The sequence below is a fragment of the Suncus etruscus genome, chromosome 4 (genome assembly GCF_024139225.1).
Source record: "Suncus etruscus isolate mSunEtr1 chromosome 4, mSunEtr1.pri.cur, whole genome shotgun sequence".
Taxonomy (NCBI): domain Eukaryota; kingdom Metazoa; phylum Chordata; class Mammalia; order Eulipotyphla; family Soricidae; genus Suncus; species Suncus etruscus.
The window spans coordinates 154,496,117-154,618,012 of record NC_064851.1 but is presented as its reverse complement, the minus strand read 5'-3'; the positions used below and the strand labels follow the sequence as shown (position 1 = coordinate 154,618,012).

General features: G+C 44.4%; 3 protein-coding genes and 1 pseudogene across 3 annotated transcripts; 2 read left to right on the top strand and 2 right to left on the bottom strand.

Annotated features, from left to right (window-relative positions):
• The first annotated feature begins 11,713 nt into the window (after positions 1-11,713).
• HMGXB3 (HMG-box containing 3) lies at positions 11,714-67,994 on the top strand. The gene is given in 33 exon segments (XM_049771911.1): positions 11,714-11,902; positions 18,372-18,510; positions 19,146-19,320; positions 26,983-27,480; positions 28,142-28,240; positions 33,115-33,246; positions 38,541-38,708; positions 38,710-38,754; positions 38,756-38,801; positions 38,804-38,842; positions 38,845-38,925; positions 38,928-38,950; positions 41,777-41,951; positions 42,080-42,102; positions 42,104-42,121; positions 42,123-42,179; positions 43,261-43,338; positions 43,340-43,360; positions 45,976-46,011; positions 46,014-46,055; positions 46,057-46,104; positions 46,107-46,130; positions 49,813-50,114; positions 50,621-50,718; positions 50,721-50,747; positions 54,471-54,602; positions 55,600-55,784; positions 62,872-63,091; positions 64,347-64,480; positions 65,005-65,121; positions 65,867-65,896; positions 65,898-66,077; positions 66,830-67,994. Coding segments are annotated over 32 exon segments (3,876 nt in total). The 5' UTR covers positions 11,714-11,902; positions 18,372-18,373; the 3' UTR covers positions 67,316-67,994.
• Positions 21,850-22,587, bottom strand: LOC126006161 (zinc finger CCHC-type and RNA-binding motif-containing protein 1-like; annotated as a pseudogene).
• A 73-nt stretch (positions 67,995-68,067) lies between the features above and the next one.
• CSF1R (colony stimulating factor 1 receptor) lies at positions 68,068-94,695 on the bottom strand. The gene is made up of 21 exons (XM_049771912.1): positions 94,527-94,695; positions 90,871-91,128; positions 90,347-90,631; positions 89,191-89,327; positions 88,350-88,509; positions 83,319-83,505; positions 80,723-80,838; positions 80,458-80,581; positions 80,171-80,358; positions 78,952-79,067; positions 74,519-74,645; positions 74,329-74,433; positions 73,744-73,854; positions 73,081-73,246; positions 71,083-71,168; positions 70,899-70,996; positions 69,994-70,116; positions 69,803-69,914; positions 69,371-69,470; positions 68,882-68,990; positions 68,068-68,788 (listed from the first exon to the last, which is right to left on the bottom strand). Exons 1-21 carry the CDS (start codon positions 94,570-94,572, stop codon positions 68,651-68,653), a joined length of 2,892 nt encoding a protein of 963 aa, XP_049627869.1. The 5' UTR covers positions 94,573-94,695; the 3' UTR covers positions 68,068-68,650.
• Positions 94,696-112,227: 17,532 nt separating this feature from the next.
• LOC126006478 (small integral membrane protein 30-like) lies at positions 112,228-112,725 on the top strand. The gene has a single exon (XM_049771909.1). The coding sequence runs from the start codon at positions 112,346-112,348 to the stop codon at positions 112,523-112,525; it is 180 nt and encodes a 59-aa protein (XP_049627866.1). The 5' UTR covers positions 112,228-112,345; the 3' UTR covers positions 112,526-112,725.
• The last annotated feature ends 9,171 nt before the right edge of the window (positions 112,726-121,896 follow it).

Sequence of the window (121,896 nt, the reverse complement as noted above, 5' to 3'; positions counted from 1 at the left end):
AGATATGGTGTAATAGATTTCATATGAACTGCAATTCTGTCAAAGTTTTAATGACAAATCCAAGCTCTGTAGTTCTTATTAATGTAATTGTTTTCCTCTAGTACTGCTATGGATGAGTCATAAGTTCTTTGTTTTTTGAGACCACTCCTGGCCATGCTCAGGACTCTACTCTGTGCTCAGGAATCACTCCTGGTGAGCTCAGAGGACCATACATAGTGCCAGGGATCAAACCTAAGTCAGCATCATACAAGGCAAGAGCCTTATTGTTTTACCTCTGCAATCCCCCATAAATTCTTTTAGACATTACTTCAGGTACTTTCGATGATCAGTGCAGGAGTGTGGAGCCAGTTCCTGAGGCAATGGTGCTAACTCCGCTAGTTGAGCTCGATGGTAACAGATTGGATGCTCATTGGAGAAGGCTTGAGCTGAATCTGAGCAGGAGGCAGACAACTAAGGCGAATGATGAGGCTTGAAAGTCCTGTTCCATTCAGAGAATAATCTCATAGTGACATTGTAGAATGATTAATTTTTTTTAATTTTACTTAATTTTTCTGTTCTTTAATGTTTCTCTTGTTTTCCACTAATATTTAAAAAATACCTCTACTAGTGATGTCTATTTGAAACTGGACATAAGAAATTGGATCTAGGGGTTAGAGTACAGCAGGTAAGGCACTTGCCTTGCACATGTCCAACCCAGGTTCAATCCCAGGCGTCCCATACAGCCCCCCAAGTTTCTCTAGGAGTAAACCTTAAACATCACTGGGTAACCCAAAAACAAAAAGCAGAAACTAAAATAAATTGGATCTAAATGGCTTAAAGATTCTGAATTAATTTGGCTTCTTATCTGGTTTAAAGATTTTAGAATATCATGGTCACTAATTTGAATGCTGATAACAATGAAAATACAATAGTGAAAATTCTGTAGGCCAAAATGAATCTTTTTTGGGGGGGGTGTTACTCAGAGATTATTACTCAGAACCATTTCTGATGGGGTCAGAGGACTATATAGAGTGCCAGGATTGAACCCAGATTGATAAATGCCCTATCCACTATATTATCACTCTAGACCCCTTGAACACCTTTATATTAAAGCAGAATGCTTTGAAATATTGTAAGTTAAAACGTTTTATTTTTCTAATTGTTTTTAGTAACTTTAGGAATGGAGAATATAGATACGGGTTTAGTGAGATGTGTTTCTTTAAGGTACTCCTTATCCTGGTAAGAACTTTTTTATTTTCTTCCAAGTTTTGCAACTGAAACTTGGGAGGACTAGGTTCGGGATCACAGCCAGTAGTGCGGAGGCTGCTCTAGGCTTTGATTCTTTGTTTTTTATATTTTTGTTTGTGTTTTTCTATTTGGGTAGGCAGGGAGCACATATGGTAATGCTCAAGAGTTATTTCTACAGTGAGGAATCGCTCTTGATGGTTCTCAGGGGACTGTATGGAATACCAGGTATCAAACCCAAGTTGTCAGCATGCAAAGCAAATGTCTTACCTGCTATAATATTTCTCCCAGTCTATGTTCTTGGGAGTCATTTGCTGCCAGGGATTGAGTTAGGGTTGGCAATATACAAGACAAAATTCCTTAAGCCTGTAATATCTCTCTGGTCCCTGTGACTAAAAATTTAAGATAACTATTAAATGCATTTAAAGTTAAATGAGCATTTATTAAGTAGTAGTCTTTGATATAATTTTATCCTGGTAGTATAGAGTAGGAGATCTTATGAAAAGGGGAATAATGAAGGACTCAAAACTGAAGACACTCTTGTTTTTAATTTTGTTTGTTTTTTGGCTCATACCTGGCAGCGCTCAGGGGTTACTCCTGGCTCTACAGGAGTAGAGTAGTAGTACTTCTGGCAGGCTCGGGGGACCATATAGGATGCCAGGATTCAAACCACCAACATTCTGCATGCAAGGCAAACGCCTTACCTCTATGCTATCTCTCCGGCCCCTACTCTGTTTTTAATTTTATACTGGAACTTATATAACCATTCTTGAGCTTTACTTATGACCTTGAAGTTGATGAATAACAATATCATAAAATAAAGTGACAGACTTCTAACTGAAGGTCTTTCAATTAACAGTAAAGGACCTTAAGATAGAAAAACTTGTAATTTCAACTTTAATACTATTTCTTTTGTCTGTGGGGAAGGGGATTGGAGGATCATTCCTTGTGATACTTGGAGAAGTCTGCAGTTCCAGTGATCAACATAGGCCTCCTGCATGCTCAGCATTTCAGTCCACTACTAAGTTACTTCTCTGGATCTAGTAAATTTATTTTATAGTTATTCTTTTTACCTATTCATTTCCTACATTTTAAATATTAAGATACTTGGAGACAAACATCTCTTGCTTTCAAGTCAAAAAGTTAAGAAATTACTGTGAGATCTAATGCTGCCATAATTTCTCAAAAATGAGCATAGGGGCTGGAGTGGTGGCATAAGTGGTAGGGAATTGCCTTGCACGTGACTAACCTAGGACAGACAGTGGTTCAATCCGCCAAGCCAGGAGTGATTTTTGAGCACATAGCCAGGAGTAACCCCTGAGTGTTGCCAGTTGTGGCCCCAAAAAAAAAAAAAAATCATGAACATATAGGGGCCGGGGTGATAACACAGTGAGTAGGGTATTTGCCTTACATGTGGCCAATTCAGGTTTGATCCCTGGAATACCATATGGTCCCCTAAGCCTACAAGGAGTAATTTCTGAGTACAGAGCCAGAAATAACCCCCTAAGTGCCACCAAGTGTGGCCCAAAAACAAAATTTTAAAAAATTATGAACAGACCAATATGTAGAATTCTGTACTCTATGTAATTTATTTTTCCTGATAACAATTTTCAGTTTGGGTCAGAGCAATAGTACAGCAGATAGGATGCCTGCTTTGCACACAGTTGGCCTGGGTTCTATCCCCAGTACCATATATGGTCCCCTGAATCTCATCAGGCGTGATCCTTGAGCTAAGAGCTAGGAGTAAGTAAACCCTGAACAATGATGGGTATGTCCAAAAACATTTTTTTAAAAAGTTATGTTTTGGTTTGGGTAGGCCAGAAGTTAGTGCAGGGGCTGACCCTACTCTAGTCCATAGCACTGAAAATGGTCCCCTAGCACTAGAATGTAGGATTCCTGGGTACAGCCATCTGTGATTTCTGATTTTGATTCCACCAAAATTTTGTTTTTGTTTTGGGGCTACATCCTTTGGTGCTCAAGTACCACTCACTTCCTGCTCAATGTTTAGTTCTTGGGGAATCATTCACTACTTGAGATGGGACCAGGGTCTTCCACATGCAAAGTATGTGCTCTGGCCTAGAACTTATCTTCCTAGGCCTTTGTTTTGCAATTTTTTAATACAAATCAAGATAATATCAGGGTAAGAGGTAAATAACCTCAAATTTTAATACTCTTCTGCCTCCAATTATTCAAGACTTGGCTAGTAATTTAGGAACATGTTTTATACCACCCAGGTATTTTTTTTTTTTTTTGTGGTTTTTGGGTCACACCCGGCAGTGCTCAGGGGTTACTCCTGGCTCCATGCTCAGAAATTGCTCCTGGCAGGCACGGGGGACCATATGGGACGCTGGGATTCGAACCGATGACCTCTTGCATGAAAGGCAAACACCTTACCTCCATGCTATCTCTCCAGCCCCCCACCCAGGTATTTTTAAGTTAAAGCAAGTGCCTTGATGCTATTCCAAAGAATTCATGCTAAACCTTATGAGAGTGAATTGCAGGATAGTGACAGAGGAGAGTTCCTTCTGTTGGAAGGATATGTTCATTATATTTATAAGACCCTTTCTGTTGAGATCTGGAAGTGCATTTTATTTGTCTGCTAATAAATGGTTATGATAAAGTTTTGTTTTGTGTCTAGATTCTTTATAAGATTAATTCAAATAAACATACCAGCTACCAATATATTTTAAAATACCATTTTACATTTTAAATTTTAATTAAAAAAAATTTTTTTTTGTTTTTGGGCCACACCCGTTTGACGCTCAGGGGTTACTCCTGGCTATGCGCTCAGAAATCGCCCCTGGCTCGGGGGGACCATATGGGACGCCGGGGGATCGAATCGCAGACTACGCTAGCGCTTGCAAGGCAGACACCTTACCTCTAACACCACCTTCCCGGCCCCTAATTTTTAAATTTTAAAATACCAATATATTTTAAAAATTTACTGGCCAGAATGTTATAGTACAGCGAGTGCTTGCCTTGCATGCAGTTGGCCCAGATTTGAACTTCAGTACCTATTATGTCAGAGACATTACAGAACAGCTGCTCTAAAGGTTTCTTTTCAATAGCTATTGGCTCCATTACATAGTCTACCTTTGCCCTCTGGTGGTCAGAAAATGCCAACACCTTTCACTTCAAAGAGAATGACCAGATGTAGATGACCAGACATAGCCTCTTGTCTGGAACTTTGAAACTAAATTATTTGAACTTACTTTTTCCTATTGTATTAAGATTTATGGGAAATACTATGTGATAGAAATTTAAGTAGTGTTTGACCCAGAACAGCAATCATATGTCAGGTTTCTTTTTAATGAAAGCATTTCTTAGTAATGGCAAAGAAAGGGGCCAGATCGATAGCAAAGTGGAGAAAGCAATTGCCTTGCATGCAGCCAACCTGAGTTCGATCCCCAGCATCCTATATGGCTCCTCAAGCCTGCCAGGAGTGATTTCTGAGCACAGAGCCAGGAGTAACCCGAGTGGCACCGGGTGTGACTCAAAAAAACCAAAACAGTAAAACCCTGGGCCTGAGCGATAACACAGTGGTAGGGCATTTGCCTTGCATACGGCTGACTCAGGACAGACCCAGGTTTGATTCTCAGCATCCCATTTGGACTCCTGTGCCTGCCAGGAGCTATTGCTGAGCACAGAGCCAGGAGTATCCCCTGAGAGCTGCTGTGTGTGACCCAAAAACAAAACAAAAACAAAACAAAACAAAAACCAAATAGTAATGGCAAAGAAAACGAGTTAAGGACTGGAGACATATAGTACAATGGGCAAGGTGCTTGCGTTGCATATGGCTTACCTAGGTTTGATCTCTGGTATCACAAATGGTCCCCAGAGAAACATCAGAAGGAACTCCTGAGTGTAAAGACAGGAGTAATTTCTGAGCATTGATAGGTGTGGATAGAGGGAGAAGGAAAGGGAGGGAGAGGGATCAAAAAGAAATTGTGTCACTCTCTTCATTTATCTTTGCCACTTAGATGTCCCCCACCCCCCAAAAAAACTCCCTAAGTTTCTTCACACTCTGATAGTGACTTTTGGCTGCCTCCCCCTCATCTTCATTGCCAGCATCTTCAGTGTCTTTTCTAACCACCATGAACTGGAGGTCTTATGTACACCAGCTCCTGAAGGGTAAGCTTCTCATCAGTACTGACAAAACCCTAGAAATGTGTTTGATTTGGGACATGGCTGGCAACTGCCACCGAGTGCCACAACTTTTCAATGACAGTATCCAGTTTATTGGCTTCTGCTTTTGTGCCACAGCACTTCACCATTGTGGACTGCTTCCGTAACCACCATGCTGTAGAGATCATATCCATTTTTCTTTGTCCTCATTGCTGTTGAGCCTGAGGAGAATCTATTTTAGGAGGTGGATCCTGTGCAGCAATTTCATGGTATGTGTGATACCAACATTCGAGGCCTGAAAAATTGCAGTAGTTTGTAGGTGGGTAGCCCACTTGAACCCTTTATGATCATGGAATCATGCTGAGAGCAGGACAGCTGATGGTCAGAATGAGGATCCATCATTCTACTTGTTTCATCCTGTCATCCACTTGCACCAACCATTCTTTAAAGAGATACACTGTCATATAGGCCCACTGACTTGCTCAGTAATCCCAAGGGAGTGACAGCACATTCTTGAGACAGTGAGGGTCAGCTGACTTGCCAACAATCAGTGGTCTCATTTTTCAGTCCCTGAAGCATTAGAACAAAAGAGTACTGTCAACCAGTGCTTTGCTTTCTTCCACAATGATCCCCTTTGGCAGTGAGCATGTGCTGGGGGAACAACTGGAAAAACACTCCTGTCTCATCAGTATTAAAGATATCATCTAGACCAGTGGTCCTCAAACTATGGCCTGCAGGCCACATATTATATTTATATCTGTTTTGTTTCTTCATTGCAAAATAAGATATATGCAGTGTGCATAAGAATTAGTTCATAAGTTTTGTTTTTACTATAGTCAGACCCTCCAATGGTCTGAGGGACAGTGAACTGGCCCCCTGTTTAAAAAGTTTGAGGACCCCTGATCTGGACTATAGTCAGCAATGAACTTAATAATTCCCTCCTATATGCCACTCATTAACCTTATTTATTCTCAGCCCATTGATTAAGTTTTCATTATTCTCTTTACAGTCTACCTTTAAGACAAATTCCTTTATGACCCCTGAATCTGTTAAGTTTGGAAATGTAGTAGTCATGTATATTAGCCAAGTTGAGAACTTTCTTCTGAATAAGACAATCTGCCACAAGGTGATTTGGGCATACATTTCTGAAACCAAGCAAAAACAGCTTTATCAATGTGATAATAGAGAACATTTCTCCATCATTTTTATGGGAGACCTCCAGATGCCTCTTCAGATTTTACCAGATCCCTTAATAATGTAGACAAAATAAGAGTAATACCAAATTGTCTTGCTCTATCAACTTTCTTTTTATCTGAATCTACAGTTTTCATGATTTTCACTTTCTCTTCCCAAGAGAACTGCTGGCAGGTCTTGTTTCCTGCATTTGCCATACTACAGAATGAAGGTTGGACCATAGCTACTTATATCAGTTCCTCCTGAAGGTTTGTTAGGTTACAGATAGGTAAAACTGAGAAGTCAAAATGGGATCATAATTGGGAACCAAAGAAGTGTATTCCTCCCTAAAGGCATGTTTGTATATTTAAAAAATTTCTACTAGGAAATGAGAACATAAAAGTCATAATTAATAGAAGATACAATTTATGCATTTTTGTTTGATTTTGGACCACATTCGGTGGTGCTCAGGGCTTACTCTTGGCTCTCAGCTCAGGAATCTCTCCTAGCAGTGGTCTGGGAGGCCTATGGGATGCTGATTATTGAACCAGAGTTGGCTGTGTGCAAGGCAAGTGCCCTGCCTACTTCATCATCCCCATGTTACAGCCATTTTATAGAGATTACTTATGTAGACTCAAAGTTTAAAATAGATCTTACAGATAGCCCAAGCTCAATTTTCTTCAAAAACTGAGCCATGGACTTCTATCAGTCTGTATGTGTAGAAAAGTGTGGCCCAAAAATTAAAAAAAAAAAAAAGAGGAGGCCTATTTTACTAATGTTAACTCCAAAATGTATGTCTATTTTACCCATTTTTTGGGAGGGATTTTTGGCCATACCGGTGATGCTCTGGCTTTGTGCTCAGAAATCGCTCCTGGCTTGGGGGATCATATGGGATGCTGGGGAATCAAACCATGGTCCGTTCTGGGTCAACTGCATTCACGGCAAACTCCCTACTGCTGTGCCATTGCTCTGGTCCCTATTTTATCCATTTTTATTAAAAATTTATTTTGATGTTTGGGCTAAACCCACTGGTGCTCAGGATTACTCTTGGTTCTGCACTCAGGGATCACTCCTGGCAGGCTTAGGGACCATATACTGTTCCTGGGATCAAACCTCAATGGACTGCATTCAAGGAAAGCATCCTACCTGCTATGGTATCTCTATGATTGTTTCCTCACTTCATTTTTTGGTTTTGGAGCTATATGTGGTGGTGGACAGGGCTTAATTTTGATCTGCACTCAGGAATCATTCCTGGTGGACTTGGGGAATCATAATGGATGCCAGAAATTGAACCTGGCCAGCTACATGAAACAGTCCCTCTTCTCCCACTTTTAAATGAAGAGGAAAATCTCAACCAGAAAGATATTTGTGTTTCTCCCCCACCTCTTCTGTTGAATGAAAATCTCTATGAGGAAATATATGAACATTTATACATATACATATAATTAGGACTTTTGGGGCATATTTGATGGTGCTAATGGGCTATTCCTGATTCATATTCAAAGGTCAATCCAGATAGTGCTTGGATGATCATAGCATGCCAGGGATCAAACCTTGGTCTTCAAGCATGTTCAGTCCTTTGAACAGGTCCCAGTGATTTACTGTCTCATGGTAACAAGCCATAGAACCATATGATGACCCCTAAAGTCCCTTTTCCGGGCAGGATGGTGGCATAGTATGAAATAGGGATAATATATTAATAGTGTATGGTTTATGTGCCTTATTTAGAGGCATTCAGATGTGTGTAAAGGGGATACGAGGGGACTATGCCAGCAGTGCCAGCTATTGAACTTGAGGCTTTGCATGCAAGATAATTCTTCTAGTCCTTAAGCTATCTTCATAGCCCCTGGAATTCAGATTTTAAAACAATATACCACCACATTCCAGGCTACTAGAACAGAACAGAATTCAATAGTTGCACTTTCCTGCTTAGAACTTTTGTTATGAGAGGTCTTAAAGAGATAATAGATGATACTGTGACTTCTACAATTATTACCACACACCTATCCATTCATGGCATTTTCTATGTACCAAACATTGTGCTTGGTGCCAGCAATGCACAGATGACTGGAGCATAATGCTACTCTTAAGATTACCAGGGAGATGGGCCCGGAGAAATAGCACAGTGGCGTTTGCCTTGCAAGCAGCCAATCCAGGACCAGAGGTGGTTGGTTCGAATCCCGGTGTCCCATATGGTCCCCCGTGCCTGACAGGAACTATTTCTGAGCAGACAGCCAGGAGTAACCCCTGAGCACCGCCGGGTGTGACCCAAAAACCAAAAAAAAAAAAAAAAAAAAAAAAAAAAAAAGATTACCAGGGAGGCAAAGAAGTCAAAAGGTGGTATGAATGTAATACTCTGATAGTGGTTCTAAGTCCTAACTAGAACTTAGAAGTACAATTGTTCAACTGGAATATGGTTTGTGTGGAGATTGCACTCAGAAAGGGAACTACTAATTATGGACTTGAAAAAAATAAATGATTCACATACTGGAAGGAAATGTGAGTAAAATCATTGAAGTACAAAGAAAATAGTATGTTCAGGAAAAAACAAATCTTAGAACATGGGCCAATTTACAGAATAGTTTATAAGGATTCTACTAGCTTGACGCTGGGCCTGTACTCCCCTCCATTTTCGGAGTGGGCACCCAGTGGTACTCAGGGGCTACAGATGGTTTTGTAATTGGGGGTATGTGTGTCACTCCCAGCAGCACTCAGATTTACTAGAAGCAAGGCAAGTGCACCAGGATCTGCAACTAGAAGAAAAGCAAGTGCACTCACCCTCCCCCACTGCTTTTTGTTTGGGGGCCACACCTGGCAATGCTCAGAGGTTATTTATGGCCCTATGTTCAGTAATTACTCCAGGCAGGGATTAGGAAACCATACAAGATGCCAGGGATCGCACCCAGGTCAACTACAAACAAGGCAAATGCCCAACCTGTTATACTATCACTCAGGCCCCAGAAAGTACACTTTTGTGCAATCGCTTGAGACTTTTAAGGAACCTATCTTGTTAGAGACTTTTTGAAAAACATATGGCATGGCGCCAGAGAGATAGCATGGAGGCAGAAGGACGATGGTTTGAATCCCGGCATTCCATATGGTCCCCTGAGCCTGGCAGGAGCAATTTCTGAGCTGAGAGCCAGGAGTAACCCCTGAGCGTTGCTGGATGTGACCCAAACACCAAAAGCCAATAATAATAATAATAATAAGGCATGACCAGATTTGCATTTGTTTATTTTGGGAATGTGGGGACATACCCTTCCCAGGCTGCTATGCCAACATGCAAAGCCTACACTCTTGCCCTTTGAGCTATCTCTTGATCCTAGATTTGCATTTCAGAAAATTTCTTTTGGTTGCAAGGTTGAGAACTTAATGGGTAAAGCACATTTTCCTAAGAGGTGGCCCTACATCTGAAGATAATAAATAGTGGGTTAGGTAGCATAACAGCCCAAATAGTTTGGTTACGTTGACTTGAGTGCAATAGGAAACCATGAAGACTGCAAAGAGACAAATGACTGTACTGTGAAAAACCAGGATACCTCGTAAGTAGCTATAGGAGTCCAGCTGTGGGGTACAGTTAAGTGGAGATAGGTCTCCCTTTCAGGGCTTTTCCTGTCTAGCTGGACTGGGTGTGGAGTGCAGAAATATCAAGGCCCAGATTTCTGGCTTGAACTGAGTAGCCCAAGAGTGATGGTCCTATTTACTAGATAAGAATTATTTATTAAGGCTCTACTTTGAGAGCATATTTTACTTTATATATGTTACACTGTGGCAGGACAGGGATTCAGACCTTAGGAGCAAACCATAAATCCACTGTTCCTAAACACTTCGAATACTCCATAGCTTGTCCTAGGAATACTGAGAAGGGGCATGGAAAAAGAAGCTGAATGAAAAGCTAAGCCAGTTTGGGGATCAAGCCCAGAAAAGTGGTTTTATTAGATGAAAGATAGGTCACGGGTTTGAAGCAGGGAGTGACCTAATCAGATTCAGAGTGAAAGAAGAACAAACCAAACCAGACAAAATAGGTTGTAGAGAGAAGAAAGAAAGGAAAAGCATGGGGCCAGAGGGATAGCACTAGGGAAGGACTTTTGCATTCTAACCCGGGTTTGATCCCTGGCATCCCATAGGGTTCCCTGAATCCTGCCAGGAGCGATTTCTGGATGCAGAGCCAGGAGGAACCCGTAAGCGCCACGGGGTGTGGCCTAGAAACTCTACCCTAGAAAGGGGGGGGGGGGTTTAACTGGGCTGTTGTGGAGAGCGGACCATGGAGAGGCCAAGAATGGAGGTGGACAAATAGGCAGGCCTTAGTCCAGCGCTTCTCAATTATTTTCGGTCATGCCCGCCTAGGAAGAAGAAAAGATTTTCGCGCCCCTGCGCGACTGTCAATAGTAGTTTATTAAAAAAAAAAAAACAAAAAAAAAACTTTAACCTGCAAAACAAAAAATATGTAAAATAATTTGAGGTATTTTTTAATCAGAGGTGATGTCTGGATTCATGGATACAATGAGCATAGCTTTTCGAAGAGGGGTTTGAAGCAGGGCACAGCAACTATCAGCTCCAGAGACATCCAGAGACATCAACACGGGGCTCAGCTTGTGATGAGTGTTTGCACTGCCTTCCTTAATCCAAGCAGGCGGTTAGTTAGAGAGGCTGACGCGGACTGATGACGTTAGAAAAGTGCGCCGACTCCGACTGAATGAAGCACCTAAGCCAGCTACCCAGGGTCGAGAGGCACCAAACAGGGGCCTCGGAAGGAACTTCCGGCTGCGGAGCCTCTGCAGCGTGTCCTCGGCTTCCGGAATCCCCGGCCGGAAGCAGGAAGTAGCACAGCGGCCTCGGCGCCCTAGCCCCGCCCCCTGCAGCGAAACCAATCTAAAGCGTCGCTAAGACCCGCAAGGCTACCTAGGTGGGACGACTGCGCCTGCGCCGAGGGGTCACGCGCAGCACGAGCCAAGATCGCTTCCGGGGCGCCGCGAGGGCCGCCGGGACAGGTCTCCCTGGCGAGCCCGGGTCTCCGTTTGTGCTGCCGCCGAAGTGGGGCTCGGTGACGCCTTGGCCGGGCCCTCGGCGAGCATCGGTGAAGAGTCTCCGGAGCGCGCCCAGACGTCCTCCGCGACCTGACAGCGCGAGCCCCGGGAGGAGGCGAGGCGCGGGGAGGGGCTGCGTGTCTCCGGGCAGGGCCTCGGGGCCGGGGCTCCTCCACCCAGCGCCCGGGATGCGCGCGCGCGCCCTCGCCCTCGTCCCCGTCTGCACGTCGTCGGTGCCGACTCTCGCCAGCCCCGGGCAGCGCGAGTGCGAGCGCCAAGGCCAGCCCCCCAGCCGAGCCCACGGGCCGGGCGCCGCGGGGAATGTGAGCTGCGGGGCCGCCACGCGCCTCCGGGTAAGGCCAGCCCAGTGTGCCCCCAAAGCGCAGCCTCCCTCGCTGCCCTCGAGAGAGCCCATCAGGGACGCGACTCATCCTCAGGGCCCCAACCCAGCCCCTGCCCCCGTCCAAGGCCTTCGCCTACGGCTCCCAGGAAGAGCCGCAAACTGCAGAACAAGGGAATGTTGCATGCAGAAACTGTCTTGTGCGTAAAGTAGATTGCCCAAACTTAGATCACAACCCGGAGCTTTTTATCTTGATTTTTTTTAATACATTCATTGCTGTTCTCGGGCCTCGGATCTAAAAACACGCTTTGATTTAGGATTACAAGCAGGTACTGACAAGTGCTCGATTCTCTGGGGTTGTATCTGTCCCTGTCCTCCTATACAAGGCGGTTGACAGGGCCATTTTTTTCCCCTTGTGTCTTTCTGGCTGCCAAATCCTGTTGCCTTTATTTATTTAATTTGTTTTAAAACAGATGCTTTCCTGCAGTTACTGCCATCTCCTACAAGACCCAAGAGCTGCGCTTTAATTACTAAGAGCAAAAGTGGCACAGTCACTGTGAGCCTTGATGTTTGAACTCTAGCTTCCGTTACTCGTTGCTAGCCCCTTGATTCTCAAGCCAAGCTAGTGGTGTGTTCTCTTCCAGAGTTGCCTACAGAATTTTTTTGAGGGGGCGGGGGTTACACCCGGCAGCGCTCAGGGGTTACTCCTGGCTCTACGCTCAGAAATCGCTCCTGGCAAGCTCGGGGAACCGACCATATGGGATGCCGGGATTCGAACCACAGTCCTTCTGCATACAAGGCAAACGCCCCACCTCCATGCCATCTCTCCAACCATTTTTTTTAATAGGAAAAGAAATGAAAGATTACACAGAACTAGAAAGAAACTTAAATACAATATGTGAACATGATATGGAGGATATCTTTAACATTGTAAGTGGAATACTGACATACATTTTATTTTTATAATTTTATTTATTTATTTTTGTATTTTGGCCACACCTCATGGTGCTCAAGTCTTAACTCTTGGCTCTGCTGTCAGGAATCACTCCTGGTAGTGATCAGGGGACGATATGGGATGGCAGGGATTGAGCTCAGTTCGGCCACATGCAAGTCAAATGCCCTACATAGCACTGTGCTATGGGCTCCAGCCCCTGATCTGCATTTTTAATATAATTTTTCTAGGATTCATAATTATCTGAAAATGATTCTTGTCTCTACAAAGATAGTATCTACTGAGTTAGCCTCTTCTGCTCAGGCAGGGAATGTACTTTTTTGTTTTGTTTGGGCCACACCCAGCAGTGCTCAGGGGTTACCTCTGCCTCTGTGTTCAGAAATCACTTCTGGCAGGCACAAGGGACCATATGGGATGCTGGGATTCGAACCAATGTCTGTCCTGGGTTGATGGCTTGCAATGCAAACGCCCTACCACTGTGCTCTCTCATTGTCCCCAGAATGTACTTTTTTGATATCAGTTGACTAGATTTGGAACCAGGTCTTCTGATTTGGCAAGGTGCTCGTTATCTTATTCTTTATCAGATACTTTATCGATTTGTAGGGCGAAATCTCCAAACAATGGTATATTACCTTTATATGTTGCCCTTTTCCCAGATTCTCAAAATCTTTTATAGGTTTTCAGTAGCAATTATATTCCTTTCTGTAAAATTCTGAATATCTGGGAACTTTGTTTTGGGGCCACACTGGGTGGTGCTCAGGGGTTGCACCTGGTTCTGCATCTTAGATTCACTCCTGTGGAGCTTGGAAGACCATATGTGGTGCTGTTAATCGAACCTGGGTTGGGTGCTGCAAGGCAAATTTTCTATATGTTCCAGCCACTCTGGGAACTCCTCAAGTCTTGAATTGATTGAGTCTTGAATCAAAACTTTGGGTGCTCAGAGCAGTAGTATAGTGGGTTGGGCACTTGCCTATCCACACAGTTAACTTGGTTTGATCCTTGGTTCACCAAACGAGTGATCCCCTGAGCTCAGGGCCAGAAATAAGCCCTGACCACTGGAGGTGTGTCCCAGAAACAAACAAGAAACTTTGACTCAAATAAAGCTGCAGAGAAGATAACTGTGTATGCGCATGTACATCTAACGTACCTGCTGGTGCTCAGGGCTAACTCCTGGCTCTGTGCTCAGGAATCACTTAAAGTGGAGCTCTGGTAACCATATAGGGTGCTGGGGATTGAACCCAGGTTGACTGTGTGTAGAAAATGCTGTACCAGCTGTGTTAACTTCCTGCCTCCAAACTTAAATTTAAACTAGCCATTCCGTTTTTGTTTTAACATTTGGATTTTCCTGGAAAAAGCTGTTAAGAGGTTTTCTATTGTCTTATGCCAGTGCCAGAGAGCTAAAAAGTGTTTGTCAGCTGTTTTAACTTGTGCTGTTATTGTAACCACTGGCTAGGTATGACTATTTAGATTAATTGAACAGATAAAATTAACGTGTTTCTCAGTCACACTAACCTTATTTCATGTACTCAGTCGTAATAAGTAGCTCCCATATTTAAGAGAACAGATGTAGAACATTTTCATCATGCATAACGAGTTTGTGGAATAATGCTAGTTTAGAGGGCTGCCAGTGAAGACAGGAAACAGTGTGATACAATAAAAAAGAGACATGAAAATTTGAAATTCTGAATAAAAAACTCATCTTTCAAACCTTTTAGATGGATGGCCTTGGGCTAGTCATTAGCCTGTCATAAACAGATGAACCATCTTTAATAATTAACTCTTTTATTTTATTGTGGCCAAAGTGAATTACAAATCTTTCACAGTGATATTTAAGGTACACAGTGACAATAAACGAGGGCCTTTCCACCACCAGTGTTGTCCTCCCTTCATCCCTTTTCCCAAGCATATATCCTTTATCTCCCTCCTTTATCCCCCAGAATGCTAGTGTAACTAAAAGCATATATGTTAACACTAATGTAAACCTTTTTTTTTTTTTGCAGTTCCAGATATTTTTACTAGTGGTATCTTAAAGGTTTAGAGTAAAAGGAGCACTGTAAAAACAATGTTAGTGTGGCAATTATCGTTTGCATGGGCCCACTAAAGTATGGGGGTCATGGAAAGGAAAACTTTGGCCTAAGTACAAGGAAACCCTACCCCTGAAATTTCCTGACATAAGACCATTTCTAGGCTCCAGGAAAACTAGTTTGTCCAATCCCGGTCATTGTCTGTAGTGCCCATACAGTTATATTTTTCACAGTGTCTGTTGTTGGTCTCATGTTTCTGTATTGAAGGTCCTGGAATCTGTATATCCTACATTGAAGTCAGGGTGGTGCGAAGCAGCATCTAATTTCAACTCACAATTAACGGGCAATGCAGAAAGCCCTGTCCAGCACGCAGGTCGTTGTTGTTGTTTAAATCTTCTCAGTGTTAAGGGAAGACTCTTTTGAGTAAATCGATGTCAGAGCAGCAGTAGGGTCTTCCCTGGTAGAGGTTTGCTTCCAGGTGATATCATAGACAACTTTGAATGTTTCATAGATGGCTTCCCTGGTTCAGGGGTGACTGGAAAATGCCCAAACCTCTGAGGCCTATGCCAGGTCATCATGTCAATGTTCAGGGTTTGTAAAGTTCCATTACACCACAAGATTTGTGTGTTCCCATCTCTATTAGATAAGAACTTATTTGTATGTATAGTATTTTCCATTTTAATGTCCCCATGCAAACAAGGAATAATGCCACCTGGCATTATCAGCGCATAAGGGGGCCACAAGAACAGGTCCAATAATCCCCTTGAGCTGGTTCAAACATAAGCTTAAAACTGAGGGACTCTTTCACCAAAATTCCTTATTGAACAGCTCACAAAGAGAAAAAAAGATAAAACGTGGGGAAAATAAACAATCTAATTTAAGACAGTGGGCACTATTGTCACTGTTTATGAAAATGTGTGTGTTTCCATCTTTATAAGATAGAACATGTTTGTATATAATTTTCCATTTTAATGTACCTATGCAAAGGAAGAACAGTATCACGTGGCGAGATTGGTGCCTATGGGATGCTAGAACAAGTCCAACAATCCAATTAACTTGGTTCTTATATAAACGTTAAATGGAGGGACACTTCTACAAACTTCCTTATTTAACAAATAACAAAGGGAAGGAAAGATAGAGAGAGAGGGACTCTTTCACCAAAATACCTTATTGAACAGTTCACAAAGAGGAGAAAAGATAAAAAGTGGGGAAAATAAACAATCTAACTTAAGACAGTGGACTCAATTGTCACCGTTTCTGGGAACTAATCAGAAACCTAGTATGGTAGCAACCACAGTTACACAATGAAAGAAGGAAGAAGCCAAGAGGCCACTGAGAGTAAACAAGTAGGAAAAGAGTACTGGCCTCTTCCCAGCCTGAGAGTCCATCCTCTCATTTTTATTTTGAAAATATATGGTACGCCCACCTGAACTGGTCTCTTCCCAACCTGAGATTTCATCCTCTCATTTTTATTTAAAATATATATATATGGTACGCCCCCGCGCGGTGTTTGAAATGGAGACCAATGAGAAAAATACCAGTGAATGTCACGACGTATTATCCCGACATACACCAGTGCTGCATCGGCCCGCCATCCACCCCATATGTCCCCCCCTTAGTGTCGGGAGTGAAAGGGGGAAAGCCTGAGGACCACAATAGAGTCCACCTGGGCCGGCAACCAGGGAAGGCCTGGAGTAGGGGAGGAAATAGGGGAACGGCTGGAGGCCTGCCAAGCCTCCCAAGCTAGGGAGAATGCCACCGGCATAGGGTGTCCCCTAACCCCATACCTGGGAAGAGCTGGCCTCCAGGATCAAGGCACCAGAAGCCAGCTATCTGCCCGGCCCCTCTCTCTGCTCCTCCTCCCTAGAGTGGGGGGTGGAGTCTGGAGACCCCTAATAGAGTCCCCCCTGGAACCCACAGCAGGCCACCCGAGGTGGCTCTCAGGCCAGGCCTAAAGTCCAGGGGGAAATAGGAGGACGGCTGGAGGCTTGCCAAGGCTCCCAGCACCCCCCAAGTTAGGGAGAATGCCACCCAATAATTAACTCTTTTATGTGTTACTTACCAGTTATCTGATATTTATTGTCCCTGATAGCTATAAACCTAATAAGGTAGATAAGGCATTTTTTCAAATACATGAGAGAATTGAACTTAAAATAGCAAATGACTTAGCAAAAGTCACACAATACAGACTGACAGAGTAGAAAGAAATCTGAATGTTGGGATTGTAGCTATAGTACAGCAGGTAGGAAGCATTTGCCTTGCATGTGGCTGACCTGAGTTCAAGCCCCAAAGTCCCACATGCCTTCTCTAACCCACCAGGAGTAAGCCCTAAGCACCAATAGGTGTGGCCCCAAAACAACAACAGAAAATCTCTGGGATGGGATAGGATAATGATTAAAGTACAGTGCCTAGTATGTGCTTGATCTGCTTTGATCTCTCGTAGGGCAGAGTGTCCTCCCCAGCATAGCAGGTACTACTCTGAGAGGAGGTGTGAGCAACAGCATCAGCCTAATTAGCTCAGAATTGCTGATGGGGGAGCCAGTGGCAGGGCATTTGCCAATCCCCGAGGGACCCAGCTCATCCCATTTAATCCCCCAAGCCTGCCGGGAGCAATTTCTGAGTGCAGAACCAGGAATAACCCTGAGTGCTGCAGGGTGTGACCCAAAAGCCTGACCCCCCCACGTGTATTAAAACAATTGCTGATGGGATCTCCAAGGTGCCCTGAACACTGCTTGGGAGACCCCAACCCCCCCCCCCCAATAATCTTGTATATATAGACACTGTATCGCTGAACTGCCTGTTTGAGATATTGAATGACTCTTTGAAGCAATTTCTTAAAGGTGAAACAGGAGGGAGGAGATGCTAGGGTGTTTTGGCTACACCACTGATACTCGGGTCACTGCTGGTGGTGCTTGTGGGGCCTTTGGGACCCAGGAGATCTAACAGGTTTCATCATGCAAAGCAAGTGCTGTTAACTCTACACATCTTCTGCGACCAGGGGGTGAGAGTTTTTGGCTTCTGTCCTCATACTGTTTTTACCTTTTACTATAGGGGATTTTTACAATGTGGGAGGTAATTATTGAGTTGAAGGTGTTATATATGAAAACATTTCCATAAGATTATTATCTTACTGATCCTACCCTAATCAATTATTGTACCGAATAGCAAGTGAGGAATAATCCAATATACTATCACCAAGTCACACCCTAGGATGAAGGGACTACTGTGAATACTCTGTGAGTGGTTATGAGTGAAAGGGCTGTCTTAAATGGTGATCCCAACTTCTGTTCAGAAGGATCAACTTGGATTTGTGTTAAACGTGTATATCTCGTCACTCTAGAGGTTGATTTAGAAGTACCACACTCTGGAATATTAGTGGAAGAAGAATGACAGATTTCTTCTTAAGATCTGTTGGGTTTGAGAAATGAGAAGCAAGAACCAGAACGAGGCTGGGAATCACTGAATCGGAGACAGTTTTCAAATATGTTAATGTCTGTTTCCTCTAGCCATGGACACATCATATGATGGTACTGAGGTAACTGTTGTGATGGAGGAAATTGAGGAAGCCTACTGTTATACTGCTCCTGGGCCACCGAAGAAGAAGAAAAAGTATAAGATTCATGGAGAAAAGGCCAAGAAACCAAGGTTAGTCAACATAATCTTTTCTCCCTTTGTTGTCATTTTGATGACTGGGCAGTAGGGCAGAGGAGGGGATATCTCTACAGGGAGGGAAATTGAAAGTGTGAAGGTATCAATGATAACTACAAATAGTATCCAAATTGTAGCTCTTATTTATTTTAGAAGTGAATACTCCAGACTTTGTGCCAGGGCTTTCTTTCGCCATTAGGGAGTGAGGGTTCACTTTCCTTTTCTACTCACTTTCTTTTCAGACTCCAGAAGTTGCTGTTCATTTATGAAATGACCAAAAGCTGTGTACAAAATGATTAGACTATATAACAGCTTCCCAAGACACCTTTCCTTGAAAGCCTTAAATGATGGTTATCTGCATCTTTTCAGGGCACATTTCAGATTTAAGTTTATCCCTGCAGAAATGCAGAAGAAGCTGGTCCATAAAGAAGCCAGCCAAAGTTTTGCTTCCTCTGAAGGGAAATATCTCCTCCTGCACCCCATCTGGGGTGTTATTTGAATGTTTTCTTGTTTAGATAAATGTTTTGAAATAAAAGATCTGTTTGGTATTTACTTCTTGGCTATTCAAATCCTACTGTTATATATGTATGCCTGGCTTTCTGGGGGAGAGCCTTAAGAAAATGCTTCCTCAGGTCAGCCTACCTTCTATACTATTACGACATCTACCTGAAAGTGCAGCAGGAGCTCCCCCACCTCCCCCAGTCTGAGATTAATAAGAAGATTAGTGAGAGTTGGCGTCTTCTCAGCGTGGCAGAAAGGAGTTACTACTTGGAGAAAGCCAAACTGGAGAAAGAAGGCTTAGATCCTGTAAGTAATCCTATTTTAGCTTTCCATCGGTTTCTTCATTAACTCAAGGCCTTAGTTTCATGGCAAGTTGTTGGGGGAATTAATCCCCCATCATTTTATTTACTTGCAAAACTGAGTTGTATTATTTTATTTTTTTAATGATATCTCTTTTTGTTTGTTTGTTTTTGGGCCACACCCAACGGTGCTCAGGGGTTACTCCTGGCTGTCTGCTCAGAAATAGCTCCTGGCAGGCACGGGGGACCATATGGGACACCGGGATTCGAACCAACCACCTTAGGTCCTGGATCGGCTGCTTGCAAGGCAAACGCTGCTGTGCTATCTCTCGGGGCCCTAATGATATCTCTTATTCACCTTGCCCGTATCAGTCAATAGGGCAGTGTATTTTCTGAGTCAGTGAGCATCTTATTCTGAAATAAACATAACTCAGAACCCCTTATTTTCATGGGTGCTTAGTTTAATTCTATATAGGTATTTTGTTCGACATGATGATTTTTCTTTTTCTTTTACTTTTTAAAAAATTATTTTATTTTTAAATTAATGATATAATTGAATCACCATGAGATACAAAGTTATTCAGAATTGAGTTTCAATCATACAATGTCTAACATACTTCACCAGTGCATGTTTCCCACAACCAATGTCCCCAGTTTCTCTCCTGCCCTCCCCCCGCCTCCCCCTGTGGCAGACATTTTTCTTCAATTCCTCTTTATCTTTTTCCTTTTAGACACTGTGATTTTCCATATTGTTAATGCAGGGATATTATGCATATCACTTTACCTTCTTTCAGAACCCAGTTCTGGGACCGGAGCAATAGCACAGAAGTAGGTTGTCTGCCTTGCACGTATCCAACTCTGGACGGAACCCATTCGATTCCTGGCATCCCACATGGTCCCCCGTGCCTCCCAGGAGCTATTTCTGAGAGCAGAGCCAGGATTAACCCCTGAATACTGCCAGGTGTGACCCAAAAACCAAAAATAAAAAAGAACAAAAAGAACCCAGTTCTTCAGAGTGATCACTGTCATTGCCATAGTGGTCCCTTTTCTGCCCTTACCTGATATTTGTGGCAAGCTTCCTACCATCAGTTTGGTCATCCTGGCCCTTGACTCTATTGTTTTTGGCTATTATTATCATTCTGTCTTCTTTTTTTACATCTCACACAAATGTGTAAGATCATTCTATTTATCCCTTTCCCTACGACTCATTTTGTTCAACATGCTACTCTTCATATCCCTTCATGTATATGCAAATCCTAACAGCTACATTATATTTCATTATATAGCTGTACCACAGTTTGTTAATCCACTCATCTGGTTCCTGGCACTTGGGTTGTTTGCAGATTCTGGCTATTGTGAATAGTGCTGCAGTGAACAAAGGAGTGCAGACAGCTTTTCTGCATTGGGCTCCTAGAGTATACCTATATAATCAAATATAAGCCGAGATTTTCCAACACAAAATTTGTGCCAAAAACCCAGAACTTGGCTTATACTCAGATCATACAGGTTATTTGATTCGGTGAGTGCACACTGAATCAAATGTGCAATCTCCAGTCTTCTGCCATCTACTGGAGAGGGCTATGCTTCATCTCAGTCCACAAGTCTCGGCTGAGCTGAACTGGATGCCACTGAACTATTTATCCCACAATATTCTGTGCTTTGTATGAGACCGACAGCAGTAATGATGATTTCTGTGAACTCAGTGATGATGACAATGTCTATGCTGAGACCCTCACATCAGAGACAGCTGAAGCTGATTGGCCATACAGATGAGGAGGAGGAGGAATCCAGTTTTGAAGGAATAACCTTTGTGATTTGCCTTGATTACCCATTAAGCTACGGTTTCTGCATTTCATTTAAAGTTTTAAAGTTATTGTTGTTAGTTTACAGTTTTTGTTTAGCAATAAATATTGAAAAACATTTAACCTACTGATTCCTCAATAATTGTAATTTTGGGGTATATATTTTTATTTTTGAAATTTACCATATCATGCTGCATTTTCCACCTCGGCTTATACTCGAGTCACTAAATTTTTCCAGTTTTTAGGGTAAAATTAAGGGGATTGGCTTTTACTTGAGTATATATGGTATTCCTAGGAGTGGTGTTCTAGATCAGTTCCTTGTTCTTTGAGAACATCCAAACTAGCACTAGTTCTTTTCTTTGTGATGTGTGCCAGTCTCTGTGGTTTGAGATGATGTCTCATTGTATTGATTTGCATCCTCCTGATGATTAATAATGTGGAACATTTTTTTCTTGTGTCTTTTGTTCATCTGCATTTCTTCTTTGAGGAAATGTCTGTTCATCTCTTTCCCATTTTTGGTAGAGTTCAATGTTTTCCTTAAGGTTCACAAGTGCCTGTATTTCTTCGATATTGACCCCTTATCAGATGGGTATTGGGTGTGTAGTTTTTTCCATTCTTTGGGCAGTTTTTTTTATCTGGTTCTTGTTTCCTTTGAGGTATAGAAGCTTCTTAGTTTAATGTAGTCCCAATTTGTATATCTTTGCTTCCATTCGTTTGGTTAATGGTGTTTCATCCTAGAATATGCCAAATGTATAGATTCTTAGAGTCATAATCTCCCAAATTTGGAAAGCTGTGGTCTGGCTGAGGCTGTCAAGAGCAGGATCCTTACCTTCATCTTCACTCTCTTCTACTCCGTCAATTTCTTCTGGTTCAGGAATTTTCTTTTTCTTTTTCTTCTTTGTAGGTTCACATTCTCCAAGCATGTTTTTGGAACAGGCATGACTTTCCCCAAATTTAGATTTATCAAAGTAGTTTTATCTTCGGATAAACTAAGCTGCTCTTCTCATTGTCGATAGCAATGCTTGCTTTTAAAACTACCAAATAACTGTTCGTTGTTTATGACCTCTGTGCAGTTTTGTGTAGTCTTTATCCAAAACCAAAATAAATGCAACCCTTTACTCTTCATGATATCTTTATCTTTCATTATAGTAACATCAAACTCAATTTATCTGCGGGCCGCAGGAGGCAAAGTCAGGGTGATCCTTGAGTGCAAAGTCAGTAGTAAGCCTTGAACATTGGGGGGTGTGACCCAAACAACGAAAACAAAACAAAACAAAAAAAAGATTCTTCTAGGACAGGGCCACAAAATGTTGTACGGAGGGCTGCAAATGGCCCGCGGGCCACGAGTTTGAGACCCCTGCTTTACAACTTGGCCATACTTAGAAAATATCTGGTATAATCATTGTTGGTCAGGGAAATAGCTAGTTGGAAACATACATGGTGCTTTTACTTGGGGCCAACCCACCACTCATTTCTTCAGATCAGCTGGGCAGGGAGCTCTGAAGAGCTCTGAAGAGCTCACTCTGGTTCATCTTCGTGAACCACAAGCGGGGTCTCACTGGTTTGAGGAGATGTAAGGTGCAAGAAAATAGTGGAGCAGCACCATTTCCGGGCTCAGCACACATGATGATTTTTCATGTGGTAAATTGGATTAATGTAATTAGTAGTGTATGTCTGCTGCCAATGATCATATGAGCAGTAATTAGACTTGAACAGTTAGAGGTAGATTCAATTACATAATGCCACATTTCTCTGTTACAGCTGGTATGGAGTGCAAAGTTAAAGAAAGATCAAGATGGTGGGAAAGATGGTGGCTCGGCAGGCTTGGATTCTAGAGCAGAGGGCAAACAAGAGCAAGATTAAATTTGTGTTTGCCATTTGTTCTATCTAGTCCTCAGTCACAAAGTGCACTGACAACTATTAATATAGCTACTACAGACTATAGACTACAGAGAAAAATAACTTTGTTGTTGCAAATGAAACCTTAACTCCTTTTTAAAGTTGAAACAATGCTCATAACTTGGTTTTGGTTATGTAGAACAGAGGTTACTGAGAAATGCAACGACTCTTTTATAGATTCTCTGAACAGGCTGTCTGTCTTTCCCCTTTAGTGGATTCTATCATCATTGCCATTTGTATTTTATCATCCTTATTGGCATATTCTTTGTACCCTAGATCAGTGTTTCTGCTCTAGATCAGGGTTTCTTTTTTTTTTTTTTTTTCCTCTAACATGGCCTACTTCCAACCTTATTTCCTTTCTGTGGATTGCCCCCATCCTTCCTTTTAGACCCTAGATTTGTATTCTAACTCCCCCTCCCCCAGGAATATTCTGGGTGGCTGCCTTACAGAGGGCTGTCTTGCCCTTGACTGCTTACATGATCAGTTTATGCACAGTGTAGGCATCAGTCTCTGGTGTAGTGGAAAGGCAGAGTATAGGAAAGGGACACAGTCTTCCTTTTCTTTTTACATGATTAAGTAAGCATTCTCTTGAACTCTTAATATTTTTATTACTATAAACATTGGTTTACAAAGTTGTTCATATTAGCCTTTCTTTTTCTGGCATTCATTGTTCAATACCAATTCCATCATTAGTGTAACATTGCTTCCACCATTGTCTCGCAACCAACCCCCTAGACAGGCACAAAATAATTTATTTTATATTGCCAATTTTAACTAAATAAATGATAATGGAATTATTGGGGGAAAAACTCATTTAAAAAAATCTGTGGAGCAGGAGAAATAGCATGGAGGTAAGGCGTTTGCCTTGCTTGCAGAAGGAGGGTGGTTCAAATCCAGCATCCCAGATGGTCCCTGAGCCTGCCAGGAGCGATTTCTGAGTGTAGAGCCAGGAGGAACCCTTGTGCACTGCCAGGTGTGGCCCAAAAACGAAAAAAAAGAAAATCTGTGAAAATTATTTTATCTCACAATGGGATCAGTTAAGCCATTGACTGAAGGTATACTAAGCTCTTTGCTGCTAGTTGAGTATTCTGTGTTATTGGGTTTTTGGTTGGTTGGTTGGTTGGTTTTGGTTTATGGACACCTGGCAGCACTCGTTACTCCTGGCTTTATGCTCAGAAATTACTATTGGCAGGCTTGGGAATATGTGGGATCAAACCTGGGTCAGCAGTGTGCAAGGCAAACTCCTCATGTACTTTGCTATTGCTCCCTGTGCTGTTTTTGTTTATTGAGTTGAGGTGGCTTCTGTGCTACTTTATCATCTAATTTGGGCTTCTATTAGATTTGGAAGTGTTGTGCATGCTCCAGGAACTACAGGTGAGTGTGGGACAAGACTACCTGCCCCCACACCAAGAAGACCCCAGAGTTTTCAGCCCCAAACTGATGTACTTGGAGTTTTTGTCCATTTGCTATTTTCAGATTAGTTATAAAGCTGGGCCATCAAGCATGGTGATGATGGGTATTAGGTGTGGATGCAACTTCCAGGACTTAGCTCACCTTGCTCATGCAGGTGCCCCAGAATTTTCAGCTATGAATTTGTTGAATTTTAACAACTTGGCCTGACCTCTTCTGAGAATAGTATGGGTCTGTGGAGTTGGTTGGTGAGTTTTCTTGGCAGGCACTGTGTGCTGTAATTGTAGCTGATATGCAGTTATTGATAATTGAGTTTTAGACATAATAGGTTCTAGTATCGATCCCACAAACTGTCATTTCCCTCCACCATTGTCCCCCAGCTCCCTTATATTCCACCCCCGATCTACCACCTTGACAAGCAAGTTTTAAAGTTTGGTAGTTATTATTGTTTGGATCTCCTACTTTTAGTCTTGAATAAAGCTATGCACCCAAATCTGTGATTTGGATATATAACTATGCCACACCCCCACATTACCGTATACCTGAGATACTTACTTCCTGCTCTCCTATTACTTCTCTTTCCCTTTTATTTCCCTCCTTGATTTCTTTCCTCCTGTTCTCCTCTCTGTACTCTGGGGTCTAGCGTGATATTTCTTCACCCTGTTTTCTGGGACCTAGGGTAATATTTTTCTATACAAGAAAATAATACTTAATCCTGGACTGATGTGGTTTTAAAAATTAGACAGTAAGTTCTTATTAAAAATTTAAAATATATTTAAATAAATCATATGTAATGATATCTCCTAATCTGTATCAACATTTCTTCCCTCATTTCTGGCACTATTAATAGGACTGTGAATAGATTAACTCTGATATCAACTGGCTGTAACCTTGAAAGAATTACTTAAGTCTTGGTTTGGATAGTTGTATCTACTCACAGTGTTTAAAAATCAATAACCTAAAAGCATCTACGTGAGTTCTTAGTCAATAAGTAGATCTCTTTAGTAGGTAAAACGTCCAGTGACCACTTAAAACGGGTGACTTTCCTTGAACATACTACAACAAGACATTGAGCTATCTGCTATATTTAACATCTTTAGATTACCTAGTGTGCTCTATACCTTCTGCCTTTGCACTTGGGAGTCTTTCTGAGCTTTCTTGACAGGCTTTCTTCTTGACATCCTTTCTTATCTTTGTATCTCCTGCCAAATGGCAAGGTCCATGGTTCCAGTATTACTATTTCTGGACTATGAGGTAATTACCAACTTTTCTTTTGTTTTTGTTTTGGGCCACACCGGATGATTCTCAGGGGTTACTCCTGTCTCTACTCCCAGGAATTACTTCTTAAAACTCTCATGGAACCACATGGGATTCTAGGGATTGAACCCATGAACCTAGGTCGACCTCATGCAAGGAAACCTTACCCATTGTACTATCTTTCCAGCCCTGAGTACCATCTTTTCCCAGAAGACAGGGTTTGTTGATTAAGCTGAGGCCATGGTATCTGTTTGCACCATTTAGTTTTATTCTCCTGACTCGGTTGTTTAAAGGATGACTTGAAAATGTCTTTACCATTCTCTCTTTTATAAAGGCTCATAAAGGATTTGGTTGATCTTTGATGTTTCATCTGAATACTTTTTAACTTTCATCTCCGGGTGCTGCTTTTGTGCCTAAGTAATTTCATATTGACATCTTGCTTTTGGTTTATTTTAAGGATCTTTTTGTAACTTAGTGTTCCTTTTAGAAGATGCTTTCAGAATTATTTTTGGTTCCATTTAATTTCAGTTTTCACTTGACTATTCACTTTGAGGTTTTTGGATAAATTTGGGTTTAAATTGGAAGAAGCAATATTTTTATTGCACACAGTTCATTGCGTATGGCTGTTGTGTTCATTGCATATTGTGTATGTTCATTGTGTATGGTGCTGGATCTTCTCAGAAGACAAGCCTGAAGTCCAAGTTTTACTATTTTCTAAGGATTTGGGGAAACTTTTCTCCCCCAAGTTTAAACTCCCTCAGATGTGAAATAGTAGCAGCACTTAATCTTTTTTTTATTTGTGGGGCACACCCAGCTGTGCTCAGGGATTACTCCTGTCTCTGTTCCCAGAAATTATACCTGTCAGACTTGGGAGATCATATAGGATGCCAGGGATCTAGCCCATATTGGCCACGTGCAAAGTGAACACCCTACCTGCTGTGCTATTGCTCGAGCCCCAATAGTTTTGTTTTTAAGGCCAGAAAAGTATTATCCAAACTTAAAATCTTAGGACAGTAAGCTATGTGAGACCCAGAGTTCCAGGTCAGTTTGGGTGCCTAGATCAGTGCCCTTTCCACATTTTATCCACTTTGATTCCTGTGTGATTGTGTAAGTTACATTAACTAAAGAATGCTTCGAATGAAAATGGCACTGCTCATGATAGAGGCTGGTCCTGTGTCAGTCTTTGACTAAGAAATCAGTCTTTCTGGTCCCTTTTGCAAAGAGAAAAACCCAACTTATGTGTTCTTGCTCCATTTGTCTGATTGTCTTCCCTTTCCTGTCTTCCTCATCCTCATCCTCAGAACTCTGAGATCTCTGCGCTGACTGCTGTGGTCCCAGACATCCCAGGTTTCAGAAAGATTCTCCCCCGCTCAGATTACATCATCATCCCCAAGAGCAGTCTGCAGGAGGATCGGAGCTGCCCTCAGCTAGAACTCTGTGTGGCTCAGAACCAGATATCCCCCAAAGGATCTTCCCTGGTGTCCAGCACTGGTTTGGAGACAGTATCTAGTCATGCAGCAGTGGCAGAGCAGTGCCTAGCTGTGGAGGCCCTAGCAGAAGAGGTGGGAGGCCTTACCCACCCAGGTGCTGTGCAGGAGATCACCACCTCAGAGATACTTAGCCAGGATGTACTCCTGGAGGAGGCGTCTTTGGAGGTAGCAGAGAGCCATCAGCCATACCAGACAAGCCTGGTCATTGAAGAGACATTAGTGAATGAATCACCGGATCTCCCCCCTGGAAGGCTGACTGTACCCCACACCCAGGTTGGGGAGAGTATGTCAGTGGTGACGGTCATGAGGGTAAGTGGCTCAGGTACTGATGTCTTTTGTAAGAATGTTTTTTTAAATGCCAAGTTACTGGAATTCACACTCAAGCCTATGGAAATAAAACTGAAAACGAGGTCTCTCTAGTGACCTATTTGTCACACCCAGTTGGGGGAAAGAGTTTTCAGCGATCCTACGTTTGGATTCTCAGAAAGAAGAGAAATAACCATCAGAGTGACCTGCGTAGGGAGAGATGAGCTTTGTGTAGGCTGAACAGGCACCCTTGCCTGGGCATTTTCCCTGGTTTGATGCTTAGTGGTACTTATAAAGCATGCCACTGGCTTGATCAAGACAGAGAACATGCTAAGAGGTTGAGTTCTTTGGCTAACTTTGGAGTCTTAAGTTTCTTCTGAGCGCATAGCCAGGAGTAACCCCTGAGTGTCACTGGGTGTGGCCTAAAAACCAAAAAAAAAAAAAAGAGCCTTTCATAACCTTTAAAATAAGAATAGCTCATTCCTTGATGTTTGTTTTCTATGACCTAAAATTTATTTTGAGATCATTATAGTTTTTCTTAAGTTTTGTTTTTATGTTTTTGTTTATCCTAAGTTGCTAGTGTAAGCATATTTTCTGTGTTTGTTGGACTTGATCCCTGGCTGGTCGACATTCTATCTTAAAATTCTCCCCCATGTGTCCACAGGATTCCAGTGAGAGTAGCTCTGCTGCACCAGCCACACAGTTCATCATGTTGCCTCTTCCTGCTTACTCAGTTGTGGAGAACCCCACCTCCATCAAACTGGTCAGTGTGGGGGAAACTGATAGAGACTAGAACTTGTTCTAAGACTTCCAAATCTTAGAACACTGGAACTGGCAAACGTCTTGGAGACTCTGTGGTTCCTGTGTTCTTAGCTGCTGGTGGTGGTGGTGGTGGTGGGAGAAAAAAGAGGGGTATAAATGGAGCACCTCTAGTTTCATGAACCCACCTTTTATACAAAGTTTTCACCTTGAGAGCTGTAGATTCCATGGTTTTTCTTATATTTGCAGGTGCACATATATGACTTAGAAAAATGGAAATTCCTCTAATTCAGCCCTGTTGTTGTATAATTCAGGGGGGGAAAAGGCTCAGAAAAGAGATTTGTTTTCTCATGATTCAAATCACAGAACTACAAAACAAATTAGAACCTTAATTAATTAGAATTAAATAACTATAGTTTAATTATTTTTTTCCACTGCACGCTATAACCTGGGCTGAGAGTATACCTAAATACTTTGTATTTCTTTTCTTTTTCTTTTATGTTTTGACAAAATCACTCAGTGATGTTCAGGGGTCTCCTGACTCTGCATTAGGAAACTCTGCATTCTGGTGAGCTTGGGGTCAATATGGAATTCTGGGGATCAATCTTAGGTCAGCCACATGGAAGAAAAGTGCCCTACGTACTGTACTATTGCTCTGGCCCCTCTATGCGATTATAAATTGTATTGAAATCTCCTCACTGATTTTCACAATGTATATTGTAATACAAATTTTTTTAGCATTAAACTTATATCTGGAGTCTGAAGAGAAAGCACAGGGTTTTAGTCACATGCTTTGCTTGTGACCAACTCAGTTTTGGTCCTTGCACCTAATGGACTCACAAGCATTGCAAGGTGAGGCTCAAACCCTAACCTTTCCACTCCTGAGAGTTAAAAAAATTTGTATCCTGTAGCATGATGGTTAAACTCTGGTACTCTGTAGCCTTTTGAAAACTACATTTTCTTTTGAATTTTGGGCCACATTAGATACTTAGGGGTTACTCCTGGTTCTGTATTCAGGTTTATTCCTGTGTTTGGAGGATAGAAGCTAGGATTTCCAGTTGCATGAAAAGCAAAGGCCATACCTAGTCTACTTTCTTTGGCCCCCGTTTTGTTTCTTTTTGATTTTGCTCTTTTTCTTGCTATCTAACACCTCCAGTGTTTGGGGTTTTTGTTTTGTTTTAAGTGGGCAGTGCCTACTACTTATTCTTGGCTCTGTACTTAGTGATCACTCTTGGCAAGCTCAGCTGTCATTATCGGCAGGCTCTAGAGACCATATGAAATGCCAGGAATTGAATCCAGGTCAGCCTCATGCAAGGCAAGTGCCCTACTCACTGTACTGTTTCTCGAGTCCTGACCTCCGGTGTCGAAGTTGGTGTAAGATACCTTTGTTTAAGGGTATATTAGGGGGGAATTATTCTCCTCCATGTGTCCACAGGATTCTAGTGAGAATAGCTCTGCTGCACCAGCTACACAGTTCATCATGTTGCATATTAGGGCAAAGCATTCAGTCATTTGTGTAAGGGAGTTGGCTGGCCACACCAGTGGTGCTTGGGGACCATGTAGTACCAGAAATCAGTTAGGTTAACTACATCAAGGCAAAGTACCTTAGCTCCTCTACTCTCTTTCTGTTTTGACCCTGTTCTTTCACCAGTGGGTACAGTTTTAGCTACAGGGTTTTCATAGGCACACATATCAAGTTCATGTAATTCTCATCTGTTCCTGATTTTGTTAGGTTTTCTTTTTTTTTTTCAAGAATGAATGTTTTGCTTTTTCTGTGTCTATTGAAATAGCAAATGGATTTATTTAATTTAATGTGGTTCCTTCCTTCCTTCCTTCCTTCCTTCCTTCCTTCCTTCCTTCCTTCCTTCCTTCCTTCCTTCCTTCCTTCCTTCCTTCCTTCCTTCCTTCCTTCCTTCCTTCCTTCCTTCCTCCCCTCCTCCCCCCCTTTCTTCCCTCCCTCTCTCCTTCCCTCCCCCCTTTCTTTCCTACCTTCCTTCCTCCCTCCCTCCACACCTGGCAATGCTCAGGGGTTACTCTTGGATCTGTACTCAGGAATCATTCCTGGCTGTGTTCAGGAAAGCTTATGGGATGTTGGGAATTAAATCTGTGTAAATTGCATGCAAAGTAAGGGCCTTCCTTACCTGCTGTACACTCTTTCCTACACAGATGTGGTTACTGTCATTGTTCTACAAATGCTAAACTAATGCTGCATCTTTGGTTTAAATCTCACATAGAAATGATGTATTATCCTTCTTGTATATGTTGGATTTGATTTGCTAAGCATTCAGAAGTTTTCAATCTATATTTAGTATATTTTGAATATATACATAGATTCTATCTAATCTATAAATGTAGATTTATATTTCAATCTATATTTGTCTTCAGTTTTCTTCTCCATTACAGTCTTTGCCTGGTATTAGCATTCAGATTAAATTTGCCTTAAAGTGAGTTAGGAACTATTTTCTCCTGTTCAGTTTTTCTGGAAGAATTGAAGTATTTTATTATTTCTTCTTTAGAGACAAGTACTCTCACTGAGTATGCCAAGTATATTTCTCTTTAATATATCACAGTATCTTCTAAAACCACTGCTATGGATATCCTTAAATAAGGAATTCATGTTTAAATTCATTCTTACCTAATGAAAGTGCTTATTTCTCCCGAGCCTTTGTTTTTCTGGAAATTTTTTTGTTCTTGGTTTTGGTTTTTGGGTCACACCCAGCAGTGCTCAGGGGTTACTCCTGGCTCTATGCTCAGAAATCACGCCTGGCAGGTTCTGGGGACCATATGGGATGCCGGGATTCAAACCACTGTCCTTCTGCATGCAAGGCAAATGCTCTATCTTTATGCTATCTCTTCGGCCTGTTTTTCTGGAAATTTTTGTTCTTTCATAGTCAAATAAGTGTCAGTCAAATTCTTCTAGAAGTGTTTTCTGCATAATATTTGAAAATGAAACTGGGAGGTTTAGCTTGGTTGTGTTGCATGTTTGAAGCCCTGGATTAGATCCCTACCCTACCCCCACCCCCACCAATAAATGATAGTATCAACCTTGAATTCTTTTTGTTTTCTTTCAGATCAATTGCATAAGCTACTAATTTTTAATTAAAATTTTATATTTGGTGGATACTCCCACAGTGTACTCTGTGTTTTGAGGACCACTCCTAATCAAGCTGAGCCAGTTGGGCTGAGGCTCGTGCACCACTCAGCCATGTGGTACTGGCGACCATAGGGCTACACTCAGCAGTGCGCAGCCATGAAACCGAAGAAGGCGAGGCACATAATAAAGTACTGTTTAGGATCATTTCCAAGTTTAGGGTAATTTACTTATAAAATTAACTAACCTAACTTAAAATCTTTACTCTGCTTTATGGGTATTTAAAATAAATATTCTATGTGAGAGCCACAGACAGAGACAGGATTAGATCCCTGTATTTCCATAATAATAAAGTCTTTCTCAGACTTAATCTTTTACAGCTTGCTGTGTGACATATTTCTTTCATGTCATATCTCATTGGGTCCTCAAGATAAATTCACAAAATAAGAAGGGCAGATAATTTGCTGAGAACAGCAGGGCCTAGAAGTCATCTTAGCTGACTTGCCTGAAGGCATATCGGGCATCCTTGACTGCCACTATCGTGGCATCCTGGTACAGGTAAACTACTGTTAGCTTGGTGTTTTCCTAAAGTAGGTTTTTACTTTTTGTCTAGGCTAGAGAAGCTGCAACGCATTGCTATATACATATTCATAACCCAGGAAATGTTTTCTTTTCTAGTGTTAATCTAGAAATGGTACACAGTTAATTTCTATTTGTCTATGAATTCCCATTGTATTATATTCTGTTCAGTGGGAAATCAGATGAAAAATCAGTGACTAAATATTCATTTATAAGCAAATGATGAAATACCATTGAGGGCCTTCAAATGACTGGTGGTGATAAAGCACTTTGTGGTTGCTAGACAGCTTAATTCTTCCCTGCTACCAAGACCAAATTGTTGAATGCCCAAGGCCTAGGGTTTTACCATCACCACCACTCCTCCCACATTTTTTCCTCTCTTTTTTTTGGGAGGTGGTGACAGTGATCTGGCGTTTTTGTTTGTTATGTTTTTGGACCATACCCATTAGTGTTCAGGGGTTACTTGTGACTCTAAGCTCAGGAATCACTTCTGGTAAACTTGGGGACCAAATGAGAAGCTGAGAGTTGAACCTAGGTCGCCCAAGTGCAAGACAAGTGCTCTACCTGTTATACTATTGCTTTATCTCCATAGCCTGTTTTTTATATTTCTAAACACTAGATCATACATTCACTGATGTTGAACTGAGGCAAATTCTTTGAAATACTCATAGCCATAGGATGTTGATGGGTACTTGGAAGAAATCTTGAGCCAAGAATCATAAAGAATTAGTTCTAACAAGTTCTAAGTCTGACTGTCTCCTGAAGTGACTGTATAACTCAAAGAAGTCTGGAACTTTCTGGAACCTCAGTAGAAATTTTTACTGTCTTTATTCTACTGTTTTTACCTCTATAACCTTGAGCAACTGTCTTTACCTCATTTGAAGTCAATTTCTTCAATTGAGAATAATGTGCTAGAGGTTTGGAATGTAGGTAGTGTGTGTGAAGTCCTTGGTTTGTTCCCAATACATAGTATGCCCTAATCCCTGATATCAGAATCCCTAGGAGTGGCCCTAATGTCTGTCCAGAACCATCAGGTTTTCTGCCCTCCAAAAATAAACCCAGCAACAATACAAAAAGTGGACTCAATATTTTAGAATCTTTTCTATACTGATTCATATATCTCTAGGTTGTTGTAGTCAACCGTAATGGGTATCAGGATGTCAGAAAGTAGACTTATTATATTGATCCGAACTTGCTCTTTTCCTCAGACCACTACGTACACACGCCGGGGCCATGGGACATGTACGAGCCCAGGATGCTCATTTACGTATGTCACCAGGCACAAACCACCTAAGTGCCCTACCTGTGGTAATTTCTTAGGAGGAAAGTGGATCCCAAAGGTAAGTCCTGTTTGCTGTCTCTGCTTTGGAAGCTCCCTAATCTTCTGACAAGTCAATTTTATTGTAGGTTTTTAAAAAGAAAGATGCTGGTGAGTAGCTCAATGGTCAGCAATTCAAACCTTGATTCAGGGAGGTTTGATGCCTTGCTCTACCTCCTGAGCACTGTTGGGTGCAGCACTGTATCACTGTTTGAACATTGGACCATTTGGCTTACTTGGTAGAGTATTCCTGGGAGTGGTTGAGCATTAAATTTTTTTGTGCCTTTTTAATTTAACATACCATTAAGTATTCTTCAAAAATATAATTACTGGAGCCTAAGCACTAGCACAGTGGGTGAGGAGGCCAACCCAAGTTTGATTCCTAGTATCCCGTATGGTTCCCCAGGCCTGCCCGGAATGATTCTGAGCGCAGAGCCAGGAGTAACCCCTGAGTGTTGCTGGGTATGCCTCCCACCCCCCGCCCCCCCCCAAAAAAAATTTAACCTTCCTACGTTTTTCCTGTAAAGTAAAGGGTAATGTTTTTCATAGTTCACCCTCTACAGTATTATATAGGTGTTTATTTGAAGTCTGGCTCCTAACTTTTTCAGTGTCCTCCAGCTCCTACTAGAAGGTTCTTAACCTAGTAGTTAAGGTTGGTTGGTCTGACCTTCCAAATGTATACCTCTGACAGTTACTAAATAAGATCAATGAGCTGTAATGTTAACCCATGGAACATTCATTTTCACCTATCTTTGTTGTGGTTGGGTTTGGGGCCATACCCAGTGATCATCAGGGGCTCTTTCTGGCTCCTCCTGGTGTTCTGGGGACCTTATGCAGTGCCAGGGATCAAACTAGAGTTGGCACATCAGGCAAGAAGGCAAGTACCTTAATCCCTGGACTATATCTCCATCTCCACTCACCCTTATTTTTTGTGCTACTAACTTTCAGTGCCATCCCATTCTCCAAAGAATCCTCCTTTACTGTTTCTCTCCCACCCACTTCCCTTTCATGCCAATAGTCACCAGTTTTTCATCAGTTTAGACCAGTAGTCAGCAACCTTTTTTTAAACTGAGCCAAATCTCGCCAAAACCACGATTGATTGAGATTTATTTTGAGAGCCACACAGGGCGCGCACTGACAGAGGCTAGGAGCAGAGTCCTGACTCCTGGAGCGGCCGCCCGGCACACAGAAGAGCCAAATTATAAAAGTCCTACAATCTGGGGACTTGTGGACAAATTGTAAAAAAAAAAAAAAAAAAAAAAAAGTGTAAAGAGCCACATAGACGTACATTTTGTTGGATTTTGCTATTCATTTTAGTGTTTCATATTTTTTCTTTGGGTGAAACTTTCTGGTGATTGTCTTTTACTTATTATCTCAACATCCACAAATCATGATTTTTTTTTTCAACTGCAGAGTTGGAGTTCAGAGTTGGAGTTCAGTCATCTGTGGATGGATATTTAGGTTAATTTCATGTTTTGGCTATTTTGAATAATGCTGACAGTTTTTTCTGACTGACCCCTTTCATTTTCTATAGAGGCTCGACCACCATCAGTACACTAGGGTTTGTTTTTCTCGACATTTTCATTTATTTCCAGTCTTTTTGATATTGGCCATTCTCACCAAGGGAGGTGATACCTTTGTGATCTGGTTTGTTTTGCCCCTTCCTAATTTTGCTTCCTTGCCTGGAGGTTGCAGTGGTGCCCTCTGGTGGGAGTTGGGCAGTCTGCAGTGTTCCTGCTTTGCTTGTAAGTGGGTTACACTTCCTGCTCATGGTGCTTGCACATGACTGGTGGAACTGAAAACCACAGCAGCAGATGCTCCTTCCCATTGCTTTTTTGTTTCTCTAGTTTCTTTTTTGTTTGTTTGTTTGTTTGTTTGTTTTATTTTTAGGTCACACTCGGCAGGGCTCAGGGGTTACTCCTGGCTCTATGCCCAGAAATTGCTCCTGGCAGGCTCGGGGGGACCATATGGGATGCTGAGATTTGAACCACCACCCTTCTGCATGCAAGGCAAATGCCCTACCTCCACGCTATCTCTCCGGCTCCTGTAGCTCCTTTTGTATCAAGGCTTTATTATTTGCTGTAGTCCTGTTTGTTTATGCTTGCCTTTATTTTCCTTGCCAAACGATTTGAGTCTTCAGATATATCTTATACTGAGGAGACTATCCTATTTAGTACCAAAAGGACTAGAATTGTCTGGGATGGCTTTATAGATAGTCTTGGTATATCAGTCGAATTTGGGTAGGCAGAAAAGGTGAGGTCATTGTTTTAGTGAAAAAGACCTTAGACTTGTATTATGTGGAGCTAGAATTATTCTGTATCTAATCCAGCATGTCCAAAGTTATTTGTGTAGAAAAAACTCAAGAGTAATCTGTTAAGTTCCTCTGGGACAATATTCACACTACATCTCTTGGAGAAATATGAGAATGCTGGTTACTTTGGCCCTATGACTGATTTGTGGGTTAGGGCGATCCTAGGGAAACAACAACCTGGGAAGACAGAATAGGAAATAAGAATGCAATTCTGCTTTGGGTCAATTTTGGGTCCACACCCACTAGTTTTCAGAGGTTACTTCTGGCTCTGCTCTCAGGGTCATTCTTGACAGTGCTCGGAACTATATGGGATATTGGGAATCAAACCCTGTCTGGCTGCATACAAATTCCTTACCCACTTTGCTATTGGTTAAGGTTTCATTTCATTTGTAAAAGAAATTTAACAGTAATATGTGCCTTATTAGGTTGCTAGAGGGGTCAAAGAATATTCATGAAAAGTGAATGGCACCTATCTGTGCATAGGGATTTCTCCTGTGGTGGTGATCTGGGGGACCATTTCTTGTATAGATCAGATCTTCAGTCAGCAGGTCCTGAGCAGCAGGTAAATTGGCTCTGAATTCTGTTCATGTTCTTACATCAAGGACTGGGAAAAAGACTAGAGCTAGTGTCTGTAAGTTCTGTCAAATCTTGTGCCCTCTTTTCCTTTGGCCTGCTCTGTAACCCTTCTTAATATGCCCCCAAATCTACTTCAGTGATTGTAGTCAGCAAATTGAATTGGGTAATAGTTGGACCTTTTTTTGGGGGGGGAAGGGGGGGTTGGTCACACCCGTCAGCGCTCAGGGGTTACTCCTGGCTCTACACTCAGAAATCACCCCTGGCAGGCACGGGGGACCATATTGGGATGCTGGGATTTGAACCACCATCCTTCTGCCTGGAAGGCAGACACCTTACCTCCAGGCTATCTCTCCGGCCCCAGTTGGACTTCTTTGGTGCTCCATTGATGCGAATAAGTCTGTGAAGTCACTTTATTACCTGTGCTTTTGTGTGGAAGTGCAGCTGAACAAGTGGCCTTGACTCTTTTATGTTTGTTTTTTAACTTGACTTTTTTTTTTTTTTTTTTTTTTTTTTTTTGGTTTTTGGGTCACACCCAGCAGCACTCAGGGGTCACTCCTGACTCTATGCTCAGAAATCACTCCTGGCAGACATGGGTAGACCATATGGGATGCAGAGATTCGAATCAACAACCTTCTGCATGCAAGGCAAACACCTTACCTCCATGCTATGTCTCCAGCCCCCCTAACTTGACTTTTTAAACATATGTTTCCCCCTTTAACTAAAAATAAATTTCAAGCCATGGTTTTTTGAAATCAAATTAGTAACATGAAACAAGATTTTGGTTTGTTTTTTAATTGCTTGTTAGATTCTGCTGAGCCAGGATATTTTTTCCCAAGGACTTTTGCAAGAATTACCATAAAAAGAGTTAAATACTGTGATTTCCAAGTTTCAAAGGAATGTAATTCAGAAAGAAGAAAGGGTTACTTTCAGCATCAGTGCATTTATTGTTATAGTATACAGTGACTTTGCTTATCTTCATGTTTCTCTGCAGTTCAGGCTGAGAGCTTAAGGTTTCTTGAGGTTTGTTTTTTTTTTTTTTTTTTTTTTTTTTTTTTTGGTTTTTTGGGTCACACCTGGCAGCGCTCATGGTTACTCCTGGCTCTACGCTCAGAAGTCGCTCCTGGCAGGCTCAGGGGACCATATGGGATGCCGGGATTTGAACCACCGACCTTCTGCATGCAAGGCAATGCCTTACCTCCATGCTATCTCTCCGGCCCTTTGAGTTCTTATTTTTGAAACCATGGCATCGCTCAGGAGTTACTCCTGACTCTGCTTAGAAATCACTTTTTCAGGCTTATGGGACCATATAGGATTCCAGGGATCAACCTGGGTCCTGCACTTGTAAGGTAAATGCCCTAACTGCTGTGCTGTTAGGGCTCTGGCCCAAGCTGTCCTCTTATTTTACAACTGGAATATAAAGGTTCAGATGAGTTTTGCCTTAGGTCACATGAATAATCAGAAATAGAAGGGGGCTGGAGAGAAATCACACAGTAGGGCGTTTGCCTTGCACGAAGCTGATCCAGGACAGGATGGTCATTTGAATCCAATCCTGGCATCCCATGTGGTCCCCGAGCCTGACAGGAGCAATTTGTGAGCACAGAGCCAGGAGGTAACCCCTGAGTGCCACAAGGTGTGACCCAAAAACCAAAAATAAATAAATAAATAAATGAAGTGGCTGGAGTGATGATAGCACCACGGGTGAGTCATTTTGCCTTGCATGCAGCGACCCAAGCATACTATATGGTACCCTAGCCTGCAAGGAGTAATTTTTGGGTGCAGAAGAAAAAACTCCTAGGTACCAGTGTTAACCCGAATGCCACAAAAACCAAAATCCGCCCCCACCCCCAAGAAGAGAAGCTGAAGCCCTACAACTCATCCTTACAATTTCCATGGGGGGAGTCCTTTCTAAGACCTACCCTGAGAAAAACACTTAAAATTCTTTGTTTTTATGTGTTACATAGGTGTGTGTGTGTATTTATGTGCTGTATTTCCAAGCATGTTTTTGGTTTAACAGTGTTTCTGAAAAGTAGGTCTGAGATAGCAGCTGCTGTTCTCGGGTAAACACTGAATATCTTTAAGAACTTAACTGAACCCTAAGACTCACCTGAAAGAATCTCTCTCCATCCTCCTCCCCCCAAAAAAGGCTTCCTCACTTGAATAACGAAGTATTGTGTCAATCTGTGTGGAATAGTTTACATTGGGATCAGTTGAAATATAGAAAGGGACCCCCAAGATAAGTCTTAAGATTTAGATTCAGACCAGGATAGGACTTGGATTTAAGTTAGCCTCTTTTTTTCCTTCATGTCTCAGTTTCCATAAACTGCTTCATTACACTGTTGTTATGAGAACTAATAGAAAGAAAATTTTTGAACTTGTTGTCAGCTCCAAACCCCCATATGCACACATCGTATTGTCATTTTTTTTTCTAGGAAAAGCCAGCCAAAGTCAAAGTAGAATTGGCTTCTGGTGTTGCCTCCAGAGGCTCTCTCCTGAAAAGAAACCACCATGCTGTTACCACCGAGCAAAGTTCCGCAAAGGAAAATGCCTCCAAACTGACTTTAGAGAACTCGGAAGCGGTAAACCAGCTACTAAATGTGGACCCCTCCAAGAGAATTGAGTGAGGAGAATGAGTGGGAGGAAGTGGCTCATCTCAGATGCCCAAATTTTGGTCAAGGAAGCTCCTGGAAGTCGTGACAAGGTATCACTAAGACACCAACCATCAAGAGTAGTGTGCACCTGAGGTTACTCTGGGGACAGTTGAGAAAGACACTCCTGGACCAGACATGTCACCACCAACTGAGGGGACCAGCACCTCTCGAAAAAACCACAGGGTAAGCCAGTGTATTCATGGATTATGGGATTGTGTTTCAAAAGACAATTTGGGAACTGGCCCATGTTTTTTGGCCTCCAGTCTTCCTTCCTTTCTGCAGGAGACAGAAGAGTTCACTATGTTCTGTTTTTAGAGATATAGAAACCATGACCGGAGCAGTAGCACAGTGGTAGGGCATTTGTCTTGCATGCTACCGACCCCAGACAGACCTCGGGTTCGATTCCCAGCATACCATATGGTCCCCCCAAACTGCCAGGAGCGATGAGTGCACAGCCAGGAGTAACCCCTGAGCACTGCTGGGTGAGGCCCCAAAAACCAAAAAAGAGAGCAGGGGAGAGAGAGAAACCACTTTTAATGATTTGCTTTTCATTTCAGCTGGTTAGTTCATGGTTTTTCTAGGCTTTATCCTCCTCCCTAAAGCAATTAGGTTCTTTTTGTTTGTTATTTTTATTTTGGACCACACCTGGCAGTGCTTCAGGCTCTGAGCTCAGGGAATCATTCCTGGTGGGCTCAGAGTCCATATGTAGTGCCCAGGTTCTAACCCAGAGTTGTCTCATTGAAGTAAGCTCTTTATCCATTTTACTATCATGTCAACTATGACAGTGTAGAAAGTAACTGGGATACTAAGTAATCCTAGATACTAACTTGGGAAACAGCCTTCTAAAAGCATCCTATAGAAAGATTCCTGGCCATGTAGTCAGAATTCTGGGTTTTTGCTTTATGGCCACACCCAGTGGTGGAGGGCTGAGGCATGCACTGCTCCCAGCAGTGGCACTCAAGGGGACAGAGTCTTGCTAGGGATTGAAACTTTAGTTGGTAGAGCTCTGTCCCTAACCCAGAATTCTGTTCTTATGGAAATGTTCCTGGCTTCTGTTTGACCTTGGGCATGGTCATTTTTTGCAACTGATTTTTACTCTTCTCTGAATAGTCTTTAGTTTTAACAAAATCTTTATCTGTAGTAATGATACTCCAAAAAATAAAAGTTTGTGTTATAGCATGCAGCACAGTGCAAATAAGTACTTTCTCGTTATTGTTTCCTCACCTTTCCCTTTGAATTATTTTTTGTTTCTTGACCTACTCAATATCGCTTGGGGGTGTGCTAGCTCTGTCTTCTTCTGGGATGCTCCTGGCAGTGCTTGGGGGGAATCATTTGCAGTGCAAGGCAAGTACCTTAACCCCTGTACCCTGCCCTTTTTATGGATTAATTTATTTGATTTGGGGGGCCTTACTTAGCGATGCTCAGGAGTTACTTCTGGCTCTGCGCAGAGAAATTACTCCTGGTCGTGCTTAGACGACCATGTGGGATGCCTGGGGATCCAATCCAGGTCTCCTGAGAGCAAGAGTAAATGTCCTCCCCTGTGTACTGTCACTCTGGCCCTGTACCCTGTCCTTGTAAAGACTCAGCCGACTTCTCCATGTCCTTTGCCAGAGTTGCTGAAGGCCTTTAATTTTATCAGTGATTCTCACAGAGGAATATTTTTTGCCCCATGGGAGCAAAAAACAATGTTGAGAATGTTTTGAGATGTTCCAGCTGAGGCGTGGGTGGGGATTGTTTTAGGGTTGCTATTAGCCTCATTGATGTGTAGCAACTTGAGATGCTGAACAGCCTTTCTGACTCAAACTTTCTACTAGTAGTTCCAAGGTCTGGAAATTCTGGTTAATATTAAAAATATTTTATTGTTGCAGCAGAAACCATGAGCAGTGACATGGCTCAGAGGCAATTGTGTCAAACAGTGAAAACTTATCCCCTTTTTAGTTAGCTAAAGAACAATATTTCCAACTCTGTGTGTCCAGAGATAATTTAAGCTTATACAAATATGTACATATGTGTGTATATTGTATATATTTGCATATAAAATATATATACACAAGTAAATAGTTTGGGGCCATATTTAGGGGGTTAATCCTGACTTTGAACTCAAGATTCATTCTGGTTGTATTCCAGGGGATTTGTGGGGGTGTTAATAGGGGTTCAAACCCGGGTTGGGCCACATGCTAGGTGAGCACCCTACCCACTATGCTAATTTTCCAGTCCTGTACATGTGCATATATAATTTATCTCCCCTTTGTTTAAGCTATAAAATGGTAGCATAATATACATTAGTATCTTTTTTTTTTTTTTTTGGCCACACCCGTTTGACGCTCAGGGGGTTACTCCTGGCTATGTGCTCAGAAGTCGCCCCTGGCTTGGGGGGACCATATGGGACGCCGGGGGATCGAACCGCGGTCCTTCCTTGGCTAGCGCTTGCAAGGCAGACACCTTACCTCCAGCGCCACCTACCCGGCCCCACATTAGTATCTTTTGCCTTTTGTTTTCTAACAGTTATAGAGAGTTCTGTGTGCACAGAGAATGCAGATGTGCACTCTAGTCCTTTTATTTGGACACGTGATCATACAAAAGGTTACAGTGGGTCTATGGTGTAGTGTAGGCTCTGTTCTTAATATCAGAGCTACAGGAAACAAATGCAGACTAAGTTATTATCTCTTTGCCCAGGCAAGTAAGAGACCGGTATACTTTTAGCACTGGCTCTAATTAGACACAGCATGATCTACTACCGGAGCTATAGGCACTTCATACTGTAGGAGCACTGCTTTTCCTGAAGATACCCTATATCCTGTTTCTCTAAGTTTTTGCATTTTGGAGATTAACAGAAGAGTTAAGTTTGCTTTACTAGGACCACAGGACTAGTTAAAGATTCCATGTGAACCCTCTACCTAATGCCTGCCATTTAACCATTACATTATCCCTCTAATAAAGTGCTGGCATGAGATTGTACTTTGGTTTTTCTTACTTTTGGTTCATATTTCTAATTTTCTTTTTGTGGTTTTTCAGAGTTGATCTGCTCACACCCTGGGCCAAGAGTTCCCGAGCTTAAAGGCAGAATTCGGGGCAAGCCCTCATTACTGGCTGCGGCAAGACCCATGAGAGCAATCCTCCCAGCCCCATCTAATGTGGGGAGAGGTAGCAATGTAGGACTGCCCAGGGCCAGGCAGGCCTTTCCCCTGAATGGTATGGAAAAGACAGACCCAGAGGATGGGCCGATTAATGGGCAAGGTAGGTGGGTGAGAGCAGAACTGTGAGGGACATAGGAGACTCTGAATTGCATTTCACTCACCAGTTTGGCCTCTGGTTATCAGATAAACCTCCCTCTATGAGGACTTTGTGGCCTGAAGCCAAGCAACACTGAAACAGCTGGGCCAGCCTGTCCAACAGCCATCTAGCACCAGTGAGGTGAAGGTAAAGCCACAATTCCCCCAAACCCAGTTGAGCTGTCTGCTACCATGTAGGACTTCAGGGCTGTAAATCAAAGCTCCAGGGCAGAAAGCAACCCTCACTTTTTTTATTGTAAGAATTTATTCAAGAGACAAAATTGATTAACATATTCAGGTGAACTAGCATAACATAATATAGTAACATAACATAACATATAATTAATATAATATAATAATACATGTAAGTCAACATTTCTGATTAAAACACAATTTTTTTTTTTATCATACTGGCTTACATATCTTTCACAGTAGTATTTTAGGTACATGTTAACATTGAATCAGGGGACTAACCCATCACCAAATTTGTCCTCCCCCCCCCCCATCCCAGTTCCCTTTCTGCAACCCATGTCCCCCACCATCACCTCTCTGGGCTGCTGCTAGAGTAGGTGCAACCCTCACTTTTATATAGGTTGATCTTTGGGAGGAGGCTGAGCATAATTGAGTTAGATGAACAGGTTACTGGATTTTGAGGGAGTTGGGTATCCATCTCTGAAGAGGGTTCAGTGGACCTTATGTGGTGCTGAGGATCAAATCTGGTTTCAGCCATGTATAAGATGAGTGTACTATATCTCCAGCCTGAGTTATTATTATTTTGTAGTTTCTTTTTCCTGTTAAAACTTACTTAGAATTCATTTTAAGTTTTAAAATAATGTAAAAAGTGAAATAGCACAGAGGCACCCTGCCTAGTTCACCTGAATTCACTTGTTAAACCTGCTTTGTTTATGGGAGGGAATCTCTTAAAGCAGGATTCCCTCCATCCTGTATTTTTGTATATAATTATGAGAAACATTTTTCACTTGCTTGTAGTGTAGTTCTTGAATTATAGTGCCGCTGGTGTGCAGTATTAGAGGTAAACAGTGGAACATGCAACCCCTGGGCTTGAAAGTGACAGTCAGTGGCGGTAATGCCTCCTGGTATTCTGGAGGGCTCATTTGGAGTGAAGCTCCAGTGTCTGGGGGGATATATCCTCAAGCTATTGTGGGACACAATTGGCTCCAATTGAAAAGCACTAAACAATTTGTTCTTAAATTTTTAATCGGACATAGCTACCAAATGTCCCAGCCAACAGAGCATCTCAGGTGAAAGTTGTTGAAGTCAAACCTGATGTATTTCCTCCCTACAAGTAATAGCTGCACAGTCACTCTGGTTAAGTATAGCCAGGGAATTGGGGTGTGGTATATAGTGGCGTATGTTGTGCATGTGTATGTGTGTATACTTTGCACATGCAACTCTAATTATCCTTTGAAAGAAATGTGAGCCTCTGAGCCCAGAACCATAGTGCAGCGAGCAGGGCATTTGTCTTGCAGCAGCTGACCCAGAGTTGATCCCTGGTATCCCATATGGTCCCCTTAGCACTTCCAGGAGTAATTACCTGAGTGCAGAGCCAGAAGTAACCCCCTGAACACCCTGCCCCAAATCCCCTCCCACGCCCTCCAAATATTTACCTCTGGGTTAATCTACTAGACCTGCTTTTATAGAGGTGGCCTCTATCAAGTGAAGGGCCATACTGAGATGGGGCTCTTTCCCACTTGAGAGAGTCCAGTTCCAGTTTTTTAGCATTCAGTTTTGTTTTGACTGGGGGTAGGGTGTATCAGTCCCAAGCATTGCTCAGAGGGTATAAAGGCCACTCCCTGAACCTTAGCTAGCTGGACTAGAAGTCCATTGTTAGGGGGATGCAGTGGCAGGAATCTCCAGAACTGTACCCAGTGATACTGGGAACAACATGCATGTGCTGGGTATCAGCCCGGGTCAGCTGTACTAGCTCCTGGCCTCTTCTTCAGTTGGAGCATCAAAAGTGTGTTTGGTATATACTCTGTTTTCCTCCTTAAGAGTTTGTGTTCGGGGCCGGGAAGGTGGCACTAGAGGTAAAGGTGTCTGCCTTGCAAGCGCTAGCATAGGACGGACAGTGGTTCAATCCCCCAGCGTCCCATATGGTCCCCCCAAGCCAGGGGTGATTTCTGAGCGCATAGCCAGGAGTAACCCCTGAGCGTCAAAACGGGGTGTGGCCCAAAAACCAAAAAAAAAAGAGTAGTGTGTTCAATGCTGGTATATTAGAGTTAGAGATATCAAGCTGCTTATTTTGTTTAGCTTGACATTTCCACCAAGTATCCTCCCACCCCCACCTCTCTTCCTTTTTTTTTAAAATAAATCCTACTTTTTAAAAAAAAATGTTATAGCACCCTAAAGAGCATACGTGTGACTACCAGGGTCATACTTTTTAAGCTGATTGGCATGGAGCAGAGCTAGAGACTGGCAGAGACTGCCTACATGCTGTGTCATATTAGGCAAGGCTCTCTCCTCTGGTTTCAATTCCTGATCTGTGAAAGCTTAGATATTATGTTGGCATTTCTCTCTCTTAACATCCTTTATTTTTTGACTCAGCTATCAGCTTCGGGAGCATTTTGGCAAGTTCTCATGGCTGAGCTGAGGTAAGAGACACATTTTGAAAGAGCAAATAGGCTTGTCTGGGATTGGGAGACATTATGGTGCTGGAGATCAAACCAGGGGTCAGTTGTTGTGCAAGGCAACCATCCTTGTGCTGTACCATCTCTTTGGCCCAGAACACTTTTTTAATGAAAATCTTCCTTGGGGCCGGAGTGGTAGCACAGCAGCAGGGCATTTACCTTGCATGCGGCTGACTCGGACAGACACGGGTTCAATCCCCAGCTATGGTCCCCCAAGCCAGAGCGATTTCTGAGCACAGAGCCAGGAGTAATCCCTGAGTGCCGCCGGGTTGTGGCACAAAACAAAAATGTCTTCCCTGGGGGGAAAAAAAAAAAAACAGGTGCAGAAGGAGATATATTCATTCAAAAAAGTATTTCTTGGAACACCTGCTGTGTGCCAGGTTCTGTGCTGACATTCAGGAAGGAGCAAGATGGCACCGAGTGGTATCTTATTGCCAGGTCTGGTTTGTCAGGAGAGCTGAGTCTTACTGAGGAGATCTGCTCACGTTTCTATGCTCAGAAATTTCATCACTACCTTTCTTTGTCATCCACCACCCTTCCGCTGCCAGTGGGTGAGAACTGCCCAGGATTCTCTCTTATTAGACGCCAGCTTGTCCTGGGACTCTGGTTATAGAGATTTAAACTATGGTTTTGCAGTAGTCATGATTTCTAAAGACTTGAAGTCTTGGGCTCACCATGGTGTCCAACACAATGTCTGCACATATTGCCCTCATGCTGTCAGCTGACCTGAATCCTCAAGACAGTTGTTTTTTGTTGGCTGCTGTTTTTTATTTATTTTTGAGCAATGCTCAGGGGTACTCTTGGCTCTCAAGAATCATTCCTGGTAGTATTCTGGGGACCATATAGGATGCCAAGAATTGAATTGAACCTAGGTTGGCTGTATTTGAGGCAAGTGCTCTACTTGCTGTATTTAAGATCAGCCAATTAATTTTTTTGAAGCCAATCAAATTGAGCAATGGGGGGGGGTGTTTATATGCCCACTTTTGTGATACTAACATTAATAACTTTTGATAAACCACTGCCATCGGACCAGCCAGGCAATTAAATTATTGACGATGGTATCAATTCATTTTATTCACAGATGGAGAAAGTCTTGCCAGGATGTTACAGGATGTATTAAGGTTAAAAGGGGATAATTGTAGAAAGGGGATTATGTTATAGTGAAGACTCTTTGGAATTTAGTGTAAATGGATTTTTTTTTTTTTGATATATTGACACATGATCATCCTGGTTCTTGATTCTGCCCAGGGTGTACCTGAACTTTTATAGAATTGAATGTTGATCTTTCTTTTTTAGGATTTGGGCTTGGCTACATCACGAGGCCGGGGAAAAGTTGCAAGAATCCTTCTTGTAGCTATGTCTATACCAATAGGCATAAAACCACGGATTTGTCCCAGCTGTGGTTTTAACCTTACCAAAAGATCGGGACTGAGAAAACCGCCAAGGCTCTCGTGAGTTTCCTCCCCACACACTTCCCCCAGTCTTGAGTTGTGCTTTTGGATTCTGGGTTCTTTGGATTCTTTCAGGTTCTTATTCTGTACAAATAAAAGAAATGAGGGGATTTTTTACTATACTGAGAAAAGTTAGGGTACCACAACTGGACACATAGCTCACAACCTACCTTCTCTGTGAGCTTTTTCATGTCAGCTGATGAGGTGAACCAGGTACTTTTGATCTCTGAGACTCTTCTGTCCACAAATCAAAACTTCATTTACCAAGAGAATGGCCCCACACCATAGTAGGAGAATTTGGGGAAAGGGAGAAGGAACAGTTTCATCCTTTTAGCTCTGAGGCTTGATGGAAGACCTCGAACTAGTATTTTGGCCAATGCTGAGACAGTGCCAACCTGGAATGTTGTAAAACATTGCTTTTTAATTTTTTATTTAAAGAACCATGATTGTTTGGTTTTGTTCTGGAGCCATGCCCAGCAGCATTCAGGGTTACTACTAGCTTTGTGCTCAGAAATCACTCCTGGCAGGCTCAGGGAACCATATGGGATGCTAGGAATAGAACCTGAGTCAGCTGCATATGGTGGTGGTTTTTTTATTTTTTAAATCAAATTAATTGATAATGAGGCAGGCATTCAACACCAATCCCACCTCCATTATCAACTTTCCTTCACCAGTGTTTCTATACTCTGTTCATCTCCCACTTCCATCCTCAGCCTCCATTTGCCATTTACGGGTACATTACAGTGTTTGTTGATTGTAGTTTGATCTTGTTTCCAGTATTATGTGAGTCTTGCTTTGGATTTTATAGCTATATCAGACTCACATCATTAACCAAAGCCCTGACCCGTGTTGCCCCATTACTTTTCTTTCTCTTCTTAGCTCTCCTTCAATTCTTTTCTTCTATATCCCTTTCCTCCCTTTATTCTGGGGTCAAGGGTGAATCCACTCTTTACTAAATTACATTTCCTCATTCAGTTATTCATAGATAAGTTAGATATCCTGTGTTTGTCCTTGTTCCTTGCAGCTGCATAATATGCCATTGTGTATACAGTCCTCATAATCCATTCAAAAACATATAGCCTGTAGAGCTTTTGTTTAAAACTCAAAATTTGCCAACTGGCAGCCTTAGCAAATGTGGGTCTTTTAAATTGAACCAATTTAAGAGTTAGTGAAAAATATTTGACTATTTATATAGTGAAATACATTCCACTTGGCTTTACTCATATTTTAATTTATTTTTTTGCTTTATGGGCCACACCCTGTGACACTCAGGGGGTTACTCCTGGCTATTGCACTCAGAAATTGCTTCTGGCTTGGAGGCCCACATGCGACGCTGGGGATCTAACCCAAGGTCAATGTCCAGGATTTGACCGCTATTTGCTATCGCCCTAGCCCCTCATATTTTAATTTTTACTCCATTTTTTTACCAGGATAAGGAACATTTTTGAGGTTCTATGAATTCTGTATTCAAATGGGAGGATGAGGTACAGAACAAGTAGGGAGGATACTCCCTATTTATCCTCAGACAGAGCCTGATGGTTCATAGGATGCTGATAGGTTCCTTTGGTGCTAGAAGTTACCTAGGCTACCATCCAGCATTTTCAGGGCTCTACGTGGTTCTATTTGGAGTACTGGAGATCAAACTAGAATTGCTCACATTCAAAAAATTGATCATTATGGGATTTGTAAACCCTTAAAAGTACAAGTAGGGACCAGAGAAGTAGCATGGAGATAAGGCATTTGCCTTCCATGCAAAAGGTCAGAAGTTCGAATCCAGCATCCCATATGGTCCCCCGAGCCTTCCAGGAGCGATTTCTGAGTGTAGAGCCAGGAGTAACCCCTGAGTACTGCTGGGTATGACCCAAAAAGCAAAAAAAAAAAAAAAATACATGTAGAGGGGTTTTAGTTCCTAAGTGCCTTCTATGAGCAGGGAACGTTCTACCTGCACTCTCCAGGTCTAGGCTGTGACCTCCTTCACATCGTCCCCATACTTCCCACTCGACACCCAAGGTGCCTATACCTCTTTGTAAAGGTGCATCTTTCTTTCTGTTCCTTCTAACATACAAGCCTAATAATGGGGGAGAAATGGATTTCTCTGTAGGTAGTAGATTCTTAGAACACTCATTCTCCTATTTCATTGTAGTTTTTGTGTTGTGGACAAGATAGAGTGAAATGGAAGTTAGCCTTCATATCTATAGTAAGTGAAGAAATTAGACTGCTTGCCTAAGGATCTCAGTTTATATTCCTAACTTTAGCTTACTAGAAACCACTTACCTTTGGTATCATAATGGTCAAGGCAACACCCTTGGCCCCTCTTTCTACTTCTTAAAATTTTAGAGACATAAAATAGCACTTACTACATAACCCAGGTCAGAAACCCAGAGCTTTGTATGTTGCACTCTGGAGCCCCCTACTGGCCTCTGTTTCCATAACACTTAGTCTCAGTAGCTTCAGACTGAACTTCTGCTAAGCTAGAATCCTTTGACTCCTTTCTATTTTTCATTGGGCTCAGAACCAATAGATAATCATTCTGCTTACTTGTTTTCTAACTTCAGGGTTCCACGTGACCTTATTCTGGGTGCACACAGTCTCTCAACTTCCATCTCTTATCTCATGAGCATCATTAAAAGGGCTGGGACAGGCTTTGGGGAAATACAAAAAAGATTAGGACCAAAGAGGAGGAATCCTGGTAGGAGCTTATTAGCCGCCTAATAATTCCAGCAGGTATTAGTTGGCTTTTGGTTGCATGTCTAAGGCCTTGTACTGGTGTTGGGAACTAGTAAATTAGCCAGGGGTGCTATATGCATAGAGGAGTTAGGTGCTTTACCAACCATGACAGTTCTTTTAGAAGAGGAAATTATCTCTGCTAGTGTGAGGGAGAAGAGGGTTGCATTGCTTCCTTGTACAGTGTCAATAGGAACCCTTACTGAGGGAATTTCCTGGAAGTTTTTAAGTGAACGTTTTCAAACTTTGTTCCTAAAAATCCTCTGGTATTTTAGAGTTTTCTTGTTTACAAGAATCCCCCAAGATTAAAGATAAAACTTTAAAAAGAGTAAAATACCTGTTTGAAACTACCATTCATATGGTTTGTACTTGCATCCCAAGCACTATGCTATTTGTTTTGGGGTTTTTTGTGGGGTATTTTGGGGGGGAGGGGGGGTTTGGGCCACACCCAGCAGTGCTCAGGGGTTACTCCTGGCTCTCTGCTCAGAAATAGCTCCTGGCAGGCACAGAGGACCATATGGGGACGCTGGGATTCAAACCAACCACCTTAGGGCCCTGGGTCGGCTGCTTGCAAGGCAAAAGCCGCTGTGCTATCTCTCCGGCCCGCTATTTGTTTTTTAAGAGCTTGTTTCCCTGAATAGCTCTCAGGGAATTTTTATTCTCCCTTTTATAGATAGGAAGTTGAGGCTTATTAGCATGATGAAGTAAATTGCTTTTATATCGAGAACTGAAGCTTGGTCTGTTATTCTTCAAATCTTGTACTTGGGAAACACCAGTTAGGCTATGTGTACCCTGTTACGCAGTCAGATAAATTAGTTGCAGTTGGCTAGAAAGAACGTGATGTGAGTTTCAGGGGGGATTATTAACTAATTAGTTACGCCTCTGCCACTCATAGCTTATCATCACTCCAGTGCCGGCTTTGGGGCCCTATGTGGTGATAGATCCTCTTTCTTCCCAGGAGGCAAGCTCCCCACTCCCCGAGGTGCTAAATGCCACGGAGCCCCTGAATGCTGCCCAGAGGGAGATCCAGCGCCAGTCCACACTGCAGCTGCTGCGCAAGGTCCTGCAGATCCCCGAGAACGAGTCCGAGCTGGCTGAGGTCTTCGCCTTGATTCATGAGCTCAATAGCTCCAGACTCATCCTGTCCAACGTGAGTGAGGAGACGGTCACCATCGAGCAGACCTCTTGGTCGAATTACTATGAGTCTCCGTCCACGCAGTGCCTTCTCTGTAGCGGTCCATTATTCAAAGGGGGACAAAAGTAAGCACCCCTTTCAGACTCTCCCCACCTCCAGTATCCCCATTTACATGATTCATATAGCCTCTTTCTTCAAGTGACATAAAATACAGTCTTTGAAGATGTTGTTCTGGGTTGTTTTTCTTTCTGGTTTCTACGTCAGCTAAATGTAAAATGATAAGTGATTTTTCATTATTTCCTTTCGAAATGACTACACATTAGTGTTGCCCATTTAGGAATTGGTTTGCATCTGGTTTACATCCCAGCATAATGTTGGGATTTGGAGTTCGGTGGAGTGGTTAGGCAAGATAAGAATTATGTTTACAGTAGGAGTGGTTCTGCAGACCTGATCCCAATGAATGGGGAACTCCTTCCTACAAAACCAAGTTCTAGTACCTTCATTTGCCTCTACAGTGATGTCTCCAGAATTTTTCTATGACCGCAGAGTCCCAGAAGTGCATTTAATAAGGGGTTGATTTCCCTTTGTTGTTGTTGTTATTTTTTTTAACTGTTGTTGCTTTTGGTACTAGCTCCCTGGCTGGGCCCCAGGAGTGCTGGCTGCTCACAGCCAGTCGGTTTGCAGTTGGTAACTGCCCAGTTAAGATGAGTCTGAATCCCCATTGTCTGGCCCGCACAGCTTCATGGACATTTATACAGGTGGGTGCCTTTTCTCCTTCAAAGTTCCAACGCAGGCCAGAAAATAGCTCTGCAGGTCATATGGGCATGGACTCTCAAGGAGAGTTTTTTCTTCTATAATGTCTCAGTCTCAGAACATTTAACCTCTTAAAATTAAACTCTTTTGGGGCCCAAGAGCTAGACAGCAGCTAAAGCAAATATTGCCTTGTGTATAGCTTATCTGAGTTTGATTCTCGGAACTACATATATTCCACTAGGAATGATCCACTGCTTCGGCCTCTGAAGTTAATTTTTTTATTACTGATAATTTTTAATAATTTTTGTATAATCTTGATACTAGTTTTTTGGAAGATTTGCAAATATTTTCTAATGGTCTATGATCTTCATTCTAGCAGAATGTAAGGAGCATTACTCTATTTCTGACTCTGGGCCAGGGACCACTTCTAACTGTTCAGGATACTGAGCTGGGCTGGGGTTAGGCAGGCACATGGAGGCAAATGCCTTAATCCTTTTACAGTTTCTTTGACCTTGATTAGTTGTCCTTAATTAGGATAATGATTTGCTTGCTTGTGTCTCTTCTAGGTATTGTTTTCATTTGTCTTTATTTTGATCAATATTTTTTCTGTTTGTTTGTTTTTTCTAAAAATTTCAAAGATTGGGCCAGAAAGATAGCATGGAGGTAGGGCTTTTGCCTTGCATTGGTTCAAATCCCGCATCCCATATGGTCCCCCCGAGCCTGCCAGGAGCGATTTCTGAGCGTAGAGCCAGGAGGAACCCCTGAGTGCTGCCGAGTGGACCCAAAACCAAACAAACAGAAATTCAAAGATTGAATTTTTAACCACATACTAAATAAAGTAATATTTTTAAAAAGTAATTCACAAGGGCTGGAGCGATAGCACGGCGGTAGGGCATTTGCTTTGTACTTGTCCAACTCCAGATGGACCCCGGTTGATTCCCAGCATCCCATATGGTCTCCCGTGCCTGCCAGGATCCCTGAGTGTCACCGGGTATGATCCAAAAATTTAAAAAAATAAACCAATTCACAAAAGAATTAAAATAAATTGATCAAATTTTTATAGTTTCATTATATTTAGATCTATTTTAATTACTTTTTGTGGAAAGTATGAGCCTAAATTGATTTCATTTTTTAATTTATGCAGATTTTTTAAAGAAATGCCTCAGATAGTTGAGGTAGTTGATGAAAATACATTTTGGCTTAAAAGGAACATTGTATGTATATAGCATATATTACAATAAATATAACTATATTCACTTTGAGGAATCTTTTTTTTTTTTTTTTTTGGTTGGGGGACATACTCATTGATACTCAGGGCTTACTCCTAACTCAGGGATTACTTCTGGCAGGCTTGGGGGACTCTGAATTGTTGGGGATCAGACCTGGGTTGTCTGCATGCAAGGCAAAAATACTACTTTCTACACTATCTTTCCAGCCCCTCTTTTGAGAATTTGTTTTGTGAATATTTTATTCTTCTTTGAGGTATTTTATTGACAGAGTTCTTCCCAGTTTCTCAGTTGTTTTTTAAATTTGCATTCTTTTTTGAACATGAAAGATTTCTCTCTTTTTTTTTAAGGGCCAGAGAGATAATAGAGGAGGTAAGGCAGTTGCTGTGTACACGTCCAACCAATCTCAGTTTGATCCCTGGCACCATATGATTCCCGAAGCACTGCTAGGAATGAGCCAATACAGGAGTATGGCTGGGTGGCACGGAAAAAAAATTATTTAATCAGAGCTTTGATCTTTTATGTAGTTTTGAGCTTTCTTTGGTACAACTTTTTGAAAGTCCTTACACATTATACTTTTTTTTTTTTTTTTTTTTTTTTTTTTTTTTTTTTTTTTTGGTTTTTGGGCCACACACACTGCCGCTCAGTAGTTACTCTAGGCTACGTGCTCAGAAATCGCTCCTGGCTTGGGGGACCATATGGGATGCCCAGGGATTGAACCACGGTCTGTCCTGGGTCAGCTGCGTGCAAGGCAAACGCCTTATTGCTATGCCACCATTCCAGCTCCACACTTTATACTTCTTTTTTTTTTTTTTTTTTTTTTTTTTTTTGGTTTTTGGGCCACACCCGTTTGATGCTCAGGAGTTACTCCTGGCTATGTGCTCAGAAATCGCCCCTGGCTTGGGGGGACCATATGGACGCCGGGGGATCGAACCGCCGGGGGATCGAACCGAGGTCCTTCCTTGGCTAGCGCTTGCAAGGCAGACACCTTACCTCCAGCGCCACCTACCCGGCCCCACACTTTATACTTCTAATGGAAACACAAGCTTCAAATTTTTTTAAGGGTCTTTTTGGGGGTACACCCAGTGCTGAGGACTTACTCCTGGCTGTGCACTCAGAAATCATTCTTGGTGGGCTTGAGAAACTATATGGGATGCCGGGATCAAACCCAGGTCAATCTTCTGCCCTACCCACTGTTATATCTCTCTGGCCCCCAAAATTTGCTTTTGTAAATGTAAAATAACCCTCTGTTTTAGCTTAATTGCATTTCATTGCTGCTAAGCCTCCTATCCCAGAATACGGCACAGGGGTGGTTTGATAAAAAGCTGTTGTAGCATTTCCCACACAACCCTGCACCGAGTACGTATTAGGCTGCTATGAGAGTCAAAATGGCTGCACTTACTTGGTCATGACTAAATTGGTGGTAGATCTTTTTTTTATTTAGGAACATTTCCTCTAAAAAGAAGTTTTTTGTTTGTTTTTTAGGGGTCTACATCTAGTAAGCTCAGGAATTACTTTTGACTATGTTCTCAGGGATCACTCCTAGCCAGTTTGGGGGTGTCGGGGATATGGAATATCAGGGATCAAACCTGGGTTGGCTGTATGCAAGGCAACTATCCTACTATTGACTCTTTGACCTGAGAGAGACAGTAAGACAGAGAGAAGAGAGGAAGGAGAGAGAGAAAAAGAGAGAATGAGAATGTTCAACAAATGGCGATTGAACCCTCTTTGGCCATATGTGCTGCAAGTGCCCTACCCTCTGGACTATAACCCCATCCCCAATTTTATTATTTAAAAGGAATTTTAATAGTATATTAAACTTTGGATAATTTTTTTCTTTTGTTTTTGTTTGTTTTGGGGCCACACCCAGTGACGCTCAAGGGTTACTCCTGGCTAGGGAACCATATGGGACGCTGGGGATTGAACCCAGGACAGTCCTGGGTCAGCCGCGTGCAAGGCAAACGCCCTACTGTGCAGTCGCTCTGGCCCCAACTTTGGGTGATTTTTGAAGCCTTTAGATTGGAAGTTCCTAAGCACATTTGGCTTGCACTCCTTTTCAGAAGGAAACAATAAATCACTTAGTACTACTTCCCTGGAAATCTACTGCCTTTTGTTTTGTTTTCGGGCCACAACTGGTGGCGCTCGGAACCAGATGGGATGCCGGGGACTGAACATTGATGCCCTACATGCTGTGCTATTGCTCTGTCCCCTGACTGATTTTTTTGTTCTGTTTTGTTAAATCCAGCTCCTTTATGTGTATGAACAAAAAGCATCCCTTAAGATTATTACTATTCCCCTAGGTCTTTTTAGTATTCTTCAGAGCAGGAATGGTTGTGGCCACTCTGGGGAACACAGTTTAGAATTTTGTTATTCTTTGATGTTAGTTTTCTATTATGAATATGCCATGATTTATTCCTGTCTTGGCAGGCATGTATGTTCCCAGTTTTTTGCTGCTGTAACTGATGTTACAAAGCATTGTCCTGGTGCTTCTTTAATGTGCAGGTCTCTTTAATGTGGGAAACAAGCTGCTGGTGAGCCTGGACTTGCTTTTTGCAATCCGAAACCAGATCAAGCTGGGTGAAGACCCCCGCTTGTCCATCAACTCTGTTCTGAAGTCGGTGCAGGAACAGACAGGTAAAAAGTGGCCCTGTACTCCCTGGGACTTGTCAGTAATAAATTTTAGCTAAAAGCATCATCTTGGGAGAGCATCTGTTTTGAGATAGATCTTTCCTAACTTTTTTTTTTTGTGTGGTTTTTGGGTCACACCCGGCAGTGCTCAGGGTTACTCCTGGCTCCATGCTCAGAAATTGCTCCTGGCAGGCACGGGGGACCATATGGACGCTGGATTCGAACCGATGACCTCTTGCATGAAAGGCAAACGCCTTACCTCCATGCTATCTCCAGCCCCGATCTTTCCTAACTTTTATAAAAGGAGGCCTAATTCCTTTTGAGTGCCTATTGACAAAAGATTAAAAGATAAAAAGATTAAAGATTAAACTGACTGAAAACTGATCAGAAGTAGTCATGGTCTCCTACCATTTTAACTTTATTCAGTACACACAGCTTCTAGATGTCTACTGCCTGTCCCCAAAGCTTGTGCTGAGACCTGAGGGGCCACCTGCCTCACTATTTAGAAGCTGCCACCCTCCCCCTTCCCCCCCCCCCCCCCCGTTTGTCTTATTTCAATGAGTGCTTTTCCACCAAACTGACTTCCCTGTGCCTTCCTGCTCTGAGGACCAGTGGCTTAGAGCAAAGTTTCAGGGTCAGACTGGTCTGCAGCATTCCTGCAGTATTTGAGACTAGACTCTGCCACTGCCAACTCTGCTCAGTGAGCAAGTCTCTCTGCCTCCATTTCTCAAGGTATAGAACTCTTGGTTCTGAGGGCCCTGTGAGAAGAGGCATTCTGGATTCTGGTACAGTGTCTATTGCTTTGAAGTGTGTAGTTCTGGATAGCTGAAACTTCCTCCATAGCTGCCTTTTGGGTTGCTGTGGGAGTCTGACTTTTGAACTGCTCAGGACCCTGAGACCTTAGGAAGAAACAGTGCTGCAGATTTGCTGTTCTTGCTGGCCATTGACTCCTCACCAGTGGCTTTCTATTGTGGCTCCTTTTGCTCTTGCCCTCTCCTTTCAGAGAAGACTCTGACCACAGAAGAGTTAAACCAGCTGCAGGAACTGCTTTGTAATGGCTATTGGGCTTTCGAGTGCCTCACTATTCGCGACTACAATGACATGATCTGTGGCATTTGTGGTGTGGCCCCCAAAGTGGAAATGGCCCAGAGGAGTGAAGAGAATGTGCTGGCACTGAGAAGTGTGGAGGTAAGTGTTTCTTTGCCACCATAGGTCTTAGAGATCGATCCCAAGAAAGGGGTCTGTCACTTTAAAAGCAAAAGGTCCTCCCAATTAGAAACTCCTGAGTCAATTGACAAGCAGTTACCCTGGGCACATAAGAATCCTTGCTGGAATACTGTGGGGGTAGAAAGTTGTTAGTGGAGAGTTATTGGTTGGAGTGATATTGGCAGTTGTATTGATGACTGGCTGGACTTTCGGAACGGCATTTCTATAAGACCCTGCCCCGCCCTTCCTACCTGTTTTGTTCTATGAAATCCTGTTTGGCTAGAGTCATTCCTGAGCAAGGAGAAAGACGGGTTTATTACATACACATAGGTGTCCTTTACAACCATCCTCAATCTTAGGCAAGGTTGTCTACTTGCCTAATGCTTGTCCCCAGAGCAGATGATGGCGGCTCTGGTGCTCACTGAGTGAGGCAAGTGGCTTTCTCGGGGGGGGGGGGGGGGTGGTTGTGTGTGTGTTGTTATAATATTCACTCAATTTGTATACTAAGTATCAGGCACACAGGAAATGGTGATAAATAGCACACTGTTACTGTTCTATTGGTGCACATGTTGCTGACTTGAGAATACAAGAAACAATGTGTGATCTAAATTTACAGTGAAAATTATAGCAACAGCGAAGCAGTTTTGGGAAAAAGGACAGTAGGGCGGAAAGGGGAGTTCCTGTTTTATTAGCTGGGACTTGGAGAAGATTTTACTTCCTCTGTGCCATTTGTATCATTTGGATAGCTAATGCCCCTGTAACTTCCTGGAAGAATGTTCAGGTGAGGGAACAGCATGAGAGGCCAGGGCTAGGCTTGCTCAGCAGTGGCCAAGGGAGGGCTGCATGGCCAAGAAAGCCTTTGTGCTTGATTGTGAGTCAGAGAAAGTAGTGGGATGTATGAGAGTCCCAACATCAGACCAGAATGTTTATGTGAACTTGGGTCATGTGAGGGCCTCATCATATCTAATGAAGCGGAGCCACAGAGTTTTTGAAGGAGTTAATCCACCTGTTTCAGAACTTATCGTCATAACTGGAGAATGTTCATACATGGTAACAAAGCTATGGATTCCTGTGTCAGTTCTCATAAATGTTCAACAAATAAGTGATGTTAGCAAGTTTAGGAGAAGATGTACAAAAATTGTTGTATTTTAGGTAGGTAGGACCTTGCAGATGGCCGATCCAGGTTCCATTCTCAGCATCTCAGATGGGTCCCCTGAGCCTGCCAAGGAGTGATTTCTGGGCGCAGAGCCAGGAGTAACCCCTGAGGTGTTGCTGGGTGTGGCCCCCCCCCCAAAAAAATTTGTTTTTCTAGCTTATTAGGTGTGAGTTTATATCACCTTGAAAACAAAACAAGCCTTTGATACGAGGAAAAAAATTGAGGTTTATTGTACTCATAACTGTAGTACCTAAAGTCCCAAGTAAGATAATTAGAAGGGTCGAATGCAAACAGTGACGAAAGTAATGCATCATAACTAAATTTAATGTAAGGAAAGTAAGATCACCTCAGTAGTTAAAAATACATCAGGGCTTTGTCAGTGGGAATTCAGCGGCTGAGAGAGGCCTGGCCTTGCAAGTTTACAGTCAGGTCCTGTGCTGCCAGTTTGTGCTGAGTGTGGATTCTGTTCTGTTTTTTATTTTAAAACTGTAATGCTTATGTTTTTGGTTTCCCTCCCCCCCCCCCCCAACTTTTTTTGTTTGCTTATTTGATTTTGGGCCACATCTGCTGGAGCTCAGGGGCTTAACTCTTGGCTCTTTACTCAGATCATTCCTGGCAGTGCTTCAGGCACCATATATGGTGCCAGGGATTGAACCTGACCAGTCTTATTGCAAAGGCAAACCTACTTCTGTATTGTCATTCAGGACACTTTTTTGTTTTGTTTTATTTGGGAGAAGAAGATAGTGAGCTGGCTTTGCTCAGGACTTACTTCTGACTGGTGATCAGGGTACTATTCCTAGTGGGGCTTGGGGGACCATATTAGTGCTTGGTGATCCAACCAGGTCAGTCGCTTGCAGACAATATACCCTACCCATTGTTACTAATCTCTCTTTTTATTTTTTTTGCTTGTTTGTTTTGGGGCCACAGCCAGCAGCACTGGTTACTCCTGGCTCTGTGTTCAGAAATCATTCCTGGCAGGCTTAGGGGACCATATGGGGATGTCAGGAATTGAACCCAGGTCTGTCCTGGGTTGGCTATTTGCAAGGCAATTGCCCTATCACCTTGCTATCTCTCCGGCCCCTGTACTAATCCTTTAACCCCTGTTTTATTATTATTATTATTATTATACTTGATTAATTTTTGGGCCCACACCCAGCGATGCTCAGGGGTTACTCCTAGCAAGGTTGGGTAGACCATATGGGGATGCCAGGAATTGAACTGGGTCCAAACTGGGTTTGCTGCATGCAAGGCCAATGCCAGTACCGCTGTGCTATCTTCTTTGGCCCCAGATCCCTGTTTTTTGTATACAGCGTTTTGCTGTAACACATATGAGTGAAACTTACTTTTCTCTACATTTATTCTTTGATTTACTTACTTAATATCTCTGGTTTGTTCAGGGTGTAGCAGGAAAACTTTCCTCTTTTCTTGGGAGCTGAGTAGAATTCCATTGTGTATATGTACTTGTAACTTTCCTATCCATTCAAGTTTTGGGGCTACTTGTGTTTGTCGTCAGATATTAACTATTGTAAATAGTGGCTGCAGTGAATATGGTGTTTATGTCTTCAAAATGCTTTTATATGCCGAAGAGTGAAATCACTAGATCTGTGGTTGTTATGTTTTTACTTTTTGGGGGAAACTTCCCTATTATTATTTCCCATTGAGGCTGATCCAGACACAGTTCCACCAGCAGTAAATGAGTATTTTCATTGTATCTGGACTTTGTGTACAATCCCATTCTCACTGGTGTGACATTTCACTTTTGTTTTAATTTTAGCTTTGTTTATAATAAGTGAAGTTAATCACTTTCATACACTTATTGAGGTGTGTCCAGCGTGTCACCCATGTTTGTCATGGAGAGGCTCTGCTACCATATTGACTGTGACTCCTAAGTGCCACAAATAGTTTCCAGCTGCACTGCAGGACTCTTGTGATGAGCATCATAGCTACATGATGCAACTATCCCCGAACATCATCAAATTATGGGCAGAGCTCCATGGCCAGGAAGTGGGAACCCCTAGTGAACATGAGCATGACATCTGAGAAGTGCATGAGCACCACAACTAAAGAGGGAACCCCCTAGCAGTACGTCAGCCATATGAGCACCACCATTATGTCTGCCCCAGCCGAATCACCAAGCTGGCATGCCCAGTTTCCCATTTGTTAACAACAGCAGTGAAGGGAGGGGGTGGGGAGCAGAAACGCATTAATGTAACTACTGCTAAACAGATGTGCACAGAAAAATCCATGATTATTTCATTAGATGTAAAGTGATTTACATAGTTTCAACATCTGTTTATAATAAAACTTAACACCAGGGGAATAAGTATCTTTGCCTGGCCCGGGAACTTTACCTTTTTAACCCATAAAGTAATGAACCCTCCCTTCATCATGCTGGAGTTTTAGTGTGCTCTTGTGAGATGCATATCCTCTGCTATGGCTTTCATGTGCCTTACCTCCCCCTAAAGACCAGGACTAGGACTCAAAGGCAGTCTCAGTGACACAGCCTTCCCCTGTTTTCTCACTGGGAGGTGTATCATGCTGCAAAAGGTGTTCAAATTTTTGGGTTAGCCACTAAGTTAGGGATATTTAATTTCTATTTGAATGCCAGAAGCATATAACTAGACATAAGAATCAGCATAGGCCAGGGGCTATATCACAGAAGTATTTATTTCAGAGTGTGAGGCACTTTATTTATCTGGGCCTCATCTGAAAATACTTTACTTTCCAGATAGGACCGTAGCTGACTTTAAGGGGCCAGACAAGCCCATGCTTTGCCCCCAAGCATTACTGGGTATGGCACCCTTCTTTTTTGCTTTTATATGTTATCTTCAAAGGCATTTCCAGGCCCAATAAAATCTGTTGAATCTAATGGGCAGAACACTTGGACAGCTGTTGCACATAGCTGACTCGGATTTGGTCCCTGACACCCCAGCCTCGCTAGGAGTGTGATTCCTGAGCACAAAGCCAAAAATAAGGCTGAGCATTGCCACATGTGGCCCAAAAGTGAACAGAAAAAAACAATCTGCTTATCTGATGATAGCATGAGTAAAGAGCTGTAGTTCATTGTGCTCTATATTTCTAATATTTAGCTTACTTCCTGGCATTTGAAGTGCTTTATTTTCTCTGTGGCTTCATGCTCACCCAAGCTATGTGTAACTGGCTGTATTCTAAAACTGTTGCACACCTTGTTCTTGGGTCCTTCCTTGACATTAACAATGGATTTTCACTTTATGACATTGAGGACTAAAGGCATCCTCAAGGAGTAACAGCACTCTCCAAACAAGTGAAAGTACAGATAAACAGATGGAACTATATTAAGCTGAGAAACTTCTGCCCCTCAAGAGGAATATAGTGCCTAGGATACGAGAGCCACTCACTGAATGGGAGAAATTTATTCATCCAATACCCATCAGAATAAGGGGCTAATATACAAAATATACAAGACACTGACAGAACTTTTACAAGAAAAAAAAATCTAATCCCATCAACAATGGGGGAGAAGAGAATGAACAGACACTGTCAAAAAAGAAAATACAAATGGAGGGGCCAGAGAGATAGAATGGAGGTGTAAAGGTGTTTGCCTTTCATGCAGAAGGTCCGATGTTCGAATCCCGGCATCCCATATGGTCCCCTGAACCTTCCAGGAGTGATTTCTGAGCATGGAGCCTGAGTAACCCCTGAGCGTGGCCGGTGTGACCCAAAAACCAAAAAAAGAAAAAGAAAAGAAATACAAATGGCCGAAAGACACATGAAAAAATGCTCCATATCACTAATCATCCAAGGAGATACAAATCAAAACAACTATGAGGTATCATCTCTTGGTGCACATCACAAAGAATGAGAACAGAAGTGCTGGCTGGGGATGTGGAGAGAAAGGAACTCTTATCACTGTTGGTGGGAATGCCATCTTGTTCGGCTTTTATGGAAAACGATACGGAGATTCCTCTGAAAAAACTGGAAATTGAGTTCTCATATGATCCAGCTTTACTATTCCTAGGAACACAAAAATACAATTCAAAAAATCCCTTCCTCACACCTGTAATTATTGCAGCACTATTTACAATAGCCAGACTCTGGAAACAACCAAGATGCCCTTCAAACAGTGAATGGCTAAAAAAACTGTGGTACATATACATAATGGAATATTATGCAGCCGTCAGGAGAATGAAGGTCATGAAATTTTCCTATATGTGGATATACATGGAATCTATTATACTGAGTGAAATAAGTCAGAGGGAGGAGAGAGAAACACATACAGAATAGTCTCACTCATCTATGGGTTTTTAAAAAAAAAGGTAAAGACATTATTGTAATAATCCCAGAGACTCTTGCTGGTAGTCTGGTACCCACAAGAAGCATTCAACTGAGAAATTTTTTTTTAATGGTCTGTTATTCTGTTTATCTCTTGTTTTTTTTTTTTTTTTTGGGCCACACCCTGTGACGCTCAGGGGTTACTCCTGGCTATGCGCTCAGAAGTTGCTCCTGGCTTCTTGGGGTACCATTATGGGGACGCCGGGGGATCGAACCACGTCCGTCCTAGGCTAGCGCAGGCAAGGCAGGCACCTTACCTCCAGCGCCACCCCGCCCGGGGCCCGCCTTCTTTTGTTGTTGTCATTGCCGCTACTGGAGGCTGTGCACATTTTGTCATAGTATGCCAAGAGATCACACGCCTTGTTTTCAGTGTTGAAGGCCATACTGCCTTAACCATACTTAGCATGTGGGACAGTGCCAGAGCTCCACTTCAATGGTCCCCTCCATACAAGGCAGCTCTGTATTTCTAAGCTTCCTAGGTCAGGGTCATCAGGAATTTTTTTATTATTATTAGTTCAGTTTTGGCTTTAGGCTATACTTACGCTCAGGGGGGCTTACTCCTGACGTTATAGGTTCTCAGGGATCACTTCTGGTGATGCTCAGGGGATTGACCCAAGTCAGCTAAGTGCATATGCACATGTATTAATCCCTGTCTTACCTCTTTTACCCCAGAAATCTTTATATTTTATTTATTTTCAGTTTCTAGCTCTTTTCAATTTCTGGCTCTTCTCAGAGCTTTTGTCTAGTTGGTTTTCAGGGAGACTATATAAGGGTGCTGGTGATTTGAAACCGTGGGATGGCTGCATACAAGACAAGAATCCTACCAAGTGTAGGATCTCTCTGGTCCTGCCAGGGATCTTATTTACTGTGTACAGGTATGATGCCTGGCAGAGTAAAAACAGGTTATGCTTGATATTCATACAGATAAAATCAAATGCAGCCCTCAGCCCTAAGTAATACATGAATCCCACGGGATAATGAAATGAATGCAATAAGGGCCCCATAAGAGGATATGCAGGAAGGAAAAATGGAATGATAAAATGCTAGCTAGATGCCTGTGCCAGCTATGTAAATGTTGCATGAGGCATAGTTGTTTGGGAGAAGGGGATGTGAAGGATGACTGGGGACTTGGAAGCTGGGTGTCAGTAAATGTCAGTAAAAAGGGTTCTGATGATTCCCTGCCAGCTAGTGATAGCAGGTAAGGACTTGGGCCTTGGAGTTCAAGCTTTGCATATATTCTTGTTCTGTTTCATCTTCAGTAGTTTTGCATTGGTCCACTTATAGGTAGTAGAAGTAAGAGTTGGCACGCAGCAGAGATCTGCAGTCTCTCAAGGGTTTTCCTGTCGTCAGGCAATAGAAAGTGGCTGAATAAAGGGATAGTTAGAGTAGGCTTAGGTGGGAACTTCTTGGATCTGGGAGTGTTTACATATGTAGCCAAAGAGCAGTGAGAACTAAGGTATTCAGCTCAGGGACATCTGGTAGTGTGGCATTTAGATGTTTTTTTTTCCTACTGGACCTCAACTGCCCTCGGTTTAGAGAAGGCTGATTCTGTTGTTGTTCTCTGGATTCTGCAGTTTGAACCCTTCTATTCTGGCCCTTTAGTTCACCTGGCCTGAATTCTTGAGCTCCAGTGAGGTGAATGTAGAAGACTTCTGGGCCACCATGGAGACAGAGGCAATCGAGCAGGTGGCCTTTCCCACCAGCATCCCCATCACCAAGTTTGATGCATCTGTTATTGCCCCCTTCTTCCCACCACTCATGAGAGGAGCTGTGGTCATCAACACAGAGAGAGAGAAAGACCCAGATATGCAGCCAGCACCAGGTAAGGCTCCATCTAGAGGGTTGACTGGACTTAGAAAGGGCTTTGCATGATACTGCCACACAAGCAGGGGAGGAATTTTCTGGAATAAGAGCAGCAGCCTTTGACAAAGTATCTTAGACATGAAGATCATGGGATTTTGAAGAGTTGCCTATCAGATTGTTAAAACCAACTGACTTGTCAGCTTTCTAGGGTATACTGCACTGACCCCTGGAACTCCTCCAAAGGAACCTCCAACTCTGGCCCCAGAGATTGCTATGGATGAGCAGAGGGGAGACCTGTGTTTCCCAGGTGGCTTTGCAGGTGCTCTGTTTGTTACAGGAAGAGAAATCCTGCTGAGAACTGAGCCACTTGACAGCTTAAAGTGTAATCTCAGCTCTTCACCCCAGAACCCCATCACCCCTACTCCCCCTCCTTGCAGAGGCCCCTGGTGCCTGCTAGGTGATTACAGACATCAAATGAGATTGATCTTCTTTTGCTTTTACTTTTCATGTAGTAAGAAATAGATTCTGATACTTATATAAACCTGCAATGTGTGTATATCTAACTAAGACAAAGCTTCCAGAGAATATCACTTTTTCATACAAATATAGTATGCTTTTTAAGAACTTAATGTGAGGCCAGAACGATAGTACAGAGTACTAGATAGTAAGACCCTTGCCTTGCATTTAGCCAGCCTGGTTTAATTCCTGTCACTGCATATAGTCCCCTGAGCACAGAACCAGGAGGCCAGAGCACCTTTGGTTGTAGCTCAACTCCATCTCCTTCCCAAAAGAACTTAATGATTTATGTTTCAAGGTTCTTAATGGTGCTTCTCACCCTGCTAACTTAGATCCTGCCCTCTGTTGCTTCAAGGCCCAGGAATTGTTTTCATAAGGCCCCATATACATTATGATTAGATGAGCTCAGGAGGTTGGCACATAGATACTCTCAGAGGGGAGCTATTGCTTCTTTTGTTCCTTAGTTCTGATCAGCTGAGATCTGGCTTCTGAAAACTTCAATAGGCTGAAGACTGATCATCTGGGGGTTTTTTGGTTTGTTTTTTTGTTTGGTTTGTTGTTGTTGTTTTTTATGGTTCTCTGTTGCTCCACCTCGTAATGTTTTAGGACAGAGAGATGGGTCTGAGCCTTCAAAAGTCCTCATACCTGCCCTTAGTGCCCTTTCCCTATCCCCAGGACTATGTCCACACCCTCTGAGCAGGAGGGAGCACAGGGCTGGCAGCTATGCCCTGCCGACCCCAGTACCACATCATTTGCAGGTGATGGCAGTGCTTTGGTTCGGATGCTGCAAGAGGGTAGCTGCAGGCTGGAGGAGATTGGCTCCTACGACAAAGAGGACCTGCAGCATCTGTTGCGTCAGTGCGCCATTCCCTTTGGGGCAGAAGACTCCAAGGTGAGAGGCAGTGCCACAGCATATTTTAGAGGATATGGGGAGGAGCTGGTTGAACAGGACGGGGCCAGGAGAGTGCTGTGCCTCAGGAGTTCCTCTGTAGTAATGGGTGATCATGGACCCTGACTTCAGGAATCTTTGCTGTCCTGTTTGCTCACCCAGGTCTTACCCTTGGCATAGTGTCTGCCCAGCTCTGAGAGGACAGTCATTCTGCACCCAGATAGGGTGTCAGCACATACGTTTTAGCTGTGTGGTGATTCATTTCCTCCCACTGAGAGACCATTCAGTGTTGTACTGCCTTTCTGAAAGGACAGATTTGGGCCTCCAGTATGATAGCATGTGTTTGGTGCTTTCCTTCCCTCTGTCCCTGGATCAGGTGGAGTTGGCAAGTCTTGAAGCTGACTCTAAACTGACTGTGATGGTTGATTCTTTTGCTTTGGATAGAGAAGTAGGGGTTGCCTGGGGGCTTCTGTACCAGGTCTGGTCTTATCATTTGACCTAAGTTGGCTGATCTCCTCTTGCTCCAGGACCAGCTCTGTTTCTACCTGCTGGCCCTCTACAAATCTGTCCAGAATGGAGCTAGAGCCAGACAGCCCCCAGCCCACCTCACGGGGGGTAAGATCTACAAGGTGTGCCCCCATCAGGTAAGAGGGCAGCCAGGGGAGCCTGGGTTGGGTCATCCATGCCAGGTTACCTGCACAGGGTCCACTCCCTTGGCCAGTCATCTGGGTGCTGGCATGCTCTTTCCAGATGTTAGTGGGGAAATGTAATCCCTGCTGCTGCTGTAAGGACTCTGAGGAACGATTCCTCTGTGACAACAGTGAGGAGCCAGGAAAGGAACATCCAGCTGCAGGAAGAGTGGCTATGGTCATGTAAATCTGAAGTCAAGAGGGGCAACTTGAATTGTCTCCTGGGGTTCAGAGGGGTCCCACTGAGCAGCCTTGACAGGGAAGCAAAACCTGTGGGCAAGCATGAGACACAAGAGGATCGACAAAGCCTGTGTAGATGCCATCCTGACCTGAGCACTGCAGGCTCCAGCAGAGCTGAGAGCAGGAGTCCTAGGAAGAGCATTTGGGCCCAGGGCTGCCTGCATGCAGCATGTCCCATTAGCCTAACTAGATTCTCATCTGGGCCCAAAGGACTGGTTGTGGTGGGCCTGCATCAGGGATGAGTGTCAAGACCTTCCATTTGTAACCTGCTCTTCTCTGTCTCTTGCGTGAGGTGGGCGCCAGAAGTACTGAGTGTCAATGTTTGCTTCCATTTTTCTCTCGGGGCTACAATGAATCGTGGCTTTTGCTTAGCCAGAAGTAGGAGGGGAGCGGAGTGTTGGTAAGGCTCTGGCTGCCCACAGTGCAGTGCCTCATCCTGGGGCCATCCTCATCTCTCCAGGTGGTGTGTGGCTCCAAGTACCTCGTGCGGGGGCGAGAGTGCCTTGGACCATGTGGATCTGCTCGCCTCCTCACGCCACTGGCCCCCCATCTATGTAGTGGACATGGCCACACCTGTGGCCCTGTGTGCTGATCTTTGCTACCCGGAACTGACAAACCAGATGTGGGGAAGGAATCAGGGCTGCTTTTCTAGCCCCACAGAGCCGCCCGTGGTGAGTTCCCTTCCAAGGAATAATAGCATGTCAACCTTATCCCATATCCCACCACACGCCTCTGCTGCTTGGAAAGGTCTCTGGAAACTTTAACATCCCTTTCTCCACTTCTCTTTTGCCTTGATGCCCTGGAACCAGCATTTACCAGTAACCATGAAGTCCTAAAATGTCACAGCTGTGTGCCTCAGGGGGATTCCCTTGCAGTTAGGCCTAAGAATCTGCCACCTTGGTGAAATTACCTTGCACGCTGCCATCTTCCTGCCCTGGCCTGACTAGCTGAGCTTTAGCCAAGACTGTGCCATATGTCAGTGGCTTAGACAGAGACCTGGGCAACCTGCTAATTTCTGGGAAGGTCAGTGGAGTGACCTTCAGTGTTTGAAAAGGTCAGTGTTTGAAAACACATTGCTGGGTCGGCTTCACTGGGGGCACTGTCCTCTCAGGCACGCTGGGAAGAAGAGACAGTGCTGGCATCACTATGGTCCTCATTTCTCTGGCTATAGGACAGTACTGGGATTGCACAGAGAGCTGAGCCTCTGTGGAAGGGGACTCCTTCATGTGTCCCTGGCCGCAGTGGTAGTTTTGCATATGGCATCCACTCTGTCCCCACTTGTGAAGACAGGGCGTTTGGCACAGGAGACTTTGTTCCTGGTGATATGAAGGTTCAGTCAGGTGGGCTGCTCAGCCTCCCTCCCCCTATTGCACTACTGCACAGCTGCTTCCTTGGTTTCAAAAGGGCCGCTTCTCTCTCCTAGAACGTGTCCTGCCCAGAGCTCTTGGACCAGCACTATGCTGTGGATATGACAGATGCAGAGCACTCTGTCCAGCATCCAGTCACCAAGACTGCTGCTCGGCGCATTGTGCACGCGGATACCCAGCCCAGCCCTGCGGATCCCAGTGCTGGACACCATTCCTTGACCTTGTGCCCTGAGCTGGCTCCTTACGCAACCATCCTGGCCTCGATGGCGGACAGCAAACCTAACAATGTCCGCCAGAGGCCCATTGCCTTTGACAATGCCACCCACTATTACCTCTATAATCGCCTCATGGACTTCCTCACCAGCCGTGAAATCGTCAATCGGCAGATTCACGACATTGTGCAGAGCTGCCAGCCGGGCGAGGTGGTCATCCGAGACACCCTGTACCGCCTCGGGGTGGCTCAGATTAAGGCAGAGGCTGAGGAGGAGGGGGCAGGAGAGGAGGTGCCGGCAGTGGGCCAGCTTGTCTCTCTGAAGCCATAGTGAGGCCTCCTTGCAGGATCTCTGAAGCTGGGACTGACCAAAGAGCTTCCATCTCTTGAACACACGGGGCCTCTCCCAGGTTGGGACAGGTAACAGGTCCCTCCTTGTTAGGACACATGAGCATGGGGCCTCCGTGGCATGTTTGCAGATGGAAGGGGAGTCTGGGGTTCTTGGGCTGACTGCAGGGTTCCAGCAGGGCCACAGTGGGAAAGGGCACTGGAGTCTCCCAGGGAGCCAGCCCTCTCCAGCCCCTGCAGCCACTTGTCCCTTAGTCTGCTGCCTTTGGCCTAGGGCTGAGGTCCCTTTGGCTCAGAGGAGAGATGTGGTCTCTCTCCTGCTTCTCCTAAAGGCTTTGGGGTAGCTGACTGCCCCAGACTACACTACTCCAAACTACGTAGGTGGTTTCCTTACCCTGTGCCCTCCACCAGAGTGTCCCCTGCCCTTTCCTCGACCACTACTGCTGCACCTGAACCTCTGGCCCTGGGCCTTAAGGCCTGTGCTTGCCTGGTGGCGGGAGGAATCATTCCCTTCTGTGAAGGGGAAGCAGATGGGACGGGAAGGAAATAGTGGGACAGCTCAGTGTCCGGGAAATGGATGTCATTTAATTTATTATAGAGGAGTGAAGTCATTGGCTTTCTCCTCCCTCCTCCCTTGATGAAAATAAAGTTTATTAAAGGGTCTGTGGAGTCACCTGGTGTGCTGGACAGTGTGGTTGTGTGTGGAGGCGGAGGCGCAAAGAACTGGAGGCTGGCTCTGTTAATGCTGTTAGTTTAATGCTAACTCCCATAGTGGGACTGTTAGTCATTGGGGTGCATGTGCAGTGTGGCCAGCCACATGGTCCCCTGCCTTTCTGCTCCAAGTGCTGAGGGGATGAGATAACCACCCCAGCTCATTACAGTGACAGGAGGCCCAAACAGGTGAGTTTAGCAAGACACTTGGGGCACAAACCAAGAGGAGACCACACAAACATTTCTAGAACCTATCTGTTCCTTGTGCTGAGCCCCATTTTCAGTGGAGGGCAACTCTGGGACTTCACACAATCCATCCTCTTTCCATGGGGATGCAAGGAACAGAAGGAAGAGTAAAGGGCTGAGAGTATGCATGTTTGGGAAATTTCTTGAGCAGTGAGAACCTGAGATACTGGGAGTGGAAACAGGGACTTAGCCCCAGCTCCTGACTGGCAGTGATGGCCCAGAATCTAGAGGACTCCCCTCTGGCCACCGTGAGTCCTGTGTTCCTGAGTTTCAGGTCTGGATCAGACTGTTGATGACCGTCCTCCCCATGGCACCTGTCCATGAGGAGCCTGGAGGGGAAAGGCAGTGCCGTGACATCCCTTCAACAGAATTGGTAGTTGTTGGGCTGCAGCAGGGGCTGAGCAGTGTCACGCGGCTCGCAGCAGGCCAGGTGCTCGCTGGAGCTCTCCTCCTCCGGCTCGCTGCTGCTACTACTACCACCAGCCAGGTTGGTGTAGTCCTGAGGGGGAGAAGCCCAGCAATGGGCAGAATGGACGATGTAACCAGCAGGCCCAGCTGGCCTTTTGTGAGCCACACAGACCAGGGCACTCACCTGTGCTCTGGTGTTCTCTTGGGCCTGCATCTGCAGGAGGGAGCAGATGTGCTGGAAGGTGGGTCTGCGGGTGGGCTCCAGGGCCCAGCAAGCCTGCATGATGCTGTAGCTGTGACAGTGACAGGGTGGAGGCCACTGTGAGTCTGGGCTATGCCTGAGTCCTGTCTAAGCACCCTGCTGTCTGTCTAATCAGGGTGGGTAGCTGAGAACCAGCCAGGCTTCCCCATAGCTAAGGGTGTCAAGCAGCCCAGAACCCCAAGTGAAAGACCAGATGGCCAAGATGGATGGACAAGGGAACCCACCTTGGGGCCACTGTGGTCACCATTGGCAAGAACCAAGGCACAGCCCAACTAGGGGTCCTCTTCTCCCATGACATCCAAGAAGCCTGTGGACACCCAAGCTCCCTCCAAGGTTGCTTGGATAGCCCAGCATGGGAAGCTTTGGACTAGGGAAACATACAGCTCCTGTGTGAGTGGGCGTCTCACTTACACATTCTTTGGGGCAAACACAGGCTGGGCCATTTGGTAGCCATCTTTCACCAGCTTATAGAACTTGCGGTCCACCAGGATGCCTGGATAGGGATTCAACCCTGCAAAAGCCACAGTCACAGAGGAGCTTAAGCCCAGAGCTGACCTTCCCCCCGCCCCCATACCACTCTGGAAACAGGTATGCCGTTTGTCCCTGCTAAAAGAAGACACCCAGGCCTCGCCTTGCAATTCACCGCAGATAGCCTATGTGGCTGGCAGTACATTTCAGGACTTGGTCCCTGTTCCATGCCCAGCACGCCCAAAATTTGTTGTCTTTGGGCAATGGAAAGGTGGGAAAACCAAAAGGAAGGCCTGTTAACCAGGTAGCAAGGAAGGGCTATTCAGCCCACTTCCTCTCCCACCAGCACCTGGGCACAAGCTGCACTGGGCTCACCAAGTGAAAAGATCTCCCACAGGAGGATGCCGTAGGACCACACGTCACTCTGCACGGTGTACACACAGTCAAAGATGCTCTCGGGCGCCATCCACTTCACAGGCAGGCGGGCCTGACGAAGCAACCCCTCAGTGACCTTGGGCCTGATACTCTTCCCCCACCCTGGCAAGCCCACCTCTTCCTGTACTCACATTGCCCTTGACGATGTAGTTGGAGTCGTTCATGATGTCCCTAGCCAGGCCGAAGTCCCCAATTTTGGCCACATGCCCATTGGTGAGCAGCACATTTCGGGCTGCCACATCCCGGTGGATGCACTGTGGGGTGAAGATGTGGTCACATAGGTACAGGAACTGTAGACAGCACCCAGCACCTTGGGGGCCTCAGGGAGATGTGGGTTTAATATTGGCCCCAGACTAGCCCATCCCTATCTTTTTTCCTTCTCTGGGGTCACTCCAGTCTCATGCAAAGTATGCCCTTAGGCTTTGGGCCCTCTCCCAGTCCCTCCTGTCCCTGCCTCATACCAGGGCCCGGGAGCCAAGCAAGTGCCATGAACCTACTTGAAACCCGGCAGCCCTCTGGCCCTGGGCAGTTGTGGCCAATGGCTGTTGGGTTAGGAACTAGCAGCGTAGCCCAGTGCTAAGTAGACTGCTCCATTGGGTTCTGCTATTGCCAGCACAATCCACTGTGTCCGGCTCTACCTTGAGGTTGCACTGCTGCAGTGCAGGACACAAAACTGGAAGTCACAAGGCAGAACCATCACTCAGCTCTGGATGCCCCAGGCTAGCCCTTGTGTCCAGGTTCTGCCTCATTCCACCATCACAACTGTGAGGGGCTTATGTCTGCCCCCCCCCAAAGGGTGTGGTTCAGGAGAAACCTGACTCACACTGGAAGTCCTCACACTGGCACTGGACTTGGTATCCACTCCCTCCTGGTGCTCTTAGGAGTCACAGCAGAGAGTACAGCTGAGTGATCAGTGCTCACAAGCTTTAGACACCCCCTCCCACACACACACATATACACACACTTCCTCCTCATTAACTGCTCCAGCCTTAAGGGGCTTGGCATCTCCACATAGGGGATGCAAATCAGGACTCACATTCTTGGAAGCCAGGAAAGCCATGCCCTGGGCCACCTGGCTGGAGAAATGCAGCAGGTCCTGCAGCTCCAGCGGCCGCCCAGCTTCCTTGTCCAGGTCTGCAAGGGGAGAGGCATCAGAGCAGACCCAGTGTCCCCCTGTCCCTCCTGCCCCTTCTGCCTTGCCCCACCAGAACCTTCCTCACCTTGCTCTGAGGAGTCATTTGAAGATGTGGAGACAGGCCTCATTTCCACGTAGGTATCCAAACCTTGACTAGAGAAGCCGCTGTCCCTACAGGGAAGCAAGGCCAAGATGGCCAGATGGCCAGAGGCCAGCCCTGCTCCATCCACCCCTCAGATGTGTCTGGAGTCAGCTTGAGCAACACTTCTCATTTTGAGAGCTCACTGCACCCTGTTTTGCTCCAGGACATGGGTGATACTATTCATCTGTGAGGCGATACGAGGCCTGTCCTAATGCCCTGAATTTCTTCCTGTCTGCTTAGCAGGGGCACAGACATGTTGCCTCTGTGGACACTAGAGAAAATTCTAGGGCCCCTCGTAGTCCACTTGTCTGAAGAACTGGCATCACAGTAAATCTCTTTGGGGACAGGAAACACTGCTCATTCCTTACCCAATGCAGAATCCTATCAAATCCCTGTCCTCACACTAATGCCTCTTTGTGGACAGACCCCAGTGCAGCCAGACAGAGCCCCTGGCCAGTGGCAGAACATGAGCTTGAGAAAGAAGCACAGCTCTGGGCCCAGCACTCTAATGCAGTGCCTCTCAATTATTTTCTGTCATGCCCCCCTAGGAAGAAGAAAATGTTTTTCATGTCTCCCCCCCCCCCACACGCAGCTTTAAATAGTATCTTTATTTTAAAAAACTTTAACCTGCAAAACAAAAATATATAAAATAATTGAGTTGATTTTTTTAATCAGAGGTGATGTCTGGATTCATGGCTACAATGAGCACTTTTTGCATAGCTTTCGAAGCGGGGTTTGAAGCAGGACACAGTAACTCTCAGCTCCAGAGACATACAGAGACAAACACGGGGCTTAGCTTGTTATGACAGTGTTTGCTGAGGTCAAACATGCCCCCCTGTATGGAGCCTCGAGCTCCCCCTCGGGGGCGCGCCCTACTATTTGAGAACCTTTGCTCTAATGTGACAATGGGAGACTTTCTAGGCCTCCCTTTCCTGCTCTTCAGCGTTTGAGATGGGCTCCTGGGCATTGTGCTGAGTGTGCAAAAAGAGCCTCACGTCCCTTATTCTAAAATTTTATTTCTGTAGCTTGGTTCCTGAGGCAGGCTGTGCCCAGCTCACTCCCCTCAAAAGAGCCATGTTCCAGGACTGCTTTCCTCAGCTGCAAGGTACAGGATGGAATGGTCTGGGTTTTCAATTGGCCAGAATCTGGCCTGAGGGCCCAAGCCTGCCTCAGAACTGCCCTCTGGCAGGGATCTGTGTCAGAAGAGAGGAAGCAGGGCAGAGGACACAGGATGGAGGGAAACCATCTTCTTCCCCCTTTCCTCCACAGACCTGGAAGCTGATAGTGGCCCAGACAGATGCCCACTTAATTTTCCCATTCTGACCCTTTTACAGCCCCCCACAGCCTGGCTCTGGTATCCTACCAGTTCCAAGTGGCAGGGAGACTCGGGGGATCAATTGAGCGCTGGGCTGCAAGAAGGCACACCAGCCTAGCAATTTATCCACAGGAACATCATCTGGCTGCTTTGTGAATCTTTCCGCCCTCATCCTGCAACCTTCAGACTTGCCAGGTAATAGGGGCTGCAGGAGCAGGGTGGAGCCCAGAAAGGCCTCACCATCCCCACACCAGCTCGAGGACTCTTTAATTTTATATTAAAACATTACCCCAGATGTGCCCTCAGGCCCTTCAACTCCGGGTTGCTCTTTTGCATACTCTGAAGTGACGGATTTTATTGGGCTTGGTCTCCACCAGAGAATTTGCTGCCTGTCTGCCCTGGGGATCCCAGAACATTGTAGGTGCCTGAATATCCATCTGACGGTGGGAATCAGTAGTGGAAATACCATGTTGCCCACCTGAGTTAGGACTCTGCAGAGCTCAGATGGGATTTTCACAGCTACCCAACCCCGAGTGGTCTTGAAGTGGTCTTCTCATCCATGCCTGAGAACAACCCAAGGTGAGACCCCCCTCCCAGCCTCAGCCCTTGCTTTGCCAGGGATGTACCTGCGGACATATTTCTTCTCCAAGTGGATGTTCTTGTAGGCAGAAATGACCTCAGGAGTGTCCTGATCGAGACTCAGGCTGGGACCCAGCATGGCATCGGCTTTCTTCCTCAAGAAGTTGAGCAGATCACCATAGCAGCAGTACTCGGTGATGACCAGGACAGGGCCTAGAGCAGTGGAGACAGTGGTGAGCTCTTCTAGCCTGGTTCATAGGAGCAACACGGACAGGCGCTGGGCACCCTGGCTGGGACTCGGGATCCCCGAATTCTAATCCTGAGCCTTTTTCTCTGCCTTCTGGACGTGGGTCTGGGCCCTGCCGTCTGTCCAAAGTGAAATAGAGCCGGAGGGACCTATGATTTGTCACATGTAAGCACTACTGTAGAAGAGGGCCAGGCATCCCAGCCAGCGTTAGGTGTCTCTGCAAATCGCAATGAGTGTTCAAGCATTTAACAGGGATCTCTGTTCCAGATCTACAGAAGCTGGTTCCTCAAAGTAGACTCGGGTCTGCGAGAATCTCTGGGAGGACTCCCAGGCCCATCCATGTCTGAGAACAACTCAAAGGCCTTGTGCACTTGCCATCTGGGAAGGAATCTGAGCCCTGTATTGGGGACACTTGTTTTGGGAGCAGGAGAGGGCCAAGGCAGGAGCTGACCCTGGGCCTCACCTCCATGCGTGCAGGCTCCCAGGAGGTTGACAATGTTCTCATGCTGGCCCAGGTGACTCATGATCTTCAGCTCCGACATGAGAGCCTCCTTCTCATCAGCATGAGCCGTGGCTGGGAGATGGAACCACAGTCATATGGCAGGATATGGAGAGCCACACAGACAGGCAGAGAGGCACAGGGGATCGAGCAGGGGATTCCAGAGCTCCAAAACAACAAGAGGCCGGGAGGAGAGGCAGACAGACACAGCCTATCAAAGGAAGCTGCAGAGCAGCCAGGCTGGGCTCACCAGGTCTCAGCACAACCTCTTGGTGGTAGTTCAAGTTTTACTTATTTGTTATTCATTTGAAATGTCAGGGACAGACCTCAGGACATAGGCAAAGGCAAGTACTCTCCAGGTGACCCTCGATTCTGGAGTCAAATGGTACTTGGTACAAGTACAAATGGTACTTGGAACTCTTGACAAGAGTCCTCTCCCCGACCCTGGGCTCTGTCCCCTTGTCTCTAAGCAGTCAACAATCTGGGGATTCCCTTAGGAAACAGGCAGGCCCCAATCCCCAGTTCCCCAGGCCCTGGCACCTCACTTACACTTCAGCATCTTCACTGCCACCTTCAGGACAGCGTCTTCCTTTCCCAGACCGAAAGCCGTGGCCTCCACCACCTTCCCGAAGGCACCAGCTCCAAGGGTCTTCCCTGCCACATACACAAGCCTTTAGCCCCGGGTGTCAGCCTCCAGGGTCCCAGTACCCCTGCAGCTCTGAGGGGAGGCACATCTCACCAAACTGCAGGTTGTTTCGGGGGAACTCCCATTTCTCATTGTAGGGCAGCTGCGTGGGATCAATAAAGGTGTAACTGTTGCCCTCGTAGCTTTCCAAGATCTTCCAGCGCACCTGGTACTTGGGCTTCTGCAGAGAGAGCAGAGGGCATGTGTGTTTGCTGACACCACCTTAGACACTACCCTTGACAGCAAGGACAGGACTGCGTCCATCCCTGTACTGGACAGGAGTGCAGGGTGAGGGTACATGCAGCACATGGCTCCACAGGTAGGCAGGGGCCTTGCCCTCTCAGGCCATCCTGCCTGATTCTGCTCCTAGGTGACTGTCACTTCTCTAATCCTAGTTTTCCTACCTGTGGAGAAACATGATCGGAGCAGCTTCAAAGGCACTGACACTGATCATTTGGTGATTCCGAACCAGAAGGGAGAGTGGAACTTGAGATCCATGACTCACCCATTCATCCAGCCAAATACTGGTTTGTTTTCTTTCTTTCTTTCTTTCTTTCTTTCTTTCTTTCTTTCTTTCTTTCTTTCTTTCTTTCTTTCTTTCTTTCTTTCTTTCTTTCTTTCTTTCTTTCTTTCTTTCTTTCTTTCTTTCTTTCTTTCTTTCTTTCTTTCTTTCTTCTTTCTTTCTTTCTTTCTTTCTTTCTTTCTTTCTTCTTTCTTTCTTTCTTTCTTTCTTTCTTTCTTTCTTTCTTTCTCTTTCTTTCTTTCTTTCTTTTCTTTCTTTCTTTCTTTCTTCTTTCTTTCTTTCTTTCTTTCCTTTCTTTCTTTCTTTTTTTTCTTTCTTTCTTTCCTTTTCTTTTTCTTTCGTTTCTTTCTTTCTTTTTCTTTCTTTTTTTGGTGGAGGGTTGAGGACACAACCAGTTGGTGTTTAGGGCTTATGCTCAGGGTTCACTCTCAGCAATGCATGGGGTATGTATGCAGTGATCTGGTTGGCTATGTGCCTAGCCATAACTCCTGTACTATTTATCTTCTGTTTTAAATAGTAGTAAATACATGTATTTTATCAAACACTGTTTCCAGACCCTGTTTGATGCAGACATGAGAGGCAAAGTCCCGCTTCTAAGGAATTACATTCAGTGGCTAAGACATTCATCCCAGGTACATCTGAGGGTGTTGTCTGAGTTCTCCGATGCTACTCTCAGGGCACTGTGTGTCACTGTGGTCCCTCAACATAGCCCAAGAATACATCGGCTAGTGATTTGTAGCCACACATGCCTGAAGACAAGCATCAGTTCAGGACTGGCTGAAACCACAGACTGGTTGAAAACCACTGGATACCATCTAGGTTTGATTGAAGACACCTTGCAGTCACAGAACAAAGAAATTGTCCAATAGCTTGTTTCTCAGGACAGATCCCTTTGGCTGGACCAGAGGAGGTCTAGCAAGTCCGAGTGGTAGGAAGGAGGGACAGGTGGCCGTTTCCTGAGACAAGAGGATCTGGGGGGTTGACACAGTTGGGTGGTCGTGAAATGTGTGAGGACATGGTGGTAGTGATCTAAGTTCATCCTTTGGGTTTTATCAAACAAGCCACCAGGCAGAGCTGCTCCCTTGAGTTCCAGCATCAGCCTGGGGTGCCGCTCAGAAGTGCTGACAGAAGCCAATTGAGTAGTGGGATTGTGGAGATCTTGGTCAGCAGTCCAGCCGCTTTCCTGTCAGGCCAGGAGAGGCCCAGCTGCAGAGCCCTAGCAGCTGGGCTCCCTCATGGCCGCTCAGGGGCCAGGAGCCTCCCCAAAGGGCATGTGAGTGACTGCTGGGGAGGCAAGTGGTCTGTGGCTACAGAGACCGGACTCCAAATGGTCACAGCCAAGAGCTTGTGGCGGGAGTTGGAAGCAAGGCTGCAGTTAGTTGGGAGGGGGCCTTCCGGCTCTGATTGTAGAGGGCAGTCCAGGCACGCAGGGTAGGAACCAGGGCTTAGAGGGACGCTGAAGGACCAACGAGGAACTTCTGGAAGTGAGGCTCATGTTCTGAGTGTGGGTGCTTCTAGCCCCCAGCCCAGACTGCCAGAGGGGATTCCATGAACTTCCCCACCACTTCCATCTCCAGACACCTCCTTTCCCACTTCTCCTTTCTCCAGCCCCGGCAGGCTGCGTCAGCCCCTCCACTTTGCCACTAACAGGAAGCAGAGGACTGGCTGGCATCTTAGATGGTAAATTTTAGGAGCAGCGACTCTCAGCAGCCTGCCCCAGGTGTACAACCCCTTCCTGCCTTCTCTGAAAGGGATCTGTGTATGGCTGGGGCCACTCTTTCCAGTGCGGCATGGTTCCCATTGACGATAGCAGAGAACTGTGCCTACCAGCTCCTGTCTTCCTGACAGGCCCATCCACCCTGATTTTCCTTTGGCGGTCCAGGTGGGCAGAAGATGCCATCCTGAGGCCCTGCCCATTGGACATTTCCACCTCTGGAAAGCTGAGAGCCTCAATAGAAACTGTGCAGCCTCATGTACTGTCCATGTCTCTTAGTACCTCTTTGGCACTTCCCCCCCACTCTAGCCTGCTGACTTCTGCCCTTTTCTCTTCCTCTTTGGCCCCCTGTGGTCTCTCTGGGGGCAATGACTCAGCTCTGAGACATAACAACACACAGGGCCACCCTTCCCCCCCACCCACCCACCAGGGCCTGGGAAGGGAGGACATGCCAGACAGCGTCCAGACTCAGATTAGAGAGCCAGCAAGCAGGTCTCAGGTTGGGCACAACCAGCTGGACCCCTCAAGGTCTTGTCCCATGGGCACCCTCTTTTTCTGGGTCTTGAGGGGACAGGTGCTATTTCCTGTGTGAGCAATGAGCTGAGTGGGACACAGATTCCAAGAACGGCCTCACAGAGAGGACAAGCTATCCCTGAGCTCTGCAGACCAGAATCTAGCAGCCAGGGCAGCAGGTTAGTGGAGCTGTCCTGGGCTGAGGAGCCCTTATTTGCTTTTAACACCCTATAAGGAATGAATTTTGTAACAGACAGCCATAGGGTGTGTAGGGATCAGGCCCTGGGCAGGGGTGAGCTGGCCCAGTAGCCACTTTGGGTGTGTTGTCAAGGAGATACCAGACCTCAGACATTTCTAATCTTGATTGGCATGAGCTGGACCCTGTCCACTTCCCCCTGGAGGCCCAGCACTGCCTCTCTGAGTGCAGAGTTCCCTGCAACCCACATATCCTTGAAGCACTGGAGCAACCTTGCCAGTCAGTAGGTTATCTGACCCCTGTTCTACAGATTGGGACACACACTGAGCCACACCAAACTCATCAGAGTTCTGCACCTAACTGGCACCGAAGACCGGAGGCAGGGTTTAGACCCAGAAAACCCAGCACCAGACACCCAGAACTTACATGATATCTGAGTGATACTCATGGTGTCAGTGGGGAAAATGAGGCCCAGAGAGGGCAGTGAGTCAGCTAACATCAAAATATGGTGAAACAGGCCAAAGTAGCTAGGGTGCTTGTCTTGAATTCACCCAAGTTTGATCTCCAGAACTTCATATGGTTCCCTGAGCCTGCTAGGAGTGATCCCTGAATGCAGAGCCAGGCACAACCCCTGAGTACCACTGAATGTGGCCCCCAAAGAAAACAAACAAATAAGACCCCATGATGAAATAGGATCAGAGCTGTTCCTACACCCCTAAAGTTGGGGGCCCAAGTTTAGGGGGAGTTTTCCTTTGCACAGAGAGCTGGGCCCCTCAGAGCTTACCCATCTGTTTAATCCTGTTTAATCCTGAGTCTCATCTGCCCTGCACTCACCTTCCAGTACCAAATCCATCTCCCTCCTATTAGGGCTCTGGAAGTCTCCCGCGACATCCCCCTGAGACTCCTCCAAGTCCCCGTGGACCCACCTGGCCCTGACCACACAGAATTAATTCACTTGCCTCCTCAGTGCCTCACGGCATGAGCCTCAGCCTCCATATTGTGACATGCTGGCTGCTCAGGCTTGTGAGGAAAATATGAGGTAGCTCAGGTTAATCAGTCTGAGGGCCAGTCTGTGGTTCAACCTCAGGACCCACAACTTTTAGCTCTGCTGAGCCAGTCTGTTGCTGGTGTAGGTGAGGGGCTCAATTGACCTGCCCTGAAATGGCTGTCTCTGTCATTGAGGGACAGGCAGGATACTCCCCAAGTCACTTGCTATCCCAGAGGGCAAGGTGGGACAGACCCGCTATGAGACCACCTATCCCAGGGTGAGACAGGCAAGGCCCTGGAGTGCCTCCAGCGTACACCAGTTCCCCATGAAACAGGTCCCTCCAGGTTGCCAACACTGTTACCACCCTCCCTATGTCTTCATGGGGCATCTCTGTACCCACACTGCCGGGAACTTCAGGTTGAGCACTGAATTATGACTTGGACACCCTGAAGGACCATTGGTTGGGTGATTAGCTGGAGAGTAAGTGGGTGTTAGGGCTCTGATGGCCCACGTGGGTGGGAGGCATGCACCAGGGCCTGCCTGTCTGACTCACCTGCTTGTACTTGTACAGTAGCAGCAGCAGCAGCAGCAGCAGCACGGCCGTGACTGACATGGAGGCTAACAGCATCGGCGTGAAGAGGGTCTCCTGCTTCAGTCTCTTGGTAGCTCCTGGGGAGTAGCAGCACAGTGAGCAGAGAAGTCTCACTCCAGGTCTTGCCCCACCCCACAGTGACTGGTCTTCTCCCAGATCCCTCTTAGCTGTGCCCTCTAGCAGTGCCCCAACACTGCCCAAGTCAGTCCGCTCCACATTGGGCTGGGAGCCCTTGCATCAATGAGGGATACAAGGAGCCTTTTGGTAGCAGCTTGGCCCAGAGCTCACCTTGTTCCTCAGAGAGGGGTCTCCCCACTGCATTTCTGTGCAACTCAGGCAGAAAAGTTGCAGTGAAATCTGCTTCCCCAGTAGGAACTGCCCAGCCCCTAAAGTTTCGAAGTGGGGCTCAGGCCCTGGAGTCTCCTATCCCAGAGAAACAACCAAAGTTCTCCCCTCACAATGGGGTCAGAGTCAGTCCCACATCTGCTATTTAGAGACCTCCAACTCTCCCTCAGCCTGGGCCCACCTCCAGGGGAGGAGAGCTAGCTCCCAGGTGATAGAGGTGCCATAACCCATGACAGCAGCTGCAGGTAGCATATGTACTGGCTCCAAAGGGAACCACTGGGGCCAGGCAGAGGTCCCTGTTTTCTCTGTCCTCTCTAGGCTGAGATAGCTGGCTGGGACCTGAACACAGGTGCTCATCCTGCTTTGGATAGACCTTGAGCCGAGATGGTCTTGGCATGGTGGGTTCCCAGATTCCAACCAAGACCCAGGGAAGCCAGGGGGGAACCCAAAGAAGAGCTACCATCTATGAGCAGCAGCTGAGCTAGTGCCCTGAAGTGGAGGGGAGAGGGCCACTTCGACTGGCCCTGTGTGCACCTGCCCTGAGGTCCTCACTATGCTCAGCTGCTCAGAGCAGGGCATGTAAGTAAGATGTGTCCACACTCCTGGCAAGCTCAACAGAGGCTGCAGAGCAAGGCTTTTGTTGACCTTACACACGTCTTTCCTCTTACTCTTTCCCCACATCTAGTCTCCGAATCGCTGCCTTCTCTCCATATTTTGCTTCAGGATCGTTTTGTTGGAAATAGGCCTGGAGCTGGACCCAGGGTTCAGTGGCTACTCCCCAGGATTGGCCTTTCCTAGTTACCTTTGCTTGTGGGAGGCTACTCTAAGTGCTCACCTGTTGTAATGGGCCTGATGGTCTGGGAGTCGTTGCCTTCACTATTGTGTGTGCGGCACTCGTACGTGACGTTGTGGTCCATATCTCCCAGTATCAGCAGACTCTGAACCATCACCTTGTGGAAGGGGTCCTGGCTCACGACCTCAGTCTGTTCATCCCCCACAAGCTGCGATTGGGTTGCATCACACCTGGGAAAAGCAGGGTATGGCTGGGAGTCTGAAGACGCCAGCCTCCACGTGGCCTTTCTCACCTTGGCCTGGGTGGGAAGCTAAGCCAGATCCACTTACCTGTCAGTCTGACCCCAGCACTGCTGCCAGGTCACATTGGGTTGAGGATAGCCAGAGGCACCACAAATCAGAGCAGTAGAGCCATTAATGAGGGTCCATGTGAGTAATATTATCTCTGGGGGGTCTGTGGGGAAGGAGGAGAGAAAAGGATTGGCCGGAAGCCCCAAATCTCCCCACATGGACTTACTGACACTCATAGACCCCCAGCTTATATATCTAGGCAGCTGTGAAGTCCCCACATGCCCAAGCATCCTCCATTACTCACATCGAAGAGTGAGCACAAAGGTGAGGGCTTGGGGCCCTCTGGTGTTGCTGGCTTGGAAGGAGTAGTAGCCAGCCTCGTAGTCCTTCAGACGGGACAGAGAGAGAGTGGAGCTGTACCTGTAGGAGAAGAATAGCCATGCTTTTAGTTTGGGAGAACATGGCCAGGTACCAGAGCCAGATACCAGAGCCTAGAGACTAGTGTTCTACTGAGGCGTAACAGGGGAGGCTGTAAAGGACCAAGACTGAGACCTGGGAATGTGCCTCCTCCCACCACCATCACTGGGTGAAGCAGTATCTGCTGAAAGAGCCAGAGTGAGGTCAGCTGCAAATCCTAAAGTGCTCACCCTGACCAAAGGGACAATGGAAGGGACATGGCCTTGTAGCCACAAGGAAGTGTGCAAAGCCTGGGTGGCCATTGCTTTTCTCAAGTACTCAAATACTTTGTCAAGTACTCATCCCTCTGCTCCTTCACTTCCTGTCTGAGGACAACACTGTAGTGCTGATGAAGACACTGGTTCGGGTTCTCGACTGACCTTCTCAGTGGTGCCTAGAAAGGCCCAGAAGCAAAGGGCCACCTTTGACATTTCTATTTGTTCATTGTGTTTTATTTGTTTATTCCTCTTTTCACCTTTATTTTCTTTTGTCTTTTGGTTTTGGGGGCCACAGCTTTTTGGTGCTCAGGGTTGCTCCAGGGGGGGTTCAGGGACTGACTGCATGCTGCTCGGGGCTAACACTGCACCTTCTGCCTGCATACTTGATGCTCGCCTTAAGAGTCATGTTATGCTTTGTGCATAACTTATATGCATCATTTGGCACTACATAAGTTTAAAGAAATGAAAAATAACAAATGATTTGCTTGGAAAGTGTTGCAGTCACATGTTTTTAAACCCATGGTTTAAATTCAAGAGCAGCCTGTGAGGGAAGCCCCAGTACCCACAACCTTTCCTCACAGGTGAGAGGAAAGAGTTATCTGACAGAAGAGTTATCTGACACTTCTACTCTTCAAACAGACATCTGCCTTCTCTGGCTGACTCAGTCATCTCACATTATCGCCTGCCATAGGAGCTTCAGGCCTGAGTCCTTCCTAAGCAGAGTGAGTGGCCCCAACGACAGTGTCTGTGAGGCCACCTAGGTTCTACTATGCCACATCCCTGCTGCTCCTAGGGATCCAGAATGAGTGAAATCAGGAGCCAGGAGAAAAGAACAGATGTTTAGGATCTACGTGAGATCTAAAGGGTTAGGAGCAGACGAGAAAGTTGTCTGTAGGGCATTTGCCTTGAACACCCAGGTTTGACACCCAGCTTCCCTTATGGTCCCCTGAGCCCATTAGAAGTGATTCCTGAGTGCAGAGCCAAGAGTAATCCCTGAGTACTACTGGGTAGGTCCTTAAACCAAAAAAAAAATTTTTTAAATGAAAATAATAAAGGATTAGTTGATCCATCTCTGTTCTAAAGAGCTGATTATACCCTAATAGCTCTGCCTGCAAACTGGAGAAGAACTGAGGCTTCCCTTGGACCCAAAGTATTCCTTAATGGGGAGGAGGGATCAGATCTATTTGTCAGGAGTGAGGATGAGGACAGCCACACTATGTGCTTGCTATCTATTCTCAAGGAGTGGAGATGACTAGAGAGTGAGAAAACTGTTGAGAGAGCTCAAGTAGCTGAGGCCCTGCTCCCCTGAGGGAAGCCCAGGCTTGATCCCCAAAACATCATGGTCCTCTGAGTACTGCTGAAAGCAACCCCCAAGTACAGGGCTAGGAGCAGTCCCTGACCATAGCCAGTTGTGGTGCCAAAACAAAAATAAATAGGGTCAGAGAGACAATACAGTGAGCAGGGCACTTGCCGACTTCACCATCCCATATGATCCCCTGAGCCCACCAGGAGTAACCCCTGAGTAATCCCTAAGCAGACCCAGGAGTAATCCCTGAGCACCACTAGGTATGCCTCCTCCTAAATAAATAAAATAAAGCCACTTAAATGAAATACAAATAAAAGAGGAGATATTATTTCAGTCCCTGTGTCAGAAGTGGGAGTGGGGTTGGGATTGTGGTTGGTAAATTCTCTTGTTAGAAAACTGTTTGGTGGGCCCGGAGAGATAGCACAGCGGTGTTTGCCTTGGAAGCAGCCAATCCAGGACCAAAGATGGTTGGTTCGAATCCCGGTGTTCCATATGGTCCCCCGTGCCTGCCAGGAGCTATTTCTTAGCAGACAGCCAGAAATAACCCCTGAGCACCACCAGGTGTGGCCCCCAAGAAACCAAACAAACAAGCAAAAGAAAACTATTTGGTTGGGCCACTTTGGACAGTAAAATTTGATTTTGAGTCCAGAATACATAATGATATAAGAGAAAAGATTTCTAGAATGTTGTGACTGTGGTTTAGGCACTATTTACTCCTTGCATCACCACCTCCCATCCAATTCCAAGAGAGAGCAAAACTCGAAATATCAGACATAGGATAATAACACTGAGGGCCAATGTTATCAGAGAACATGTGACCCAGAAAAAAAAGGCTCTTGGTTAAAGTACAAAGCAGAACTGAGACAACTCCAAGGGTCCTGAGTCCAAGCTGGGTCAGCTCAGGGAGCAGAGAATTATACCTGTATGTGTCCTTCCTGGTAACAAAATTGAGTTTGGGCTGCTGGTCAGCGAAGGGTCCCTCGTAGGTCCAGTTAAAAGCTTCCAGGTTCGGGTAGGCCTCCACATCCACACTGAGGCTGAGACTCTCTCCCACCTTCACCTCCTGGAAGAGGTTCTGCTTGGAGGTCAAGTTTATGTAGGCCTCCTCTGCAAAGCAGTAAAGTCCCGGTCAGCCACTCACTGATGCAGCCACTCCACCCGAAACCTGAACGTAAGCCCCACACTAAAGAAGATGCAGCCTCTGACCTCTCTATCACAGCTATCACTGGACTCCTTCTTCCCTGAGGTCCTGCAGAACCTAGGGTAAATTCTATTCTCCTTGGCACTTTACCTTCTGATTTATATAATGAAGAAGTCTATAAAATTCTAACTCTCTGAAATAGTTTTGGAATTAGAAAGCAGCTGTTGGGCCAGGGATATGGCTCAGCAGTAGAATTCTGATGCCCACCTGAGAGAGAGAGAGGGAGAGAGAGTGTGATAGAGAGAGACAAATATTTAGAAGAAACACAGGCAGGGCCGGTGAGATAGCATGGAGGTAAGGTGTTTGCCTTCCATGCAGAAGGACAGTGGTTCGAATCCCAGCATCCCATATGGTCTCTCGTGCCTGCCAGGGGCAATTTCTGAGCATAGAGCATAGAGCCCATAGATTTCTGAGTAACCCCTGAGCGCTGCTGGGTATGACCCAAAAACCGAGAGAGAGAGAGAGAGAGAGAGAGAGAGAGAGAGAGAGAGAGAGAGAGAGAGAGAGAGAGAGAGAGAGAGAGAGAAACATGGGCTTTCTAAACCAGAGGAGCTAGAGGTAAGAGTTTAAATTGTTATCTCAGGATGAGGTGTGGGAGACCCCCAAGACTGAGAGAGAGAAGAAAAGAGAAAGAAAGAAAGAAAGAAAGAAAGAAAGAAAGAAAGAAAGAAAGAAAGGAAGGAAGGAAGGAAGGAAGGAAGGAAGGAAGGAAGGAAGGAAGGAAGGAAGGAAGGAAGGAAGGAAGGAAGGAAGGAAGGAAGGAAGGAAAAAAGAAAGAAAGAAAGAAAGAAAGAGAGAAAGAGAAAAAAGGAATGAAGGAAGGAAAGAAAGAAAGAAAGAGAGAGAGAAAGAAAGAGAAAGAAAAAAGGAATGAAGGAAGGAAGGAAAGAAAGAAAGAAAGAAAGAAAGAAAGAAAGAAAGAAAGAAAGAAAGAAAGAAAGAAAGAAAGAAAGAAAGAAAGAAAGAAAGAGAGAGAGAGAGAGAAAAAGAAAGAAAAAAGGAATGAAGGAAGGAAAGAAAGAAAGAAAGAGAGAAAGAAAGAAAGAAAGAAAGAAAGAAAGAAAGAAAGAAAGAAAGAAAGAAAGAAAGAAAGAAAGAAAGAAAGAAAGAAAGAAAGAAAGAAAGAAAGAAAGAAAGAAAGGAGGGAGGGAGGGAGGGAGGGAGGGAGGGAGGGAGGGAGGAAGAAAAGAGGAGGGGAGAGTAGAGGGAAGAAGAGGGGACATGAGAAGGAGTTAAAGAGAAATCTATTTCCCATAAACCTGTCATATCTGTCCATCTCCTTCTGCAACCATTCTCCCAAAGCAACTTCCACATCTAAGGTGGGCACGTGAGCCGGTGCCCATCAGTCAGTCTGTCTTCTGGGCCACTGACAAGGAGTGGGGCGGGCATACTACTCCTTCCCACAATTTTGAGAAACTAGAAGCTCTCATATCATGAAGTTGCTGGTCTGATTCTATTCAGGGCTCCACCAGGACACAGTCTGGGTGACACCCTTCAAAGCAAGGACAGCTGAGTACTGGACATAACATGTCCCTGCTGTCATCCCCGGGATGCTCAGCTCTGATTCTATGGAAAGCATAAAGTGATTTTGAAGCTTGGAGATCAAAATAATTATTTTTTGTTTTGTTTTGTTTGCCTATTTTTGGGCCACACCTGGTGAAATTGCTCCTGGCAGGTTGGGGTGGTGGGCATATGGGATGCCGGGAATGGAACCTAGGTCTGTCCTGGGTCAGCTGTGTGCAAGGCAAATGCCCTACCACTGAGCTCTCTCTCCGGCTTCAAAAATAAAATCTTGATGAGACTGATTAAATTTGGTTTCTGTTGCCTGTACCTCACCAGTGTCTCTTAATTAAATTTTTTGGTTTTTTGGGGGGGCCACACCGGATGACATTCAGCGGTTACTCCTGGCTATGCTCTCAGAAATCGCTCCTGACTTGGGGAACCATATGGGATGCCAGGGGATCGAACCGTGGTCCATCCTAGGTTAGTACATGCAAGGCAAATGCTCTACCGCTGTGCCACCACTCCGACCCCTCTTAATTAAATCCTGAATGAATTATATTCAGGCCGCTCAGCTGAGGATTTGTGACGACAGTATTCACATTTGCTCATTCTCTCCACGTCTCTTGTAGAAGCCTCTGAAAGACTTTTCTTAAAACCTCCACAGCTCTACAAAAGTCTTAGGACTGAATACTCTCTAAGAACACCTCTCCTTATTCAATTTTGAGAAATCTAAGATTGTCTTTGATTTTGAGATGTGCCCTCTCGAAACCTCAGCAGCAACCATTGTCTCCACTAGCCCTGCATTCATGGGTGTCCTCAGTCATGACACCCAGGTCCGCCTCTAGCAATAGTCCCTCTCTCTACTCTCCTTCTCCCTCTTTCCTTGCTTCCCCCAGTTGGTCTCTGACCATTCCCTTAGTACATCACACACCTCCAAAGCTGAGAGGCTTTGCTGTTTCTCTGCCTCTTCCTCTTGTCTATTCTTCTAGATTCATACCTCCCTGGGAGTCTCAATCCATTGCTGCAGACCACAGTAATTCCTCTGGACTCCAGTGGCACCTCTGGATGACATCTGTCTACATGGACTTTTTCTGGCACTCACATCTGTCTCACCAACTACTCAATATGCACTTAAGCCAGGATTTTTGCCTTCTATTTCCCCACTCAGCCATCATGTACCCAAACTCCACCACTGCCCACTGTTTTTACCATGCCACCTTCATCAGACCACTTGCCTCTAACTTGAACCACTGTCCAGTCCCTGTGTCTCTCCTATATTACTAGATTCCTCAGTGGAGCACCAGGAAGTTCTGTTTTGCCTTGTTCCAGACAAGTTGGGTGTGTGACTCCTTTGCTCCATGCTCCCAACCCCATTATTTGTGCCAGCCCTCAAACTGCCCTCAGAGCCCATGCAGCTTCCACTTCCTCCAATCTCTCTAACCTCACTGTGCCCCCTTCCTCACAGACTCTCCGACCAGGCAGGTGGTGAGTAGTGTCTGCAGGAGCTGCCTGCTGCTCTCTTCCTACTTCTGCCTGACTCACTCCTTCCTTCTCCAATGCCGTTTCCAGGGTCAGCTTTCCAGGGGACTCATTCTTGTTGACCCCGTCTTAACTGCAAACCCACAGTGCTCCTCTCCTTCCTCCCAGGCACCTAGCACAGGGTGATGCCACAGTGTGTTCCTGCAGTGTTGTGGACACTACAGTGGTGATTCTCATGCAGTCACCAGCACCCAGCATCACACCTAAACTATTTGGGGCAACATATTCTGGCATCTTTTGTTTGTTTGTTTTGTTTTGTTTTTGGGTCACACCCAGCAGCACTCAAGGGCTACTCATGGCTCAGGGGACCATAATGGATGCTAGTATTCGAACCACCATCCTTCTGCATGCAAGGCAAAAGCCCTACCGCTGTTCTATCTCTCTAGCCTGACTCTGGTATCTTATCCTTAATTGCCTCCAGTCTAGCCCCAAATCAACCTTCATTTCTGTTCTACAGCCTCCCACCTCCTATTAGTGCACTGAGCTGCGTCTTCACAGGCACCGTCTTCTCACATAGACTTCCGTAGTATTTACTCTGATCTTATTCTGTGACAACACACACTCTTGCTCACATCCATACAGCCACACACTTTACTCTCACACATGCACTCACACATCCTACACTCACACTAATACACACTACTCTCATAAACTCGTTTGTACATACACATATTTACACACTTTAATAAATTTCATACATACACACATTTATCCTTACTTTTGTAATACACACAATTTCACTTGCATACTCATTTGATCCTCACCACACACCTAGGAGGCAATTCCTGTTACTTTCTCCATTTTTTGATGGGGAATGAGACCCAGACAAGTTAAAATAACTGTGGAATCATTGGTGGAGGCTAGTTGAAAGACCCTAAGCGTGTTTGTCTCCTGACCATCATGCAATGCCCCCTGTGCAGCCTGATGCTCTCACCCTCTTTTTTTTTAATTTATGTATTTGTTTATTTTATTGGGCTTCACTTGGCTGTGCTTAGTCAATACTCCTGTCTTAGTGTCAGGAGATCATGCTATACTGGGGATCCAACCTGGAGCCCGAGCATGAAAACATGTTCTTCTGCCTTTTGAGCCTTACTCCTTACCTCCTACCCTACTCTCTTCTTTAAAACTGTCCACAACCTTCCAATAGGATCCAGTGCAAACTACCCACCACTGTAAGCTCCTTTGCCATTTGGACTCTGTGCATCTCTCTGTTTTCCTGTATGGCCTCTGCAAATCACCATGCCACATCCCTACTGGTCCTCTCATGCCTTTTACATGTGCTGTGCATTCTTCCAGAAATGCTTTTCCTACTACTGCTTAATTAACCCACTTCCATTCTAGGTTAGAGTCCTCTATGCCCCAGACTGAATTAATGGGGATTACTCCACTCAGGGATCCCAGAACACTGGAGGATCAGGGTCTAGTCAGAAATCCATCTGATGTAGAATTGCCAGCCATGAAAATGTGAATTGTGAATGACAACCGATTTGTCATTCCAAAAGTGACAAAGCAGAGCTGAATTAAAATGCAGCCATGCATTTAGAGACTCCAACAGAGAAGGATTTAGATGAGGATCGTAAAAGTGCCCAGGGACTGGCCTCTAACCAATTTCAGCGAGTTCTCCGTATTATCTCCTCTGTCAGCAGCTCGTCCTCAACCCTTTTAGGTACCTCCTCACCATAGGTTTTCCCATTCCCTGTATGCTCACCTACCACCCGGAAGACCACGGAGGAGGAACGGACACCCTTGGCATTGGTGGCCACGCAGGAGTAGTTGCCAGCATGCTGGAAGTCTACAGGATTGAAGCTGAGGGTCAAGTCTTTCTGGTAACGATTTGCGAGGAAATCCGAGTGGTAATCTACGGAGAGCTGCAACCGGAAGAAAAGAAAAGTGATACCCAGGTTACTTTGGGATTAGAAAAACCTGGGTTTTAACCTTTTGTCTCTCAAGATTAGTATCATTTCCTTGGTCAAGGGACTGAACGAAAGCCTTCCCTTTCTTTTTAATGACATAAGGAACCAGCAGCTTTATGGTGTAGTTGAGACTGAGTAAGATACTAAATTGAGGGGCCGGGAAGGTGGCGCTAGAGGTAAGGTGTCTGCCTTGCAAGCACTAGCGTAGGACGGACAGCAGTTTGATCCCCCAGTGTCCCATATGGTCCCCCCAAGCCAGGGGCAATTTCTGAGCACATACAGGAGTAACCCCTGAGCGTCAAACGGGTGTGGCCCAAAAACCAAAAAAAAAAAATTACTAAATTGGAAGCGGCCTAACACCATTTTCATCAGGAAATCCTCCTTCTTCCGTCCTCTTTTCAGGTTTCATATGCCAAGTCACAACAGGAACTTCTTGTTGCGTTAGAAGTGAACTGATATTTGGTTCTTGTCTATGGGCTGGGAAAGGTCATGGGAAAAATGGCCAAAGTCTGTCTCCCTTCTCCCCACAATTCAGTTGCCTGAGCCTGAATCAATGCTGACTGGTAAAGTCTGCACCCTTGGTTTCTGAGGGCTGCCTCCTTCAGGGGATGGTGTTCTGGGCCCCCAGGATCTGACCTTATTGTTTTCATGTTGGAGGTAGACGTCAAAGTTGACACTAACATCGCTGGCTGAACACACAATCTGGGCAGCCTCTCCTCGAATTCGCACCAGCTCTCTGGGCTCCAGGGTTAAGGTCGGTGGCCCTGGGATGACTGAGAAAGGAAGAAGAGACCCTGAACAACCCAGCCATCACTGCCACCGGCTCCCTTCATGATCTAGTCAGTGCAGGCCTGTCCCTGCCCTACTCCAAACCCAGATGCTCCATTTCTTTCATAGCACCTCTCGTCTCCTAAGCAGGCCTAAGAAAGTGCCTAAAATCTTATACTATCTCTCCAGAGTCATCCTGCTCTCTTGACTTGAAAATTTCCTCAGAGAGGGCTTCTGTACCAGTGTTGCTGATCCCTGCTAAATCCCAGCTGATCACACACATGCTTGGTTTCCTGTTCATCATATGGCACATTGTGTACTTTCTAATCAGCTCTCAGTAAGAAGACAGGAGCCCCCACCCACCCAGATGCTTGGCCAGGGCTGGCAATTCCTGGGCATTGGATTCACACTGGTCCCTATTGTTGAAAGATTAATGAGTTCCATTCCCCAGATACTGAGATATCCTCATCAAGGTTACCACAGGGCTCAGGACTCTACAAGATGACTGGAAGACAAGAGCTGCAGTGACATTCTCTACCCACGTGGCTTCATGTGTGCTCCATGGTCTTTGTCTTACTGCATTTCAGAAGAGGGAAATGTACTTTCTAGCACAGAAGACTGAGCACTCCATCACCATGTGGCTTTGAAGTCTGAAGAAGTCAGGCCCTTCATGCTGCTCTGTTGGGGTCTGTCTCCCCAACATACCGACCTTTATTGCCCCCCCAAGAAGATCATAAAAGACCATAGCACAATTAAAAGTAAAGAACAAAAGGGCCCAGAGAGATAGCACAGCGGCGTTTGCCTCGTAAGCAGCCGATCCAGGACCAAAGCTGGTTGGTTCAAATCCCAGTGTCCCATATGGTCCCCCGTGCCTGCCAGGAGCTATTTCTGAGCAGACAGCCAGGAGTAACAACTGAGCACTGCCGGGTGTGGCTCAAAAAAAGAAAAAAGAAAGAAAGAAAGTAAAGAACAAAAGAGAGAGATCGTCATGAACCCCACTTTCCCAACTCCATGCCCCACACACCTTTCTGCACTTTGAGGTTGATACCCAGTGACGACACGGTCCAGTCACCCACACGAACACTGCATTGGTATGTCTGGGTCTCGATGAACTTGGCATTGTGGATAGTGAATCCACTCAAGGGGGAGAAGGAGTAGTTGGTCTGGGGCAACACGTGGCGACCTCTTGTCCTCATCAACAGAACGCCAGTCTCCAGCGAGGGGTCAGTAAGCAGGCAGGGCAGCACCGCGTCCTGGCCCTCTTCCACTGTCACTTCCTCAGCGAGCAGTCTCCAGGGCCGGAGAGGGTCTGCAGCAACAGAAAGGAGAAAAACTCACCAGTGCCTAGGGAGCTCAGAGAAGCAAGTGCCCAGGACATGCCTGAAAGTGGAGGTGCTGAGCTAGATGTTTTGTGACATGGAGCAGGTGGAAAATGAGCATAGACATAAAATCTGCTCCCAGTGTGAGGGTGGTATTCAACCAAAAACACTGCCATACTGCCACGGATTCCTCTTTACAAGGGTGCCTGGAAGGAGCCATTGGACTCACCTTTGACGTAGACATGGATACTTGCGCTGCCTCCCTGTGGATCCCTCGACTCAGAGCATCGGTAGGTCCCCGTATGCAGGAAGGAGGTGTTGGTGGTAGTCAGGGTGCTTTGTGGGGCAGTGGGGTCCAGGGTCCAGTGAGGGAAGATGGGGCCATCCCATTCCAAGCTGCCATTTCCCACACATCGCAGGCTCAGTGACTCACCAGGCTTCACCACAAGCTCAGGGCCTCTGGGCTCTATCACAGGCACCCCTTGAGCTGCAGGGGGTGGGGGAGTGGAAGACACAAGCAAGACCTGAGTTTATCCCCGCAAGGTAGGAGTTGGTCTCCTGTATGATACACAGGGTTATTTGAAGAAGGGCCTGCTTCCCTCTGGTCATTTTCTCACTTTCCTAGACCATTGGGGTGGATAGAAACTTCTGGTGGGCAGCAGGATCCTCCTCTGAGGAAGGTGGGATGCAGAATTCTCTTGACCTCCCAAACCACTACTGTCCTAGAAGGGTCCCTCACCTCCTGTTGCAGTCACCCAGCTAGGATCACATCATTCTCCCTGGTGGTACCCGGGAAATTAGACCCCTCCCAATGATTCTCAGATGACCAGTCAGTAGTTCAGTGTCAGGGCCGAGGATGCAGTGATGCTCAGGCCCTCTGCTGCCAGGGTCAGCCCAGTATTCAGAGGAGTACGAGATTCTTGAGATAGAAACAGGGCCAGCCATATGCAAGGCAAGACACCTTAACCCTTGCTCCATCTCTCCAGCCTCAACCCAACTTTTCTTTTTCTTTTTTTTTTTTTTTTTTGGTTTTTGGGCCACACCCGTTTGACGCTCAGAGGTTACTCCTGGCTATACACTCAGACATCGCCTCTGGCTTGGAGGGACCATATGGGACACCGGGGGATCAAACCATGATCCATCCTACACTAGCGCTTGCAAGGCAGACACCTTACCTCTAGCGCCACCTTCCTGGTCCCAACCCAACTTTTCTTAAAGGAGAAAGGAGAACCTGAAACCCCTGCTGGGCCCTCCGGGAAGGAGGCTCTGTTGCCTCTCCCAAATCAGCACTTTTCTAGGGACGAAAATAGGGCACTGGAGGAAGTGAGAGCTGATTCAGGCCCTGAGGGGCTGCCAGCACCACCCCCACCCAACTGCGCAGGCGGAAACACATTGCAAGCCCTGTATATTCCTTGCCTCTGCTTCTGCCAGCCCTTCTCCAAGGAAGACTCACTTCTGCTTCCTGGCCTGGCCACTGTCTCTTCTCCAGAGCAGAGGGAAACATGGGGGCCACTGGGGGAGGACAGAACCCACCACCTGCCTGATCACAGAATCCTATACGTAGGGTGCTCTGATCCCTACACCATGTCCCTATTAGTGTGGACATGATATGGAAGGAAATTCAGGGCTTCTCCACAATCCTGCACCAAAGCTTGTAAATGGGGTTTTCCCATCAGCCCTCCCCAGATCCCAACACTGGAAAGGCATCACTTTTTAAGAAGGCATCACTTTTGGATGGCCCAGTACCCATGAGAGGTGCCACCTCTGAGCCAGCATGAAAGGACTGCATGAAAGGATAGTATTGCCAAAGACTTTAGCTCTTCTTTCCATTTCTGATCCTAGAGCTCCGAAACATCTCATCCTTAAACATCCTTAAACATCTCATCTCATCACAGTCTATGACTGTGAGCTGTGTATTAGGAATACTCAGATGCTGGGTGCCCATAGACCTTGTTCTGCTTTTGCACCCACCCTGTCTTCTAGGCTCTTCTCTCCCCCTTCCCTGACGAATTCCTGGAAATGGGGTTGAGACAATGACCTACTTCCGCCTGTCTTGTTGTCCTGGATGTTCACGCAGGACAGGGCTGACACAAACCTTCTTCGCCCAACTTCCTGCTGACTTGACTGTTAGGAAGGGACAGTCTGCTCTGGCTACTTGGTGTATGATACCTTCAAGGACATCTTTGGGTATCTTCACCCTCTGATCACAACTTCCCAAAGCTCTGCACCCAAACTTCCACCCCTTTCACTTTTTTAATGAACTCTCATCAGCTCCCAGTTATACATACCCCAGCACATTCATACATACAGCCACACACATTCTTTGTCGCAATACAACATACACCCAGAAACCACACACACATACACTCCCACACAACATATAGTCACTCTCACACTATATCCATACTCACACTCCTCCAAGGCCTACTCCACAACCCACCCACGGTCCAGGCCCTGCTGTCAGTGACAGGGAAGATCAGCCTCTTTAGGTCTTTAAGGGACTACACTACTTATTCATCAGTTCGATGAGCTGACAGGGGTTTTCCTTCTGCCAACCCACCTCTCTCCTTCCCTCTAGGATGGAGTGCTGGCCACCAGCCATCTCATCTCCTTCCCTAGTATTGCTCACAGGCAGGTACTAGAGGCAGCTGGGCAAGACTGTGTAACACCCTGCCATGGGAGTACTTTGTGGGCACATTTGGATGCAGTTATCATTCCTCAGAAATTGTGCCTTCTCAGATGTGTGCACAAATCTGCATCTTCTTCCTAATGAAAATTTAAAACATCCATGCTTCTGCATGGATAACATACTGCATGCTGTTAACTGACTGGGCCAAAAGAGAACCTTCCTTGAGCCACCTTCTTCTTGGGAAACTGTCACTGCTTCCCAGGACAAAAGGAGGCCAGGATAGAAGTTGTCCTTCCACCTACCCTAGGCACCAATTTCCAGTCTATCCAAATATTCTCCAGGAAAAAAAATGCAATAACCCTACATGCATAGGTTGGCTGACCCATCCCACTAGAACTCTTGCCTAATGGCCATTGCTGCAGGGGGAAGGCAGCCCCATCCTGAGGTTCAGCACCTGAGGTAGAGGGGTTCTGGCTGCGAGGCCCTGGATTTCCCTTTACACCTTCCTCCAGCTCTGTGTGTACCCTTTCCTGCCAAAGTCACCTCTCCTGATGCCAGAATCAGTACGGCTGGGCTCTTGTCTCTCCTCACTGTACCCCAGTCTCCCCGCAGGACCCCTGCTCTTCAACATCTTTGCTCATGCAGTGGATTGCAGAGGGCAGAGCTAGTCAAGGCCAGAGCTCATTCCGACTCTCCCCTCAGTGGTGCCCTCTCAGCTACATTGGCATCTCCTAGATACTTGTCAGAAATGCAGAATCAGGCCTGAGAGAGAGAGAGTTCAAAGGGCAAACACATGATTGCAGGTGAGAGTCCTGAATCCCATCCCTGGCAACACAATGTCCCTCAAGCATTGCCAGAGATACCAACAAATCAAGCTGGAATTGGCAGTGCCAAGGGATACCCCACACCCCTGATAACCTAAAAAAGAGGGAAGCAGTGCATGCGGATCTCAGGCTGCTCCAGAGAACCATTGAGTCTGGATCAGCAGAGTAAGGGGACAGCGGTCAGTCCTGCACACATAGCCCTGCTCCTGCTTGGAAGCACCTCCCAGTGAGTACACGCTGCAATCCTTGCCAACGCTGCTCCCACACGTTCTCTTCCCACCTTTTCTCTTCATGACTCCCCAAAGTAGACACCACACACCAACAGTCTAGGTCTGAGGAGATGAAAGCCCAGAGTGGGAAAACAGGGGAGGTGCAGGACCTCTGTCCTTGCAGGGACACCTCCTGCTCGTGGAGCCCCGGTTTGGCTCTTACCATGCCATGCTGAGGCCAGCAGGGTGAGCAGAGCAGCTGGGCCCATGGCTCCAAGGGGCTGCTGTTCTGAGGGCGCTCACTGACCAGGACTTCTGACAGACTCGCACACACTGGCTCTGTTTCTTGTTTTCCTCCTCTTCCTTCTTCTCCTAGTTAGTATCTTCCCCTTTTATTGACCGCAGGGTTTGGAAATCTTGGGTCTGTAGAAGAAAACAAAGCAGTGGCCCTCTGGGGGAGGGGTTGCATGGAGGGAGGGCCAGACTATCCCGGGGCGGGGAAGGGGCACTCCAAGTAAGTTCCCTGGCAGAAGAAATGTGTTTAGGGTCAGGCAAGCAGGTAGTACCACAGTGAGGGTCTCCAGAGAGTCTAGGGGACCCTGGCTGAGCCAGGTGGGTCATTTGGTTGGTCTGGGAAAGCTCATGTCACTTCTTACAGGACCCTCACTGTCAAGCTTTCCTCAGCTTGGGTCCTCAGTCCCCACTATGTGTGATTATTCACTCTTCACTGAGGCCCAGACGAATCAAACACTTTCTCCTGCACCATGGTGACATCATGATAGCACAGGTAGGATTCACAGCACAGCCTTTATAGGTTTAGATGGTTTCTTCTTTTAGATGGGTTACTGTGTGTGTGTGTGTGTGTGTGTGTGTGTGTGTGTGTGTGTGTGTGTGTGTGTGTGTGTGTGGTTTTTGGGTCACACCCAGCAGTGCTCAGGGGTTATTCCTGGCTCCAGGCTCAGAAATTGCTCCTGGCAGGCACCGGGGACCATATGGGACGCCGGGATTCGAACCGATGACCTCCTGCATGAAAGGCAAACGCCTTACCTCCATGCTATCTCTCCAGCCCCTAGATGGGTTACTTTTACAAGCATGATAATTGTCCTATTAGATTTATTTACAAATTACCCTTTTATCCTACTCTTGCATTAGGCTTTTCCCTTGTTTTTGTGCCACAGCTGGCTCAGGGCTTACTCCTGGCTCTGCACTTAGGGATGTCTTGGCAGGTCTTGAGGACCATCTAGGGTGCTGGAAATTGAATCCATGCAACGCAATGACCTTTAACGCTGTGCTATTTCTCTTCCTCTACGTAGTTGTTCTCTTGTATTTCTAAATATCATGGTATAAAGTTACTGCTAGGAATGGAAAAGTATTCATTTAACATTGATGTGGGAAAAGACTAATTTTTTTATGCATTCAGGCATATGCAATGTTTTTTACTCAGCTTTTTCATTTTTGTCTTATTTATCTTTTATTTTATTTATTTTATTTTTTCATCTTGTATTTTGTGTTTTACTCATTATCAAGATCAAACTCCACACGTGGGGTGGTGCCAGAGACCAATTCTGTGACTTCATCCAAAGGCAGACCTTTTGCCACTGAGTTAATCCAGATCCCTAATCAAATAGTTTTACTCTTTCCTTTGGTTGAGGTGTGTAGAAATTTGCTGTTATCTAGCAGGTTACTGAACTAAGCTGCAAGGGCCCACGGCTGCCAAGGCTGCAGGGCTGCATGATGCAGAGGCCCAAGGCTGCTAGGTTGGGGCCTCATGCCCACCCAGGAACTCCAACATGTAGCAACTGCCCTTTCCCGGGGTTGAAAGAGAACAGAGAAGTAGAAACCAAGTATACCTTTTATTCCTCCTGGAGTCTGAGACCTGCTGCCACTGTGTGTGTGTGTGTGTGTGTGTGTGTGTGTGTGTGTGTGTGTGTGTGTGTGTGTGCATGTGTGTGTGTATGAGTCTGTGTGTGTTTGTGTGTGTGTCTGTGTGTGTTTGTGTGTGTGAAAGATAGAGATGGAAATTTACTGGCCAGAGGTGGCCAGGGGAGGCCTGGGTTCAAAAAAGAAAAAGAAAAAAATAGATATAAAGCAGGCAGCATCTCTTTAATGCTTTATCTCTAGCCCCCCAAGAACTAGCTATGCTCTGGTCACTATCCTGCCCCCCAACTGGCCAAGTTTTCCCTTTTACACCCGACATGATAAGGGGGTGTGTCCAAAGGGGGCGTGTCCAGGTCAATTGTCATTCAGAGGGGTTATCTAAGTGGCGTGTCCAAGTTCAACTGCCATACATCAGCAGAGGTAGATATTACGTAAATCGATCTTCATATGTGAATATATTTTGAGCCATCATGAAATCCCTGGAATAATTGTACTCAATCATGAGGTGTGATACTTTAAATGTATTTCTGGATTTACTTTGCTATTGTTGGAATTTTTTGCATCAGGCACATTAGTTTATTAGTTTATGCCTGCTTTGATATCCTGGTAATGTTTACCTCATTAAAAAGTATTTGGGGGTCCCAGAGAGATAGCACAGTGGTGTTTGCCTTTCAAGCAGCCAACCCAAGACCAAAGGTGGTTGGTTCGAATCCCGGTGTCCCATATGGTCCCCCATGCCTGCCAGGAGCTATTTCTAAGCAGACAGCCAGGAGTAACCCCTGAGCACAGCCGGGTGTGACCCAAAAACCAAAAAAAAAAAAAAAGTATTTGGGGCTCATTCTTTGGTCTTCTTCCACTGAGCTGCTTTTCATTTTAGGAGCAGAAAGCTTGGGTGGTTTAATTCCTTGCTCGAGTACTGGATTTCCGGAACCCATTCTTGTACCTCTTCACTGTGTGGATTATTTCCTGTGTCAATATTTGCTTCCAGGCCTGCCTCTCACAAGACCCTCATTTTGGAGCCATAGGTTCTGATAACAGATACTAACATCAAACAAATGACCATGTGCAAGGAAAGTGCCTTACTTCCTGGATTATCTCTCTGGTTCTATTTTGTGATTGTTATTGGGCCCACTCTCAGTGTTGGGGGGGGCTGGGACATTTAATCCATGTAGTGCTCAGGGACCACCCTGCTGTTCTGGGAGTAGGGATCGTCTAGTGCCAATGATCAAACTTAGGATCTTGCACATCTTTGGCATATGCTCTATTTCAATTAGCTCTCTCCCTGGCCTGATACATTATTTTTAATTTCCACAAAAAAAAAAAAGTATTTGGAAAAAATTTTTTATTTCTTTCCCTTTTTGGTAGTACATTATATGTGTTTGGGTTATACCTGCTAGTCCACAGGGGCTACTCCTGGCTCTGTACTAAGGGGCTGCTCTTGGTGGTACTTGTTGGACCATGAAGTTCTGGGATTCAAAATGGGGTTGACTAGCACTGAAGCGATAGTACAGCAGGTATTTGTCTTGCACATGTCCAACCCGGCTTCAATTCCTGGCATCCCATATGGCCCCCTAAGCCCTCTGAACTCGGGACTAAGAGTACTCCCGAGCATCATTGGGCGAGGCAGAAAACCCAAAACAAAGTGGGGTTTGACTATGTGCAAAGCACACATCTTCCAAACATATGAATTAGTTTTTTTCCAAGTTTTTAAAAACTTGGAAACTAGTGGTAATGGAACATCATTTTTTTTTTAATTTTTGTTGTTGTTGTTGTTGTTGTTGTTTTTGGACCACACCTGGGGGTGTTCAGAGGTTACTCCTGGCTCTGCACTCATAAATCCCTCCTGGCAGGCTTGGGGGACCATATGGGATGTTGGGGATGAACCATCTCTGGTTGTCTGCATGCAAGGCAAATGCCCTACCACTCTGGCCCTAACATCTTTGAAGGTTTAGTGACTTCACCAGTAAACCATCCTGACGTTGGTTTGGTGGAGAGACTTATGTTTCAGTGCAGATTAAATTCAAGGTTTCACACATGCAAGGCAAGTGCTCCACTACTGAGTCATAACTCCAGGAGACTTTATTACTATCTCAATTTCCTTGCTTATAAAGGATATGTTTAGGCTCTTATTCACTTCCGACTCAGTCTTAGATGGTTGTATTACTCTAAATACTCATTTATTTCTTTTAGGTTCTCTAACTTAGTGGTATACAGCTGTTTGTATTTTTTTTTTACAATACTCTTAATTTTGGTGGTGTTTGTTGTATCTTCTGATATGGTAACATTTCTGATTCCATTTATCAGGATTTTTCTCTCTCTCTCTTTTTTTTCTGCTTGCTTACCCTCTCAAAAATCAGCTCTTAGTTTCATTAAATTTTTATTGGCTTTTTCATTCAAGTAATTATTTCCTTCCTTCTACTGACTTTGGGTTTCTATAGTTCTTCTTTTTACTACTTCCCTAAGGTATGAGGTTAGATTGTCTGAGATTCTTTTCATTTTCTGATTAGAGGTATTTTCCATTCAACACTTTGACTATATTATACCGCTTCCTCTGACTTGTAAAATTTTAGGTGAAAAATCTGCTGATTTTATGGAAATACCTTTATATGTAAATATTTGCTTTTTCTTGCTGCTTTTATGTTACTGTGATATTAAACTTTTTTGCATTTTAATTGTATCGATCTCCTTGTAAGCCTTTTTTTTTTGGGTTAATTTTATTTAAAACTCTTTAAGCTTCCTGGATCTAGATTTCTGGTCCCTTTTTGCAGTTCCATGATGTTTCTTCAAATAAAATATCTGACACTTTCTCCAGTATGTCTCCTGTAGAACTCCTTAGATATAGATGTAGTTTCTTTTTATGTTATGCTACAATTTTGTTTATATTGTCTTTATTAAAAAAGTTTTTCTGGGGCCAGAGCAAGAGTACAGCAGGCTGGGTGATTGCCTTGCATGCAGCCAACTTGGGTTTAGTTCCTGGCATTTCCTATGGTTCCCCAAGCATACCAGAGTGATTCCTGAGTGCAGAACCAGGAGTAACCCCTGAGCGTTGCCAGTATGGCCACACAAAAAAAGTCTGGAAATAGTAAATTAGGTAGGATGCTTATCTTGAATGCAGTCACCTGGATTTACTCCCCAGGACCCACCAGGAGTGATTCTCCATATGCAGAGCCAAGAATAAGCCATGAGCCATAAGCACAGACAAGTATGACCAATATCCAAAAAACATTTTTCTTTTTTATAGTAATTTTTCATTGTTTCTTCTTTAATCTCCTCCATTAATTTCCTTATTTCTACAAACATCATTAGGATAGTTGCTTTAAAGTCTTCATCAGGGAGTGTGTTTATATTACTCTGATGTATTTTAGTTTCTAGATTCTCATCTTCATCTATCAGTGAGAGTGAGTTTCTCTGTTTCCTTTTTATCTGATGCTATGTGGAGACTTGATATAAAGATCCAGACTTATGCGGGACTAAGCCATGACTGGGGAAGTCAGGGTTGCAAAGACTAGACACTAACCATGTGTTCAAGTTCATGTAGATTTAGGGGTCCTCTTTTCACGCTAATTAAGCAAGGAGCTTGCAGTCAAAGTGCCCTCCAGCAGCAAATGACAGCAAATGAGCAGGCCTGGACAGCAACCCTTAGTTCACAGATGCTAGTATCTGATTGTAGCTGTGGTCAAAACAAGCATAAGCAACGATGGGGATTGTCATCACATGTGCAGACCAGTAGCAGGAGCACCATGTAGACATCTGCTGTGCCTGATAGAATTATAGTAGCAAATATTTAGAGCAACTGTAGTGATGAGGTTGAGTAAACCTTGGTTGCAATCAAAGTTCAATATCATGGTGCTTTTCCAGTAGTCAGGTGTGAAGGAAGCCTCAGGATCCAAAATTAGGACCTCAAGAGAAGCAAGTCTGGAAGCAAATGTTGACACAGAAAATAATCCACACAGTGAAAGAGGGCAAGAATGAGTTCAGGAATTCCAACACTCAAGCCAGGAATCCCAACAAATAAACCTTCTGCTTCTAAGAAGGAAAGCAGCTTAGTAGAAGACCAAAGAATAAGTGTTCTGCCTTCCTGAAGCTTGGGCTTTTATTAGCAAGAACCAGACCACAGCCTGGGATGGAGAAGGAATAGTAAGTAGAGAGGGACCCAGTAATCCAATTGACAGATTACACTCTAGGGTGGAAAATAAATACTGAGTAGGATAGGACCCAGTAATCCAACATCTCCCCTTAATTGACTTTATAGAAAAAAAACAAAGTAATTCACATCCCATGGTTCTAAGAAAAGGGCAGATGTCTCTAACTAAAAGATAAAGATAAAGGTTGACAATACTCTGCATAGGTGCAGCAAAAGTTGAGAAAATAGAAAGAAAAAACTTTGGCTTAAAAGTAGGGTATGCCTACCCTCGAAGCACTTGCCATAAGACCAACTACAGGCTCCAAGAACACGAATTTGTCCAACCTCCCAGTCTTTCTTCAAGGTCCCAGGAAAGGTTATCCTCAATCATGGTTTTCACTGTCAGGTTTCAATAATTGGTGATATTGGTGTTAGCATATATCCTAAGTTGAAGTCAGAATATCCTGATGTGTCTCTTGGTTTTATCTCACCATTATGTTGTAAGATAGGGAAATCTGCCTTCAAAGTCATTACTGATTTCCAAGCTGTAGTCAGGTTAGCATGTTAGCCCACTCTGGGGCAAGTATGTGCCAAGGCAGTTCCCTTCATGCCTAGATGATCTCCAATTTCCCTAGGCCAATCTGCCTTTATGGTCTCCCTGTCACATCAAAGTTACCCAGGGTTGGCTGATGTAAAGATGTAACGGCATGCAGCATAGATGTCTCCATATAGATATAGGGGAAGCAAGCCCACCAGATGTGTCTATTGACTTTCCTGGTGCAGTAAGCTGATATTTTCCCCAAGAAATGTTTTTGTCAGCAGGCCCGTTGGTGGACATTCATTATACCCCCTATGTGGATTACTGTCACTATTTCTGATATTCATGACATGATAGCGACATTACAATTTCTTTCTTATTATCTCCCCCTTGCAAAAAACACAGGCCAAAAGTACAGGCAGGCCTCTGTCTATGATTCAGGGAAATTTTTAGCACCAAAAAGTCTGCAGCTAGTTTTGCCCCCTGGCCAGATAAATCTGCATTTCTAAAAGCATAGTGGTCAGTGTATATGCAAATCAGCTTTTCTGGTTTCAGCTTCTAGGTGGTAAACAGTTTCTTTCTTGCCTTTTACTATTCAGGCCGGCTGCAAAATTGTAGCAAAACAAGTTTCTCTTCCTTTGTCATAAGAACCTCCTTTCTAAACCAGAGCACCCCCTTCTCATGCTACCACGGGATTCTTTTATCTTTTTTGGGGGTGGGAGTCACACCCGGCAGCGCTCAGAGATTACTCCTGGCTCTATGCTCAGAAATTGCTCCTGGCAGACTCGGGGGACCATATGGGGTGCCGGGATTCGAAACGCCGACCTTCTGCACTTTACCTCCATGCTATCTCTCCGGCCCCAGCACGGGATTCTTTTCACCTGTATCTGCTAGTTTTTTGATATATATATTCTAGGGCCCAGTACCGTTGTGCTGTTCCTCCTAAGATTCTCCGCCTTTTGTTAGTGTGGAAATACCATTCATACCAGAACCGGGCTTATATGTCACCAGCTTGAAAAGTAAAATTGTCTCACGTCTATTGAAGACGCAGGTCCCCATACAATTTATTTTGTATGGTCTCATTATTTCATATTTGTCTGTTCATGTGCCCTCTTTTCTTTCGTGAAGGATTATGTCCACTAGAAATGCTGAGACGCAAGACGCCTGCAGCAGTCAAGTCAACACGATGAGTTGGAAGGTGGTGTGGCCTTGGGCCTCTCATCCTCTATAGGAGTGTCCTGGTAGGAGGGGCTCTGTCCCGTCCCTCTTGAGGGTAGGAAGAGACTCTAATCTCTGGAACTCTTCTAGGTGTTGAGAGCAGAACCTAGGCTGTGGCCAGTCAGTGCAGATCCAGGGTCCACACTCAGAGAGGGTTGATTTCTGGTGTATGTGCACAGAACCATGCTGGACCCAAGGTTCAAGCACATAAAACCTAAACAAGTCACTTTGGCAATTGTTCAGGGTAGAAGGCCTTCTGTAGCAAAAATTTACTGAGTAATAACTCCTCTTGTATCTAATATTTTACTGTTGGGGCCTACGGGGAAGATAATAACAAACCAAACAATACATAACCTGGTTCTATCAGAAGCACAGAACTTCAAGAATACTATCTATACTATATTCTAAGAATTTCTACTAGCAAATCTAAAAAGAAGGGGGAAAGCTGTAACTACAATATGAAATACACCATAAAGAATATATATGTTGAAGAGATACACTTAAATATATATATATATTTTTTAAGAAGTATACAAAGAAGTTATACATATGCCCTAAGTTTTTTTTTTTTTTGGTTTTTGGGTCACACCAGGCAGTGCTCAGGGGTTACTCCTGGCTCCACACTCAGAAATCACTCCTGGCAAGCACAGGGGACCATATGGGATGCTGGGATTTGAACCAATGACATTCTGCATGAAAGGCAAATGCCTTACCTCCATGCTATCTCTCCAGCCCCGGCCCTAAGTTTTTTGAGATAGTCTGAGGAGAGGATAAATTACAGATCACATCTTTAGTCAGCAATGCAATCTTGTGGAATCTAAAAAAAAAATGGCTCTCATCAGTCACAGATCAGGAAATGTCCTAGAAACGAGGATCTTTCAAAAGCTGAAATCAGTTGTGAGCAACAGTCTATAGTGAAATGAAGTGGTAGAAATTGACCACCGAGAACACATCAGCAACAGCAAGCAGTGTGCCTGCCTTCTTTTCTGAAGATAACTTGCAGTTCAGTGATTCAAGTGACTCTGACAGCAGTAGCAGACAGAGCAATAAATTGAAGCAAGATACCTTCATGCAGGAAGAGCCGCTGGAGAGGACCATGAGCAGTTCACTTGCCAATGTGCTGCCCAAGCCCCGCTCTCCATGCAGTGGACTGTCTACAGCAAGTCCAGCTGGGCTGATTTATATTGATCCTTCAAACTTATACTGGAGCAGCACCATAAACAACAGTGCAGCCTCTGTGGCAGCAATGGTGTCATCTTATTTTTGGGAGAAAGAAATGGCCATATGTAACTCCACCCTGGATTTAGGTGTAGCTACCTGAGACCCACCCATTTATGGAAGGGGTCTTGGGAACCAGATATTATGTGTGACCTTACCTGCAAGACCCGGCCCATTCCTGGGACGGGTCTTGGAAAAGGTAGATAAGCCTTTGACCCAGGGGATTCGGCCCTTTCTGCCCTGCTGGGCTCTCTGGCTTTTGGGTCTTTGCCTCTTGTGGTCTTTGACCAGCATGGAGGTCAAAGGGAGATGGCTGAAAGGAGTTAAGATGCAGGGCTAAGAATAGCAATGCTTGAAAGGTTATGATGTAGGCCACACACATGTGGTGAATAGGGCGTGAATAAAGTTGATGCTTCCTGATGTCTGTCTCTGGATGAGTGTGATTCCGCCGTTCACCTAAACTTTGGACCCGCCAGCTAAATGGGGGTTGCGGAGCCACGTGGCCTGGGATGGCAGAAAGAAATCCATCCTTCACCATCCAGCACCATCATTAATTATTTGATTCAACAGCCATATACAAAAAAAAAGGGATATATACATATAATATAGCAGACTATGCATAATACAGACAGACTTTAAACAAACATAGAGGTGGCCACCATATACACACTCACACATAGATGAACAAAAGGATTGATCCATAGGTTGCATTAGAAAATTGACTCAGTTGGAACAGGTCAAAGTGCTTCAACATATAAATCCTGCATGTCAGGTGTAAAACTTTTCTAGTTCCTTAAAGGAATTGACATTGATGGAGGGGAGTTTTGCTGATAAAAGGCTTCATGGTAGTCCCTCTGTCCTAGGATCTGTGCAAAAACCAAGATCACAAATTACAGAAGACTGACTACCACAACCGCAACTGAGCAGAACTTTTCCTGGTACCATAAAGAAAGACCTTGGGGTCTGACAACTAACATGTCTGGAGCCTGTAATCAGTCTCATGACAGTTTCAAGGGTAGATGATGCTTCAAGGGTAGAGTCACCCTGTATCTCTTAGGCCAAGAGAATTTCCTTTCCAATTTCCAATTTCCTTTTCAATTTCCAATTGAGCCCATGCAAAGAAAGCATAACAAAACAACAACAACAACAAACTTGCCATATCTCCCCAGCCCCATTTTGAATTTTTTCTTATTTTCCTTTTCCTTTTATTTATATTTATAGCTTCTAGATAGGGGTTACCACCTTTTTTGTTTTTACAGAACCATAGAATATGAATCATCTTGTTCTGCCTCATATTTCTATATCTTCCTACAAATTGAGAAAAATAAGTGGATGGGACCCAGGGACCAAGTGCTCTCAGGTGCATTGAGTAGAAATAAAAAATGGTCAGACCTAAATATCCAAACCAAAGTCAACAACAATAGAATCAAGAGACCCAAACTATACACAAAATGGATCTGTTACACTAGCAGTTCAGGGGCTAAGGGTGGAGGTATGGGATGTATGTTGGGAACTATGGTGGAGGGAGGTCAACACTGATAGTGGGAATGGCCCTAATTCACTGTCACTATGTACCTGAAATTAATTGTGAAAGACTTGTAATTCACATTGATCTAATAAAAATTTTTAAAAAGGCTTCATGTTAAGAACATGCATAGAACATTCTTAAAACAGGGCTGGAGCAGTAGCACAAGCTATAAGGTGTGTCTGCCTTTCGTGTCCTAGCCTAGGATGGACATAGGTTCGATCCCTGGTGTCCCATATGGTCCCCCAAGCCAGGAGCGATTTCTGAGCTTAGAGCCAGGAATAACCCTTGAGTGTCACTGGGTGTGGCCCCTTCCCCCCAAAGAACATTCTTAAAACAATCATAATATTCAAGGCTAGAATACTAAGTATTATGGTGATAAGCACTGTAAAAAGAGTCTATGGCATTCAGATGCCTTATCCAAGCATCTCTGTGAAGAGAGATATTGGAAAATATATGCAGGTAAAATCAAATAAAAATGAATGATTTAAAATATGTGTTTATGGGGCCGGAGAGATAGCATGGAGGTAAGGCATTTGTCTTTCATGAAGAAGGTCAGTGGTTCGAATTCCGGCATTCCCTATGGTCCCCTGAGCCTGACAGGAGCGATTTCTGAGCATAAAGCTAGAAGTAACCTCTGAGTGCTGCCAGGTGTGACCCAAAAACCAAAAAATAATTTTTTGTTTAGATATGATAATGAGAAGTATATTAAGAGCCCAACAGAAAATATCACTGTAATGAAAAACTAGGGCATTTAACTATATCTCCACAGATCACTGTTAACTAAAGCATTGAAAGGTTATTATAAACATAATATAAAAGAAATTAAGACATTGAGACATTCTAATAATGAGGACTATAATGGAAGTCTGCATTCTGCAGCTGTTTTCCTATTGGTAAAAAAAAATGTTAGAACAGGGGCCAGAGAGATAGCATGGAGGTAAAGCATTTATGCCTTGCATGCAGAAGGATGGTGGTTCGAATCCCAGCATCCCATATGGTCCCCTACGCCTGCCAGGAGCGATTTCTGAGCATAGGGCCAGGAGTAACCCCTGAGCACTGCCACGTGCGACCCAAAAACCAAAAAAAAAAAAAAAAAAAAAAAAAAGCTAGAACAGTATTATAGACATCTCTAAGGAAAATTCCTTAGACATCTGCTAATTGAAACAGCTGTATCCATTGTAAAAGTCTCGTTAAAGTATAAAACAGAATATAAGCTGCTGAAGATTTGACAGATGAGTTGTCGATAACTGAAACTTCTTGAAACTCAAATCTATTTTATTATTTTTAATTTTTTTAATTATTTTTATTTTTAATATAAATCTTTATTTAAGCACCATGATTACAAACATGTTCGTAGTTGGTTTTCAGTCATAGGCAGAATACCCCCCCCTTTACCAGTGCAACAAAAATATTATTTATTTCTTTGGTTTTTGTAGTGCGCAGGGATTATTCCTGGCTCTGTGCTCAGAAATTGCTCCTGGCAGGCTCAGGGGCCATATGAGATGCTGGGAATCAAACCCAGGTTTGTCCCGGGTTGGCTGCATGCAGGAGAAATGCCCTACTGCTGTGCTATTGCTCCAGCTCCCTTGATCATCAAATTTAAACCAATGTTGTTGTCTTGCTGTATTTTTACAATAGCTGTGCAATGACCTTTGTTCATTTCACTATAATGACTCAAACAGAATAAATCGTATTTTCATGATTCTTATAGTCCATATGTATTGTGATAAGTCAAGATTTTCTAAAGGAAAGCCCACGTAGTTCTGTAGTTTTTCATCTATATTATATTATATATTATATTGTATTATATTATTATGTTATATTCTACAGGAATTGTAGCACTGAGTTTATGTAACAAGTGCTTCCTAAATTATGAAGTCTAGTGAGAGCAGGACCAAATTACCTCAAAATACCTCTGGAACTGATAATTTCCACTTCCAATAGTCTCTTCTTTATTGTGTGATGTGCGTTTATTGTCCCAGTTACCTGTTGAGTTATAGTTTCTTTCCTACTCTCGTCCATTTGAGTAATCTGTTTTGATTCTGAGGGAGGTTTGCTGTCTTATCATGCATTTGTCTGAATCTTTACATTTGTAATAATCCTGCTTCTGACAAGGTATAATGGGACCCAAAGTTTTCTTGACTGAGATGCCATTTGTAGAAACATCAGTATATCCTTTTCCTTGAATGAGGATATTACCAGCAATCCACTCATTGTTCATTTTTACTCGAATAGGTGAATTGTTTTTTTTCTGTATCTGAACATTATCTTTATGGTGTTTTTCTACATCTGTATAGGGCTCTCCTTGGGGGTAAATTTAAGAAGTTTAGTGAATGGCATGCCTTTTCAAAAAATATTTTAATAGTTGAGTTTTGAGAGTTCTGTGAGCTCTTCCAACTATGACTTGTCCCTGTGGATTATAGGGGATCCCAGTGATATGTTTGATTTGCCATTCCTTACAAAATAATCAAAAAGTTTTACTGATGTAGGCCCAGCCATTATCTGTCTTTATAAATTGCAGGAATGCAATTGTAGCATGAAGGTAAAAAGTGCTTTAGCTCATTCAGAAGTCATTGTAATGCCCCACATAAAATAGGATTATGTATCCACCACCACATGAAGATAGTTGGTTTTTTGTTTTGTTTTGTTTTGTTTTTGAAAAATGTCAACATATGTAATATCCATTTGCCACAATTCATTAGTCTGGAACCTTCAGGAGTTGGTCCCAGCTACATCACTCCAGGTATCAAGAAATTCAACACAAAACAAAGAAAGGGGGCCGGGTAGGTGGCGCTGGAGGTAAGTTGTCTGCCTTGCAAGCGCTAGCCAAGGAAGGACCGCGGTTCGATCCCCCGGCGTCCCATATGGTCCCCCCAAGCCAGGGGCGATTTCTGAGCACATAGCCAGGAGTAACCCCTGAGCGTCAAACGGGTGTGGCCCAAAAACCAAAAAAAAAAAAAAAAAGATATTTTGGGGCCGGGCGGTGGCGCTAGAGGTAAGGTGCCTGTGCTAGCCTTGGATGGACAGCGGTTCGATCCCCCGGTGTCCCATATGGTCCCCCAAGCCAGGAGCAACTTCTGAGCACATAGCCAGGAGTAACCCCTGAGCGTCACGGGTGTGGCCCAAAAAACCAAAATAAAAAACAAAGAAAGAGGACCATACTTAGAGCACACTTTGTTAAATTGACCAAGGTAATCCATATTTAAACCCTCACAGATTGAAGTTTGATTATTTTCCTGATGGATATAATTTGTTTCTGATTCTGTGTTAGTACCAATTTTTCTAAGAAGTAACCATTTTGGGGTTATGTGTCTTTCCACACTCTTTAAAGAGCTGCAGTGGAGGTGGGGGTGAATCCGAATCTTACAGATCCGTCTTCTGATTGGGCCATTATAATTATTTGATTCGCTTTGTAAGCCAATATCACCGAGTGAAACAGCTAGAGGCTTTACTGGCCTACGCAGGTAGTGGGCCACAGAACACCAACTTCAGGGCTTTTGGCTTTACCATGTGTGGTCACCGGAAATGCCTTTGAATTGTTGGCTTTATAGGCCTTTCAGAAACATTAAAAAGCACTTCAGAAACTTTTAGTGAGAGGTTAGAGTATTCAGCCCTTATTTTTTTTGCATCTTATGATACATACAGACTGAAAGAAAAAAAAAAAAAACAAGGAAAGCCACCACTAATGCAATTTGCACGAGGAAAAGCCAGGGTCCTTCAATCAAAACCAAAACATTGTCACCACTTTGAACCAAAATAGATGTAAGCTCAAAAACCTAGAATGGTGAAATCCACTTAAGAAGCCATAAACTAATATCTCACCAATTGTTGGCAGAGTCCCTGTTACAGCCCCTGTTTAGGAATCATCTGTGAAGGGAGCCTTGGGCTCCAAAACTAGGACCTGGGGAGATGTAGGTCTGGAAACAAATGTCGACACAGGAAATAATCCACACAGCAAAGGGGGGGCAAGAACGGGTTCAAAAATTCCAACACACAGCCTGGAATCCCAAAACACAGCCTTCTGCTCCTAAGAAAGAGAGCAGCTTAGTGGAAGAAGACCAAAGAATGAGTGTCATGCCTTCCTGAATACCGGATTTTATTAGCAAGAACCAGACCACATCCTAGGGTAGAGAAGTAAATTGGGTAGAACACAGTAATCCAACAGACAGGGAACTCCTGTTTGTGAAATTTGACCAGACTGAATGTCAATTAGAAATTGAGCTTGCAAATTCCTGGGAGTGTTTGTGTACCAAGTACTGTAAGGTAGCTCAGGGTTCAAGATCGCAAGTGCCTCAGGGCATGTGTGAGTCAAATTTGTTTACCTGAGAGGTTAACCAGGTTTGAAAAAGCATCTTTGCAGAGCGGAGAGATAGCATGGAGGTAAGGCATTTGCCTAGCATGCAAAAGGACAGTAGTTCGAACCCCGGCATTCCATATAGTCCAACGAGCCTGCGGGGAAGGGGGCAATTTCTGAGCATAGAGCCAGGAGTAACCCCTGAGCACTGCCGGGTGTGACCCAAAAACAAACAAACAAAAATAAACAAAGAAAGGTCTGGAGAGCTAGCATGAAGGTAGGGAGATAGGGTGTTTGCCTTGCATGCATAAGGATGGTGGTTCGAATCCCAGCATCCCATATGGTCCCCCAGGCCTGCCAGGAGAGATTTCTGAGCGTAGAGCCAGGAGTGACCTCTGAGCGCTGCCAGGTGTGACCCAAAAAAAAAAAACAAAAAGAAAAGAAAAGAAAAATCACCTTTGCCCACAGTCACAGTCACAGTTCTAGGGAATCCAGACTATGGTGAGCTTAAGAGAAGTCAGGACTTCAGTCAGAGGGTGCCCCTTAAGTGCTGACTGGGAGCAGAAAAGGCAGTGGGGACCCGTTGTTAACCTATTATGCATTATGAGGCCTGCAGTATAGGGGTTGAAGGGTCTAAGCCAAGAGTAAAGTCAAAATAAGGTAAGGCAAGTTTAATTTAGAGAGATGTATTGAACAAAGTGTTAATGAAGATGCCTCAAGGTAGGAGGTTGGGAAAACCAGTAGGTTTATATACTTTTCTCTTTTTTTAATTAATATCTTTATTTAAACACCTTGATTACAAATATGATTGTAGTTGGGTTTCAGTCATTTAAGTTTATATATTTTTCATAATTAAGCAAGTAGTTACATTTATCAGAAATAGTTTTGGGCAGTAACTACTGTGTTATCTCAGTTGATTTTGTTTTTGGACCACATTGAACTTTGCTCAGGGTTTATTCCTGGCTCTGTGTTCATAGGTCACTTCTGGAGATGCATGGGTGTTCATATGGATTCTCCATATATCCATAATCCAGGGATTAAACAGGTCGATTGAATGCAAGGCAAGTATTTTAACCCCTATGCTATCTAGTTGTTGTTTTTTATTATTTTGTAAAGCAAATTGAGATATATCATATCGGGGCCGGCGAGGTGGCGCTAGAGGTAAGGTGTCTGCCTTGCAAGTGCTAGCCAAGGAAGGACCTCGGTTCCATCCCCCGGTGTCCCATATGGTCCGCCCAAGCCAGGGGCAATTTCTGAGCGCTTAGCCAGGAGTAACCCCTAAGCATCAAATGGTGTGGCTTGAAAAATCAAAAAAAAAAAAAAAAAAAGATATATCATATCATGGGTCATAATAAGGTTTAAATAAAAGGCAATAAAAAGTTTTTGTTTTTGTTTTTCGTTTGTTTGTTTTGTGATCACACCTGGCAGCGCTCAGGGGTTACTCCTGGCTCTATGCTCAAAAATCGCTCTTGGCAGGTTCCAGGGACTATATGAGATGCTGGAATTTGAACCACTGTCCTTCTGCATGCAAGGCAAATGGCTTATCTCCATGCTATCTCACTGGCCCCAATAAAAAGTTTAAATAACTACCTTAAACAAATAATTTCTTGTACCATAACAGAATGACACTTCAAATTTTCAATAGAGGGGCCAGTGAAGTGGCACTAGAGGTAAGGTGTCTGCCTTGCAAGCGCTAGCCAAGGAAAGGTTCGATTCCCCAGCATCCCATATGGTCCCCCAAGCCAGGGGCAATTTCTGAGCACTTAGCCAGGAGTAACCCCTGAGCATCAAAAGGGTGTGGCCAAAAAAACCAAAAAAAATTTTTTTTCTTTTTTTGGTTTTTGGGCCACACCTGGCGGTGCTCAGGGGTTACTCCTGGCTGTCTGCTCAGAAATAGCTCCTGGCAGGCTTGGGGGACCACATGGGACACCGGGATTCAAACCAACCACCTTTGGTCCTGGATCAGCTGCTTGCAAGGCAAACGCCGCTGTGCTGTCTCTCCGGGCCCCCCCCCAAAATTTTTTTAAATAGAAATCCTAAATATTTAGAACCTGAATAACATAGTTCTACACAATCCATGCGCTAAAGAACTCAAGGGAAATTTAAGTTTTTTTTTTGTTTTGTTTTGTTTTTTGTCATTTTTGGGTCACACCCAGCAGTGCTCAGGTTTCCTGGCTCCATGCTCAGAAATTACTCCTGGCAGGCACGGGGGACCATATGGGACGCCGGGGTTTGAACTGATGACCTTCTGCATGAAAGGCAAATGCCTTACCTCCATGCTATCTCTCCGGCCCCGGGAAATTTAAGTTTTAATTGAATAAATAAATAAATAATTAATAGCTGATTAAAATATTTTAAAAATCTAGAAAAAGGACAGATCATACATGAAGCAACTTTAAGAAAAGAAATAAAGTTAGGGGCCGGGCGGTGGCGCTAAAGGTAAGGTGCCTGCCTTACCTGCGCTAACCTAGGACGGACCGCGGTTCGATCCCCCGGCGTCCCATATGGTCCCCCAAGCTAGGAGCAACTTCTGAGCGCATAGCCAGGAGTAACCCCTGAGCGTCACCGGGTGTGGCCCAAAAACCAAAAAAAAAAAAAAAAAAAAAAAAAAAAAAGAAATAAAGTTAGCAGCAGAAACCAAAGAGACAAAAACAAAGAAGTTAGATAAAAAGCAATATGAGGGGGTAGGAGAAATACAGAGATTAAGGTACTTGCCTTTTCATGTGGTTGAGCTGATCCCTGGCTTTACATATAGTCCCCCAAACACACCAGGAATGAAGCAGGAGCACAGAAGCAGGAGCAAGCCCTTAACATAGAAGGAAATGGCAAAAACAAATAAACAAAAGTAAATTGAGAGCCATGGATATGACTCAGTAGTAAAACATGTGCCTTACATGCGTAAGATCTAGATTTAATCCTCAGTATCAGATTACACACACACACACACACACACACACACACACACACACCAAAAAAAAAAAAAACCCTCCATTTATAAACAAAGAGATAGATGACACAAAAAAAATGAAAACATATCACTCATTCATGGATTGAAAGAATTAGCATCATTAAAATGAGCATCCTGGCCATCTTGGTAATGGCCACTTCCTGGAAGGCGCTGCCTCTTAGGTTCAGTATTCTAAACTAAAGGAACTGGGTAATTTAAGTCAGAAATGACCTGCGCACCACTTCTCTGAAAGCATCAGCTCTCAAGAGTAAGAGGACAGACAGCTCCAGAGCTCATCATGACCTCAGTTTCCACACAGTGGTTCATAGTCCTCATTTCACTGCTTTCAGTGCTCCCCGTCGTTGAAGCAGTGGAAACTGGAGATGCCATCGCCCTCTTGCAGGGCGTGGTCCTCAGCATTACAGGCATATGTGCTTGTTTGGGAGTTTATGCTCAAAAGAGAAATGGACAAATATGATTGAATCAAACCTTGTTCTAAAAACCTTTGTGCTCTTAAGGTTAAAAGTGAGCTTCAGTATCCAAAAGTTCCCAAGAAACAGTAAGTAGGGTAGTTTGACCATCTAAATTGTTTCCCTAGAAATGGGAACAAATTGTTGGCTATTAAACAGACAGGGTTCTTTTCCCCCATAACTCATAAAGCATTGGTAAAATACAGCCTGTAATTTGCTAGTTAGAAGGAAGGGAAAAACGTAACATTACTGAATTTTACATAAGTAATCTCATAGTTTGAGAATCTCAGAACAAATAAAGTAAGAAGAATATTTGCCCAGATTCCTAGAAAACAATCACTTTTCTCTTCAAATCATTGCCTCCTGCATTGTTGGAGTCTTTTCTCCATAATTTTATTAAATGTTTGCTTTGTTATCTTCCTAGTTAAGTATTATATTTAGATAGCAAATACATTTGGTGAAAAAATTAAAGTTGCTTAAATACTTGGAGGGAGGGGGTAAGTTTAGAAAAATGTATTCAGTGTATCTAACAATGAAATGGAAAAATGATCTGTTTAAACATTTATATTGACATTGAAAGAAAAAATTTAATGTTAGGGAAAACAAACTTTTATTAACTAGTATTCTCATGGTGAGAAATAATACTAAAAATATAAACTGAAAAAAAAAATAAAATGAGCATCCTGCCCAAAGCACCATACAAATTCAACTTAGTCCCTGTGAAAACTTTCACAATATATTTTAGGGACATAGAACAAAGTTTGCTAAAATTTACATGAAGTAATAAAACTCCCAAATAGTCAAAGAAGTTCTGAGGGAAAAAAGACTTTATATCATAAAGGTTTCTCTTCAAGTCTGTGTTCTCCCTTAAATACATACCTCACTTGTTTGTCTATATGTCTGTTTTCTGCTCTTTCAAACTCCTGTATTCTCTTGAATTCCTTTCTTCCTCCTCCGGTTCCCTGCAGCATCTCTCTCTCTCTCTCTCTCTCTCTCTCTCTCTCTCTCTCTCTCTCTCTCTCTCTCTCTCTCTCCTTCCTTCCTTCCTTCCTTCCTTCCTTCCTTCCTTCCTTCCTTCCTTCCTTCCTTCCTTCCTTCCTTCCTTCCTTCCTTCCTTCCTTCCTTCCTTCCTTCCTTCCTTCCTTCCTTCCTTCCTTCCTTCCTTCCTTCCTTCCTTTCTTTCTTTCTTTCTTTCTTTCTTTCTTTCTTTCTTTCTTTCTTTCATCTTTATTTAAACACCGTGATTACAAACATGATTATAGTTGTATGATTACAGTCATGTAAAGAACACCCCCGCCCTTCGGGGCCTGGAGAGATAGCACAGCGGTGTTTCCCTTGCAAGCAGCCGATCCAGGACCAAAGGTGGTTGTTTCGAATCCCGGTGTCCCATATGGTCCCCCGTGCCTGCCAGGAACTATTTCTGAGAAGATAGCCAGGAATAACCCCTGAGCACCGCCAGGTGTGGCCCAAAAACAAAACAAAAAAAAAGAACACCCCCCTTCACCAGTGCAACATTCCCACCACCAATTTCCCAGATCTCCCTCCTTCCCACCCCCCATCCCCCACGGGGGATCATATGGGATGCCGGGATTTGAACCACCATCCTTCTGCCTTTGCAGCATCTTTCTAAGTAAGTTGTATTCAATAAAAACTACATCACGGGGGCTGGAGAGATAGCATGGAGGTAGTGCGTTTGCCTTTCACGTAGAAGGAAGGTGGTTCGAATCTCGGCATCCCATATGGTCCACCAAGTCTTCCAGGAGTGATTTCTGAGCGTAAAGCCAGGATGAACCCCTGAGCGCTGCCAGGTGTGACCCAAAAACCAAAATAACAACAACAACAACAACAAAACTACATCACATTACTTAAAAATCTAATCACTTAATTTAAAAATAAATTATGTAAACTATATCATAAAGTCATAGAAATCAAGTGTGATATTGAAATGACAACAGACTCTTAAACCAATGGGAAAGAATTGAGATCCCAGAGGTAAAACTTCAGATATATGGACAAACACAGGAGCTGGGTGAAATAAAGCAGAGTAATGAAAATCTCTTCAACATACTATATTTGAAAAACTACTTATTCTTGTGGTATTTTGTATTTAATTTTTCATTCCTATCTCATAGTATACACATGTGATAATTCAAAATGGATTAAAAGCCTTGGTATTCGACCCAAATGCAAATCAAAATAATCTTATACCAGTGAGACTGACCTACACAAGAATTTCAGAAACAACCATTGTTGATGACATTATGGTGAAAAAAGAGCCTTCATTATTTTGAATACTAACTAGCAAAAGGAAAATATAAAATTCTGTGATTAATGAGGCCAGAACGATAGCACAGTAATAGGGCATTTGCCTTGTATGTGACTGACCCAGGACAACCTGGGCTTGATTTCCGGCATCCCGTATGGTTTTGGCATCCCATATGGTCTCCTGAGCCTGCCAGGAGCAATTTCTGAGTATATAGCCAAGAGTAACCCCTGAGCACTGCCGGGTTTGGCCCCAAAACAAAACAAAACAAAACAAAATTTTGTGGTTATCTATATGGTTTTGTATGGAACTGGAAGATATCAAGTGAGTCGAAGAGAGAAGGCAAATACCAAATAATATTTCATAGGTGGAGTATAAATAAATATATTAAAGTATAAAATAATGATCAATGCTAATATACCTTGAAAGCCTGTCTATAAAGCTAAGCTCCATAAGGATAATGAGGATAATGGAGAGGGGACTTAGAGAACAGTAGTGAAAGAATACTGATACTTAGGTTGTGGGTATAGAATTCATAAAATATTAATATTAGCATTATTATAAATCACAGTGCCAAAAAAATTTAACAAGTGACTCGACAAATGTTGCATCGATATAAATAGACAAAATATCCAAGAAAAAAAACATAAAAGACAGAGTCCTCACATCAGAATCCCATCACAGCAGGGGGTCCAACTCACAATCAAATGGAAGAGATTTATAGAATCCTACCAGTTCAATGAACAATAACAAGAACACAGAGGCTCAAACAACACCAACCAGCTCAGTTAAAGGTAGTCAGTAAAGCCTTCAGTGTTGAAATGAGAAAAAACAAGCAAAAATCAAGAGTTTGGTTTAAAACACTAAATAGAAGCTCTGAACAGCAGATTAACAGTAGATGAGCAAAAGATCAAGGAGGTCTAGGAATAGATGAAGGAAACCATGAAAAATAACAAAAGGCAAGCATAGCCTGAAAATTCATAAACCAGGGCACTAAAAGGAGCAAAGATATAAAAATCACACTGGTGGTGGGACTGGTGTTGAAACATTTTATGCCTGAGACAACTGTATTGTGAGTAACTTTATAAATCACAGTGATTTAATAAACATAAAAAAGGAACAAAGAGGGGCCTGCGAGGTGGCACTAGAGGCCTTGCAAGTGCTAGCTAAGGTTCTATCCCCCAGCGTCCCATATGGCCCCCCCAAGCCAGGGGCAATTTCTGAGCGCTTAGCCAGGAGTAACCCCTGAGCTTCAAACGGGTGTAGCCCGAAAAACCAAAAAAAAAAAAAGGAGCAAAGATATAAAGTACAGGATGAGCTCAAGGGGAACAATGTAAGAATCATACAAGTACCAAAAGAACAGGTAGGCAAATTGAATGAAGCAACAATATCTAGAGAAATCATAGACAAGAACGCTCTTAAATTTGAGGATTACCAAGATTCAAGAAGCTCAACTTGTCCCAGCCAAAATAAACTTAACTGGGAAAACTCCAAGACATATTGTACCCAAATGGAAATTCCAGAGATAGAGACAGGATATTGAAAGCAGTCAGATCAGTAAAGCAACTTAAAGGAGCAGTTGAAATTCCACTGTATGCAGATTTATCAAATAAGATTCTATAATCATTCCCTTCTACAAGAATGGAATGGAAGTACATAGTTCAAAAAAATCAACAAAATGGACACCACCAAAAATCTCTATCCAGCTCAATTATTATGAAAGAATAATACAAAGTATCACAAGCAATTTAGGAAATTTTGTTTGTTTGTTTGTTTGTTTTTTGGTTTTTGGGCCGCACCCGGCGGTGCTCAGGGGTTACTCCCGGCCGTCTACTCAGAAATAGCTCCTGGCAGGCACGGGGACCATATGGGACACCGGGATTCAAACCAACCACCTTAGGTCCTGGATTGGCTGCTTGCAAGGCAAAGAACGCTGTGCTATCTCTCCGGGCCCTGTTTGTTTGTTTTTGGGCCACATACCGTGACGCTCAGGGATTACTCCTGGCTATGTGCTCAGAAATCGCTCCTGGTTTGGAGGATCATATGGGACGCCGGGGGATTGAACTGAGGTTCATCCTGGGTCAGCAGCATGCAAGGCAAACGCCCTACTGCTGCGCCATTGCTCCGGCCCCAATTTAGGGAATTTTTAGCCTTGAAACTATTTTTAGGGTCTGGAGAGATAGCACAGCTGTAGGCCGTTTGCCTTGCACGGGGCTGACCCAGGTCTGATGGTGGTTCGATTGCCGGCATCCCATATGGTCCCCGAACCTACCAGGAGTAATCCCTGAGCACAGCCGGGTGTGACCCAAAAACTAAAAAAGAAAAGAAAGGAACTAGTTTTACAAGAAGTGTTAAAGGATCTTCTTTAAAGGACAAGATACTTCTAGCATATGGTATTGATTATGGTGTCCATTTATGGGGCTGCTAGTTGTCCTCTGTTAGATTGAGGAAGGCATTTTTATTTCTTTTTTTTTTTTTTTTTTTTTTGGTTTTTGGGCCACACCTGGTGACGCTCAGGGGTTACTCCTGGCTATGTGCTCAGAAATCGCCCCTGGCTTGGGGGGACCATATGGGACGCCGGGGGATCGAACCGTGGTCCGTCCTAGGGTAGCGCAGGTAAGGCAGGCACCTTTCCTTTAGCGCCACCGCCCGGCCCCGGCATTTTTATTTCTAATTTGCTAAAGAAACATGCATTTTAATAATGAATTAATATATCATTTATATTGAATTGCTATGTCTTCTTAGTTTTTTCAATACTATCTTTCTTCTTTTATATAAATCTTTATTTAAGCACCATGATTACAAGCACGTTTGTAGTTGGGTTTCAGTCATAAACAGAATACCGCCCTTCACCAGTGCAACATTCCTACCACCAATGCCCACCAAATATTATCTTTCTAAGAATAAAACACTTTGTATTTTATAGGCCTATTCAGATTTCCCCCTTTAAATTTTCTTAATTCTTTTCATTTTTACTAAATTTTATAGCTATAGACTTTACCTATTTTAAGTAAACACTAAAATACATTAGCAAAGATTTTTAAAATATAAAATTTTAATGATAGGGAAGATAGGATTATTTTACCACAATAAAACCCAAGTACAAAATAAAAGTTAATGCAATATATTTTAAATACTAGAGCTGAAAAATTATCTATGTAAATGAAATTATATTTAATGTAAATTAAATTATATTTTATTAATAATTTTAATTTTTATTTATGTAGTGATTAATCATCACAAGTAAAACTTTAATGTTTTATTTTCTGATAATTTCCTTTGTCAGTCCTCCCTAAGTTTTTTTGGAGTACGTAATAGGAATAAATTTGTTTGTTTCTGCTGATGGGACAGGCTAGGGTAGGGAGGGAAACTGGGGATATTGGTGAAGGTAAAAAAAAAATCACACTAGTGTGGGACTAGTGTTGAAACATTGTATGCCTGAGACAACTGAATTGTGAATAACTTTGTAAATCACAGTGGTTTAATAAACATTAAAAGGGAACAAAGATATAAATGAAAAATATTCAGAATGAAAGTTTCTGATTAAATATGGCATCCTACAGGATGGAGAGGTAGTATAGCAGGTAGGGTAACTGCTTTGCAAATTAAAAAAAAATTTTCTTTTTCAAAAAAAATTAAGAGAAGATCCTTCCAAGGGATATTCTGAGGCTGTAGTTATTTAAAGAATAGCTTTCTCTTTAAAACAAACAAGGGTTGGATGGGAAGGGCTGGAGAGATAGTCTAGGAGGTAGGCACTTGCAGCTGACTCAGGTTTGATCCCCAGATACCTTGAGTAATGCCAGGAATAAATCCTGAGTACAGAGCCAGGAGTAACTCCTGGGCATCATCAGATGTCACTCCCAAACCAATATAATGAGAATAATAAATTAATTACATAAAACAAACAATGGGTTGGTGACTACACAGAAGAATTATGAAATGAAAAAGGCACATTTGACTGGGAGAGAGAGATTGGGATATAGTCCCAACCCAAAACATCTTCCTTAAGAGTGATAGGTTTGGATAGCACAGCGATGTTTGCCTCGCAAGCAGCTGACCCAGGACCTAAGGTGGTTGGTTGGAATCTCGGTGTCCCATATGGTCCCCCGTGCCTGCCAGGAGCTATTTCTGAGCAGACAGCCAGGAGTAACCCCTGAGTGCCTCCGGGTGTGGCCCAAAACCAAAACAAAACAAAAAAATAGAGTGATATGTTTGAACCTCACATTGAACATTTAAGAGCTGCACCTAATAAATATATAAAACCAATTGAGCTCTTAAAGATGAAACTCACTGCCCCAGAGTCCATTCCTGCAGCCCTTTTGACAAGGTCCTCTTTGAAAGGGCAGCTTTGAAGGTGCCATACCTGTGTCAAAGCATTGGTCTGAGGTCAGCATCTAATTTAACACATGTAGTAAGTGCTCTCCAGGTTGGAAACTGGTGAGCTCCACCGTCACCCTCTCCTTGCACCCACTCTCTTGGCTCACCTGTATCTTCTGGAATGGAAGGGATTTGGGAGAAGTTGGACCACACCATTGATGCTCAGGGTTACTAATTACTTCTGGCAGTGCTCAGAACACCACATGGGGTTCCAAGGATAGAACCTCATGCAAAGCAAGCACTCTACTCTCTATACTATCACTCCGTTGTTCATAATACAGTCATTTCAGGCATTAAAGGTTCAAGCACCAGTCCCACCGCCACCTTTTCCCTTCACCAGTGTCTCCAATTTCCCTAGCCTGCCTTTTTGCAGGCATACATTTTACTTTATATTGTTACAATGCAAATGCAACTGGAATTATCAAAACTTAGATTAATAAGCATCATTTTGAAATAACTCTCATGTCTCTCCAGGGTGCTACTAAAGTCAGTGTCTAAAGATTTACTAGACTGTGGTTGGTGGCAGTTGACAGTTCCGTGTTGCAGTTTAGACTCACTGAGCTTGGAAGATTTTCATGTGACTTTCACATCAGATTTTCTATGATACGACTGGATTTACACTGCCATGAAATTTTGAAGTGTCACTCATTGCATTCATGGGTCCAGATTCTATTGATCTCAAACAAATTTGGTGGCTTGTCAGTTTGAGAAGGTAAATTGTTGAATTGAGTTGTTTCTGTGGGAGGGTGTTGGATGTGGCTCTGGGCTGCTGTGGTTCATGCAGAAAGGGAAATCTTTCCCCCATCCCATTTGATCATACCCAAAAGTATCAGCCTGGACCAGAGTAGTTAGGGATGAATTGGCAGCCATTATTTTCTTTGGAGCTTGAGAGGTGTTGGGTCGTTATCCTGCCAGGAAGATGGGAGGTGTGGGCAGAAGTTTTTGGGCTTTCCAGTGTGTATGTTTGGAGGGAGGAATCTGCCTAACCTCCATTCTGAAAATATTCTAGAGATTTTAGTCCATATTTGGAAGGGAGGTTTTTTTTTTTTTGTTTCTGTTTTTGGTTTTTGGGTCACACCCGGCGATGCTCAGGGGTTACTCCTGGCTGTCTACTCAGAAATAGCTCCTTGCAGGCACGGGGGACCATATGGGACACCGGGATTCGAACCAACCACCTTTGGTCCTGGATTGGCTGCTTGCAAGGCAAACGCCACTGTGCTATCTCTCCGGGCCCGGAAGGGAGGATTTTTAAAAAATAATTTTTATTGTGACCAAGTGAATTACAAATCTTTCACAGTAAGAGTAATATTTAAGGTACCTGGTGACTATAAATCAGGGCCAGTCCCACCACCAGTGTTGTCCTCCCTCCACCTCTATTCTCAGCATGCATCCCATATCTCTGGAAGGGAGATTTTTGTTGTTGTTTTGTTTTTGAGTCACACTCAGCAGCACTCCTGGCTCTACGCTCAGAAAGCGCTCCTGGCAGGCTTGGGGGATCATATAAGACACCGGGATTCAAACCACAGTCTTGCTGCTTGCAAGGCAAATGCCCTACCTCCATGCTATCTCTCCAGCCCCTGGAAGGGAGATTTTTATCTGCATCTGGTGCCCCAAGTCTGTGGCTGCAGCAGAGGGCTCCTCTTTACTGTCTCAGGAGGCCAATGTCCCATAAGATTATGTTCATCAGTGTCTCCCAGAAAGAAGCTATATCCCTTTCTGGCACCTTAATTTTTCAGATAATGCCAAGAGAACAATAGCTATACTAATACCTCTATATTTCTTTTTTGTTTTGTTTTTTTTGTTTTGTTTTGTTTTGTTTTTTAGGCCACACCCATTTGATGCTCAGGGGTTACTCCTGGCTATGTGCTCAGAAATCGCCCCTGGCTTGGGGCAACCATGTGGGACGCTGGGGGATTGAACCGAGGTCTGTCCTATGCTAGCGCTTGCAAGGCAGACACCTTACCTCTAACGCCACCTTCCCGGCCCCTTACCTCTATATTTCTTTGTTCACTAGTTTCATAATAATATCTTTATTTGGGGCCTGAGAGATAGCATTGGAGGTAAGGTGTTTGCCTGGCATGCAGAAGGACAGTGGTTGGAATCCCAGCATCCCATATGGTCCCCCGCCCCTGCCAGGAGAGATTTCTGAGTGTAGAGCCAGGAGTGACTCCTGATCGCTGTCATGTGTGACCCAAAAACCAAAAAAATAAAATAAAATAAAATAAAAATATCTTTATTTAAGCACCATGATTACAAACACATTTGTAGTCAGGGTATTTTGTTTTGTTTTGTTTTGCTCTGCTTTTTGAGCCACACCCAGTGACTCTCAGGGATTACTCCTGGCTATGCACTCAGAAATCCATCCTGGCTTGGGGAACTATATGGGATGCCAGGGGATCGAACCCTGGTTCATCCTAGGTTAGGGGGTGCAAGGCAAATGCCTTACCACTTGCTCTCTGGTCTCTTGTAGTTGGGTTTTAGTTATACAAAACAACACCCCCTTCTCCAAAGCAACATTCTCACCACCAGTGCCCCCATCTCCCTCCTCCCACACCCCTGCCTGTATTTGACACAGGCATTTTATTTCTCTCACTCATTACCATTGTCATGATAATTGTTAGAGTAGTTATTTCTCTATTTGCACTCACCACTATTTGTGGTAAGCTTCATATCATGAGCCGGTTCTTCCAGTCCTCATTTCTTTTTTTTTTTTTTTTTTTTTTTTGTGGTTTTTGGGTC

Bases quoted from the DNA above. Each gene is read 5' to 3' on its own strand.
- CSF1R (XM_049771912.1), bottom strand. From the start codon at position 94,572: ATGGGCCCAGCTGCTCTGCTCACCCTGCTGGCCTCAGCATGGCATG. The intron at 91,129-94,526 runs GTAAGAGCCAAA...CACCCCCTGCAG, and splicing joins GCTGGCCTCAGCATGGCATG to CTCAAGGGGTGCCTGTGATA. The intron at 79,068-80,170 runs GTGAGCACTTAG...GCTACTCCCCAG, and splicing joins CATCAGGCCCATTACAACAG to GAGCTACCAAGAGACTGAAG.
- LOC126006478 (XM_049771909.1), top strand. From the start codon at position 112,346: ATGACCTCAGTTTCCACACAGTGGTTCATAGTCCTCATTTCACTGCTT.